This window comes from Prionailurus bengalensis, chromosome D1 (genome assembly GCF_016509475.1).
Source record: "Prionailurus bengalensis isolate Pbe53 chromosome D1, Fcat_Pben_1.1_paternal_pri, whole genome shotgun sequence".
Taxonomy (NCBI): Eukaryota; Metazoa; Chordata; class Mammalia; order Carnivora; family Felidae; genus Prionailurus; species Prionailurus bengalensis.
Genome location: NC_057346.1, coordinates 1,155,202 through 1,298,770, shown reverse-complemented (window position 1 = coordinate 1,298,770; position 143,569 = coordinate 1,155,202). Strand labels below are relative to the sequence as shown.

Here is a 143,569-nt window from a genome sequence, read left to right as displayed (position 1 = left end):
TCTTTGTCAGTTGAGTTTCTTCCGGGAATTATACTAGTCCAATCTCAGAAATTCAGACTTTCCTCAGCCCACCTAAAATTAAGACATTCTTCTTTCTTTGACGAAACGTACACACACATGTATACCCCACACAGACATGCCACCAGCTACACACCAAATCTGCACAAAGAAAGTCAAAAATAAAGCTTCTGAGGCTTGGATGTTTATATTTCCCTCTTGGGTTCCTCAAAATTGCATTCCAGTAATTGCAAACATGTTCTGTTGGTCTTTTTAGACTACAACTTGTATTATGTGGCGGCACATGAGTTGGGCCATTCCCTTGGACTACTCCATAGTGATGACATTGGCTCTTTGATGTTCCCTAGACACATCTACTATGGTGATGCCCTGCTGTCTCCAAAGGACATCGATGCCATCCAGGCCATCTATGGTGAGCACAAATTAAAAATGCTGGACAAACAATTAGGGGTCTAGATGTGGGTTTCAAATAAACAGCTTTCAGCTGCGTCCTTTAAGAAAGAGCCTTCATTCTGTGGGGCAACTGGATGGCTCAGTCAGTTGAGCATCTGACTCTTGATTGTGGCTCAGGTCATGATCTCAGGGTGGTGAGATCAAGCCCTGGGTTGGGCTCTGTGATGAGTGTAGAGTCTGCTTGGGATTCTCTCTCTCTGTCTGCCCCTCCCCTGCTTGCTCTTTCGCTCGCTTGCCCTCTGTCTCTCTAAAATAATAAAAATAGAGGCTTCATTCTAAATGTTTTTGTGTTAACATAATATGCCAACTTAACTTACTTCAGAACTTCTATTTATTTTTTAGGACCTTCCACAAATCCCATCCAGCCGAAAGAACCGCCAATCCCACGAGCCTGTGATAGCAAGTTAACATTTGATGCTGTCGCCAAAATTCGTGGAGAATCATTCTTCTTTAAAAACATGTAAAAAAGAAAGAAAAAAAGAGGGGCTCCTGGGTGGCTCAGTCAGTTAAGCATCGGACTTCAGCTCAGGTCATGATCTCACGGCTCATGGGTTTGAGCCCCATGTCGGGCTCTGTGCTGACAGCTCAGAACCTGGAGCCTGCTTCGGATTCTGTGTCTCCCTCTCTCTCAGCCCCTCTTCCACCCATGCTCACTCTCTCTCTCTCTTTCTCTCTCAAAAATAAATAAACATTAAAAAATCTAAAAGAGAGAAAGAAAGAAAGAAGGAAAGAAAGAAAGAAAGAATTGAAGAAAGAAAGAAAAAATCACCATTAATACTGATATGCTTTTAAGTTGTTCTGACATTTTTGTTGAACGGTCTCTGTTTCTTTAGCAATATATTTTAATTGGTCATTTTCATAGTAGTGCATTTGCATGAAGTGATTTATTCTTCAAAAATTTTTATCACAGATAAGGGGCACCTAGCTGGCTCAGCCAGAAGAGCATACGACTCTCGACCTCAGGGTTGTGAGTTCAAGCCCCACGCTGGGTGTAGAAATTACTTAAACAAAAATAGAAAGAAGAAAAACAAATTTTTATCATAGCTTAAGTCATTCAATCGCCAGAAAATTCATAAAATCAAAGGCATTATAAGGCTTCCACTCCACACTGGCCCACAGGCAAACTTGTGGGTTAGGCAGACAGATCACAGGCTTGTCAGTAATGGAGCTGGAACTCGTCTTCCAACTCCTTTCACCAACCCCTGAGCTGTGAAACTCCTGAGCTCATTTCTGCTGTCTGGGATGATAAACGTGTTAGTGAGTTGGAACAAATAGGTTCTTCTGAGCAGCACTGCTCAAATCAGATGTCTACACCATGCTGAGGGCAATGTAGTCTAGGGCCCAAAAAGGAAGGTCCAGGGGATGTCAAGAGCTGAGAGGGACTGATGGGGGCCAGTGCTGACACTGCAGGGGGCTTAGTGGTGGGTCCAGGGACTGCGAGCAGCGGCTGGGCCTGCTAGGAGGCTAACAAGGAAGGTTCTTTCCCGGACATGAGCCCTCTGGTCCTTCCCAAGGGTAGTGGCTCGCTGTATGCTTCCATTTGGTGTCTATGGTCTTGAGAACACTCCCGCCAGCCCACGTAGGAGCCTGTGCTGAGCTGTCACCCTGGTCCCCAGGACGTGACACAAACGTGGCAAAACTCCCAACCGGAAAACCCTACGATGAAGAAGCTTGGTCGGAGCCTCTCACACCTTCTTTAGCCTCGTTGGTCGGCCTGTGTCATCTGCTGGCATGTAGGATCTCTGTGAGATGAGATATCCCGCTGGCAGAGGGCCCAGCATGGGTGGGGGGCAGACTCGTGTCCAGGGGGAAGAGCTGGTCATCAACCCAGGCTGCTGCGCTTACAATCTTTTCCTCTCTTCTGAATCAGGTTCTTCCTATGCACAGGTGTCTTCTACGAAACAGTGGATCCCGATGTCATTTCTGACTTAGGTAACAGAGTAGACGCTGCTTATGAAGTTGCTAGAAGAGATGAAGTTTTCTTTTTTAAAGGTAATGCTTCCGGGGGTTTTTTTGGTTGATGGGTTTATGAGTTACACGTTTCATCAGGTTTTTGTTGGTTGTTGAAAATTAAGGGGGCCATTTCCATAAGTCAAGAATCTTGAAACAGATCTAACGTGTGTGGAGAAAACAGGAGGGTTTATATACACACGAGGTCTCACACTGCCTTATTGTGAGGAGGTCGCGTGTTTGTGCTCATACTGCGGCATCATGACGTGCGATGCACTGATGTGCTGGAGATGCTAAGCGAGCACGTACCAAGTCCTTTGCCAGGAGCTGAGAGGGGCCTCCCGGGGAGACGCCATGGCCACAGGACCCCTGTGCATCTGGGGAAGCCAGCCGCCTGCACCCCGGACAAATGCCTGGCTCGGGGACACCACACTTGGGAATAAAACCCTGTATCCACCTCTCGTGAATGAGTGTCTGCGGGAAAGCCTGACTACTGTCCTCAGAGCCCTGGGCACAGTGTTTTCATGTTCGGTTTTTCTGTTGACAGGTGGTAAATACTGGGCCATCAAGGGGCACCGGGCACTCTATGGCTATCCCAGGGACATCTACAGCTCCTTTGGCTTCCCCCAAAGGCTGAAGAAAATCGATGCTGCCGTTCACGAGGAGGAGACTGGGATGACGTACTTCTTTGCTGCCAGCGAGCTTTGGAGGCAAAGACAGGCAGATGGTCAGATCACTCAGCGGAAGGAGTTGCCTTTTCAAAAATCATTCTCAAACCCTGCAGAACCTCCATCCTCCCTTGGTGAATGGACGCAGCTAGACCAAGAGTCACTCGGAAGCCTCTCTGTTATCGTCACGCCATGTCTGTCCTTGCGAGGCAAGGGACCTGGAGGATGGAGTTGAAAAGGACGACAGAAAGCGGGAACAGAAAGGAACCTTCTTTCCCACGGTAGTTCTCCTTGATAGGGCAGACAATGGAGTCCGAGATAAAGTTTGAATCAGATTTTAGGGTTGATGCTGCTCTAGTCTGTTCCAGTCTCCCATAACCCTATTGAACTGGGACCCTTGCCAGTTGAAACCTATTATCTCCATGCTGGCAATGCACCCACTCACAACTGTTTACAGTGGTGGTTTTCTACGAAATGAAAATGAAGGCAGCCCCCACCTCTCAGATTTATTGTGAAGAGTTAAGGAAGCAGTATACTCAAACCACCCAGAACAGTGACTTGATACTTAATGCTGAGTATTACTTATTGTTATTAATCACACATTCTGAAATTTCTAATATATATTTTTTTTACCAGGTATGATGAAAACACGCAGTCCGTGGATGCGGGTTTTCCCAAAGAGACAACTCAAGACTTTCCCGGAATTGGCAAAAAAGTTGATGCTGTCTTCCAAGATGGAGGTAAAGATGTCTCCCTTTTGTGGCCATAGAAATGACAAATGTACTGTTCCTTAGATATGAAAGCAAATTGCCTGTGTGGAAATGGATATTTTTTTTCAAGAGTTCATGTGTAAAATCACCATCTATTTGTCTCATAGGATCGTTACCTTTCCTTTTCTTCCTAGGATTTCTATTTCTTTCGTGGAAAAAGGCAGTACAAATTTGATCCTAAAACCAAGCAAATTTTGACTGTCATGAAAACCAACAGCTGGTTCCACTGCAGAAGTAAATGATGATTGACTATCACAAAGGAGAAAAGAAAAAATACCCCTGATGAGCCCAGGGGAGGTGTTTCCCTGAGGACCCAGATATTTCAGTATTTTATTCTTGTCTCTCGGCGATACTGAGGCACAGGCATATAAGTACAATCTGATTTAACCTCGATCTGGAGATAGTCTGGGTTAACGAGATTGTACTCCTTCACGAACTTCCACACCTTAGCTTGACCTGAGTGCTGAGGGTCTCATGGCTGTAGCTCATCCCTAGGTTTACCTACAGAAAAGCTTTTTGTCAATATTCTATGATATGTTAAGTAATTATGCTTCTCAAGATAACACCTTCTCACATGTGTCTGTAAGGCTAGGCAAGCTCACTATGAAGTTTGTGGGAGGACAGGATGTACAGAGTTTCAAGCACATTCCTTTCTCATGGCGGAGGCATCACCTGAGGGGAAAGGGCTGGTTATTGACCCACCTCTCTGGTTTTGACTACAAACTAAGCCTTAGGTCAAATAACGGAAGGGATTGGGAGTGCCTGGCTGGCTCAGTCGGTAGAGCACGTGACTCTTGATCTTGGGGTTGTGAGTTCAAGCCCCACATTGGGCATAGAACTTACTTAGAAATATATATATACATAAAGAAAGAATAAAAATGAGCAGCTTTTTAATAAATAATCACAGTGGAAGGGATTTACTGAGCTTTGGCTGGGGGTCCCTCCGGGAGCCCTGGATTCGGTAGGTTTATGTATATTCCCTCAGCCCTATTGCAGTGACTTCTCTCCAATTTCTCAGTGACAAAGTCCAGAGCCTGAAGCCAGCACATAGCCTCAAATTTACTGCAGAAACGTGAGTGGGCTGCTTAGACTTCTCCGCTATCGTCCTAGCTATCTTCATCAGGTTAGGAGCTGGTCCCCGAACAGTAGCCTCAGGGCTCTTGTCCTCCAGGGAGTGTTCCGTGCAGAGCACTCTGGGTAGGTCACATTATGCAGATACACTTTGCAGAGGCTAGTGATTGCTGCTGAAAAACAATCGAGACCCTGCAAACCCTCTCTTCTGCTCTTACAACTGATTTCTCTTAGGTTTCCTGATGCTGCTCTGTGCTCAAGGTGCCTCGATTTTATAGTGAACTATTTGTATAATGTTTGTGGTTGAGTATTTTCTTTTTCTGTTTACCAAGAAAACAAATGCATGCTCAGTAATTCTGGGCAAGATGGCAAGCTGCCTGCGGGCTCCTTCCTGTGAATCAAAGACAAAGAAGTAAGGGGAGGCCGGTGAATCCTAGAATAGACGCAAGCAGGGAGAAAGCCTGAGTGGCATGGGAAGAGGAAACAGCACCCCGATGGGTGAGGGACAGCTGCCTCCATGCGGGGGCGGGATTGTGGAAGCGGGTTCTACTGCTGCCCCTTCTCTCACGTGTTGCTGTGGACCCCACCTGGACGGGGCAGGATGAGCGAGAGACGAGGGGTGAGGTCAGGGCAGTGACCCTATTTCACGCTCAGCGAAGGCTCAGGCCCCTACAAGGCCCTCCACGCCTGCTCTCTCTGCACCTCGTTGTCTAGCGTTCTCCCTCTTGGTTGCTGCATTCCAGCTGCACTGGCTTCTTTGCTATTTGTGGAGTGTGTGACATGTATTCGGACCTCAGTGCCTTTTCACCATGATTCCCCCAAATACTTGCATGGTTGAGTCCTTCACGTCTCCTGCAACTCTGCTCAAATGTCCTTCTCAGGGGGACCATCGCTGGCTGCCTCTGTCAGTAGTACAGTGTGCACCACCCCTCCACAGAGACGCGGAGTCCTGACTGTCCTACACCACTCTACAGTGGTCACCTTCTAGCATATTCTGTAATTCAGTCTCTCCTTACATCTGCTGTTTACTGCCTGTCTGCCTTCTACAAAGCAGGCTCGTGAGGACAGGGGCCATTGTTAGTTTCTGTTTGATGTTTGTCATGGTTATAATTCGGGAGCCAAGGAGGTACACGCAAAAAATTAACAAATTAATACAGAATTGAGGCGGGATGCCAGCAGAGCCGGGACGCCAGTAACAAGGTGTGGGGTCAGCTTGACCAGCTCCTGAAGGACCCGGCTCCCCGTCCCCCCGGCCCGGACACGGCAACGGCTCCCAGAAATGCTCGGAGCCGGACACAGAATTTCTGAGCGGTTCCTGGTGGGGCGGGACCCACTGATGAGGATGAGAAAAATGAGAACAGTGGAGTGCAGACTGTCTTACCAAACATCTGCCCCAAGCTGCTTCCATTCTATCCTGGTCCAGCTCGCAGAGAACACGCCAGGACCCAGGCCTTAAAACCATCCACAGAGTCCAGGGAGACTGACAGTTTCGTGGAAATACGAGATCACGGGGGAAGTGCGTATTTCTAATACCTACATCTGACCAAGGACTTGGACCCAGTAGAGATAAAAAGTTCCTACAAAGCAATAATAAAATGACAACCCAAGTAAAAATACACGGAAGTCTTTTTTTTTAATTTACATCATTATTGCCTATAGTGCAATAATGATTTCAGGAATCGAATCCAGTGATTCATCACTTACATATGACACTGAGTGCTCATCCCGACAAGTGTCCTCCTTAATGCCCTTTGCCCATTTAGCCATCCCCCACCCACAACCCCTCCAGCAACCCTCAGTTTGTTCTCTGTATTTAAGAGTCTCTTATGTTTTGTCCCCCTCCTTGTTTTTATATTATTTTTGCTCCCTTCCCTTATGTTCATCTGTTTTGTATCTTAAATTCCTCATATGAATGAAGTTCTATGATATTTGTCTTTCTCTAATTTCGCTTAGCATAATCCCCTCTAGTTCCATCCACGTTGTTGCAAATGGCAAGATTTCATTCTTTTTGATTGCCGAGTAATACTCCATTGTATATATAGACCACATCTTCTTTATCCATTCATCAGTTGATGGACATTTGGGCTCTTTCCATACTTTAGCTATTGTCAATAGTGATGCTATAAACATTGGGATACATGTGCCCCTTCAAAACAGCACACATTTATCCTTTGGATAAATACCTAGTGGTACAATTGCTGGGTCATAGGGTAGTTCTATTTTTAGTTTTTTGAGGAACTTCCATACTGTTTTCCAGAGTGGTTGCACCAGTTTGCATTCCCACCAGCAGTGCAAAAAAGATCCTTTCTCTGCATCCTCGCCAACATCTGTTGTTGCCCGAGTTGTTAATGTTAGCTACTCTGACAGGTGCGAGGTGGTTTCGATTCGTACTTCCCTGATGATGAGTGATGTTGAGCATCTTTTCATGTGTCTGTTTGCCGTCTGGATGTCTTCTTTGGAAAAGTGTCTATTCATGTCTTTTGCCCATTTCTTCATTGGATTATTTGTTTTTGGGTGTTGAGCTTGATAAGTTCTTTATAGATTTTGGATAGTAACCCTTTATCTGATATGTCATTTACAAATACCTTCTCCCATTCCGTCGGTTGCCTTTTAGTTTTCCTGAGTACTTCCTTCACCATGCAGAAGCTTTTTATCTTGATGAGGTCCCAATAGTTCATTTTTGCTTTTGTTTCCCTTGCCTCCAGAGACATGTCGTGTAAGAAGTTGCTGCGGCCAAGGTCAAAGAGGTTTTTGTCTGCTTTCTCCTCTAGGATTTTAATGGCTTCCTGTCTTACCTTTAGTTCTTTCATCCATTTTGAGTTTGTTTTTGAAAAATACACAGAAGTCTTAAATCAAACTCTTCATAAAGGAAGACATATAAATGGCCAATAAATACATAAAAAAAGTACTTAATGTCATTAGTTATCAAGAAAATAAAATTCTTATAAGGCATTACTACAAAACCACTAAACTTATTAATATGAATGACTGAATACACTCAATGAGGAGCTAGAATATCTATACCTTTCCTACGATATGGAAGTCACTCACAAAGTTAAATATTTACCTACCTTATGACCTCTTCAATATATTTCCCTGGGATAAATGAAAACACAAACCTACAAGAAGCTTGCTTGGGAAGGCTCGTAGAAGCTTATGCATGTAGCCCAAATCTGGAAAGAGTATATTCATGTGGTACAATACCATAGAAAAAGGAGTATAAATGATCTATGAGTATATACCACCACACAGATGAAGCTAAAAACTATTATTCCAGGCAAAGACTACATATGCTTGGTTCCATTTGGATGACCTTATTGATTAGGAAAAGTAATCTGTAGGGAAAGAAATAAGAACAGTGGTGAGTCTGGGGAAGGATTCAGATCGGGTGAGAAAGCCATAGAGATCTTTCTAGGGTGATGGAAATGTTCTAGTTCTTCATGGGGGGGGGGGGAGGGTGGATTACATGGGCAGGTACATTTGTAAAATTCACCAAATTATGCACTTAAGACTTGTATCCTTCACTGTATGTCAGTATCTCAAAAATATTTAAACCAAAAAGAAAGTAACAGAAAAAAGAAGTCTTAATCATTAGATAACTACTAAAATAATTAGAAATAGTGATTTACAAATCTTCCCCCAAACACTGGCCCAGATAGTTCTATGGATTTTTTTGTGCAAAAATTCATTTCAAGGAACAGATGGCTCCAATATTACATGAACTCTTTCAGAGAAAACAGTGTGTATTCTACTATGACACACAGCAAATACGGACACACTTGACTCATTGTCCGATTAAATAAATGCAAATAAGACAAAACGGCCTACATCATTGATGCTTATTCCACATAGTCTTGGATACCTGGATGAAAATTAGGACAAGAAAAAAAATGAGAAAAGAAATCACATGAGTTATAAGGATCAAAAGGGAAGAGTCCAAATTACCATGATTAGCAGGTCATTTGATCACTTCCATAGAAAAGCCCAAAAGAATCGAAACTCCTCAGAGAGGACAGACCTTTCAGTGTTCCCCAATATAACATCAACACATCAAAATCACTTATGCTCCTACGCATTCACAATAAACAAGTAGATAACATATAGAAAATAAAACACTGATAGCTACAGGAAAATCTATAAATCTATCTAGGAAGTAATCTAGCAAAAACAGAGTAAGACCTCAATAAATAAAATTTTCAGACCCTATTAAAGATAAAACAAGAAAAGCTAAAAAACAAAAAAGAGAGAGAAAGAAAAAAAAGACAAGCTGATGACCTACTACTCCAAAGACAACCAATTTTCCCCAACTTAATTTATAAGTGTAATGAAACTTCAATTAAATCCCAATGGGATTCTTTAGGAAACTTGAAAAACTGATTTTGAAGTATTTACAAAGGAATAAAAGCAAAGACAGAGAGAGTCCCCCCCCCCCCCCCCCCCCCCCGCCGCCAGACATGTTACAAAACCACTGCGTCGCCAGGAGCAGAATGGATACAGAAGCAGAGATAGAAGGAAGCTAACAGAACCAAATATGAGTCCAGAAACACGTCCGTGGTGTGACAGAGGTAGCGTCACCAACTCGAAGGAAAACAACAGATTATTACACGATGCCTTGGAGAAGACTGCATGGAATCCAGGAAAAAACCCAGATGCATTAGATCTCTCCTCAGGTGTTCATGATTTATACATTTCACCACGTGTTTCCGGGTCCTCTCCTGCTGGACACAGGGAAGGGTTACCCGTTCCAGCCCATTTGCAGTGTTTTGGGGTCAGATCACTCGTTCTGGACAGTGAATTGGCAGTGTCCACCAATGGCAGACGTGTGGCGTAGGCCAGAGATGAATCTCTGTTGCTTCGAGAGACCTTAAAGAATTCAGGGCTTCTAATCCTAGAATAAGTTAGCCTATCCTCTCTGATATAAACCACGTACAAAATTAAACTTCGAATGGATTTAAAATCTCAACGTGAAAGACAAAACTCTAAAAATAATTGTAAAAAGGATAAGCAATTTTTGCCACCTTAACGTGGGGAAGAAGTTCTCAAACAACACCAAAAATGCTGAAGCTCTATGGGGTGGGGCTGATAGGTTTGACCACATCAAAATTTCAACCGTATACCCGGGTAGCCAAGAGCAGGTAAAGGCATATCCAAATGTGCAATCAGAAAAATAGGAAATGTAGACAGGTTGTAGATTTCTACCCATCGAAATGGCAGAAATTGGAAGTTCTGGTAATGCTAAGGGCTCGTACAAACATGGGGGGGGGGAAGACGTTCATTCTAGCTGGTGGCACGGCTCTGCCCGAACCCCAGTGATTCCACTGCTAGGTGTTCATTCCGATCACGGTCCGCAGGAGAATTGTCGGAGGGTGACCATTAGAGCAGGGTCGGTGACAACAGGGAGCTAGCCGCGGCCTGGGGGCCTTTGCTGGGAGCTGACCAGGGGGATGGGACCCATCCCCCCACGTGATCGAAATATCGGAATACCACACAGTGGTGGGGGGCCGCACACCAAACGGCACCAGACCAGCAGGGACTGACTTGAAGGCCAAGTGTGAGAATGAAGAGCCAAGGCCAGTGCCATTTATAAAAATAGAGAGTTTACACACAAAATGGGGCCATATGCTTTTCAAGAGATACCTGCAAATTTACATGAACCTTTGGAAGGAAACTGGGAGGATATATATTAAATACATTAGGTATTTGGTTTTTGTTCGGTGGCAAATCCTTTTTTAAGTTTGTATTTAAATTCCAGTTAGTTAACACAGTGTAATACAGGTTTTGGGTGCACAGAACGCGACTCAACACTCTGCACGTCACCCGGTGCCCGTCACAGCAAGTGCCCCCCTTAATCCCCATCACCTGTTCCCCCATCCCCCCCCCACCTCCCCTCTGGTGACCATAAGTCTGTTCTCTATAGTTAAGAGTCTGGGTCTCAGCTGGCTCTCTGTTTCTTTTATTTCCTTCCATTTGCTTGCCTGTTTTGTTTCTTAAATTCTGCGTACGAGTGAAATCACATGGTATCTGTCTTTCTCCCACTGACTGGCTTCACTTAGAATAATCCTCTCTGGCTCCATCCACGTTGCTGCAAATGACATTTCATTCTTCTTTTTTTTCCTTTTTTTTTAGGTAGGCTTTACTCCCAGCAGAGCCCGACATGGGGCCCGTCCCGGGGCTGGAACCCACAACCCTAAGATGAAGATCTGAGGTGAGATTAGGAGTCAGGTGCTCAACTGTCTGAGCCACCCAGATGCCCTAACTTCATTCTTCTTTATATCTGAGTAATATTCCGTGGGGGGGGGGGTGTTTTAGGTGTGGTGTGGGTAAAGAAGAAAACTGATAAAAATAATAAAAGGAGTAACATATAGACTAGTGAGGATAGTACGGCCTGAGGGGGAGAAAAAAAACAGAAAACAAGAAAATGGAAAAAATGGAAAAGAGAGGGGAAGAGGAGAAAGAAAAATTGAAAGAAAACTTTAAAAACCCTAAACGTTCCAAAAATAAATCATTTACAATGTTACCACCCAATGTTAAGCACCGTGAATATTTTGGCTCATAAACTTGTACTATTTTGATGCTTACGTTTCTCTTTCTGAATATGAAAACACATTGTACCCAGGTTTCTATCGCCTGGATTTTCCTCCTAGCAAATGTCATGATATCAAGTAGACTCTATATCGTATTAAGTGAAAAAAGTCCTTACTGGCCACCTACTATGTGGATGCGGCTTTATGCGCTTCGGTGGCATTGGCAACATAGCGAGACCTGTCTTCATGGGGTTCACACTTCTGCTCAGGGAAGACAGACACGGAGTCAACGTAATTTAAAAAGAAAGCCTGTAGGAGGATGATACACATTACGGGGGAGCACGCAGGACAAGCGAAGGAAGAGTGTTGGGCACGGGGGTCCGCCGATCCCCGTAGCGTCGCAAGCAATAGGGTCAGCACTCACAGACCGGGTGTCCCTTGAGGGGAGACTCGGAGCACAGGAACGGGGCACTGATCGCCTGGGGGAGCTTGCTTGGCACAGGTCACCAGCCAGGGGGGACGCCCCAGGACGGGACAGGCACCCCGGTGCACGTGAGAGCCGCGTGGCATCGTGGCCCCCGGCTGAGCGAGGAAGCCAGGCGTGGGAACTGAGGCAGCAGACGGGCCCAGCGGACAGGTCACCGTGGGCCGATGTGAGGACTTTGACTTGGAACCCGGACGCCAGGAGCCAGGAGCACGCTGACCAAAGCAGCGCACGCTCACTGCTGCTGGAACACACGCCGCAGGGCACCAAGAATACAAGCAGGAAGCCTGTTGTCCGGGCACGAGATGACGGCGGCTCGGACCACGGTGGCAGCAGGGGACACACATGACAGAAGGCACTTGTAGGTGTCCTGTTCTCCTCACAGACATCTCTTTTCTCGCAGGTTCTACTGGGCCCTGTCCTATTGGTGGTAGGTAGTTACTAAGCCTTCAACTGTTATTTGACGGACAAAATGTTTTCCTTTTACCATTTCCAAAGCAAATTGTGACTCACCGGGCCTCTGGGGACCTGCATATGAGGTCCACCTGTGACCCAGCATCCACTGAATTCGCTGAGCAGCTGCTCTTGGTGAGAAAACTGCGTGGCCCGGCAGCTGGGGGGACAGCCTGTGTGCCGGCCACCCCGTCACCCAGAGACCTGGCCTGGCAACTGGGGGGACAGCCTGTGTGAAGCACGTTCAGGCACTGAGTGCTGGCCACTGCGTGACCACGTGCGGCCTCTCAGTGACCTTGTACAACTGCTACCCACAGCGTGACATCAAGAAGATGCTCTTCAGTCCCTGAGGGACAAAACTGCTTCGGGACTCCGTGGCCGCTCCGTGAATTCCCTGCCCTGTGTTCTCACCCACAGCAAACTGCGTTTGAACGAGCTTTGGCTGAGTCCCTAGTGCCCAGTCGTCCAGCGACCCTGCCTTGTTCAGAGCCTGGCCCGTCCTCCCCAGATGAGATGGTGGCGGCCCGTGCTTCCGTTCCCATTCAGGGGCTGCCCGAGTGGACTCTGGGCGCCCTCTCCTGGCCTCGCACGGGCGTGACCAGCTCCAGCCACACCAGGGGGGACATGTGTCCGGCATCCAGGTTTCCATGGCTTCCACGAGCCCAGCTCCGGGGTGTCTGGCATTTTACACTGGATACACCGGAGTCCTGGAAGCTTCTCCCGTAACTCATGGCAAGCTCCCGTATGTGCCACGAACACACAGAAAACTCCCTGTGTGGAGAGAACAACGCGTTGACAGCCGTCACCTCTGGCGGAGGCTTAGGAGGGTCACATTGACCTGTCATTCTTAGGAGTGTTTGAAATTGCTTTTCACAGAAACATGTGTAGTCCTGTATTACTAGAATATTTTCAACAATTTTTTGTGAGTCCTGTGAACTTCAGTTTATGACCTGCTTTCCATCCGCTGCCTCTAGGACGCACGGCTGTCCTGGGAGATCGTCTCTTACACGACTGACGGAAAACGGTCACTCTCGCTCTGGGTGCCGGGCGGTGGGCTGAGCGCCTCCCGTCACACCTGCACCTGCCTGGAGTCTTTACAGCCTTCTGGCCACGGGGGCACCACTGAGGAGACCCAGGCTTCAGGATGGGACCCCGCGGCAATAAGTGGCTCATCAGGGATGTGAAACCGAGGCACAGAGACTGAGGAACCTGTCCAAGGTCAGGTGAATGGAGGTGGGGGGTGGTGAAAGGTCAAACCCAGGCCTCCAGACCTTGGCCCCACCTACAAAAGAGAGACTGGCCGCCTGTGAGGACACCAGGCTCTTCAGTTCGGGCTCCACCCCCTTGCCCTAGGCAATCACACTCGCAGAACTGGGGAGAAGGAAGAGCCAGAAAGTCCCCATGGTGACCTCAGTACAACATTTAAACAATCCTGAGATGACAGGTCAACTCTGGTCCGTGACTTTGCTGAGCTCCAACAGAAATAGCTTCGGAGGTGGGGTTATAAAACCAAACCTGGGCCCCCAACTCCATTCACCTGTTAGCTGGGTGACCTTGAATCACTCGCTTAACCTGTTTACATGAAAGTGACTTTGCAAAGGCTCTGAGGACAACACCTGGCCTATAACGTTTGTCCAGTAGACATTTACGTGACACAGTCTTCCTATCCAAAGTCAAACTGAGGACCAGGGTGGACACAGGTGGTCCTGGGATTTTAGGACATAATCTTCTCAAACCCCATGCCAACCCACATGATCCTCAGGCGCAATCACTCCACACAGTTACTAACCACCTCCCGCTGAAAATGTTCCCGTTGAAAATGATGGCCTGCGGGAGGCGGACAAGGGCCCCCAAACGCCCGAATTCCGGGATGCCTAATCCCTGAAATCTGTGAACACGTTTGCTTACGTGGCTGAGCAGACTTTACAGGTGTGAATAAGGTTGAGGACCTTGACATGGGGGAACGGCCTGGGTTATCCAGGTGGCCTCAATCCAATCGCGCAAATCCTTAAAGTGGAGAAACCCTTGCTGGTCAGGGCAGGAGGTGAGGCAGGGAGGAGAGGTGGGGAGAAGCAGCCTGGCTGGCTTTGCAGCCGGAGCAAGGGGCCACGGCCAAGGTGTGCAGGCCGCCCTGGAAGCTGGGAACAGCTCCTCTGGAGCCTCCAGAAGGGACCGGAGCCCCGCTCACAGTTGGGTTGTAGCCCGGAGAGACCCCCAGCAGATCTGTGACCACAGAACGGTGAGATGATCCATCGTCTTGTTTCAAGGGCACCGAGCTCGTGGGTAACTTGTTAAAGCAGCCAGAGGAGGCTGGGGCACTGCCCGGGACACACCAGTCGTCAGGGGGTAGGCTGTGTTTTTCTGGTATTTTAGGCCGAAAAAATTAGTTGAGATTCATTGACCCAGACGAGAACAGAGTCTAGTGGGGACTTTGCAGGTGGGAGGCAGAGCTAGTCCAGAGGGGTTCCCCTCGACCCAGGCGGGGATGGGCTAGGGGGGTGGGGGGCAGGGGGTGAGGAGCAGGGGCGCCGTGTGATGGTGTGAGGGTGTACGGAAGAGGGCGCACGGAGCAGGGGGCGCTCAGAGCAGGCCCCAGCCCCCGAGGAAGGCTGACCGCGAGGACAGGAGCTGGGGGGGGGGGGTTAGTTTTCCGCCCCAGGGGACACCCGCTGCTGGCAGACAGGGACAGGCCGTGTGCCAGGGTGCGTGCTGCTGCAGAAACGCGGGCACGTCCGCGGACACCGCGGGGCCGTTCCCAGAGGCCTGGGGTGACGGACGTCACAGGTGACGTCATCTCGCAGGATAGCTGGGCGGGAGGCTGGACACCGGACGGGAGAAGCTTCAGGAAAGACTCCGCTCCGGAAAAAGGAAATCAGAAACCGCAGCCACAGGCCAGGCCGGCTGACGGGAGGAGAGAGACTTTGGGGAGATCCACTCCGCGGCTTCCTGCCTCCAGCAGAGCCGCCTAGAGAAGTGGCATCGTGCCCTGGTGGGGACAGGTACTGACCATCCGTGCGGTCTCACCCTCCCCGCGCTCCGCCTGGGAGGAAGCACAGGCTGGAAGACCGGGCGGGGGTGGGGGTGGGGGACTCCCGCTGCCGCCTGCAGCCATCCTGCACGTGCATGGCCGCCACAGCTGCTCCTGTGCCCCACCTGCCACCTGCGGGACCACCCCCTCACTCATCGGGGCCCTGGATGCTAGCGGTGTGGACGCCCCAGGGCACGTGTGTGACGTGATGATACCTCCGGCCTCCTCCACGTCCTTCCTCCCCATCCAGCCTGCCCCCCAGAGCTGTGTCTCCTCGTCCTAGAGGAAGACCCAGGTCACCATGCCCTTCACCCAAACTCCATCCCTCCGGGTCTGTCCTGGAGGCTGTGGCCAAGGTTATCTGCACTGACTCGCTCAGGAACCTAAGGCGGCCGCTTCTCAGCGGCCTGTTGATGCTCAGTCCTGTCCCTCCACTGCTGGGTTCCAACCACCACTGCAACTTGCTTGTCTTAATAAGCTGGACACACATTCACCAGGAACCGTGTTAACCCCCTGGTACAACCCAACCTTCCTCCTCTCTCCGCCCTAACCCACCGCAACCCATCCACCCCAGCCTCCATCCCAAAATCCAACCCACGTTCAGAATTCACCTCCTGGGCTTTGCTGAGCTCCCCAGTAGGATGTGACTGTTCATTCTTTTCAGCCCTGGAGGTGTGATGGTCCCCTCTCTTGTTATATGTTCTCAATCCTCTTTGCAGCAAAGATTTTTTCTTTTCTTTTTTAAGTTTTTTTTTTTTTTTTTTTTTGAGAGAGAGAGAGAAAGCACATGTGGGGGAGGGGGCAGAGAGAGTGAATCCCAAGCCAGCTCGCTGTCAGCACAGAGCTTGACCCTGGGCTCCCGCTCCCTGAGAGCATGACCTGAGCCCAAGTCGAGAATTGGACGCTCAACCGACCGAGCCACCCAGGCTCCCCACCGCAAAGGTCCTGAACTCCTTTTCCAAGTCGCCCGGGATGCTCTCTAAAATGGCACACGCCTGGGAACCGCCTGAGAGACTCGGGTGCAACAGCCGGAGCAGGGTGCACCTGTCTATGTTTAATGCACATCCTGAGGGTCAGCCAAGAGGGAGAACGGTTGCCTTGTTTTGAGTTTTTCCTCCCTGGGAGCAAAGGGGAGAGATGCTTGGAAGGATCCACAGAAAGGCCCATTTGGTGGCATCTCTGAACCTCCTTGTCCTTAACTTTAAGATGAGGATGCCAACCCCTACTTCCTCAGGTGGTTATGAAGCTTACGGGAGGTGAGAGAGACTGAACACCCGAGACTGAGTCCAGACGCCCCACGCACACCTTCACCTCCGCCAACGGCAAAGACCGCTGGCTCGGCACAGGGGGTCATTCATGATGATTGGAGTGATTTCTACCCGAACCACTTGTGCTCTGCACAAGGAGTTACCACATGTCCTCTGGCTGCACCAGGCTCTGGACACGGACAGAAACTGCATGGAAGTTATTTCGTCACTCGGTGGCTTAACCGTAAACACTTCTCTTTCTGGAAAAGAAGAGCTTTTCGACACTGCGACCTCGGTTCGCAGAATGGAAGCGCGGCCACCGCGTTCATCCCCCAAAGAGGACACCGCCCTGGAGGGTGTCCACAGGTTGTCACCTACAGCGTCTCCTCTAATCGTCCTGAGGCCGTGCGAGGTGTCCAACGTGCGGAACTCACGACAACACAAGAGCTGTGAGGAGTTGCACGAGAAGGAAGTGGCAAAGCTGAAAGTCGAGCCCACTCAGCACACTGTCAAGTGCAATGTTGTTTACGCTTCACCACAACCGACCCCAACAATCACCCTGCTAACCGGCTCACGTGTGTAGACCTCCGTCCTGATCACAGAGGTAAAATGCATGAGGCACAGGACGCGTTCCTTGGCTGCTATGAAGCAGATTAGCCGTGTGCCACGCGGGGTATACTTCCAGGCTCGGTGACCTTGTTTCCTACCCCAGATCACGTTCCTGTTAGCAAACTCCCACTCCGCCTCCAAATTCAGGCACACATCCACATGTCCCTGCCACCTATGCCCATCCCCGCTGCCTGGACCCATTTTTTTTTTTTTAATTAAACAGAAAACAGACTAAATCTTGCAGTTTCAGTTCTTTGGGGCTAAGATGCAAAAGCGAACTACAACAGTACAACTTGCTGTCGCTGCTGGGGGACAGCATATCAGATCATCAGACGAGGTTGCTGCCCAAGACGGAAATAGGGAGACCCACCATTGCCTTGGATCGTCTGTCCAGAACTTAATTTCCTCCATCTTCTTAATCCCAAACGCCTCTTCTACAGAAGAAAGCCTTCATTTTCTAACAAATTGTTTGCTTTTTTTTTTTCCAAGTAAGTTGACTTAAAAGGCAAATAGCCCCTAAATTCGCACTAAAGTGTAAATGACTGACAGTCGACCCTTCCACGTAGTACATTTTCTGAGGGTAGAGGGCCTGAAAGCAGTGTGGGCTCCGGGCATCAGAAGGGGTGAGGCACGGATGGCAGGCAGACAGGCAGCGGTCACGTGTGAAGGAAGGACTCAAAACGTGGAGGCCCAGAAAACTTAGGTCGTCTTTTCCACCTCTCGTCACAGCTCCAGAAGCGTAGGTGACAAACGACAGTAGCATCTGGTATAGAAAATCATGATTCTACAAGTCCACACGTAACCATGTGTTCACGGCATCGGGCCCTGCCACCCTCTGTCCTCACACAAGGTTATTACGGTATTACTGACTGTATTCCTCAACTGTACTTCCCATCTCCAACTCACCTATTTGATAACCATGGGTTTGTATCTCTTCTCCCCTTCACCCACCTCTTCTGTCTCCCCATCCCCTCCCCTCGGGCCACCCCTCATCCTCCATATTTGAGTCCGTTTCTGTTTTTGTGGTTGTTTGTGCATTAGGGTTTTTTTTTAAGGTTTGAGGTTTTATTTTTAGGTAATCTCCACACCCAACATGGGGGTCGAACTCACGACCCCATGATCAAGAGTCACATGCTGCATTGACTGAGCCAGCCAGGCACCCCTCATTTGGTTTTTTTAGATTCCAAATATAAGTGAAATCATATGGTATTTGTCTTTCTCTGTCTGACTTATTTCACTTAGCATAATACACTCTCGGTCCATTCATGTTGCCACAATGACAAGGTTTCATTCTTTTTTATGGCTGAGTAATATTCTATTGTGTATAATTATCCTATTATATATAATTTTTCGCTATATATTAGATATATATCTGTATTATATATATCACATCTTCTTTATCCGTTCATCTATCTACGGACACTTATGTTGCTTCCATATTTGGCTGTTGTAGATAATGCTGCAATAAACATAGGGCTGCATATATATATTAGTGTTATCCTTTTCCTTGGGTAAATACCCAGAAGTGCGTTACTAGAACATAAGGCCCTTCTATTTTTATTTTTTTGCAGAATTCTGTCTAGCATAACATTTATACAAACACCACAAGTTTTGGATTCTTGCATAAATCACTGACCAAGATGTTCAGAAGAAAGTGCCTTTATGAACCTTGTAAACAAGCCAATGCATCAAAATATCTCAACACAGGGTAGACCAGTGTTCAGGGAACCTTAGTGGGCAGAGGATTTGTCACTAGAGATCTAAACTGGGGGAAGCGGGGCACCTGGGTGGCTCAGACAGTTAAGCGTCCGACTTCGGCTCAGGTCATGATCTCACGGTCCGTGAGTTTGAGCCCCGCGTCGGGCTCTGTGCTGACAGCTCAGAGCCTGGAGCCTGCTTCCGATTCTGTGTCTCCCTCTCTCTCTGACCCTCCCCCGTTCCTGCTGTCTCCCCCTATCTCAAAAATAAATAAATGTTAAAAAAAATACTTAAAAAAAAATAAACTGGGGGAAGCCACATCCTGATTAAGTTGTGCACCCAGGATGGTTGACACGATCACGACCTTAGAACGGCTTGAAAAACCCGAGGAGGTTGCACATGCATTCAGGGCCTGGGCTTCTGCAACTGTGCACGTTTACCTCGTGTTTGCCCTTCGAGGTCCAGTTCTAGCTCGACCTCGTCCGTGAAGCCTTCCTTGATTCCACCTTCCCCCACCATTGCTTTTTCCTCCAGACTCCCATGGCATTTCATCCCGACCCCTCTGACCTTCTCTCCCATAATCGAGTACCCGTCACAGCACCTGGCATATGGTGGGTCACAGGAAACATTTGGGTGAATGCAGGAATCTACACCAGGAGACTTAATCTGCTGCCCAGATATGTTCTAACCTGAGACGCATTTCTTTGGATTTTTCCAAAGCTCATGAGAAATTTCTAGAGGGACCTGAACTAAGTACTATATAGCATCCCAAACAAAGGCCTATTTCCATATCAACACGTGTCCTATGTCGTAAACATTGGTCATGTTGACAAACACATTTATACACCACACACCTGTCCTTGCAGGATATATGTAAATATATGTAAATGAACACACGCAAAGACTGTCTAGTGACATGATCTACATGTACATCAGAATAACTGTGACCAGGTGACATGATTTAAAACCTGCCCAGGGGCCCCTCAAAACCAGTGCAGCCCATTTGCAGCCACAGGGGCTGAAAATCCTCTCCCCACGTCTTTTCCCCGGGGGCCCATGCACACACACAATCTCGTCCTCCTCGGTGAACACAAGCCAGGGTCCCCCAGTTTGTCGCAGGCCTGGACCAGGTGCTCATCGTGGGGCAGCCGGGCTCCCAGGTGTGGCTGCTGGAGTGCCTGCCCGCTCGGAGTCTCAGGACCCATCGCTTGGATTGAGTCCCAGCCACCCCCCACCCCCCTCACTCAGCACATGAGTTGTACAAGTTCTCTTCTCCGGATCTGATCTCCTCTGCAAAATGCAGGACATGACAGCATCCTGAGGCCGTGCGAGGATGGCCGGACACAACAGACGTACAGCAGGTACGTGTGGGACGTCGTACGTACTCAACACACTGAGTACTCTTATCATCATCACTGTTGCTTTCTTTGTCCTTCCCATGGAAAATCCATCTTGCAGCCTGGGGATTCTCTAATACACTGACGCCCAAACCCCATCTCCCAGAAGCTGCTCCAGGACCCCACACGGGTCCTGCTTGCTGACCACATGCCCAGCCACTCTCTCCTCACATCCAGAGAGTCTCTGGGATCCCCAGCCCCAAGATAACTACCATGAATCCAACAACACTCCTGCATAAATTAACCTGGCCCCAGCATCTGCCACACCTAGGAAATGGAAACCCACAGGTAACTGCTGTTCTCGAACTTCAGGATCAAGCTTCCCTTCCTTCCCCTAGACCAGACAGCTTGGCAAGAGTAAATCTCTGACCAAAAAACCCCAAGAACAGAGAAGAGCAAGTTGCAATTGTTTTTCTGTTGCAGGACACCGCCACCCCACCGTGGAGTCCCACATCGCGTTGTGGCGTTGCACAAGTCTCTGAGCATCATTAACCCGTGTTGCTTCATGTTGCTGATGGGGCAATTGTTCAAAACACAGCTTTTATAAGAGACCAGAAGAGGACCGTGAGGGACATCCGATCCGCTGAACTCAAGGGTACCCAGGAGGGGAGGACCCTGCCCCAAGGGCCAGAGCAAGGCCAGGATGGCGGTGCTTGCGGGAAAGGCCATGTTCAGTCTGACGATGCTTCTGCCTCTGCTCTCGTTCCTTCTGCACCTCTCCGGGGCCTTTCCGGTACGTTGGGAATCCCCGGAAGAGGAGACCACGCAAGTCGTTCGGGTAAGTTGACAATCCGGCAGGCGCGTGGTTGACGCGCCGCTTATTAGGAAATCGTGTGGGTTGTTTCTTCTTTCTAGTTAAATCAGCCCGAATGGAATTCTGCAGTTTCTTTGTTTGAGCTTGTCGTGCCAGGGGTTTGGAGGGCCCCAGGCGGGGCTCTTCGATCCCAGGAAAAATATCGCTGTTGGGCTCCCTCCGGCTGGGGAGCCGTTGAGCAGGAACGGTTTTAACTGCAAGACTAGATGATTTTCTTTCTCGCAAACCTAAGATTCCCCCGTTCGCTTATATGCAGCCCAGTGACTCCATGTCCGGTGTTGTCTGTACGGACTTGTCTTCGCAGCCAAAAATCTCAGGGGGACTAGAGAGCGTGAGGACAGGAAATCAGGAGGAACTAGAAAGCAATGCGTAGTGCAGTGAGATTTCCTACTCCAGATTCTGAGGCTGTCTACGGATTATTCCGGGCACCATCAAAGCCAGACCCATAGCTTTCCCCGTCATCCCACAGCACAAGAGTCAGGCCACATTTTGAAGAAGCACCGGGAACGCTGTCACCGATTTGTCACGTGCAGTTTTCTTAGCATTGCGGTTGTAGAAAAGCATTCTTTCTTTTGCTTTTTCCCTTTGCTTTGTTCTTGAATATATCTTGCAGTGAGAATACTAAGCCCCAGGCGAATAGCGAGAGCTCACGGAGTGCTTACTCCGCACAAGACACCCCACTAAACGTTTCCCCAACACTGTCTCATGTCGACCTCGCTGCAGCCCTGCAAGGGGGGATTATTGTTCCCACTGTGGACACTAAAGTGAGTCTTGAATCACTTCTGTGATGCGCCCCAAAACTCAGTTAATCTAAGGCAGAGCTAGTATTCGAACCCCAGCCTCTGTGAATCCCCCTTTCCCCATTTCTGTGCTCTGTCGTGTGCCCCTGGCCCCTTCCAGAGGATCTGCGGTGGATAAGAGGCTAATGCCGATGATGGTGCCGTTGCCCCAAACCTATCCGGAGCTCTCGTGAAACTGTCCGTTCTCACTTGAGAAGCATCCAGAAGGTCTGGGACTTGAATGGGCGTCTCGGCAATTTCCCTCCACGCACGCACTTGCGTTTCTTAGCGACAGGGACTAAACCTTCTCTAGAGGAGCAAAAAGATACGTAAGAGAGACTCTGCATTGATGCTACTGATACCTTAAAACATCAACAAATGCGGGGGCACCTGAGCGGCTCGGTCGGTAAACGTCTGATTTCAGCTCAGGTCACGATCTCACGGTTCATTAGATGGAGCCCCACGTCCCACTCTGCGCTCACAGTGTCAGCAGCGTCTCGTTGGGATTCTCTCCCCCTCTCTCTCCGCCCGTCCCTCCTTCTGTCAAAATAAATGAACTTAAAACACTTCAAGAAATCAGGAAGGCCTAGCCAGTCTCCTGACTGCATACGAGCATCTTGCACGCGGCCTTGGACCTCAACCCTTATGGAATACCTGTTTTTATGTTTTTTAATTTTTTTTTAACGTTTATTTATTTTTGAGAGAGAGAGAGACAGAGCATGAATGGGGGAGGATCAGAGAGAGAGGGAGACACAGAATCTGAAACAGGCTCCAGGCTCTGAGCTGTCAGCACAGAGCCCAACGGGGGGCTCGAACTCACGGACCGCGAGATCATGACCTGAGCTGAAGTCGACCGCTCAACCGACTGAGCCACCCAGGCGCCCCATACCTGTTTTTATGTATAAACATTCCCGGGAGCGCCGAATGGAGGGGCCGTGCTGACCAAGGGACGGCGTTCTCTCAACGCCGGGCTGCAACTCTGTGTTTGCTCCCGTGACTACCAGCTTGTTAGACGGTTGGGAGTGACTTAGGAAGGACGCCGGGAAGCCCGAAGCACCGACGGAGGTGACTGAGCGAGTCCCCTCATGTGTGTGTCTCGGCCCAGAATTACCTGGAGAGGTTCTACCAGCTGCCGCGGGGCGGATACCGGTCCAGATGGAGCAACGGCACCAGTGTGGTTGTGGACAAGCTCAGAGAGATGCAGCGATTCTTCGGCTTGAACGAGACGGGGAAGCCAGATGAGGAAACGCTGGAGATAATGCAGAAGCCGCGCTGCGGGGTGCCTGACAACGGGGACTTCATGGTGACCCCGGGAAACCCCAGGTGGAAACATACGAACCTGACCTACAGGTGAGATTCCCGAGCTTCGAGACGCGTTAGGGGTGTTCGCAAGCGTGTGTGACGCGCCAGGCGCTGCTCCAGGACATGGGACCCACGGGACCCCGTGTCCCCACCCCGGGGAGACCAGAGTCTAGTGAGTGAGGCCAGGGGGGAAAGAGCAAAGACCCCACAGGCTCTCCTCATCCCAAAGCCTGGAGTTTTCGTGCTCCTCCTCCAAGTCTAAGGGACGATGGCCACATCAGACTGTCCCTCTGTGAACCCCCTTCAGGCCCCGACAAAGGCTTAGTCATTACTCCCCGCGTATCCCGATGAGAACGATCTCCGTCAAATACCACGACCTGCCGAGTCCTGAGTGGAAGGCCCTACATGTATTGAATCCCCCAACAGCCCTCTGAGAGGGGAGCTATGTTACGATCCTCCTCTTAGGAACAAAGACACCGAGTTTGAAGATACGGAGGGACTTATCCACAGCCCCGAGCCCTCATTAGACCCTGTCCAGGGGCAGCGCATCATGTCACTGACCCCCAGGTGGATGAGCTCAGTGTGGTGACACCCCGTGTGCTCATTTTGAAGGATCCTGAAGTACACCACGCAGTTGTCCCAGGCCAAGGTGGAAACTGTCATTAGCACAGCCTTTCAAATATGGGCTAACGCATCATCCTTGACCTTCACCAAGATCTCGCAGGGAGAAGCGGACATCAATATCGCTTTTTACGAAGGAGGTAGGCCCTCCGCCCTCGAGCTCAGTTTTACTTTCCCGAGCTAACCTGAGACTCGGCAAGGCCCTGATACGGTTGTTCTATTTCAGATCATGGTGACAATTCTCCATTTGATGGACCCAATGGAATCCTCGCTCATGCCTTCCAGCCAGGCCCAGGTATTGGGGGAGACGCTCACTTCGATGAACAAGAAACATGGACCACAAATTTTGAAAGTAAGTTAACCAAGGGCATGTCCACGTGCAGCTTCTGAGTGAACTTTGTCATGTTAGCAGCACCACGTAGATACATACAAACATCCAAGGGGTTTTAACATTTCAAACCCACACAAATGGACCTTTTTAAAATTTCCCTACCTCATATTAGGTCAATTTAGGTTTTGAAAAGCCTAAGGCTAAGTACTGACCTTGTTTCCTAGGATATAAATCAAAAGGCTACAGACGACGGGGAAATCCAGCCAGTCCTGTTTGTATAAAGTTTTATTGAAACAAGGCCCCCTTGTTTATGTACCATCTATGGCTGTTTCCATGGCACAACAGCAGAGTTGAGTACCTCCTACAGAAGTACTCACAGAAACCACAAAGCCTAAAATATTTACTATCTAAACCTTTACAGAAAAAGTTTGCTGACCACTGCTTTAGGGTATATCTTTCTTTTCATATTCTGAAATTTAATGATGTTTGGAAAAGGTCCCTATTTTTGGAAATCCAGAAACAATTGGGTTCATTTAGAAACCTATCCCACTTGGAAATGAGCCGCCATCTTTCTTGTCAAGTTATGTCATCTTTGTGGAGCTCTTCTTCAGTGGTGTGTTCCTGGGGACAAACCAAACCTTTCAGGAGAAGACTCGTGATAAGAGTCAGATCACCTGAAGGGAAGGATTGAGAATAAGGACAGGTGTATCTGGACCATGTGGTACTTCACAAGGCCACAAGTAACAATACGCCACAGAACACATTCTAGAAAGTAGGAAAGGAACCTTTTATCCTTGCTTGGGACCTGTTCTTCCCACCATTTTCTCAAAGAACCAAGTTTCTCCCACCAAGTTCTCAAAGAACTTATTCTACCCAAGTCCCTGTGCTAGGAGCTGCCTATACCCTAAGACAGATAACACTCTCCGCTACTTAGATTTCCTAGAGCCCTCCTCACCGGTCCACATGGTCATTCCCTCTTACCTGAACTAAATGACACAGGTTCCCACCTGGACTCTTTACCTCAAGTCTCTGCTCCCTCTAATTTTTCCTAGCATGGCAGCAAAATTTATATATGGAAAGCCTATCTTGGATTACATTACTCTCCTACTTAACCTTGCAGTGTTTACATTTTCTGCAACAAATAATATCCAAATCCCTTTCCTTGGCATTGAAGCTCTCAGTACTGTTACACCCTCATCTTTCATGGCTGTCTTCCTGTGTCGCATGCTGCAGCCACCTTGTGCATTCACCGTTCCCACATGACAGCACCTGCTTTCCAACCTCCCTACATTTGCTCACATTGTGCCCCAAGCCCCCCCTTTGAAAATCTCTTTCTGTGCTATGTCACATGCCACCCCTCTGTTGTCTTGCAGCTGGAAAGGAGGACATTCTCCTCAGAATCCCGACAGTCTTCGTGTCTCTTTCTCTAGCTGCTCTCCTCACTGTTTGGTGCCATCCAAGTTGTTGGCATTCATCTCTCCTTCTAGACTGTGCATCATGACAAATCCCCCACAGTTGCTTGCCATTCAAGGCCCAACACTCAGAGATGTTTTTGGAGATGCATTCATGATTGCAAAAATACAAGGACGTGATGGTCAAGACAAAAATGTCTTGGAGCATGGGTAGAATTAGCGTAGGCTAATTGTCAATAGGAAGTTGAACGTTGTAGTTGGAGAATGGGGCTTGCCCTTGTACCTGGATTTGACCCCAGCTCTACCACTTATTATTGCAAGACCCGTAAGGAGATACCTGAAATCTGTGGGACTCAGTTTCTTTACTGTAAAAACATTTCTAACAATACTTCATACAAATGTTGCGAGGACTAAATAGTATTATACTTCCTAGCATATGGAAAGTACTCTACAACCCTAGTTACTAATGTATAAGAGATAGGTGTGTAACAAAATGCTCAGCCTGTCTGTGAGATGGCCAGACTGAGAGACTCACATCATGAGTGAAATCCTCATGTGTCTGCTGGGCAAGTGAGGAGGTCTTGGACTTGGCCAAGGAACTTGGGTGCTAATTGCCAGGATCGTGAACCTTGGAAGTTTGGGTTCCCAACTGGCAAAGGCACTGTGCTCCTGGAAGTTAGAGATGAGGGAAGGAGCAGTGTTTGTCTGTTTCTGGAGGGGAATCCTTGAAGCTGCTTCGAGAATTCAAAATCTGGGAAGAGCTGGTGCCCGCTGAGACTCTACTGAAGCTGAGGGCTTGGGAGGCTGGAGAGGGCTGCTGAGCATCAAGAGACCATGGTCGCCCTGCCACTATGGTCTCTCAGCCTCAGGTCCACACTCATGGAGTACCAGAATCAGAATGAAGGCAGTTTTTCTTGGTCCTAAGGTTTGATGCGAAGCTCACTTAATCTGAACGTGTAACTCCTACCTTGACTGATTCCAATCTCCATTTCTTCAGAAGCCTGCAGAGAAAATGCAAAAGAAGGCTTGGGCAGTGCTGTTTCTCCAGGAGTTTTTGGCTTGGAAGCTGCATTCCTCGAGATCAGAATTTCCTCCACCCTTGGATCCACTTGGAGCCATTCACCACATGTGCTTGCATTGCAGATTATAATTTGTTTCTTGTTGCTGCCCATGAATTTGGCCATTCCTTGGGGCTCTCTCACTCCACTGACCCAGTTGCCTTGATGTATCCCATCTATGCTTTCCGTGAACCCAGCACCTACACCCTCCCTCAAGATGACATCAACGGCATTCAGGCCATCTATGGTAAGGTTATCGGAAGAACACTGTGGTACACGGCGAGGTGTGGCACATCAAGGATGTTCTTTCCGGTCTTGTCTGTGGTGGTGGAAGTTGGAGGGCTCCTGGGGTCTGTCGGGAAGAAGGTACCGGTCAAATTTGGTGGCTGTGCGCCATAGACTAACGCCAGGCAGGGACACCACTGAATTAGAAGTGCGTGTGGCAACAACAGAGATGGGTCTTTAAAACTTTGTGCTTCGTGGAAAAAAAAAAAACAGAATGATGCATATCACACAGTGTTTAAATTAAACAGTATATGATTCCACATACATTAAAGTGCATATAGGCAAAGAAGGCATTTCAAGAAACATGCCAGCAAGCAGATACATATTGCCCATAATAAAAGTGTTGTCTGTGGAAAACAGAATGGGAATAGCAGTGGAGGATGCAGAGAAAGAAACATCTTTTAAGGACATGGCTGATGCTCTCAGGGAGGGACATAGACAAGCCCAGATCTTATACGTCTCCTCCTGCTGCCTTCCTGGTCTCTAGAGGCTGTAAGAACGAGAAACCCGTGAGAAGGTAGGAGGGTCTGTAAACCAGTGTGGAGCAGAGTTGGGGACAGCAGCACAGAACCAGGCACACCAGGAACCCTAGCTCGGGAACCTTCTCATGATGATAGAATTTTCCAGAAGGAAGAGACCTGCTCTATCCTCCCCAACTCCTTTCCCCAAAAAACACCTCCTTCCTTTTCCCATCAGTGTTTTAAATTCTCTCAGCTACTAGCATAGCCCTTCATTCTACAATGAAAAAACACATGAAAACACAAATACCCATAGGAAAAAAATACTGCTAAAATATGACTTAGGTTTATGCTACAGGTTCAAGGACCAATACCAGTTCCCTTCCTGAAGGTGGGTTTGGCGCGGAAGCAAGAAATGGATCCTGGGTGACAAAAATGTGGAAAGAACCAAGAAGGGGGAAAGGATGGGATTCGGATTTTTTTTTTAATTTTTTTTAACATTTATTTATTTTTGAGACAGAGAGAGACAGAGTATGAACGGGGGAGGGGCAGAGAGAGAGGGAGACACAGAATCGGAAACAGGCTCCAGGCTCTGAGCCATCAGCCCAGAGCCTGACGCGGGGCTCGAACTCACGGACCGCGAGATCGTGACCTGGCTGAAGTCGGACACTCAACCGACTGAGCCACCCAGGCGCCCCAGATTCGGATTTTAAAGTGGAGGGCGGGGAGGGGGAGACACAGAATTCAAATTGTCTTACTTCACAACTTGACCTGGACCTTTCTCTCTAAAAATCACCATGGTTGTTTAAAATAATGATAATAACTTTAAGAGGGCCAAATGTACATTCCCTTCATTGCCTTGTGAGATAGTCTGGTAGGGTTTCTCTTCATGCGGAAACCCTTCCCCTTCTGAGAATCAATGGGGGTACTCCAAGAGTCATACTGGATTGGGCTTTAAAAAGCTGCTTCTCTTTCTCCTCCTCCTCCTCCTCCTCCTCCTCCTCCTCCTCCTCCTCCTCTTTTAAGGACCTTCAAGCAACCCTGTCCAACCAACCGGACCAAGCACACCCACAGCCTGTGACCCCAGACTAACATTTGATGCCATTGCCACACTCCGTGGAGAAATCTTATTCTTTAAAGACAGGTATGCCATTAAACTGCTTCTTCCTTTGACTGACTTTCCTGGCATAACTTAGAACTGGCTTCTAATCAAGTCCCACTTTGCACATTACTCAGCTTTTCCTTTGAATTCTGTGCACGTGCCCCTCATGGGAAAGGACTGTGTTTTCTGGGTCACTCGAAACATCCAGGAAAATTTTTAAAAAAAGAAAGAAACCCTCCAACAGGCATAAACATTCATGTGTTGGTGATAGTGTCACAGACACGGGCTCCACACATGGGTTTACTAGACACAAAACCTCACCCAGTCCCACCCACCCAAATTCAGGCCAGTAAGTGGGAGCTATCCCTTCATAAGCTGAGGGCACATCATCTCCCTGGTTGAATTTTTCAATTTTCCATTGGCTGCTTTGTGATTGCGTAACCACAGGCTGGGCCTACTTGCACCACTTTTGCTGGAATACTCTAGATATTCTCAGTCATTTCTGTAGGGACAACGAGACTAATACAATGAGACTTGTCAGGGTGTGAGGAGGGGACAGGACAAAATGTAATCAGATAAGTTCATGCCTGTGACCTCCCCTAAACACTGAAGCGCCCCCTCCCCCCCACATGAATGACATCCCGTAAAGCCCCGACCCTGTGCTGGTCACTGTGCTGGGAACCGTCCCACCCCCTCGGGGACCGGGTAGGGGCTGCACCCGTGCAGGACCCAGAGAAGCTGCCTACTCGGGCCACCGCATGCGGTCCTGTCCTTTGTGCTCTGCCAGGTACTTCTGGAGAAGGCACCCCCGGATGCCAGAGGTGGAGCTCAACTTCATCTCTCTGTTCTGGCCGGCCCTGCCAGACGGCATCCAGGCCGCATACGAGGACACGGACAAGGACCTAGTTTTCCTATTTAAAGGTAACTGCCTAGGGTTTCATCTTATTTAGGTTGTCCCTGCAGGGAAGGGAAGGCTTCTCTGCAGCTCCCCCCAGCCCCACCCCAGCTGAGAGGAGGTGAGCCGATGACAGCAGGTTATGCTGGCCAGACTTGTGTCAGGAGACCCGGGTTGGGTCCAGTTCCTGCCGATAACCACTGTGTGCACTTGAGCAGCTGTTCCCCCCTCAGGCCTCAGTTTCCCCATCTACAAACTGAGGAAACCTTACTAGACCCCCTGAGTGCTCTGTCAGCCGCATCCCCAGTATAATGTTCTCAGAGTCCCCAAGGCTCTAATACAGTCTCTGCATAGGAGTGTCAGGACGTAGGAAAGACCCAGCTGTGAGGCCCTGAATGTCAGGCTGAGATGCTGGAAATTTTATAGGCGCTGGGGAACCACTGAGGCTATTACAGCCCAATGAACTTGACCACCTTTGTCCGTTAAAGACTATTGTTCCCTTGCTGTTTCTATGATGATTTTACACCAAGAGGTGGTATCGATTTTAGAGGAATGGAAGAACCCTATCTAACATAAAACCTGAATCATTGGCAGGCAGCCAGTACTGGGCTCTGAGTGGCTATGACATTGAGCCAGGTTATCCCAAGGACATCTCAAACTATGGCTTCCCAAGCAGTGTCCGCGCAATTGATGCTGCTGTTTACTACAGGGGAGAAATCTTCTTCTTTGTAAACAACCAGTTCTGGAGGTAAGGTAAACTATTTTTTGGTTAGAGGTTGAAATCTGTATTTACCTTGTCTACAACCACTAACAACCAGCCATCTGAGGGTTTAAAAAAAACCCAGGTGATCTTTCATAGGCATTTTATTTTCATAAAATCATCAGTGTTGCTATGGTCTTTGAAAATGTTATTTTTATAAAGTCAAAAAGCTTCACAATGGTATTGAGATTCTTTTTTTTTTTCTTTTTTCTTTTTTTTTTCAACGTTTTTTTTTTGGGGGGGGGGGGACAGAGAGAGACAGAGCATGAACAGGGGAGGGGCAGAGAGAGAGGGAGACACAGAAACGGAAACAGGCTCCAGGCTCTGAGCCATCAGCCCAGAGCCTGACGCGGGGCTCGAACTCACGGACCGCGAGATCGTGACCTGGCTGAAGTCGGACGCTTAACCGACTGCGCCACCCAAGCGCCCCGATATTGAGGATTCTATGTCAGGGAACAGAGCAAACCTTAATATGGTTCCAGGAAGGGATGCAAAGAAAAAGGCTAATTCCGTTATGAGTTAAATTCTAACACACTCAAGAAAATGCTGTTTGGATGGCCTGAAAAATGTGCTGTCCACATTGGACTTATCACCTCATTAGTGGGGGGAAGGGGGGGAGGGGGAAGAGGAGGAGGGAAGGGAGGAAGGCTGGTTATGCACCAATTAAGTAAATCCACAGGGAATACAAGCTTTTCTTTTTGAAAATCAGGTCGTGATCTCACAGTTTCTGAGTTCGAGCCCCACGTCGGGTGCTGTGCTGACAGCTCAGAGCCTGGAGCCTGCTTCAGATTCTGTGTCTCCCTCTCTCTAGCCCTTCCCCCAGTCACACTCTGTCTGTCTCTCTCTCTCTTGAAAATAAACAAACATTAAAAAAATAAAAATAAGTAAAAAAGAAAATAACAATAACATTGTGCTAGCAATCAAAACCCTGTTTTAGAATTAATGCGACCCACCTATTTTCTAAATAGGAATGTGCCCTTAGGTAGAAAAAAGTTAACCATTCTTAGGCCCAGGAAATAAGACATAACAAAGACTGAATGAGAAAGCATGTGTGAAGGCACTTTGTAAAGTATCTGCACTTTAAATAAAACTGTTATCATTACATACTATATTGATACATGGGACATTTTTGTTTCATCAGATACAATAACCGAAGACAATCCATGCAAACGGGTTATCCCAAAAACATAGCAAGCATCTTTCCAGGAATAGAAAGTAGAGTTGATGCAGTTTTCCAGCAGAATCGTAAGTAGAAAAAAAAAACCCTGATAATAAATTTGTTTACAGTCGTAAAATAGCACGTTTACGTTTCAGTGTTGTATCGGAACAATTTTAATTGAAAATGTCTAAGACCTTCTACGAGCTAATTCAACCCTTGATCTTTTTGTGCTTTTTGGGCAGACGTCTTCCTCTTCTTCATCGGACCCACGTATTATGCGTTTGATCTTAGCGCTCACAGGATTACTAGGGTTCAAAGAAGCAACAGATGGCTTAACTGCAGATAACCCTGAAGCAAAGTCACACGTGTCTGCATCGGTTTCCTACGAATGGAAGGAAAGTCTAGTTTGCAAATTCATTTTACTGTGTCCTATTTATACTTTTCTCACCCATAAGTAATGCCTGCTGTCACTGTCCTCACTGGGCCTGTCTTCCGTGAAAATGCATTTGGAGTAGTCCACCGTCTACAGGGCTGATTCAGTTCTCAGCTATTCCAGCTCAAGAGAGGAGACGAAGCCTTCCTGGTCACCTCAGTGCTCACTATGTTGTTACTCATCTGACTTCTAGAATGCTCGTATATACCTGAGGCTCCTTAAACATGTCTTAATTATATCTGCTATGTACCGTTCAGCACTGGGGTCCAGTGAGACATAGAGCTCGTGAACAACGTAAACAGAACCTCTTGCCTTTACTGAAAACATGGTGCTATTTTCCAGTCTTGGAAAAAAATCCTGTTGACCCATGTGGTGGGTTGAATTGTGTCCCTCCAAGAAAGAGATATTGAAGTCCTAGTCCTAGGTGCCTATGAATGTACCCTGTTTGAAACTAGAGTCTTTGGAGATGCAGTTAGTTAAAATGAAGTTATCCAGGAGCAGGGGGGCCCCGGAAGAAGAGGGTCCCCGCACACACTGAGGGGGACGGTCACGTGAAGGTAATACAGGGCCTGGAATGATGCATCTACATGCCAACAACGGCCAGCACCCATCACAGGCCAGCAAGAGGCAAGGAAGCATCCTTCCCAGAGCCTTCAGAGAAAAGAATTTTATTCTCCTAACACCTCAATTTTAGACTCGTAGCTTCCAGAACTGTGATAGAATAAACTGTTTTTTAAGCAACCAAGTTTGTGATGCTTCCTTCTGGCAGCCCTAGTCCGTCCAGCAGCCAGGACAGAACATCTGCACTTGAGAAAATGAGTCAACACAAAATGACAAAGTTGATTATTGTCACCTTCCCCCGGAAGGGAGCCAGAAGGGCGGTACCACTTTCTCTTCCGCCTCCTCCCTGCTCTGTCCTTTTAGATTCCAAGCAAAAGGGCTAGTAGTTGGATTTCTTCTTCCCCATTTCTTTTTTTCCAGGGATACTCTGGGGGGCACCTGCTACCAGTAAGTGGGATTTGCTGCACCAACACAACAGTGCTGGGCACAAAATACTGTGAAGCTCACTAAATTAAACTGAGCTTGGATGCATACATTTGATAATGGTTCTTCCCCACCAAGAACTGTAGGACTTCAGGGACCATACTGGCCAACCAAGACATCAAGATCATTATAACACCATATCGGCAGTTGTGAGAACGTAATGCAGATTATTACACATTAAATGAGTGCATTGTAAACTATATTTATTACCGGCACATTGTATTTTCTTCTTCTGTTAGTTTTTAAATCCCGCAGATAATTAGTAGAATTTGGTATCTTATTCTGGTTCAAAAATTATTAAATGCATTTAAAATAAATATATTAAATGACTGACTTGTGATCCATAATTTCTTCAGATGCTACCACATGGTTCATATAACGTATAAAAAGGAATAGCAGATTTTATATTTGCAGGCACTTATTGTCTTAGCAGAATTATTACATTGACGTTAATCTTTCAGATACCCTTTTCATTCACAAAATATTTTGTAAAGATCCGACTTTCTTTACAGATTCCCTCAAGTGTGTCAGCACATTTTTCTCAACTTACTTTACGAGAGGAGAAAACAAACTAGGATGTACTGTCATTCCATTTGTTCATTCATTCAACAGTAAGTAATCGCAGACATGCCCCAGGTACTGTGCTAGGGGAAGTGAGAGAGAGAGAAGAGTAACTCATTGCATCAGCATAACAAGTGCAAAAGAACCTGTAAGAACCGAGTATTTCTTTTTTTTTTTTAATTTTTTTAAAAGTGTATGGGGCGCCTGGGTGGCGCAGTCGGTTAAGCGTCCGACTTCAGCCAGGTCACGATCTCGCGGTCCGTGAGTTCGAGCCCCGCGTCGGGCTCTGGGCTGATGGCTCAGAGCCTGGAACCTGTTTCCGATTCTGTGTCTCCCTCTCTCTCTGCCCCTCCCCCGTTCATGCTGTGTCTCTCTCTGTCCCAAAAATAAATAAACATTGAAAAAAAAAATTTTAAAAAGTGTATTTATTAGGGGCGCCTGGGTGGCTCGGTCGGTTGGGCATCCGACTTCGGCTCAGGTCACGATCTCGCGGTCCATGAGTTCAAGCCCCACGTCGGGCTCTGGGCTGACGGATCGGAGCCTGGAGTCTGCTTCAGGTTCTGTGTCTCCCTCTCTCTCTGCCCCTCCCCTGCTCATGCTCTGTCTCTCTCTGTCTCAAAAATAAATAAAAACATTAAAAAAAATTTTTTAAGTGTATTTATTAGAGAGCGAGAGCTGGGGAGGGGCAGAGACGAGGGAGAGAGAATCCCAAGCAGGCCCTGTGTTGTCAATGCAGAGCCCGACGCAGGGCTCGACCTCCCAAACTGTGAGGTCATGACCTGAGACAAAATGGAGACTCGAGCGCTTAATCAACCGAGTCACCCAGAACAGAGTATTTCATTTTTAACATTAGAGTCCATTTCAGACTATTATATTTCCTAAGACTTCTTACGTCTGTTTTTTCAGGCATGGAGGTAGGAGCTTCCTCTCAGAACATCTGCTTGTTGCGCTAACTAGGTATGAGAGGTTCTTGGCCCACCTATACATTTTTGAGAGCAGAACTGAGTTCCTTGTTATTTCTTTAACCATATTTCACAGAGTCCTAGGAAGTGGACAGCTATAGGAAGTCAAACAAAGAATTCCAAAATTGCTCCTCATTTTATGGTTCTCTTCTGGACAATATGTGGTATTTTCTGGCTGTTAAACTGAAGTTAACCTAAGAGCTGCCAGCATCTGAGCTTAGAACTTAATGAGGTTATTTTTTTATCTCCCTTAAATTTCTTTGAAACCAAAGCCCAAGTCCAGATGTTGCTGCAATTAATTCACTGGGGACGTGGTCCCAGGAAGCAAGAGTGGGGAGGCAGGCAGCCTGAGGTGGTCGAGAAAAGCCAGTACAAATACGTGCGATCAAGTTTCCTACGATGGGCATTCTGGGCTCGATTCCAGCTGGGCCCCCTGAGAAGCCAACCCAATCCCGTTTAACTGTTCACATCTCGAAGGGCTGGGAGGCTGGCACACTCCTCCTTCACTTCCCGCCCGCACAGGCGGCTCCTGGCTGTCATGTGCCCTGGGAACTAAGCAGAAAGGGTGCCAGAGACATGTCCTACATCTGTTGGTGGGAGCTTAAGACGATGGGAAATGGGAGAAGTCGTCTCTGGAGAGATGTAACAGCCCAAGAAGGAAGCTTTATCGGTTGTGACACTGTAGAAATCTCCAGGTGGCACATGTTGCTAACAGCCTACGTGACCTTTCTCCGCCTCCTAAGACCCCACTTGGATTGGAGGCAGCAACGCATTCAGCTAAAAGACCAGATGCCGTGGTCTTTACAGCCAGATGGGGCCAGTGTTTCACGTCTTGCCAAAATGCATGAGCAGATTATTGCACGGGCTTCTCAAAAGAGACGGGGACCCTCCTTTCTCTGCCGTCCTCCTTCCTGCTCCCTGTAATGCGGACGCAATGGTCGGAGCCTACGCAGCTGCCTGGACCACGGAGCGCTGCACGGAGAGAGAAGTGTCCTGATGTGGATGCTGCCTGCGTCCTCGGGGTGGGGACTTGTCAGACAGGTCCTGCCCTTTCCCAACCCGGACTTCTATGTGAACGAGAAATAACTTTTATTTTATGAATCATCTGTCACCTTGGGTTCTCGTATGTTCAACCAAATCTTATCCCAACTAATGCATCACACGAAGTGTCGGGAGCACACCCCACCTCCCTGCAGGGAGGGTCATCAGTTCACAAGTCCTGGCTGTGCTCCCAGAGCCTCCCGGCAGCTCTCTGCTCTCTCGTTCTTGAATAGATGGCACAGCACAAAGGATCCAAACATGGGAGAACATTTTCCAGTGTTAAACACAGACACCCAGAAAGAAACTTTGAAGAAACAGAGACAATTCTGGGAGTAAAAGAAGATGTCAAGATAAACTTAAAAATACTGTAAGTTCTCAAAAGATAAGCCATATTTTACATCCAAACACCCCTTAAAAATGTGAGAAAAAGAAAAAGTAAAATATTCAGAGAACATTGGAAACTAAAAATATAGCTGAAATAAGAAACATAATTGTTGGGCTGGGAAATAATGTTGACAAAAAACGGTAGTAGATATATTAGGAGCAAAGAGATTCAATCCAAGAGGTCCGATAGATATATGGATTCCAGAATGAGGAAGGAAAATCGGGTTGGAAGAAATTATCAAATAACGTAGGAAAGTGCCCTTGAGGTTTTCATAATGACAGAACTGCTTACGCCCAGCCATGTTAACGCAAAAAAGAAAAGAGAAAAAAAGAAAAAAGGAAAACCACATCAAAAGACATCATTATGAAATTTTAGGATATCTGCGTAAAGAGAATATTTCCAACATTTTTCAGAAGCAAAAATATCAAGAATCAGAACAAAAGACTCCCCAGCAACAATAGCACATCCTAGAAAACAAGGGAAGACTACCTTCCACGTTCTAAAGAAAATTTATTTCAGCCTCAAATTCTACGGACACACCCTCGATCAAGTGTCAGGATGGAATGAGGGACATTCTGAGGCATGAAAAGATTCCAAACATTCGTTTTCCTTGCACTCTTTCTTAGACCAACCACCCCCATCTCGCTTGGCTGTCTACACATGTATTTGCTCCCATCAGCCAGATTTCCTGCGCTTCATTTCTGCTGTGCTACCTGCTTCCTATGGCCTCCCTCCACACATCCTCTCTGGGGTTCAAATCCTACCCATTCTTCAAGATGCAGTGGAAGCCCCACCTGCCTGTTGCGGCCAGGACCTCCATTAACAGCAACCCACTCCCCCTACCCTTCTCAAGCTCTGGAATCTTCCCTGTACATTTTGCCACTTGCCTGTGTCTGGCATTCACGTCTGTGTATGTCTGAATTCTCCAACGAGATTGGAACAGTATCTTCTTCACGCTTCCATTTATGGTGACGGGCAAATACAGGTGCCCAACAAACATGTGAAGTTTGTCCTAGTTAATTAGGGTATTCTGATTCCTGAGTCCCGTGTCCTTTCACAACCCCTTTCTATCCAAGATATTTGGGAAGTTCGTTCAAAAGAAAATTATAAACTCTCAAGAATTTCAAACATAGGAAAACCTCCCAACTTCACAAGGACAAAAGTAACTTGGAGGCTGATTTGGTGTTCTATTCAATTCAGTAATGAGCAATGATTGTGTTTACTAAAAAAAACAAAACAAAACAAAACAAAAACTGCAGATCATGATTGCAAAATCAAGTCAACCTAAGGGGAAAAAAAAGCATATCATGACACACTTCATGGCAAGTGGTCCTTGCCTGTTACGAATTAAATAACGATACAAGCCAATTCATGCCACGTCTCACTGTTGTTTTCTAAATTCTGTGGCAACAGAGACAGGCTTCAACTGAAAAGAGAGAGGAATGAAGAGCCTTCTGCTTCTGTTTTTGCTCTGTGTAACGTTTTGCTCCGCGTTTCCTACAGCCCGAAAGATGGACCCTGAGGAGACCATGCACCTGGCACAGGTACTGTCTCTATAAATGTTGATGTCGGCTATCTGTAAAAAATGAATTGTACCGATTGCCTTGGAACCTAAAAAGACAGCAAATTCCTCCAAAAGATTCCTGTACTTTCCCCCAGCTCCAAGGACACCAAGTAACCGTGTGCGGGGTGGGATGGGGGTGGGGAAGGAGATTTGCCACCATTTCTCATGATGGTTCCAAGTAAAGACAGAGGGAGGAGCAAGAGGGCGGCCCTGGGAGAAATGGACATCTCTGTACAACCAGGGGGGCCCAGCTCTAACTCTAGACCACTTACCCCCATATGCATGAAAGAGACATTGCCTTGGACATTCCCTCTAAAGATCAGTCCTGTGAATTTGCCATGTTTGGTTAAATTAATTAAATTTGCCAAATGAAAAACCACGTATCTCTTCTAGAATTTGTCCCAAGGAAACAAAATTTATAGGGAGTATAAATGAAAGTAACAGCAGAAATGGGTAAGATGTGTGGTCATTTACCACACAGAAGAAGCTGATCGTCCTCTGTGGAGATTTGGAGCATGACAGGCTGTGTGCTTTGGAAGGTTCTGGTCGCACACAGCTCGGCCACTTCTTGAAAATTGAAAACACAGGGTGACTCTCTCCTTCCTTCCTTTCTTCTTTCCCCGTCTGGCTCCTTCCTTCCCTGGCTCCTTATTTCTTTCTCCCCCCACGCCCCACCACTGCCCAAAAGGGTTTCAGGCAATTTTGTTTTATCCTGAGATACAGATCTGCTGTCTTGTAGTCTGTGCCTTTTTTTTTTTCTTTTTTTGTCCCTTTGGCCAGGCGTATCTCAACCAGTTCTACTCTCTTGAAATAGAAGGGAGTCATCTTGTTCAAAGCAAGAACAGGACTCTCATAGATGGCAAAATTCGGGAAATGCAAGCATTTTTTGGATTGACAGTGACTGGACAGCTGGACTCAAACACTCTTGCAATCATGACGACACCCAGGTGTGGCGTGCCTGATGTGGGTCAGTATGGCTACACTCTCCCGGGGTGGAGGAGACACAACCTCACATACAGGTAATGACTCCGCCAACTCACTTCCCCCTAAGCCAAGACCTTAGGGTATAATCTGCGAGGAACAATAACAATACGAGTTTATTCTACCAAGCACCTGCTAGGTGCATGGCCCTTCCCAGATCTCACTTATAGCAATTCTCCCCACAAAACTGGGACGTCAGCACCACTCTGAGGACCACCTCAAACAGAGACACTGAAACAGAAGGTTGTTTGCCATAGTCAGTCTTAGCAGCAGACTGGCTCTGACAGATTTGCTTTTGTCTCTGGCCTCGGTCGCTTCCTCGGCGGGACCAGAAGCACCGCCATCTGATTGCAGATGGCTGAAGGTGCAGGTGGAGTATGATCAGCAGAGAATGGGAGGAGCCTGGGGCACAGCCAGTTCATGTCACGGACACAGGTGGGTTAGAGCCTTCGGGTCTCAGATGGACCCCGGTGTGAAGTACGGAGTTTGCCCTCAGGCATGTCGAGGAAAGGGGGCTGGTCATTGGCAGGAAGAGGACGAAGCGTGCTTCTGACATGAGTCAGTGGCCTTGACTTTGCTCTAGGGCCCTCTTGATAGACCCTAGAGAGGATTAGTTCTTCCTTCACTGTATGGGTCTTAGGAATTAAAATAAAACTAGGTTTGGCAAGATAGGGAGTATAAACAAGAGGAAAATCTTTTTCTGAGTGAGTAATTCTTTAAGGCTCTCAAGGGAGATTCTTGAGACACATGCTCAAGGCTGATTTCCACAGGCATCTGAGAAAACAAACCTCCAATCTGTTTAAAATGTTTGTGTAATACACCCATGTCCACAGCAAGCACAGACATGACATTAATGCTCTCCCACTTGGGAGGTGATCTTAAGGATGTCATTTAACCTCTTTAAGCCTCATTTGTAAAGTGCTAGAAGACTAGCTGATCAATAGGGCAGATGGGACGACTGGGTTGTATAGTTTTTGTGGAAGTAGAAAAGTATGATACACGTGCAACAATAGCACACTACTAGAAGTCACTGCAGCATACAATCGATGAGAAATGATTTTCTTTGTGTCTGTGTGTGCCTATGTGCATGTGTAACCAATTGGTCTATTTTTGAAATTTTTAAGAATCGTAAACTACACTCCAGATATGTCACGAGCAGACGTGGACGAGGCTATCAGGAATGGCCTAGAAGTGTGGAGCAGGGTTACTCCACTAACATTCACCAAGACTTCCAGGGGGATCGCAGACATCATGATTGCCTTTAGGACCCGAGGTAAGGGTACAGCAGACAGAAAAGTATGCCTATTTTCATCTCTGGAGATTTGAAGAGGCTGACCTTCTCCCCTGTGAATTGTGTCTCAGTCCACGGTCGGTGTCCTCGTTACTTCGATGGCCCCTTGGGGGTCCTCGGCCACGCCTTCCCGCCCGGGCTGGGTCTGGGTGGAGACACTCACTTTGATGAGGATGAAAACTGGACCAAGGATGGAGCAGGTGAGTCCCATCTTCTTCCTGAACAAAAATTTTATCATTCCGCACAATCCCTGGAACGAATAGCTGTGCAATTAGTTGCTTTTTACTTCTCAATTCCACCCCCTCCCACCCCAGTTTCCCATATTCCAAGACGACATCGATGAAAGTATTCAGTATCCTTTCAGACAGTTGTGCTTGTACAGGTCAGAGCCTCATCCACACAACACCCTCCCAAAGTTTCTCATCCTGCTGTGATCGGCGCATTCTTCTTGTGCTCGTACATCCATTCATACACCCACAACGCCTGAAGGTCCACTATGTGCCTGGAACTGTGCAAGGCATTGGACAGACCACAAAGTTGTACTAGAAAGTTTCCAGCCCTTCAGAGGTCATGATGTTGTGTGGTGCAAGGCCAAGACCACATCACCACCACACAAGGCACAGTGTGCTGTGTGTTATACCGATAGTAGAAGTCATCTGTGGCTTCCAGATTGAAGAAGACTCTAGGGAGGTGGTCATCTTGAGTTAGTCATCGAAGGATGGTGCGTGAGTTCATGGCCTGTACAAGGTCTATTTAAAAGCATGAACTTCCTCTTCTAACACTTGCCCACCTGCGAAGGAAGTTGACCCTAATCTTTACATTCAAACTATTCCTTCAGAGCAACTGTGTTGGTTTTATTTCTTTTAAACACCTGCCTGGTACTAAAATAAGAAATATTTTATTACTTTTCAAACAAACACTAAAACTTTACTGCAGAAAACGTGCGTGCATCCGACAAAGGAGCAGGTCTCCATAAACTCTCCGATTCTCCCCGTTGTTTTCTGTCATTGACTCCAGTCGCCTTGGGTCTGGTGTCTGGTTTCCAGGGTCCCAGGAGAGCAAGGCTATGGCTCTCTTTATGTGTGGTATACAAGATCACAGTTCAGTCCTGACCAAGTAACTCCAGATAGTCTGTGGGTCAATTTCATCGTTTGTTCAAATCAGCACGTGATAGATGCTCCACACGTTTGGTAAATGAAGTCAATCAAAAATCCCTTACTCCACACCCACTATGATACAAATGGAGTAAATGTTAGTGTGCAAGACACAGACCCTGCCCTTCAGGGGTTTACAGTCTAGGGGACACACACTGTCAACTGGCAATTAAAATCAGTCTGACCAACACTGGGATAGAAGAAACAATGGCAAGGTAGTAGGAGCATGTAAAAGAAATTTGAACCCAAACACAGAGGTCAGGGGAGGAAGTGATACCAAGCCTGCATTGAAGGCTAAGCAGGAACTCAAAAAGCAAAGTGGCATAGAGAGTGTTCTGGACAGAATAACCCAACCAACTCATGTACCAGGATTGTGGCAGAAGGCCAGGCTGAAATGGTGAATGGGACACAGACAACATAGTGTCTGAAAAACCAGGAGAAAGGTTTGGAATTCATTGAGATGACCTGAGTGTGAGTTATCTTTTCAATGAGTCACTTGTCCCGTCTTGTCCAAAAGCATACCCAGTGACACTGCCAGCCAGACAAGAGGCGCCAGCAAAGGCCAGAGCACAAAAGCATGAAGGACCATAAGAGAATTCTTGACCGGTCCAGGTTTGTTTTGTGCAAACATCATTGGACAAGGCTCCATCATAGAAGGATCAGCCTTTTCTTTAGGATCCATAGGCTTGATTGCAAGTCCAAGGACAGTGTTATCTTTAGAACCTTACAGACCAGTGGGAGAGACAGCAGGATAAAAAGGCAATTTCACCATGCATGGCGAGCCCTCTAGTATGGGGAAGTACGGGGGATGGGGGGCAATGCATTGTGCAGGAGCTCATCTAAACATTCTTTCATGCATACACCTGGAGATCCAGCAACCATGATTAAGCACCTGCTACTGATAGGTAGTTTAGTAACCACCAGGAGTAAAAGGCTGTTAAGACACAGTCCCTGTACTGAAAGGTTGCTTCATGCAGTCCTGTACGTGCTATGACACAATTAAACACTGAGTCTATGGAAACACTGGATAGTAGGTGGAGGGATAAGAGAAACCTCATGAAGGAGATGATTCTAGTGGGGCTTCCTGAGCAACAAATAGGAGAGCTAGGCAAACAGAGGATGGGGGAGATAATATTCTGGGTAGACAGAATGTAGGTGGTAAAATACAGAGATTAGAAGAAACATGCCCGGGTGGCTCAGTCGGTTAAGCATGTGACTCTGGATTTCAGCTCAGGTCGTGATCTCATGGATCATGATTGAGCCCCGTGGCCCCCCTCCAAGTAAACATTTAAATAACTTTTAAAAAGAAAGACTATGGCACAAATGAGACATGCAAATGATTCAGTATGGTTAGCTCATGAAATACGAAATAAAATGTGAGGCTGGAAAAAAGGCAGGGACTAGATCATAAATGGCCATTTAAGATCTTTGGACTTGATCCAACAGCAGCAGGGAACCTCTGAAGGATACAAGTAGGAGATACGTGATCCCATACAGTGCAGCCCAGCAACAACCAAAAACTGGTGGCTTCTGTTTTTTTTAGTTCATTTATTTATTTTGTGACAGAGAGTGTGCGTGTGTGCACATGGTGGGAGGAGAAGGGAGAAGGGTAGGGAGAGAATCTCAAGCACGTTCCGTGCTGTCAATGCGGAGCCCAAGGTGGGTCTTGAACCCAACTGTGAAGTCATGATCTGAGCCGAAATCAAGAGTTAGATGCTTAACTGACTGAGCCACCAGGCGCCCCTCTATTTTCTACATAGGGTCCATTTCTGATACTCCTGCTTCCTGCCATGTACTTGCTCTGGGTCATATCTCTCCATGATATGACTAATACCAATTACTCATATGGAAAGATTTCCCAGATACATCATGGTGCATAAGAGAATTATCCCCGCAATGGCAAGCCTTTTCTTCTTTCCCCTCAGTTACTTCCTAGTCTCAGATGTAACCCTTCTCCTTTTGGTTGACCCATATACCTATGTTTTTCCTGTTTTTGTTAAGGATTCAACTTATTTCTTGTGGCGGCTCATGAATTTGGCCACGCACTGGGGCTCTCGCACTCCAATGATCAGACAGCTTTGATGTTCCCAAATTATGTCTCTCTAGATCCTAACAAATACCCGCTTTCTCAGGATGATATCAACGGAATCCAATCCATCTATGGTGAGCAACATCATAAATCTGAATATACGTGAACTAAATAGGAAGCTTTCCAGAAGGGAAGTGAAAAAATCACATCTTGAAATATCACCATGAAGAAAATACTTGAGTAAGATCCTTCTGTAGGTATTTCCACACGCCTTCTTAATTCACTGTGGTGTTTCTTTTCTCATCAAAGGGAGTCTACCTAAGGCATCTGCTAAGCCAAAGGGACCCACTGTCCCCCATGCCTGTGACCCTGATTTGACTTTTGATGCTATCACCACTTTGCGCAGAGAAGTAATGTTCTTTAAAGGCAGGTAAACCCTTTCTCTTAAACACCTCAACTTTCTGTGAATATTTTTCTTTCCAAGAGATTTGGGGATGAAGAGAGAATCACAGATAGTGAGAACACATTCCTCCTCCTTTACATTTTATAACTGCCCATAGCACTTGAATGTTTTATGATGTGTATGTATCTCTTGCTTGTTTGGTAAGTTAATTTTTAAGTGTTGGTAAGCATTGTTTTTTCATTGCCATTGTATAAGAAGGTGTGGTAGAGTCACTTCCAGAGACTTCTTAGCTCAAATAGTACACCAGTCTCAGCGGTGCTGAAGCTGACCTATACCATTTCAGGAGCCAATCGTTAAATTTTGGGGACTTTTGCAAACCACTTCACCTCATTTTGGTAGCTTGAAACTGCCCATGGTTGGAGTATTTACCCCCTGGAAATCACCAAATGATAAAAATTAGGTCTTTTTCCTACTTAGGGAGGCAGTTGTTCATACTGTCTGAGCAGACCATTCCTTAATGTTGCCTCAGTGTGGTGGCTATAGTAAGAAATCTCTCTTCTTCTCTCTCTCTCTCTCTCTCTCTCTCTCTCTCTCTCACCGTGCTTAACTTACTGGACTTGAATTGCAACACAGTAAGTCAGCTGTGTGTACTGTGACTGTATTTCCAGACCAAGCATTGGGACATAGACCATCTCACAAGGGTATGGGCACAATGGCAGAGTATCTGAGATCTGTCAGCCTCCACCCATGACTACACAGCACTCAGATGACATGCTCCTCACAGCAGAAGCTGCGGCCACCTGGGGGTCTCAGGGAGGGATCACCAGTGTGGGAAGGGAAACAGAATGTCAGGGCTTTGTGGGTCTCCTTCGTAGACTCAGAGCTTTACAGCCAGAGGGGAACATCTGAGAAAATACTATAGCATGCACTGATAACATTTCTTCATTCTAGCAAACATCAGACCCATGAGTTCCTCTTAGAATGCTTGGTGTTGCCTTCAAATCTTGAGTATTGCTGCTTTGGCAAAAATGAGGCCATTGATCTCTCAGAATTGACATTTCTGTGGGTAGGTTGCTACTGTAAGCACCCAGGAGAGTGGCACAAAGGCATGTCCTGACCTTGACCGTCCAAAGGGTAGAACTGAGCCCACACCCACCGAAATTTGCTGAGGAAAATTGTGTTCATGCTCTAAATTACCTGATGAGAATGCTAGCCAGTTAAATAAGAGACCAGCCTAGGTTTACAGTGTTTTCACTGCAGTATAGGCTGCATGTGTAAAGTGGTTTTGTTTCACACAGGCACGTATGGAGGATCTATTATGACATCACTGACGTTGAATTTGAACTAATCTCTTCGTTCTGGCCATTGCTGCCAACGGATATTCAAGCTGCATATGAGAACCCCAAAGATAAGATTCTAGTTTTTAAAGGTAACGTTGCCCATCACAGTTTGTGTCTCAGGATGCCTGAACTGGTCAGTGGCTTTTCTGGTACCAGGAACATAATATTCACGCACGGGCCAAAGGAAGAGTGCTTCTGCCGTGACGTTGGGTTCCTGTTGTAAAGAAAAACTACCCAGGGGTTCTTGGTGACTGTGAAGACAAACATCATCCCAATTGCATGGGAGCTAAAAGAAACCTGCATGATAAAAACTAAAAACTATCTTTTTTCTACCAAATGAAGGTAACCCACTTCCCTTTTATATTCCCTTTCCACTACAGTCGCCAGATTTGGCAAATAACAGCACAAGATTACTTGAATTTCAGATAAAACACATAATGTTTTTAGTAGAAGTATGTCCCTTGCAGTATTTTGAATATACTTTTACCAAAAATTAGTCACTGTTTTTTAAAAAAAATTTTTTTTAACATTTATTTATTTTTGAGGGACAGAGTGCTAGTTGAGGAGGGGCAGAGAGAGGAGACACAGAATCCAAAACAGGCTCCAGGAGCTGAGCAAGATGTCAGCATAGAGCCCAACACGGGGCTCCAACCCACGAACTGTGAGATCCTGACCTGAGCCGAAGTCGGATGCTTAACCGACTGAGCCACCCAGACGCCCCCAATTAGTCGCTGCTTATTTGCAATTCAAATTTAACTGGAATCTTATATTTAATTCAGCATTGCTACTTTTCATCTGGATTTCATCAGATTACTTGCCTTTGAGAATCCTTGGAGGCTGAAATTTAGGAGAACATGTGCAAACATAGTTGTCAGAGAAATGATCAATACAGTGAAACCAATTGACATGCACACTTACGTGCACGAACACTATTAACTGTAGATGGATGTTATTTGTGTAAAACTAACGATAAAAGCAGCTCATGAAAGCAGTAAGAATAAATGGAGACATAAGATCACTAAATCTCTAGGCATTGAGCCTGAGAGATGACACATTCATTATTTTCAAACTGCTTTAGACATCTCTTTTTCCCTCTAGGAAATGGATAAGATAATCACGTTCTCTCTTCCTAGATGACAACTTCTGGATGATCAGAGGATATGCAGTCTTGCCAGATTATCCCAAATCGATCCATACACTTGGCTTCCCAAGACATGTGAAGAAAATCGATGCGGCTGTCTGTGACCACAGCCTAAGAAAAACCTACTTCTTTGTGGGCATCTGGTGCTGGAGGTCAGTTTACAGACAATCAACCCCTTCATTCCCTTCATTTCATTCTGCAGAAAAACATCCACACAGCCTCACTTTAACACAGGCAGAAATAGAACTCACCTAGAGGCTTCTTAAAGACAATTATGTGGGTGGATGACATTCACCAAACAAAAGAGTGTGTCAGTGAGTCTGAAGATCTTTCTCCAACTTAAAAAATAAATAAATAAAGATAAGATGAAATAATAAAGCTTGTGAAGCCAACCAAATTGCCAATAACACAAACATATCTAGTGAAAACCTGTGAAAGCTCCAAGCTGAATCCTTTTTTGTTTTTTTTTTGTTTGTTTTTTATGTTTTGTTTTAATTCCGGCTTCCACACATCACCTGTGCACATCACAGCAGGCGCAATCCTTAATCCCCGTCACCTCTTCTCCCATCCCCCACCCACCACCCCTCCCCTGGTGACCACCAGTGTGTTCTCTGTAGTTATGAGTCTGGTTCTTGTGAGCCCATACTTTGATTTAATAGTTCCCCAGGATAGCATCATTCTGCCTAATGATGTGGCTTTTATCCCTCATCTTTTCTTGTTTTCAAGACAATACAAAAGATTCAGCCAAACATAATTTTTGATATATTTTTAATTATAATTATTTTCAGAAAGAGAGAGAGAGAGAGAGCTGGGGAGGGACAGAGAGAGAGAGAGAGAGAATCTGAAGCAGTCTCCATCCTCAGCACAGAGCCCGATGTGGGGCTCAATCCCACCACCCTGGCTGGGATCAGGACCTGAGACGAAATCAAGAGTCAGATGCTCAACCAACTGAGCTACCCAGGCTCCCCAACATGTTTTTAATTATTTTAATTGTAATTATTTATTGTAGTTATTTTAATTATTGACCTGATAGTTTTCCTCTACCTGAGGCTACTTCCTCTCCACATCCCAATTTGAGTCCAAGCAGTGAAGGATTAAGTCCTCCCCACCAAGCAAAGATCCCCTGTAAACCTTTCAAACCCATGCATCCAGGTTTGATGAAGCGACCCAAACCATGGACAAAGGGTACCCACGGAGGGTGGTGAAGTACTTCCCAGGAATTGGTCTCCGAGTTGATGCCGCCTTCCAGTATAAAGGTAAGCATCAATGCCTAACTTTTAGGATACTTGGAAGACTTTACTGGCTGTGAAAGAAGGTAGCACAGAAACGTAGGTGTTTCCATTTTAATGTAATTTTACTATTCTTTTTTTAAATTTTTTTAACGTTTATTTATTTTTGAGAGAAAGAGAGAAAGAGAGAGAGAGAGAGAGAGAGATCACAAGTGGGGGAGGGGCAGAGAGAAAGGAAGACACAGAATCCGAAGCAGGCTCTAGGCCCTGAGCTGTCAGCACAGAGCCCGATGCAGGGCTCGAACTCATGAACCATGAAATCATGACCTAAGCCAAAGTCAGATACCGACCAAGCCCCCAGGTCCCCTGTAATTTTACTATTCTGGAGCGCATGTAATAATAAACTCTAACCAGGCAGACATTCTCACAAACTGAATTAGTAAGTCCTAAATGATATTCTCTATTATACTATTTCAAATCTATGCATACAGTACCAAAATTAACTTTACTTACCATTGATCCAAGATAGTCGCTAAAAGACACCCCCTGAAGAGTTTGAAAAGCTCTATGTGTTAAAAATGACTAAGCACATGCACTGAAGAGTGACTCTCAAACTATTTAGTGCATAGTTTAATGTGCACACTTGGGGTTTGTGTGAGAAACTACCAATTCTTCAGAGTTTCCAAAAAAGATCTAGAATTGCGGGTAAGATCCAGAAATCTACAGTTTTAAATGAACCTCGCACAATTTAATGTACCATTGTAGCTGGTATATCTTTAGACTTTGACGATGAACAGTAACCTAGAACGTGGAGTGAGCAGGAGTCTACATTTTTTCTGAGTGACACCATCTTTTATTGCAGATAAATCTAACATAAAACCTTAATACTTAAAACGGAGCAGAATGACTTGAGGAAAATGAGGATGTAGGGCCCAAGGCCATATCCACAGGATATGTGGCTCGCTAAGACACTGTTTTGAAACCTAGTTTGAGAACCTTTGGCATGAACCACAGTCTGGCTAGAAAGGTGGTAACTCCCTTGACATTCATGTTTCATACCTTGGCGTCTTCCTTGGGAAAATAAAAATAACGTTTTTCATGTGACAGCAGTAAAATAAAATATATCTCTATTATTGTAGAAGGTTCTTTTCTCTCCATAATGTCCAATTATTTTATTCTATACCCATTCAATTAAAAAGTGTGGAACCATTATATAGTTGTGCAAGGTAACATATGATCCCCTCTCTCTAGGATTCTTCTATTTCTTCCGTGGATCAAAGCAGTTTGAATATGACCCTAAGGCAAAGAACATTACCAGAATGATGAAAACCAATACTTGGTTTCAGTGCAAAGAACCATTAAACTCATCATCTGATTTTAGTGTCAGTGAGGAAGAAGTACACTCCGGAGGAGTAGAGATGTTTTATCGTACGAATGTAAACTTGCTTATTTTCAGTATTGTTCATGTGCTAAAAAAATATATATAGTTATCAATAAATTCATAGACCTAAAATAAACCTCAAGAGGTCTTTTCATCTGAACTCTGCTTCACAGTGGAATAGAACTGTTGTTGAATGTAAGCTGCCCAACCTGGTTCTAAATATCTATTGCATAAAGACTCAACACATACTTTGAGCTGCCTGACTCTTTTTACAGGAAGTTATGATGTATAAGCAAAACTCGCACTGTATCGTAAGCCTACTTCGTGTTTCTGGACTTGGATAAGTAAGCCATGTGTCTTATAATAACTAAATACTGCAGACATTTATTAAACCAATCTTTAGCATCCTATTTTGTCTGGACCTTTGCAGTTGGAGAGGCCGCATAAACTGCAACCCTCGTCTGTACCCATGCTCTGAACCCACTGAGAAGTAACGTTCAATCCTAAGAGCAAAATGGCACCTTTTTTACTGATAGAGCATATGTCAGCAACTGTAACTGTGGGCAAGCTAGCTTTCTAATATCAAATTCTAGAATAAGACATACTTAGACTCAAGTCATGGGAAGAACTGGAAAGAAGCACATCCCCACAAGAATGTGAGCCCTCTATAGGCTGCATGGAGCCCAAAGAGAAAGAAAGAGGATGGAGCCACATGTGCCCAGCTTTTGCCCCCAAATTCACTAATAAGTAAGTTATTCCACCTGCCAAAGAGGAGTGATCGCCTAGAGAAACCCAGGAGGTGTTACACAACAGGTGCTCCCCCAACAATTAGAAAACTAGAAGCAGGAAAGTGGTGTTCCAGCCAACCACCCAAGCATAGGCCAATGCATTTAACCATTCCTTAGAAAGCTTAAAATCAGATTTTACACACACTGATCTCATGTACAAGAAATTTAGAGATTTCCTCCCTATGTTGAAAATATATCTGTCACCTGAGCCTAAACCTGTAAGTGGAAGGCTCCTGTCCTCTCTGCTACACTACTTATTTGTTGAGTTTCTAAATTCTTAATGCTTAGATTTTACCTTTACACCCTCAAAACTAAATGTTTGAATAAGCTCTTAATGAATTTTCTGACCCAGAAGATGAGAGGATGTCAGTTGAATTTGATTCTGATGAGATGATAGATTAAGCAGATACCAGCTGATAGAAAATATGCAGAGAAAGTCTCAAGAATTACTACAACCACATTCCACCCCCCAACTTGAGTTCATTGTTCCCAGGTCCCTATTAGAAAAGAATATAGAAAAGAGCTATCACATGCTCAAAATAGAAAGAAAATTTTAATAAGTACAGCTTAATACCTAGAATATAGTAGATACTAGGCTAGTCTTGGTGAAAACTAGTGCTGGAATAATCAAACATCCATATATACAGACAAAAAGAATCTCAATCCTTACTTCACACAGTTCACAAAAATTAATTCAAAATGAACCATAGATTTCTAGTAGAAACTTAAAGCTTCTAAAACTTCTAGTAGAAATATAAAACTTCTAAAAGAAAAAAGTTTTAAAAAAAATTTCTTGTGGCCTTAGATTAGGCAGAGATTTTTGGATAGGGCACCAAAGGCATGAGCCATAAAAGAAAACATTGATGAATTAAATTTCATCAATATTTAAAACATTTGCTCTTCCAAAAAATATTAAAAGAATGAAAATTCAAGCCACACACTGGGAGAAAATATTTCCAAAACATGTTTCTGATAAAATACTGGTATCCTGAATATTGAAAGAATTCTTGTAATTCAAAAAGAAGAGAAACAGTTCAGTTTTTTAAATGAGCAAAATATTTGCTTTATGAGTGGCAAATAAACACATGAAAGGATGTTCAGTATCTTAATCATTTAGGAAACACTAATTCAAACCACAGTGAGACATCACTACATACCCAACAGAATGGTTCAAATGAAAAAGGCTGAAAATACCAAGTTCTGACAAGAGATAGAGTGACTGGAACTCTCTTGGAGTTAGAACAAAAAGTTGTATAGCCACTTTGGAAACCAGCTGGGCTAATCCTTATGAAGTTAAACATTCACTTACCATGTGACCTATTGACACCACTCCTAAATATTTACCCAAGAAAAATGAAAACACAGTCATATAAATGGAAGTACATGAAGTTCATGATTGCTTTATTTATGAGAGCTAAAACTGGAAACAACTCAAGTGTCTATCAATCGGTAAACGGGTAAACAGTGGTACATCCAGTGGTAAAACTCACATGCAATAACGTGGATGAATCTCAACAGCATTTGGAAAATGAAAGAACCCGACACAAAAGATTACATATCATATGATTCCTGTTATATGAAAAATTAGAAAAGGCAAAACTGAAAGGATAGAAGCTGATTGCTGCCTGCAGAGCCTGGAAGTAGGGGAAGGGATGAACACAAAGGACCATAAGTGACAGAGACATTCCATGTCATGAATATGGTGGTGGTGACACTATGGAGCCTATTTTTAGACACTCAGCATAAAATTAGTGAATTTTATTATATGTTAATTCTGCTTCAGTATCACTGATTTAAAAGACTGGTGCAGGGGCGAGGGGGCTGGCACCTGGGTGGCTCAGTTGGTTAAGCTTGGTTAAGCAACCAACTTCAGCGCAGGTCATGATCTCATGGTTCACGAGTTCGAGGCCTACATCAGGTTCTGTGCTGACAGCTCAAAGCCTGGAGACTGTTTCGAATTCTCCCTCTCTCTCTCTCTCCCTCTCTCTCTCTCTCTGCCTCTACCCCACTCATGCTCTGTCTCTTCCTTTCTGAAAAATAAATAAAAGTTAAAAAAATTTAAGAATGGTGTGGCATACTGCTTAGTGGAATCTCTTAGTGGATGTTGGTCAAGCTTGTTTTGTGTCCTTGCATCTATTCTCAGATCAGTGATATATTATTTGTTATATTATAGGTGTTATATATGTTATATTATATATATGTTATATGTATGTTATATATAAAGTATAATATATATTATATATTACATTATAGATCCCATGATATTATAATTTGGGAATCATCAGATTTGCCTGTAGGCACTTTCTCCTTGATTTTCAAGAAAAATATTGGTCCACAGGTGAGAACAAGACACAACTATAAAATAATCCTATTTTAAACCCAACAGAATATCTAAAAGTACAGTTTTCCAAGGAATATATGTGACTATTAGAATTATATTAAACATTTATAAGAATAATCCAGAGGTCAGATGATATCACTCAGTCTTTGAAATTTAAATAAACTTGACTTCCAAACTCCTATGGGGATTCTAAGACCATCCAACAAGCAACTGGGGAGAAATCATTCTAATTCTTACTGTCCCTTGGCCAAGCCACTCCTGGGCACCCAGCCCCTGCTCCTCTGCCTGACCCCTGCCCTGTTGTGCTCTATGAGGAACCCACAATTCTATTATGTTTTCTTTTAAGATGGAAAGCAGTGAAGCTGTAACTTTGTTTTATTGTCTCTTAAAGATGCCATTAGGGCCTCCCCTTTCTTGGCAAAGCAATTTATCAAGGTATGTTTCTCTCCTAGAGAAGAGCACCAGAATACATGTTCACTTTACTCCATAAAGAAAGCATGTTAATTTCCCTTTGCTAGATTGGAGGCTGGACAAGATTATGGGCTCTGGAGCCAGAGTGCTTAGGCTCGCGGCTCAGTTCCTCCACTTACCAGCTGTGGAACTTGGGGCCAGTTACCGAGCCCTCTGTTCCTCAGTCTCTCCATCTGTGAGATGAAGATAGTAAGAGATCCAGGCTCAGAGTTGTCAAGAGTGTCCACAATTGGTACAGCATGCGGCATCAGGAGTTGAGGCGAATCAAGAGCTTGGTAAGTGTCAGCCATCAGTATTTAGTTAGATGAGTTGAATAATTTATCCCAAACAGTTTGAAAAACAAGAAGCCAATCTCAGAGTTTCTCAGAACTGGAATAAAATATGAACCAATTCTTTCCCAGCTGTGTCATCCGCTTACTGGGAACAAATTAACTGGAACTACAGACTTTGTTCCAGTTTGCTGTGTCCTGACAGTTTTTTCAAGGGTCTGTGATCAGGTCTGGAAACAAAGAAACAGCTTAAAAAGCAAGCATGAACAAGACCGTGTTGACAGGGGTACTCGTTTTGGAGATCTCAGCCGCTGACAGGGAACAGACTGAGTTCACACGGAGAGAACATATTGGAATTTTCTCTTGCCCAGAGACAGAGAGGGAAGTCAACATGACCTTTCCTTTGTTGGCCAAGAGCAGACTCTCCTAAGACATTCACCTGAATGAGTCACTTGGAGAAAAATGGGAAGGTTTCGGTTGTGGTTTGCTTTGGTTCTGAAGATACTTTAAACACATGATGTGTCTTTAGGCTGAAATTCGGTCCCTTGTTGGTCTTCAGGTACAAAGAATCTTAAAAAGGAAGATCAGTAGGTATATCTATATCTATATCTATATATATCTTTAACATACTTAAATTGGTCACGGAATCGTAAATTTTAAGTCTATATTCACTCACCCAGACACCATCATCCATCCAAAGTTTCCACAAGGAAATAAAAATCCAGGTTTTCCTAATATGAACCACTTAGAATTTGATCTCTATAAGAGATCAGGAAAATATGAACAGAAGGGTCAACATTGCATTTAAGACTTCCTTAAAAGTACAGAGTTTCCAGAACAGAGAAATGTTTCTGTCTGACTGCTCTTGAGAGTTTCATGCAGTTTTTATTGCTTCCTTGACCATAAAGCCAGATTTGGTGTTCATCTGAAGACTTAATCAACTATTTGTGTCTGTTTCTGAACTATAGTGTTCAATTTTATTGGTAATAAATAGTATAAGATTTATTTTCAATCTTGCTTAATTTTTTTTACAAACAGTTCAGAGTTTCAGGTTTTCTATTCTTTTTTTAAAACTCAAAAAGCAGAAAGAATCACATAGGGAGGGTCACATAGGGAATCACATAGGGAGATATAAGAAGATGAATAGAATGTAAAGGAATCTGACAGCCCTCTGGAACTGTGATGCCCAAGATTTGAAGGAATCACATATGAAAATGCATCCTAAATTACAGGGTTCTTATAACAAATGTGATCTTGCCAAGAATCTTGTGTTAGAGAATCTGTTGAGATGGCTTTCAATGAAGATGGCACCTTGTTATTTTTCACATGACATTTACCTGGTTGTCTAATCGTGAATCAACGTCATTTATTTAGTATATATTTATTCAGTGCCTGCTGTAGGTCAGATGCAAGTCTGTTGAGGCATATTCTTTCATTCAGCAAACATTTACTGAGTGCCTGCTGGGTGCCATGGACTGTTTTAGGAGCCAAGGACATAAAAGTGTGCAAAACAGCCAAGGCCCTGACTTTGTAGGCCCTGTATTCTCGTCAAAGTGAGAAACCACAAATGAAAACAATTATAAACACGTCGAGCGCGATCAACGCTCGGGGCCTCTGTGGGCGGGAACAGGGTGCTGGGCACTTCCCCTGCAGGGTGAGCCCACAGCTGGGTGCCATCATCCAGTGGGGGGCAGGGAGAGGCCAGGACCTGTCTCCCCTCCCTGTCTGCAGTCTCCATCATCTGCTCCAGTGGTACGGCCCCACCCTAACTTCTGGGTTGCTCGTTGTCCCCTCTGGCTTTCTCAGCTTCTCCCATCACTCATACAATTAATTTGCTGCATTAAATCCCTCCTCCCCCCGCCCCCCCCCCCCCCCCCCCCCCCCCGCCCCGTTTCAGATACTCAGTGATTTGTTTTCCCACTGATTCGTGACTAATACTTTGAGTAAGCCCTGGCACATGTGGGGTGTTTGGGGACAAACTGCCCAGAGCCCTTCGTGAACACCTGAGCCCGAAATCTGAAGGAGCTCAGTAAGCAAACCATGTCTCTGGAAAATAACGCTCCAGGAAGAATGGTTCTGTGCAAAGGCCCTGAGGCTGAGTTGAATAGTGAAGGGGCTACTGTGACCAGGGAGAACCTGGGGTCAGAGAAGGAGATTGAGGCAAGGAGACGAAGTTGTAGAAGCAGCAGGGAGATAGATCTTATGAGGTCTCATAGGTCACTATAGACTTTTAGAGTCTACAGAGATTTAAGAGGAGAAACAACATTACTATTATTTGACCTGCATTGGCTGCCCTGTTACAGTAAACTGTAGGAGCTAAAGAGGAGAAGCAGGAGACAGACTAGGAAGCTCCTGCCTCAGTCGAGGATCTTGGTGGCCGCGAGACATAAGCTGAGGGTGTGTGATTGGAGGGAGGTGATTGCATGGGAGGTGACTGGATGTGTGGTGTGCTATCAACACAGGAGTCACGTATAACCCAACTTTTATTTCCGAACATCTGGAAGAACAGAATGTCCACTCACTGGGGCCACGAAACCTTTGACGAGAAAATCCAGATGCGCCATCGGCAATCAGATGTTCGGTCTGAAGTTCGGAGGCAAATCAAATCCTGTCTCTGTGTGCAGACACCGGGTTGGATTAGGTCCCCCGGGCAATGACCCACAGAGAGATGAGAAGAAATTGCAAACTGACCCCTGGCCATTAACAGATTAAAGAGAAATGGTGTGGGACATCCCAACCCCCATGGCAATTGCACTTAGCACGTGGGCACATCGGTCCTGCTGGGGGCTCATTCTCCAGGCGGTGTGCCCAGAGCCTGCCTCTCATCCTGCGTGACATACCACGGCTCTCGAGCCCACTGGTGGACTGTCCACGTTAGCATGGGGGCATGTCTGTAGAACAGGGATGAGGACCAGGGCAACACCAGCCCCCAGCTTCCCAGATTTAAACAAAGCAGAACTCTCAAAAGTACACGAAGTCATTTATGCCAACCATGTACATCTTGGTTTTATTTAGTAAATTTATGAAAAGATAAATACATTTTTCATTAATCTGGAAAAATTTGCAAAACGATCAAGCTTCCCTCGTGCCGTGTTGAGGAGAGAACTGTTGTCCATGCAGTGCAGGACCTCTGTCCCGTGCGTCCTCGCTAAACGGTCTGAGAGCCCAAATTCTGGCCCTGGGAGACAACTGAGACTTTAATAACTATTATAAACTTGACTGACACTTTTTCTTTTTCTGTAAGAATGGAATTTTTTGTAAGAAACAGCAAAAAGAATCAATTCAAGACTTTACAATTAGAGGCAATGTTTCTTGAAAAACAAGAAAGCAAAATGAACCTGACTCGGCCGTTTTCCACCCCAGTCTCTGCATTCGAGTTAGAGAAACCGCTGGTCTCAGACCCCTGTCCTGAATGGCAAGAACAGTGGGTTATCGGAGTCACACGCCTGCCGTGCCTGATCACTCACTCACTCACTGACCATTATCTCTAGCCAGTTCTACAAAGACTAAGTGATCACAATAGTGACCGTTGACCAAACACAACATGCTATTTGCTTTATGGCGTCTCGCTCGTCCTCACAATCCTGTGAGAGCAGATGTTGTTGTGTTCTACAAATGAAGACATAAGGCTGGGAGGGGTCACCTTTCCCACCCAAGGTCACATGATAAGCATCAGGGTCCAAATCCTGCCCCATGTACTGGCCATCTTCTCCCAGAGTATGAGTGTCCCAGCACCAGGCCTGCCCGGTCCCCGAAACAACAGAGTCCTTTACGCACGCTCACGCGCGTCCCCTTCAGAACGGGACTGTCCTCTTCGGCCCGCACTTAGCACAGCCGTCGGCAGGGGCTCTCGCAATGGGTTTCCGGGCTTTTCTGCAACACGTTTCACCAAAGTCTGATTTCACGGTTGCTGTGGTTTCTTTTCTCAACGCGTGCAAAGGAAACAGAAGGGGGCACAGGACGTTCCCCATTGAGCAACCCACCAACACACAGGCGAGAAGCGCTAGAAAACTGGGCTCGGCCGCACGGGCCCTGAAGACCCGCCTCAGACTGTCAGGGACCGTGGGGACCCCGTCCGTGTCTCAGCCGGCCGGCCTCTCAGCCTGGGCCCCCTTCACAGGGATACAAGGATCTAACTATACTGGTTTGCAAGCTGTTTGCCTAGAACTCCGTAAGCAAAGGATGACCACAGCGACAATCACAAGTTTGTACTTCACTGCCCTCTGTCACGTCCGTGATCTTGTCTGGTTCTCTGGACGACCCCGAGAGGTCAGGGGGAGAGTAGGTCCCTTGTGCCAAGAAGGAGGCTGAGACACCATCGTGTGCTTTGAGACTTCGCAGGTGGAGTCCCCGTCCAGACACCTGGCTGGCACTCCCGTGTTCTTCTCCCTGGAACCTTCTTCCCGGCTGTGGGTGCCAGGAGGAGGCGCCCCACCCCCTGGGGTGCAGCCCCCCCGGGGCTGGGCAGGAGGTGAATTCAGAAGGCTTGGCTCCCTTTCACTCCCCGTGTTGGTGTTCCGTTCTCGGCTAGCAGCTCCAGTCCCTTGAGGGCACCTGCAGTGCCAGTGACTGATGGCACCGTGGACAACACCTGGCCGCATCCCCGGGACCCACCCTCCCCGCAGAGAGACGTGGCACCAGTCTGCCGAGGAACATCACCTAAGCCTCTGACATCTGCGAGGAGGGCACCGTCTCCCCTCCTGGAAAACACACAATGCAGTTCCGGATTTCCGGCTTCGACGGTAATTCCCAACCTTAGACGCTCGCCCCACTAACGACGACGACGCTTGACGGCGGGGCGCGTGATCGGCAAACCTGGAGGGCTCCTGGTTGTGGGGGCTGGGCGACCAGGGGCCCGCACAGCCGCGTCCGGCTGAGAGTTCTCTTCCTGGTCCTGCCTTCGTGTGAGCTTTCGGTTTCTCCAAGGGCAGTAACCCCATCGTCAGGGCGCCTCCCCCATGACTGGTCTCATCCTAATTACCCCCCAAAGGCCCCACCTCCCAGTACTGTCACACGGGGGTTAGGATTTCAACACACCAACTGGGGGTGAGGGACACACACATTCAGCCCATAGCAATGCACAACTAGAACCGCCCTGGGAGCTTTGAAAATCGCCAACCGCGAGGCCCCTTTATGCCAGACCGATCTGGAATCTCGGCCAAGGCGGCCTGCGATCCTGCGTTTCCAGCGAGCTCCGGGGTGACGCTGGTCCAGACCGGTTGAGTAGCACTGACTCCCTGACTCAGCGGTTCTCGATGTCACTGCTATGGGAATTACCTGGAGGCTGCGTCGCAGCACAGGTTGTGGGGTCCCCTCCTCCGGACCTGCCGATGCAGCCTGTCTGCACCCCCCCCCCCCCGACTTCGTCATTTCTAACAAGTTCCCAGGCATTGGATGCAGCTGGAGACCACACTCTGGAACCCGCTAGAGTGTGTGGAGGCGGCCCACTCACCCACCCACCTCCCCTCCCACCGCCTCCTGGGCCCTCCCTCCTGTGCTGTCCTGCTAACCCCATGCTGACCACGGCCCTGACGCCCGACAGCAGAAAGCACAACCATGGGAGGCAGGCAGAGCCCCCCCCCCCCCAGGAGCGCTGGCTACCCCGGGGTCCGTCTTGGGCCTCCACCCTGCTTTTGCCCTGCAGTGACCTCGCAGGCCGGAGGTCAGCATAGGCCCCGACCGGGTGTGGGAAGGCCTGTTGTGATCGTCCCTAAAGGGTGCACAGCCGGCCCCACTTTACCTAACTCATTGGCTGGCCCTTCACCTAACTACCTGTGACCTCATCACCATGCTCCTCGCCCTATAAAAGCCAGGAAGTAGGACCCTGATTCGGCAGAGGGGAGGGTTGGGAGGCGTCATGTTGGTTCACTCTCATCCGGTCGTGTCATTTTTGGGTTTCGAAGGGCCTTCTCCATCTGGACAGTACTTTTCTGTCCCTCCTCCGCATCCCAGCAGCTCCTCCCCTTGGTCTGTCCCTGAGTCTGGCTCCATCAGTGCCTCCTCGGGATGAGGGATGAAGGTCCGGGCAGACAGGGATCCTTTGTGCCCCCACGGTCCCTCTGTGGGCGCCCCCAAACAGGAGCCAGATTCGCCTATACTGGCGCTTCCTAAAGAGGCAGCGTTCTGGCCGGCCCTGGGTTTGGGACGCGGGTGCAAGGGAGGAAAGATGGTTGTGAAGCGTCTTTCCGAGAAAGGACCAACACCCACCTGAACGCTGAGGGCTCAGAAATCTGTGTGGAGCGTCAGGGCCCTCATTCAGTCAATTTGACAACCTTCTTGGAAAGGAAACTTGCTCACAAAAATCGTCTGAGGATAGAGGCAGAACGTTCCTTTCTGACTGGGGCGGGGGCAGGGGGGTGATTCCTGATTGATTCTCCTGGCCCAGGGAGCCTGCCGGCGGTCACCCCCTCTGATTTTGCACAGACACATCCCCCCTCCCCCGCCTGGCTCTGAGTGACAGGGAGAGGGTTCCAGCCCAGCCCAGGGTAACCAGCCAGCAGCCGCTGGGCCTGGCTCGGACTGGGCCCGTGCTAGGGAGGGTGATCTTCTCACCGTCTCTAGAGCTCGGCTGCGGCCGTCGGGTTCCCCTCCTGTCCACGGGGTCATCGGGAAGAAAAGAGCAGGTGCAGCCAGTGAGGGGAGAAGGCCAGGTGATGGGAACGGGCATCCTGGGACCACTCCTGGGAAGCACAGACCTGCTAGCTCTCTCTGGACCTCGCTCTACCCTCCCCGCTGAGGAACCAGCCCATGGCCTTCTGCGTTCAAATCTTTGAACCTTCAGCATTATTTACAAACCCCCATGTGCCACCTAGTGAGAACTTCCGTGAGCTGAAAGTGTGCTCTTTCCTCTACCCCCAGGGTTGGGCGCCGGCCGAGTTAAGGGAGAAATGCAAACGTGTGTTTCTCCGATTTCAATCTTCGTGGGAACTACAAGGGGAGTTTGATAAAATGTGGATTCTGCTGCAAGATGGCCAAGGGTGGGGCCTGTGATTCCTGGAATGAACGCTGAGTGGAAAGGGTCTGTTCTCCGGAACCGGTGCCGTGTGCGCGACCCTCACAAAGCACCAAGAGCGAACATGGGAGAAGTTTTATACACATTTTTTTCCTCTCTACACGAGACACAAGCCCAGAGATTAAAACGGAAAATCTGAAAATGCGACGAAACACAAATTTAAATTTCTCCAGGGCAACAGGACTATAAACAGGGGACAATAGAAAAAATTTGCATATGTGAAGGGATTGTCTCCTTTATTTAATGCTGAGAGCTCTCTTAACGTAAGACCAAGACCTCAAGGGGAAAATGATCTCAGGAATCCTTCCTGGCCAGTGGAAGGAGGGCTTACGTATGAGCCTTAGCTCAATCGCACTCAAAATTAACGAAATAAGAAAAAAAGAGAAAAGCACTGACATACTTTTTTTTTTCTACGTCTCAGTCGAAATCCTTTGTTTGCTTGTAATACCTTAACATATAATGTTGACAAAAGTATAGGATAAAAGCTGTTCTCATGTCCTGCTAGCACAGATGTAAGCTGTCACAATGTGCTTGATGGGCAATTAGAATAACACATCTTTCTTGGGTGCCTGGGTGGCTCCGTTGGTTAAGCATCCGACTTCGGCTCAGGTCATGAGTTCAAGTCCCGTTTGGCTCTGTGCTGACAGCTCAGAGCCTGGAGCCTGCTTCAAATTCTCTGTCTCCCTCTCTTTCTCTGCCCCTCCCCCACTCGTGCTCTGTCTCTGTCTCTCTCTCTCTCTCTCTCTGAAAAATAAATGATAAACATTAAAATTAAACAAAAAATTTTCCTAAGTGTTGGTCAAGAAACTAATACCAGAGCTGCCCCTGGGCAGGAGAGTTTGGGGGAAATCCAAGAGACGAGACACTTTCCAACCGAAAAGAAGGCTCCAGGGACCGCAGGGGCAGAACTGGACAATCAGAGCTCGTGGTCACTAATAGCAAGGACTCAGTAAACCTCGGCTCTTGCTTTTTTTTCCTTTTTATCTTTTTATCTTTGTGTGCAAAAAAAAAAAAATGTTTATGGTAATGGGGGACTAAGTTATTTGTATTGGCCTTCATACTGAAAATGAATGGATAAACTAGTTTTAAAGTGTTGTCAGCCCTTGGGGTGCCTGGGTGGCTCGGTCCATTAAGCATCCAACCACGGCTCAGGTCATGATCTCAGGGTTTGTGAGTTCGGGCCCCGTGTTGGGTTCTGTGCTGACAGTTCAGACCCTGGAGTCTGCTTCAGATTCTGTGTCCCCCTTTCTCTCTGCCCCTGCCTCCCCATGTGCATGCTCTCTCTCTCTCTCTCTCTCTCTCTCTCTCTCTCTCAAAAATAAACGTTAAAGAAAAAAATTTTTTTAAATGTTGTTAGCCTGTCAAATACATGACAGGACATCTCTTCAAACACCTGTAAATTACTCCGTGGCCAACAAACCAAATGCTTCAAGGCCAGGCAGGTAAGGAAGACATGTGGGTGGGGGCATGTGTATTATTTAGGACATGGGTGACATTGTGAGAAATTGGAAAGAACTCCCGGACGAGGCAAACATTTACGAGACGCAGCATGGGCTCCCAAAGGTAAACTTCGTTCTCCCTTCACAAGTGAGATCGAGGTGTTGGCCACTTCTCCTAATTCATATTAAATCAAATAGAGAATTCTAAGTGCTCAGAGTTACCAGGCAGGCGACGTAGCTCAAATTTGTCCTCAGACAAATGAGGGCTCCACGCAAACTCCCAGGTACAAGCTCCCAGACCTTGGAAAAGTGATTCAGTCTTTACATGTCTTCATATTCACGGTGAAGATCATAAAAACACCCCGTCTGCTGAGCTGCTGTGAAGGTCAATGGTAGAAACCTGTGAAATGCCAATATATGGCAAAGAAATGGTATCTTCTGTCAGAAAACAATGGTAAAAGAAGTTATTTGGGGCTACTTTTCATCGTCCTTCCATTTTTGTGACAGTGGGAAATGGGCAAGTCTTCGGAAGGAATTTTGTACCCCAGGAGCCAAGGTGTGGCCACCCGGCTTTCCATCCACCAGCTGTGTTTCCTCGCTTTGCCACCAGATGGCAGTGACCTCCCAGAACGTTTGAGCTGGAAGGACGTGAAGTGGCGACCCTGGTGTTACAAATCCAGCCTAGAACCACGCCACATTAACAGGGTGGCACATCCAAGAGAAATCATTGCCTTACTAGTTAAGAAATTCAGGGCCCCTTTCCTGAAATTCAAGGGCTGAGGGGATGATGTCCAGAGCAGTTCATGACTTTTTCAGTGCTCACTCTACTGAAGTGAGCTTGCTCCTACCACAGGGCCTTTGCCCTTACAGTCTGTGTTCCCAGATCCTCTCACCCCAGGCGCCAGTGCAGGTCCTCACTAACGGAAGTCCCAGCGGAGAGGGGTTGGCTCTGTCCCTACCGCTTCCCCAACCCCAAGAGCTGTGCCTCTTATACAAGAAACGTTGTCTCAATAAATCGCCTTCAGATGAAAGTTACACAAATACCTGAGTTCTCAAAAGTTGCTCATCCCCCAGCTGAAAACACTTCTGCTTTCCCTCCAGAAAGCAAATCCAAGTGAAGAGAGACTGTCCACCAGCCTGGGGGGGAGGGGGGGAGGGGTTGCTGCAATTGCTCCCCACCCCTTACCTGTGCGAACCACATCTCACCTCCTACCATTCCTTGAGCCCCCAGTGACGATTGCCAGGCTAAACTAACGGGAGATAATGGGGTGAAGTCGGGACCCCTTTTTCTCCTTGTCAGTAACATGGCCTTTAATGGACTCATCTTGGAGAGAAAGTGGTCACCGAAACCAGATGTCTCCTTCGTGGGGTCTTTTATCTACATCTGGATATCTTCCAGATGCTTCCAGCACAGCTGACTTCACTGTCTTCTTCCAGAAACCGTGCCTGCCTTCAGCACCCCCATAACAGGCCCTCAGGTCACCGCCCTCTTGGGACCTGCTCACTCAGAGTCACCGCCCACCTCAAGCATGTGTCTGTCCTTGTCTCCGTTCTTACCGCCATCACACAGCCTCCTGGGCCCCACCGTGTTTCATGTAGACTTCTCCCACAATGTCCAGTCCTCACCGCAGTGAATTCTGAGCCGGCTCCAAGGACCAGAAGGTCCTTGAGGGCCGCACATATCTTACTCCTTTGTAGGGGTCTTTTTTATGCCTGGCCCTGAAAAATGCATCTGGAGCATGCCCATAATTGGTCCCCATTACCTACCAACCAAGTAAATCCCAAGCCGACTTCCCTGTCCTCAAGGTCACCAGCATGTCCCTTAATTACTTGCCTACATGTCCCATCCACTCCCAGCCTGGCTGAACACCCTGGATGTCTACCTCATGCCCCTGGAGAAAGGCCCTTGAATGATTAATGCATGAGGATAGATTGTACTTAAAATGTTAGAGTATTAGTTAACAGGAAGGTTCTAGAGCCAGACTGCCTGGGTTCATATCTCCCTCCCTCCACTGTCTCCAAGGCTGTGTGACTTGGGAAAGCATTATTTTACCCTCTCTGTGCCTCAGTTTCCTCACTGGCAAAAAGATGCTAATAATGGCAACTTTCTCTTAGGTTTTCATTTATTTTTGGAGAATTAGGTTAACGTGTTAAAGCTCTGGGACAGTCCTGACACACAGTAAGCGTTCAGTTGATTTCTAAGTATTACTGGGTGTGTGCTGTGTGTCAGCGGTGATGCTAGAAATGACGGGTGGTGCATCTCATCCTACAACACTGCGGGAGGGAAGCAGGCCACGTGTTCCCACCTCCCCATGGTCGGGAAGCACGGAGCATGGACCGGAGTCCAGGGCTGGCCCTTTCCGTGACGCTCCCACTTTCCAAACCAGTCCACGGCCACGCATGAACCACCATCCTATAATTTGGCCCTTTTACCTTTAAGTAATAGCCACATAAATGTCAACCTCATTTGCCTGCCACAAATGAGATTTAAAAAGTTGGCCAAGTCTCCTACTTTGTATTAAGCTAAATAGAGAATTCTTAAACGTTTCTTATCTGCCCTCTAAAAATTCTGACCATTACACAGGACTTGGCAAACAGTAGGTGCCACGCTGCTTAGCCTGTTTTTTCTTTTAATTTTTTTCAATGTTTATTTATTTTTGAGAGAGACAATATGAGCAGGGGATGGGCAGAGAGAGAGGGAGACACAGAATCCGAAGCAGGCTCCAGGCTCCGAGCTGTCGGCACAGAGCCCGATGTGGGGCTCGAACTCGCGAACAGTGAGATCACGACCTGATCCGAAGTCGGACGCTCAACCGACTGAGCCATCCAGGCGCCCTGGCCTGTTTTTATCGTATGAGCTTGACCAGAGTAAAGTCGTTGGTCTGCTGTGTAACGACAGTGCTGTAACAATGCGCACGGTAGTTAACAATACTGGACACTTAAAAAGTAGTTACGAAGGTGGCTTTCATGTGATGAGATCTTTGCCACACCTAAAACAAGAGTGGCAAAGCAAAATCAAAAAGAATAAAAGTGCAAAACAATAAAAGTGGGGCAGGGGAGGAGGGCGCCAGAACGGTGTGGGTAGGGAACACGGACCCCGCGTGTCACACCTGCCTTCTCGGCTTCTGTAGCTTTGCGGATTCACCGAAATCCCTCACCTACGAATAAAGCCACGTGTTCCTCCTCTTCTCCCTCCACACTGGAGGAAGAGTAAAATTATCAACTGCGGAGATAAATTGTGAGAAATGGACTCTACACATCAACACTTTAATTACTGTTTGAGGAAATTAATCCTAACTTGCATTCCTACTGGAATCTGATGGTAACAACGCCAGACCCCTCCAAGAAGGTCTGTTGTTCAATTCCAACCCGCTCACTCCTGCCCAGGGACACCGTGCTTCCTCGTAAAACTGCAGTTTCCTGGACGGAGTTATTCTCCAGAGAGGCATAGGGTTCCTCGTTTGGTGGGCACATACTTCGGTGCAGAAGCAGTCCGGAAACTCTGCTAGGAATGAAAGACCGAACGCTTCCTCCTGTGCAGACTAGAAACGAGGGCGGGTTGGGGGAAGGCCAGGCCTCCCCTTGCGGCTTGCAAAGTCCCCTATGCTGAGAGTTTTGGGGTGTTCCCAGGGGTCAGCCTGGTCCCACACAAAAACAGGCGCTTGTGAGGTGCACGTTGACCGAGACTTCACGCGGGATCAGCAAACGGCCTGCACACAAATACAACCCAGGACCGCAGGCGACGGTTACGTCCGCTGTGAACTCAGGCGTTGACTCACGTCCGTGGCGTCTCCTTGCCGAGGAAGGGCATTCGGCACCACTTCTGTCCAGCAAGCTCTGCTTCCCGCTTTGCGTAGCCAAGGTGATCTGGGATGTTTGCGGTGCAAATACCAGGAGGGTTTACAATCTCTGTCCACCTATGGGAAAGTCAAGCACGGAATGCGTTGTGTATTTTCTTTGGTCTCCATGTATTTCTCTGTCTCTTCTTTGGTCGCTTCATGGACACTTTCGTTGTTTGGTATCATGCTGTTTAGACTCCGCGTGTTTGTGTTTTTTCCAGTTCTTTTCTTGTGATTTATTTCTAGTTTCATACACTTGTGGCCAGAAGAGAGTCAAGACTCTGGAAAGGCCATTTGCTTCCAGGAAGAAGCCGGGGGAGCCAGGGTGGTCGTCTGGAATGGCCCTGCGGCAGGCCCAAGACAGGAGGCCCTGATGCTCTCTGCCAAGGGCACAGGAGGCCGGGACGGGGGACCGGTCACCTGTCTGCCAACCCTCTCAGCTTCTCGGAGCTCATTCCCTGCTAACTCATCCTTCTCCCACCCTGGCTCCCTTCCTGGAGAACCCGGGAAGCCAGGCTGTCCCCAAGGAACAGAGGACAGAAAATGGAGCAATGGTACCACAGGAGACACACGGGGGACCAGAGCCATTGGGAAGGCGGCTCGAAGGGCTGCGAGACGCTGTGCATGTGGGGCGTTCAGGTGCAGAGAGAAAGGACCATCTTTTCTCTTTTTCAGAAAGTACGTAAAGGACCTGCCGGGAGAGCATTAACATGGCAGCCTTAGAAAGCTGTGCAGCACGGCTGGCCGCCGGCTGGCTGGCTTCTAGAAACTTACATTTTGGAGGGATTCCCTCCATTAAAGGATAAGAAAGGCCCTCCGGGCTGGAACCGTGCGAACAGCCTGGCTTATGCAGAACACCCGCTTTTCTTCTGGGATTTGAAGCACGCCTGGCAGAGGCAGGCAGAGGGGGCTCGTCACCCGCTCTTCCAGGATCTTCCCGGGTCGACAACACGGCACACGTATTGCGAGGAGATTCCAGAGGGTATTATGGGACTCCACCGGGAAGTACCCTTGCAAACGTGCGCCTGGCACCCCTGGACGTGGCCTTTCCACCTTCCCCTGTGCTGACTTTTCTCTGGAACAAATCACAGCCATGAGTACGACTCCGAGCAGAGCCCCGTCCCTTCCCTGCGACGCGTGGAGCCTGGGGGTGGACACGGGGGTCCTCCGGCCGCCTTGCTGTGCTCTGGACACGCAGGGAGGTGCTCATGGCCGTAAAACCAAGTAGATCCGAGCTACGAATCTGCAGCTCAGGTAGAAGGCTTGAACTCCACACATCAGCCAGACAGTTCATCTCTGTCTCAGGCATGTGAGGAAACAGGAGGAACGTTTGTAGCAATTGGAGAAGGGGTGTTTTGCCCTTGAAAAGCACCGTGTAGTGTATGATCCAGTCTTAGCCTCAAGCAAAGTAAGTTGCTGCATAAGTTAAATGCTAGTTACCAGAAATGATTTTCCCCGAGGTAGAATCAAAACTAGAAATACAAGTTTCCTCCTTGCTTTTTCTTTTTCTTTTTCTTTTTTTTTTTAAGTCCCTGCCTGCCTGTTAAAAGGCATTTAGAAAAACTTGGAGTTAAAAGGGTTCTCAGGGGCCATTAATCTCCTATCCCTGTAGTAATACTCTAGAACATTCCTCCCTTACACTCAGGGCTTCTCACATCTTCCGTCAAAGCTCCCTAAGGAAATATTTCTAATTGACAAAGAAGTAGTTACAGATGTCGTACAAATGAGATTTGCGAATATAGATACCTCCAAATAGGCCTGGTTTTGCTTAAAAATTCATCTGAGTTTGGCTTTTGATTGCATCGTGTGTCTGTTTTTCCTTAACGTAAAAACATTATAGATTCAGGCCTAACTGGGCGCATGTGTGTTGCTGTGGGGGTATTAATAAGCACCGTCTGAAGTAAGATACATTCTTGTAACATTTTTCCTAATTAAAAACTACATCAAAGTACAAAGGAAAAGGAAACAGTCCCACATAAACTCTCCCAGCTCTCATGGTAACCGCATCTAATATCTAGGTGCCTGTCCTAGAAATTCTTTAAAGAAAAAAAACCAATTATAATACATAGTGATACATTAGGGGCGCCTGGGTGCCTCAGTCGGTAAAACGTCTGACTTCGTTCAGGTCGTGATCTCGTGGTTTGTGAGCTCAAGCCCCACGTGGGGCTCTGTGCTGACAGCTCAGAGCCTGGAGCCTGCTTTGGATTCTGTGTCTCCCTCTCTCTCTGCCCCTCCCCTGCTCATGCTCTGTCTCTCTCTCTCTGTCTCTCTCTCTCTGTCTCTCTCTCTCTCTCAATAATAAATAAATGTTAAAAAAATTTTTAAATAGTGATACATTCTAGTTGTGAAAGAAAGAAAGAAAGAGAGGGAGGGAGGAAGGAAGGAGAATTACAATTTCGATGGAAGGAAGGACCTGGAAATCTAACTTTGGAAGACCTCAAGATGGGATAGACAGAAGATTAGATATAATAACCATGTTTCCATTGTAAAACACACCTTTCCAGTGAGGATCCCAGTTCTTTAGCTACAGCATGACAGAGTCTAGAACACTAAGAAGGGATGTCTGCACAGTTATCACCTCGATGCCTTGTTAATGTCAGGTTAGGCGTCCGTATGCTCTTTAGTTAGCCTTACTCAGCGGCTGTCAGCAGTCATCGCACAGGTGAAGAACACAGTTGGAAATTTATTTTCCACTTCTACATGCAGGTCTTTCCAAGGGACTCGTAAGAAAATAATTGTGCCTGCGAGACTATTCAACTCTGTGGTTGGCCACATAGAAGACCCTGGAGGGTTTCAAGGGCCCGAAAGAAGTGAGTGTTACACACGCACACACACGTGCGCGTGTGCGTGCATGCACGCGGCGAGTAGAACCACGGGGAGGGCGAAAGTCCTACTGGACAACAACCTTCCACCAGACATCTGGCTTATGGGCCAGAATTTACTCCAATGCTGGACGCCTGCAGGTAGCAACAGTGCTCGAAAGACATGGAATGTTTGCCACGGAGAGGTCCAAGCTGTACTCGTGGTTCTGGTATTCAGCAACGGGTGAGCGTTTGCAAGCCACCGCTCTAAGCCTGCTTTCCTATCAGGAAAATGGGTATAACAATGCTCATCTAGAAGGACTAAAGTTATATTTTATAATGCCTGGAACATCATAAATACTTAATATATGATCGCTCAGAGGGTTGTTACGCTGGTAAATAAAACAGTACACGTGAAAGCACTTTGTGATCTGCGTAGTTATCTGAGGCTGGGAAGAAGCCAAATCTTGCCAGAATGCTAATGTTTCTAACTAAGAATTACATTGAATAAGGTCCTCACTGACTCAGGAAGGCAAACAGATTTCTCCTGGACGAACAACTCCAGTCACTGAGGAGCTGTTTCCTGGAGTGCTGCCTTGTGGAAAAAAAAACCTGAAGTCATGTCCAGACACAGAAAGAAAGGGTTTTGTGAGAAATCAGTTATGTCTTCCAACAACACAGAGGGGAAGAGACTTAACAGCATTCGCGCCTGGCCCTGCAGTGTCAGACCGTCTCGAGGAACACGTTGGACCTGAAGCCTACCGCCGGCGCCCACGGAAAGGCACCACCTGCACCCTGGCCCCTGATCTACAGCTGCTCCACTTTGTGATGCAGAGAAAGTTTTCATGAACAGAAAACGGCAACCATAAACATCAGACATGCAAGGTGCATATGCTGCACGAGAAACCCACGATATTGCAACCCTTTCAGGTTTTTCCAAGTGTGTAATCTCCACCCCTTCTTTTCACTCCCTCTCTACTCAGAGCCTAATTTTTTTTATTAAATCAACAGTTTACATTTTTTATTATGTAATGATCATCTACTTCCAAGTCAAAATAGTTTAATGTGAGTAACTTTCCATTCACGTACAACTTTTGTTCCTAAAAAGGTTTTTTTCTAAAAGTTAGTTGTTGCTTTACTTTTCATTGCTTAGTTTTCTATGTGCCCATTCCAAGTTTTTTCAAATGTGCCAGCTGATTCAATGTGTGCCTATTGACAATTATCCAACTCAAATCTTATCTAACCCTTTAATTTAGCTCTACTTTTCCTCCCTGAGGTTGAAACTGCCCATACTGACCTTAATGGTAGGTCTCTAGCCTTAATGCTCAGCTATTTTTCCCTTCATTTCTCTTCTGAGTTGGCTCCTCTACCTCATAGATACCACTTCTTTCTCTTCCTTTACTCTATACATTCACTGAACCATATTCTCCTGTAACTTCCTGAGACAGGGAACTCCCTCCCTCTACCATCCTGTCCCCTTTACCAGGCCTTCTCCTTCACGTGCTTTAGGGCACCAGACAGCCCCTCCTCCGGGAAGTTTCTTGATTTCCACAGCTAGGGTTTCCCCCCACGTTCCACTCCCTTGGCACAGTGACTGGTACTTGTATCATCCTATTTATCAAAAGTCTTTCTCAAGACAGGAGGCCAGGAAGTCCACAACCAAGTGATCAGAGTTGGCACAATCTGTGTGCCTTGAGGTGACAACCAGCTCATACATGATGTTGACCTTCAGCCTCCTTTGGCCTTGAAGAGTAGACACAAAGGAACAGCCCTCCTCCACTCTGTCTGAGAAGAGGACAAAATGAGTAAGCATGAAAACCTAGAAACCAGATGGGAAACAATAGATCCTTAAAGACAAGAATGATCGGGCAGAGTTTGCAAATGGGGGTGTTGGGCAAATCCCAGGAACCCAGTCACCAGCCCTTCCAACCGCCCATGAACGCTACCATTGGGCCTTTTCTCATGCCCTGTCATCAGCTCTGGGTCTACATCCAGATGGGGGATACTGACCTGAGCAGAGGACCAACCAGAGAGGAAACATGAGCATGTCACGGTTCTGGGAAGGAAGCACTATGTCGAAAGAGTGAAGGAGCAGATTCGTTTATATAGAAAAGTGCATGAAAAGGTAATGAGATGAAGAAAAACCTCGGTTGCCAAAATCCCTGTTAGGGAAAGCACTACGTTCATCCTGGAACAAACATCTTCAGCACAGCTGAGACTCACCCTCACCCTGTGGGCACACGCTCCAGAAACAAGAACTGATTGCTTGGTTGCTGTGTATGTAGAGAAGCTAGAGGTTTAAAGTTCCCTTCCAGGCACATGGGTGACTCGGTTAAACGTCCAACTTCAGCTCAGGTCATGATCTCACGGTGCGTGAGTTCGAGCCCCGCATCGGGCTCTGTGCTGACAGCTCAGAGCCTGGAGCCTGCTTCGGATTCTGTGTCTCCCTCTCTCTCTGCCCCTCCCCTGCTCGCACTCTATCTCTCTCTCAAAAAAATAAACATTAGAAAAATTTTTTTAAAAAGTCCCCTTCAAAAAAAGATTCAGAGAACTCCCAGAAGGGGCAAGAAAAGGAAGAACTGAGGAGAATCGTCTATCAGATGGTTACAACATAACCAAAAAAGACTTTGATAAAATATTATTTATTCACAACATTATAACTAGACATCTGTACCTCTTAATCCCAGACAGCATAGGGAATATAACCAATAATATTGTACTGATGCTGTTTGGTGACGGATGGGGATGACATTCGTCGCGATGAGCCCTGAGCAATGTATAGAATTGTTGGGTCCCTGTGCTGTGCACCCAAAACGAATATAGCATTATATGTTCATCGTACTTGAATTTTTAAAAAGGCGAAACAACTGGACCTCTATGTGTCCTCCCTTTTCCTGGGTATTTTAGAAGAAAAATGTAGGGTAAGCAGTTGTTTGCCAAAGTTTAAACTCCCGTCTCCTTAGAGACATTCTGAGACCTTCTGAGTCCTGTGATCCTCGGACTTTCGTGGGACCAGGCGCGTGATTACACCTCAAGAACTATAATAACAACAAGCGTGAGACATAATTATAAACCCAAAAGTGGCGGCTTCGTCTCTGCTGCTGGGGCTTATATTCTTCGCCCAAATTGCTTCAAACTGCAAGTTAGCATTTTAAGAAAGATCCTGGGTTCTCCAGGGGGAGAAAGCAAATATTTCTGGGTTCAGAACACAATTCTGGTTCCAAGGCAATCTTTTGGCTGCTATAGTTGGATAGAATGAGTATTTGCTAAACTGCTCTCTGCATTCATCTTACAGGGGTGGGACAGCAAAGGTGAGTGAAATGTGATTTCTGCTTTCAGAGAACTCATAATCCAGTTTGGGGCTCAGAAATACAATCAATAACCCAAGCAGAAAGGAGATAAACGTACGGAAACAGAGTTTTGCGGAAAGGCTACCTGATAAGACACATTTGGAAAAACACGTTCACTGCAAATCTGAAGCCTGTCTCCTGGGTGCTATTCTATCCTGTTTTCTTCCTATCAAAACACGAGGACCATATCAGCAGGCTTGTGGAGAGAAACAACCTTGACAACAGATGATGACTCCCCAGAGAGGAAGAATAAGGCCGGGACTAAGAGGAGGAGTAGGACTCCATAGAGGCGACCAGCCTGGAGGTCAGATGAATTTGCAGTGGAAGCCAAAGTGTGGCCTCACCGCTGGAGAGGTCACAGGAGGTCGGAAGACACAGCAGACCTCAGAAAGAGTCCCTAAGGAGTCATCTCTCGCCCCGCCGCCAACATTTCATGCGGGTGAAATCAGGTTCAGATGAACATCAGAGGAAGAGAAAGATGTCATCAAGGGCAATTTGCCTCTTTCTCGGGCTGTGCGTTGGTGTGATGATGATGGTCCTGGGGACCAACCCGGCAGGGCGCTGTAAACGCAGCCTCCGAGGCCGGAGGTGAGGCGCACACGCCAACAACTTCTTTCCATCCCCGAGGGCTCCAATTTCTCAGGAATGCACAGCTTCGACCGAGCCAAGGTTCTATTCTTGGTACTAGAAACACAACAAGAGGTCAGTACAGGAAACGTCAAGAAGCGAAACCCTCCATGTTTATCCCTCACCTCCAAGGTCAAGTTCAAGAGCTGCCTGGTGTGCTCAAGACTCCCGCCATTGGGCTGCCAGCCTCTTCTGCCTTGCGTCCCGCCGCTCCTCTTGCCCTGTGGCCTCGTGAACTCTGGGCTGTCACGTTCTCGCACCACCTCATTCTGTCCTCTCCTTCGCCTGGTTCCCGCTGCCCGTCCCAACGTGCCCAGGAAGGCTTCCCCGACCTCTGCGAAGATCCCACGACAATAACAGCCCGCATCCACCCTTGACTCCGGTTTCAATTGCCCTTTTGCAGGACCACCTGTTGGCCCAGCTCTTGGGCTGCTCCCCTGCAGAGCCAGGTCCTGTTTACCACCTGTGACTGGTGCCAGGCAGGTGGTAGTTAAGTGAATGAGCAACTGGGGTATTTGTAAACTTCAATCAAATATTCTCTCGCCCTTCGTTTTGGCTGGCACGAACGTCCCGAGCACCAGGGACTGTGGGGACACCCAAGAGAAAAGAAAAAAGAAAAAGTGAGCCCGTATCCTCAAAGAGGATGCTTCTTAACTGTGCCGTGTGGGTGGGTGGAGGCAGGAGAGAGAAATTTAGAGTATGTTTGGTTTTTTTTAATGTTTATCTTTATTTTTGAGACAGAGACAGAGCATGAGCAGGGGAGAGGCAGAGAGAGAGGGAGACACGGAATCTGAAGCAGGCTCCAGGCTGTGAGCTGTCCGCAAGGAGGCTGACGCGGGGCTCGAACCCGTCAACTGCGAGATCATGACCTGAGCCGAAGCCGGACGCTCAACCGACCGAGCCACCCTGGTGCCCAAAATTTAGGGTATGTTTAAAAGACTGGGAAGAGGGGCGCCTGGGTGGCGCAGTCGGTTGAGCGTCCGACTTCAGCCAGGTCACGATCTCACGGTCCGGGAGTTCGAGCCCCCCGTCGGGCTCTGGGCTGATGGCTCAGAGCCTGGAGCCTGTTTCCGATTCTGTGTCTCCCTTTCTCTCTGCCCCTCCCCCATTCATGCTCTGTCTCTCTCTGTCCCAAAAATAAAATAAACGTTGGAAAAAAAAAAAAAGACTGGGAAGAAAAAATGAAGGGGAAAAGAGCAGAAAAACAGGGAGTATTCTTGTAAGCACTCATTACGCCCTGCTCGCGTCCTTAGCGGTTCTGAGCATGTGTGAAGGACCCCAGTCAAAGGGGGTGAAATTGGCAGACTTGTGCAGATAAATTAGATCTTATGATTATAGTAATTAGATCTGTGATATTGAATTATAATTGTAACTTGTAGATGAACATAATGTGCAATGATACATAATATGTCATATATAGTATATGTATCGCTGTGTAATGACAGCAAGCCCCACCCAGAGCTCTCTGCACACCATCTACACACCCCGTCTCGTTCCGTTCGTACAACGTGGAGTGGACTCCAATATCCTCAGTCCGTGGTGAAGAAAGTAACGCTCAGAAAGGCTAGCTTTCCCCACACCAGACAGCTGTGGCACCTGCCTGTCTTGTGTGCATCCAAATAGCCGGAGAAATCAATACCTTTTAACTGAAACGTGCCATCACTGTGCCTAAACACACTTGCCCAAGAAGTAGGTGTTCTGGAAAGAGCTTGCGAGGACTACTGTTTTCTTACAAACACGTCGCCCGTGTCTCAGACCAACCAGTCCTTCCCAAAATGGAATGTTGCCCTCAGTTAGAACCTGGTTAATTGTAAGGGAATCGAAACTACTGAAGTGTTTCCTTTGAATTTGTCCCAGATTATTAGGGAAAGGGCTTATAAAACAAAATGAAGACTTGATGTAACCATTCTCTGGGTCTTGAGAAACCATTTACTGACAGAAGCACTTTGGGATTACCGAATGGAGAGAGTTAGGGATCTGTCCTCAGAGAGTAAAATAAAATTATTTGAGAAGCTGGATGAACAGAAAATACATTTGCAATTGCTGTGAACACTGCTCAGGAAAGTCTGAGGTCAGGAATCACTAAGATTACGCGGTTTAGGACAACGAAGCTTTATTTCCATGCACCTCCTTTAAATCACCACCACCCACACTGTGCCTTCTTCACCATTTCCCTTCTTTAAAAATGCAAACCTTCACATTCAGCTACTTGAATCCTATCTCTGGATTTTTAAATGACTGCATTTGTAGAATTTTGATATCTGATTTTGTCTATTCTTTGGGCAGAAGCACTAAGCATCATAAAGACCGCTGGGAGCAGGAAGGGTGGGAGTTGAGGTATTTGAAGTCATTATTAGCAGATTCGGTTCACGCTGGGCCCACAGCGGGAGTTCCATGGACTCTGGCCTCTGTCTGCATCCGACGACCCAGCTCTCCTTCCCCTCCCTGCTCGGCTCACTCAGAGGAGGAATTTCCCACCTGGCCCACAGCTCCCAGCCCGGTGCCTTCGTAGCAGGAAGGAGGGCTCTGTTCTGGCTCCCGCGCTCAGGTCAGTGGGGGGCTGGGTGTGTGCCCCTGGCTGGCAGGCCTCCTGCACATACTCCTGCTGTGTCCACGGGAGCCTGGGGGTCATGACCACCCCACTCGCACCCCATATACTTGGTACTCATGGGGTCCAGACCCCCCAGATTGCAGAACTCGTAGATGCAGCACCCACGGGGACATCTGGATGTCCCTCTGGGGATGTACTGATGTCCCCAGCTGTCATGGGCCCTGCAGCAGACGGCCCTCAACGTGGGCTCTGATAGGAAGAGCCGTCCCCTTCCAGCCACCCAAGACTGGCCCGTGGGGAGGGCAGATATCAAGGCTCAATGACCACACCCCAACACGGGTCAGCCCAGAGCTGCCCCCCCGGTGCCACCGTGGTGAGACTGCATCACCCCAGCCTCTCCCTCTGCCCAGTCCTGTTCCTTCCCTGCCCCACCCCAGGCGGTGGTCCCACACGACCCCCGGTAACTTCTTGTCCCCTACTGCCCACCGTGGGGTCTACTCCCAGGGGAGCCTGCTCTGTGACAAGGGACAAATCACTCTGACGAGGGCACCACAAAAATCAAATACTTCGATTCAAACCGTATTATGTTTGAACACTTTCTCGAATCTCTAGAAACGACTATGCAATATTCTTCTTACAAACCAAGTCTTCCTGTTTCCCCTTGTCCCCAGTGATTCTGTTCATTCGTTCACCAAATGTGTTTTGTTAATTTATTAGACGTCTGGCCATCAACAAACGTACTTCTGGGTGTCAGCCTTCTAAGGAGCAGCGCAGGGTGGAGGGGGACAGCCACCGACCCAGCAGCGTGAGTACTGTTGCAGACACACAGACAGGGGGGCATCCCTGGGCCGCATCAGAGCCCATGACACAATTCAGGGGCCACACGGGGTTCGTCACGGGTGCAGCAAAGGCCACAGGGAGAGAGAACGGAAAGGCGGCTGGTGAGGCCAGGCAGGGCAGGAATGTCCCACAAACCACGGTGGGTGTTTTCTGAAAGGTCAGGGGAGCCCTTGGAACCTTTACGTACAGGGTGATGTGATTCTACCTTATTTTTTAAATGTTACCTTGGTAACAGGACAGAGTTTGAGTCAGAAAGTTGCAAGACTAATAATGCAGGGGGACGGGTCAGGAGGGTGTGTAAGTGACCCGAGGGCAAAACAATGAGGCCGCTCAGACAGCCAGAAGCAGACCCCGGGAACATTGCAAACGCTGGCTTCCAGGTTCTGGTACACCATTTAGAAATGGGGTTTGGGGGTGCCCGGGGAGCTCAGTCGGTTCAGCATCCAACTTCGGCTCAGGTCACGATCTCACAGTTTCATGAGTTTGAGCCCAAATTTCCCTCTATCTCTCCCCCTGCTCGCTCGCTGTCTCTCTCTCTCACATGCTGGCTTCTGCTTCATTCTCTCCTATAGCCCCCTGGCATTTCCACCCATGGGTGACATGGCCACCAGTGACCCCACAATCTCACATCTCCATTCCCATAAAGAGCTTAGTCTCTAATCCCAAATCTAATCATCCTGGAAAACCAGTCTAATCCTGGGAAATGGGTCCCCGATGGCACATTCCTGGACCAATTCGAGGTAACCAGGAAAATGGGAGCCTGTCCTCAGCCCAGCACAGCTCTATGGCTCGCGAGGTTGCCTAAAGACCATGCACAGATGAGAATACGTAGGAGTGAACACTCACACAAGATGATTAAAGATGAACCCTGGAGAAAACGAACCAGCATTTCAAGGCCTGAATACAGGAAGGGCGATGGATTAAGGAGACTAAGAAGCAGCCCAGGGACTGGGTTCCACATGTGCACACAGTTAACAGGTTGGGGGTGAGGCCTCAGTAAGCCACCTGGTAAAGGTTCATCTCTGTACAAATGTGCTCATAATTTCTTGTTTTCACTATGCAACTTGATACCATTTTTGAGATACTTAGAGATTCAGAAAATAAAGAAATCCGTTATTAATAGGATGACTTCTTTCATGTACATTTCTAACCGTTGTAATTTTTCCTGGGCACCTGCGAGATCGTATAAATCTCCTTCCCCAGTCAGGGCAAGACCAGGGCTATACTAATATTTATCCTGGTGACTTGAGATCCTTTCAAATCCATAATCATTGAGTATTTCTCCAATACTTATCAAAAGGAGATCAGAAGAAATGTTTTCTATGAATAAAGATCATATCTTTCACGTATAAAATGAGATCTATCACAGCACTTAAGGAATCACAAAATTCTAACTTATTTGGATGTATTTGTAGGTTTTTCCCTTACATAATCAAGCTCAGCTGGAGTATGGTTTTACCAATTGTTTATAACTTTTAACGAGATTTTTTTGGCTCGAGGGTTGTCAAAGCAGCTCCCACTTTCCTTCTCTTTGGTTGATACAACAGTTGAAATTTATAAATAACTTTCTGACTGTCCAGTCAGCTCCTCAGAGCCGCCCTGTGAGGTATGCCCCTCTGTGTGCGTTCCGAGTTCTATTTTTCCAGCATAGGAAACTGAGTCTGAACTATTTAGATGACCGTTTTTTATGATTTTTGAAAAATATTTAATTTTCGAGCAGATTCAAACTTGGGGAGGTGGCACGAATAGTAGAAAGACACTGGCCCAAGACCGCATCCAAATTCTGTCACTTGTGCCTGTGACGTCCTTTCCAGCAAAGGATCCGTGTGGCACCAGGTTGTCCCGTCCCCTCTGTTTTCTCCAACCTGGGACAGCGCTCGGTCTTTCCTTCACTTTCAGGACCTTGACCTTTTAGTTAAATTACAACAGTTATTTTACAGAAAGTCTCTCGGTTTGGGTTTGCCTGCTGTATTCTCATGAACAGGCTCAGGTTACGTATTTCTGGCCAGAGTGCTACAGAAACTCTGTTCTTTTCTTTGCAACCTATTGGGCGGCGCGTCATGTCTGTTTATGTCCTTACAGGTGACGGTAGCTTTTCCCCTTGGTAACTGACGCACGTTTTGTGGGACGACGCCTTGGAACTAGGTAAAAACCCCTTGCCTCACCCACTTTTACCCACTGCTCTTAGCCTCCCTTGCTGTTTCTGGCCTCGATCGATCATCACTAAGCTGGCTTCCAAATGATTATTTTTCTCAACCGTCATTCCCTTTGCATTTATTTGTTAGTGGGCTTTCTACCAGAGGGAAGAGCTTTCTCTTCCCTCCACAGTTGGTTTGTGTGTTTATATCGGTTATCGATCACGGGTTCCGATTTCACCCAATGGGCTGCAGCCCAGTACTATCATCGTGTATTTTGGCGCTGAGTGTCCCAGATTCGGCCAGAGGAGGCTCCAAGAAGCCGCCTTGGGTCCTTCTGACCCACCTCCACCACTGCCTGGGCACCTCCTTACTACCGGCACCACAACATGCTCCAGGCCCGTCTCTTCCTTTCCCTCCCTTCGCTCTAGACTCTTGCATTTCCCAGAAGCCCTGCTTCCTTTCTGTGGAGGTGGCTTTGGAAACAAAATCTGGGTGCAAGGTGTGCACGTCGTTACTGCTGTGTCCCTGCTCCCTTTCCACGGACACTGATGGGAAATGTACACGGGGTGGGGGGGAGGGGTGTGTGCACCCGCGCCCTTGCATACTCAGCTCCACCTTCATTTCTATGTTGTCTGAGTTTACAAGAACACCCGCATTCCCACCCTCTCTGGCTTCATTGAAGCTTCCCTGCATATCTGCGCCTTTCTTTTCTTTTTTATTTTTTTTTTAAAAATTTTTTTTTTCAACGTTTATTTATTTTTGGGACAGAGAGAGACAGAGCATGAACAGGGGAGGGGCAGAGAGAGAGGGAGACACAGAATCGGAAACAGGCTCCAGGCTCTGAGCCATCAGCTCAGAGCCTGACGCGGGGCTCGAACTCCCGGACCGCGAGATCGTGACCTGGCTGAAGTCGGACGCTTAACCGACTGCGCCACCCAGGCGCCCCTGCGCCTTTCTTTTCTGACAGTGAGAAACCTGCCTCCTATTATCTTCGTCCTCCCTATGAGGCCAGTCTTAACCCGGCCAGGCTGTGGCCTCTCACTGTCCCCCTTATGTGTGCCCTGACCCCCGCTCAGGCCTGTCTCTCCCAGCTTACCATCTCCATTTGGCCTTGCTTAATGGCTTTTGGGGAAAGAGGGAAGGAAGGAAGGAAGGAAGGAAGGAAGGAAGGAAGGAAGGAAGGAAGGAAGGGAGGGAAGGAGGGAGAGAGGAGGAAAGAAGAAGCCCAATAAATTATTTTTTTAAGGCAGGGGAAGGGAAGCTCAAGATCCTTCTAGAAAGAGGCAAGTGGATGTCTTGTTTAATGTCAGGGTCAAGGCTGCCTTCCCTCCCTTCTCTGCCTGCTCCCCCCACAAGTGAACTCATCGACAGTTGTGGCTCTGACATCACCTACACCTCATGCCTCCCACGTTCACATCTCCAGCCTCGACATCCCCAACTCTGGGTGTGCGTCCGGCTGTCCACCTGCACTTAGGCGGAGCCCCCAGCGCGGAGCCCCCCCCCCCCCCCCGGCTCCCAGCCTCACGCCGTCTGCGTCACAGCCACGGTCAGTGCCTCACTCGTCCCCCTCAGCCTGCGTCGGAGGCTGCCTGGATTGGAGGTGCCAGGCAGTCCCCATGTCTTCCTGAGGGCAGTGCACACCTGGCAGGTATGTGACACAGTCACGTGTGACACGGTCCACATGCTCCGGAAGATGAATGTCTCAAGAGCAGCCTCGGGGGCCAATGGCTAAACAGCCCCGCTCGCTCGTCTTTCCCGGCACAGTTCTGAAGGACGCTTCCTGCAGGGTCCCTGGGTCCTCGGTGGGGCTGAGTCCCAGACGCCCTCAGCGGTAACCTTGTCGTTCACGTACCCCTTTTCCCTGGGAAATGACACAGGAAGTCCCCCCTCATGCTTGCAGGGTCACTGCACCCAGATCGAGGTCTCGGGGACACTGGGCCTGGTTCTGGGTGATGGAGTTAGAGTCTGCACCCAGGCTGGTGCCCCAAACGGATGCAAAATTGCCGTGATTTACTGCATTCCCTTCAGCCCTTGCTGGGACAGACTAGGACTCACACTCACTCCCCCACGGCTCGTGCCATGTTTTTGCCATCAGCACGGCCCATAGACTCTGTGTGTCCCAGATCGGACAATGGCGCCCCGTTTTAAGCCAGTGGCCCTCATATTTAAGCGCGTGTCAGAATCTCCTGGGGTTGCTGGGCCCCGACCTCCAGGTTCCGGTTCAGTAGGTCGTTGGGGGGGACAGGAACTTACAAATTCCCACGTGGTGCTGAGGCAGCTGGTCCAGGGGCCACCCGTCCACAACCACCGGTCTCACGACCACCGTCTCTGGCCTGGACACAGAGCAGCCCGCCTGGAGTCCCAGCTACCCCTTGAGGCATGTTAGGTCCTGACGCATCTGCCAGGAAGCCCTCCAGTGTCGCTGCCAGGTGGAGAGCCCGCTGCCGGGGTCCGGGGTTCGAGGCCAGCCCGGACTGATCCCGTCCCGTAATCCCTCACTCACTGTGCCCCAGCTTCTGCCCCACTCCTGGCTCCTCCCCAGACACACCAGGCCTTTGCAGCCACCCTTCCCTATGCCCGGAACGTTCTTCCCCCTAAACAGTCACGACCCTGGCCTTTTCGGCACCTTCAAGTGTCTGTTCCGATGCCCCCTTCCCACTTCCTTGCCCCACGCCCAGCCGTGCCCGGCACACGCCAAGGACGCTCAACAGACATTCTGGGACGTGTGTGACAGGAAATCCAAGAGCGGGAAGTGGTGACGGGGTGGTAGTGCCTTCAAAATGGCCACATGTTTATGTGTAGATGAAAGCAGAGCGGGAAAAGGAGACGTTCAGAGGCACCGTGGGCAGAAACCGCGGACGCGGGCGCTGACGTGCGTCTCTGATTCAGCACGCTGGCTCGAGGGCCTCCGGCAGGTGGAGTGCGTTCTCATGGGGCTCCTGCCACCCCACCCTTCACACGGGCCATAAACACGGCTCCTTCTCAACCTCAGACGCTGGCCTTGGTGGCCTGGGATTGCACAAGAACACACAAAATGCTAACTCCACGGACACACGTGTCCTTCATGGTTCATGATCTAAGACGTGCATGATGTCAGCCCCCTTGGCCGGACGTCCCACACCCTCCTCCTTGACCCCTCCCCCTCCATGCCCGCTCGCCGCCGATCTGGGCCGCACCTCCCCTCGGGACAGCCTTTCACGAAATGCAAACCCAGTCCTGTGTTCCCGGACAGGAAGCCCTCCAGGGTTGCCCGTCACACACCCTTATGTGTGGGTGCCTCAGCCCAGCCACAGTGACCTGCCTGGCGTGCCTTTCTCCAGGCCCTTCCAATGAACTCGGCGAGCCCTCAAAGCCTCGGCGGCCCCTGCTCCAGGCTTGCTCTGTGACACTCTGCTCACACCTGCCAACCACGTGCCGCCTCTGAGTCCTGGAGCCTCGCTTCGGCCCGGCGCCTCGGACCTTCAGCATGGGTTGGACCCTGGCCTCTGTCTTCCGGCTTCATCGTCGGAACTGTGGGTGAGAGGTGTCCTCCGACAGATGGGTCTCTGCCCACCTTTCCTGCCCCATCTCCCCCCAGTCACCTTGTGCATAAAAACACCTTCAGCGTCCTAGACTAGGTGCTTCTAGACGTCTCCACCTCCCATCATCCCTCCCCGTTGGCCTCAACCACCCCTCCCTGTCCCCCGACCCACTCCTTTGCCAGTCAGCACTTAACCCCACTCCGTGGACGGCCCACCCTGACCCCTCCCCGCACCCTCTCCCACTCTCAACAGCCCGGACACAAACAGGTCCTCCCGTCTTCTGCTCTCATTGGACCATCACCTACCCCTCTTATCCCCCTAATTACACGGTAGCATATTTTAAGCTTACACCCAAGTCTTTCTCTGGAGACTCTGAGACCCTGGCAGGCAAGAACAGGTTTCTGTTTACCTTCTGCACCCCCAGCACGAAGCCTGGTCTTGGCATCGGATGGAACGTGCCCATGCCGGACGGGCAAACACAGGCGTCCGTGAAACACCCAGTTCACCGCAGGTCTTCTCTTTCCGCAAATGCACACTAGAACGTACATTGATACGGTCATTCAAAATTCCACTGACTGTCTTCAAAAATGCGTGATGGCTTTAAAGGAAAACGTACGAGAATGGTTCAATGGAAGGTCTTAAGACCCTGACGCTCGGATTTCGGTACCGTCGGCTCCCTTCCCGCTGTTGGTCTACAACCACATGCTTTTCTTTAGCAAACTAGCCCCAAATTTGCCCAATTTTGTAGTTTGCTCTTTTGGTGAAAATTATTCTTTTAATGTTTTACGCACTGCTATTTTATTTCTAATGACTAAATTATGTAATATTGAGTTGCCATAACTTCTGTAACCACTTCCGTATTTTTAGACGCTGAGGCGGTTTCCAAGTTTTTGCTCTATAACTAGGCATAAAATAAACATTTTTGTCTCTATTCTTGTAAATGGCTTTCTCAGTGGAAATTCTTACGGATGGAATGCGGCCCAAACAGCATAGCCCCCTTTATGGCTCCTAGTATATATACGGCATGGCTGCTTTCCAGAAGGATTCTGCCCACTGCAGTGTGAAGGCACGTGTTTCTCTCGCAAGGTCTGTCCGAGTTTACCTGGGGTTTGCTTGAAGGTCACTGTCCTACTACAGCAGCCGATCTGGGCTCCTGCCGCATACGAATGGTGCCTCACATCCTTGTATTTCCAATGCCTAAAAAGGAGACTGATGGTCATGAATTGGGTATGAATTAAATGAAATAAATGGATGTGATTGAAAGAAATTGATGACGAATTTATTGAAAACCTTTATTGAATACATATATTGAACATAGTGAATTGACCTCTATTTTAAATATACTTTCTATTTATGTACATATATATTTATAATTGTGTATGTAAATACATACATACAAATTGAAAAAAATCACCTAATCTAACTTCTCCACATACACCCAAGCGACAGGCAGAACGCCACGTTCACTCAACCCATTGCTGTCCTCAAAGCCTCTCTGTCCTGTACTCCAAGACTCCTGGGGCCAAGTTCACAAACGTCTTCAATAGCTCCTTTGAATGCTAACAATTCCTAGACGTTTCCTCCTCTCCAACCAAACTCCTGTGCAGTTCTCGGCCTCTCCTCCCCTCGCTACCCTCTCCCCTCTCTTCCCTGCCTTTCTTCTCCTGTTCTTGGTGACCCCTCCTCCCTCCCCTCCCTTCCCCTCCCTTCCTCTGTCCTCCCCTCCTCTTCCTTCCCCTCCCCTCTCTCCCCTTCTTCTCTTCTTCTTGGTGAACCATCCCCCCTCCCCTCCCCTCCCTTCTCTCCTCCCCCTCTCTCTGTTCTCCATGTAGACACACGGGTCAGCTCCCCAGGTCCTCTCTGAGATGTTCATTCTCACAAGTGATGTCAGATCATTTCCCTAATTTTCTGTATGGGATTCTGAGGGTAGTCTTTGATTTCAAACACACTTTACTAAACACTAAATTTTGTTTTTTATTTTTATTTTTTGATGTTTATTTATTTTTGAGAGAGAGACCGAGCATGAGTTGGGGAGGGGCAGAGACAGGGAGGGAGACACAGCACCCAATACAGGCTCCAGGCTCTGACCTGTCAGCACAGAGCCCGATGCGGGGCTCAAACTCACGGACTGTGAGATCATGACCTGAGCCGAAGTCGGACGCTTAACCGACCGAGCCACCCAGGCGCCCCTGTTTTTCTCCATTCTTAATAAAAACTTCTAAACTTCCAAAAGGCAAAATACAACTACAAAATAGAGTATTGCGTGACTTACAAGTTAAGTAAGTGAATATCTTGTATAAGTCGGCTTTCAAAGTGGCGTATATTTACTGGAGAGGTCTGGAAGGAAGACCGTGTTGAGCTGGGTGTGGGCTGAGGGGAGGTGGAAGCCGGCCCCACTGGGGGGCATTCTTCCCAGTCGGGACTGAACTCCTTGGACATCCAGAAATTTAATCCAGTAAGCTACGTTACTAGAGATGGAAATACAGAAAGGAGGGTAACGGTGGATCGGTTGCAGGGACAAAGGCTATCGGCGGTCAGGGGGCTGGGCAGTCGGGCTGGCCGTGTTCTGTGAGGCCAGACCCAGGAGCGCCCGGGAGCCACGCGGCCTGCCTGCCAGCCCCAGAGTCCCATGTGCGCCCGCACGCTGCAGGGCCCAGGCACCAGGGCACGGACGCTCCTGTGACTATCAGGGGCACGGGCTCTGAGCTCGAGCAGGTCTCGGTTAAAATCTTGGAGACCACACTGCACTTGAAAAATGAGATGTCTTGGGCCTGGGGGGCTCAGCCGGGTAAGCGACCGACTCTTGATTTCTGCTCAGGTCATGATCTCAGTTCATGAGCTTCAGCCCTGCGTTGGGCTCCATGCTGACAGTGCTGAGCCTGGGATTCTAAACAAACAAACAAACAAACACACACACACACAAACATAAAAAAGGAAACTGAGATGTCTTGAAGTTGTGTGGAAAACGTACGTCAGGCATGATACGGGTTTAGGAACAGTTCTGACACCCTGGGGAATGCCTGTGTTTGATTTGAAAGTTACCCCTCCGAGGACCATCTTGATTTTCTTACTGGCTTTAGTCAGTCCCTCATCCGCGAGTTCGTACGTGCAGCAACTGTTCATGGCACCACTATTTTGTGCCAGACCCTGTTCTGGGTTCCGGGGACACCGCTGTGGACAGAATGACATGATGCTTTATTTGTTCGCACAACTGGTGTTTTAATCAATGCTCCATCCAGTGAACAATGGTTGCTTCCAACTAAGAAAAAAATCTCACGTTCATTTTTTTTATTAACCCATCACAATACTTGCGGGAAATCGCTGTGATTCGTACCAAAAGTAGTTCTGGGGTCTCCCATTTGTGACCCGGCCTGCGCACTAAGCGTCCGTTAGCCGTTTGAATCTTCTCCTCGTCCTGTGAGACGCGCCCACGTCACAAGGCGGGAGGCGGTGCCGACAGCCTCCCGGACTGCGGTGGGCATTTTCCAGGTTTGGTTCTGGTTTGTTCTTTGGCCGCCCGGCGCAAACTTCCTCTCTGGGAGGCGTTGCCCTGCATGTATGGCCGGTGGTCTCTCTGGAGCGCGTCCTGCAGCCCGGCTGGATGCCAAGCTATGGGGCCCTCCTGCCTCTTGACTCTGCACATGAGGGTGAGGGCATGTGACCCGGGCCCAACCTACTCACCCAACACTGGAAGACTGGGCGCTGAGGGAAAGAGACCGAGGCCATGAGAACCAGGAGCCCGGCAGCGGCCGCCTCCCTGCTCAGCTGACATATCGTCTGGTGACAGGAGCCAAGGGCCCCGGCAACGGGTCCCTCTTTGGCTTTGGTTTCTACGGCCCTTTGTCCTGCTGGTTCTCGTGGCCTGGGGCCCCAGCCTTCCTGGAAATTCTGAGATACCAGCTATTTATTTCCCAGAGAAAAAAATTTCTCTTAAATTAGCCAGAACTGGATTTCACAGCTCAAGACACTGACGACTAACACACCTAGAAGGTGGGGAGTCGGTGTTTGATTCGAGGTCTGTCTGATACCAAGTCTGTGCCTCTCAACAAGGCGGTCAGCTGTCTGGTCAACAATTATTCACCAACCCATCCCATCACACGCAGGGCAGACACTATCTCACTCAGGATGGTGGATTTGTAAACGTCCAGGATTTGCTAAAACTCCCGTGGAACTGAATTCAGCCGGGATCGGGCAAGAAGCATTCTCTGTAGTGAACTTGATTCTGTGATTTAAACCCGTCTCCCTTTGCATTATTGGCATGCAGAAACTGCCGTTTAAAGTGCCTGGGAAGTCCGCAGGATCGCCAAGACATGACCCCTGCTCGAAGGCTACCGACCTCCTGTTTCATGTGTATCTTTTTTCCACAGATACTGTGCTCTCCGTGGTTCTCTACGATACGGTCTCTCATTTCATGTCCTTTTACTTGTTGACTGGCTTCAATATGATCTCTTTAGGTTGGAACAGCTTGGATTTAAATCAAGACTTAACACGAGAATGATAGAAGGGAAGCCGACTTTGCTCCCCTGTAATGAGGAGGAAAATCGGGAAAAGGACACACCTAGTGAGAAATTACCAGCCTGTTTGTCATGGGTTTTTGAAAGGTCAAGGATGTTGCCTCGCCCTGGCCTTGCGGTGAAACTTATTCACGCTAATGTGTAAATGACTTATAAGAACATAAATTGCGAATCCTCTGCGGTGTTTGCACGTTACAACCGAAGACTGCCAGTGGGAACGCAGGGATTGATCGCATTCCTGCATTAGAAGAGAGGATGCTGGAACCTTCTAGAAATACGTAGGTCACCCCCTCTTCTTGATCTCAGTCTGCTTCCAAAAATGGAGTTGAGCAACTCTCTGAGTTCTGTAGGTGAGAATAGCCTCTGTTGACTCATGTTTCTTTACTGTCTTCTGCTCCCTGGCTGCCTTTGCCTCAAGACCATCAGAAGGACTCAAGCAGTGACCTGGGGAGAACGCAAGCCAAGTGGAAAAGAGTTTCCTCTCTAATGTGGGCAGCTGCATGAAGATGTGGGAGAACAGGAAGCTGCAAATGCAAGTTTTGACCTCTTTTCCTCTCCTCAGACCAAAAGCGACCAGGAGTGTGTGTGGCACATCCTTTCATTCATTTATAAAACGAACTTGATTGTGACTTTTGTGTCATTCAGTCTTCGGGGAGCTTACAGCTTGTAAGTCGAATGGGTCTCGTGGATCTCTGATTTGCCTTCTGTTACACAAGAGAATGCATTCTCAGGGTGCTCGACAGACAATGTTCACCCGTGCGACGGACACTCGTCGAGGACCTGGCTTACTCACGAGACCCCACACACAGGCTGCTCCCTTCTGTGCAGGAGAGAATCTCGGAAGGCAACTGAATGACAGAGAGAAAGCAAAATCACTGTGGGAATAACCTTGAATCTAGCGCAAGTGGAAGGCAAGCCACTGATACATTTTCAGGGCTTAACAAGTATGAGTAATAAATTAGTTGCAACAAACTTAAAGAATGACGTTCAAATACGAGGTATGTCACCACTAAAAATCGCTGCTCTGGATGGCAAGGGCAGTACTGAATGCCTTCTGTGATGGGGATATCCTTGGCACTTTTCCTCTATATTTTTCATCCCGTCCCAGACCCCACAATGCTATTTGCTCAACGAATCCAGTGTTTTCCAACTGTAGCGTGCCTCAGAATCACCCAGGGGCTTGTGGAAACACAGACGGCCAGGCCCCGTTCCCAGACTCTCTGATTCAGCAAGGTGGCATTTCCAGCAAGTTTCCGGGTGACATGGATGCTCCTGGCCCAGGAGCCACACTTTGGGAATCACCGATGGAGTCATCCATTCATCCATTTGTTCAAAGCTTCCAGGTGCCTGGCCCCAAAGCAGAGAGATGAGTCAAACATTACTTTGTAGGACCTGATGTCCCCTGGGCACTCTGCGAAGGGCTTTCTCTTGACCTGGTTTTCTCCTTTGTGACAATCCAACAAAGTAGATCTCGTCACCCCCCCCCCCATTTTATAGATGAAAATGCCACAGAAAGAGATTGAGTAACTTGCTCCAAGTCACGTGGACAGGTGTCAGCCTGGGATTTGGGTCCACGCGTCCTGGATGCCAAGTGGCCATCAGACAGCACGCCGTGTGCTGTGCCTCTCCTAGAACGCTGAGCTTACACCAGTACTGTCAATCTTCCACAGATGGAAACAACCAAACCAAAGTTAGAGAGGTTAGACGACATGCCCAAACTCACACACCTAAGAAGTGTCTCAAGATTGAGTCTCACTTTGATGCCAAAGTGCTTTCTGCACCAGGAAACCCATTTCTCCACGCCATCTCCAGACCAACATCTAAATCAGAGCCGGGAAAGAGAGTACGAGCCCAGGTAACCAGAGTGCACAGAGAACGGGTACTTCTGTCCAGTGTTCCGGTGAGCTAATATAGATCTCATGCATCAACTTATTCAAGAGTTTTCAAACAGCTCAGTCTACTTTCCAGCCTAAGTCAGCACCATATAATGTAACGTTTCCTTGATGATTCAGGATCCTACATGCCCAGAACCGTCATCACGAACAGAGTTCGTTACTGAGAAATGTGGATGCAGAAGAGGCAGGTGACTGGATCGAGTTTTGAGGGGCAGGGGGAAGAATTACTGAGGACAAATTAAACTATGTTCGAATCACTGACTTCTTCTGTCATCAGAGTGGAAAAAGGCCCCCCTCACTGAGGCCCATCAAATGTTTCCATTGAGTTGGGTTAAAATTAATCCAGTTTACCCCAATTTATGTAAGCAGCTGACAAACTTCATTCAATCCGACTGTCTTTCTCCTGTCGCGACTCGGTAAATCACAAAGAACGAAGCTTGCCCTGACTGCCGAGTCCCAGTGTGTTACCCCATCATCAGGGAGAGAAATGAGCTCTATAATTACCTTTCGAGACATGAGTCATCCTCGCTCCGAGGGCCCAGACCCGGTGGACGCTATAAAAGCCGCTCAAGGTCGAAGTGCAAAAGCACAGTCTGCCTTCCCCGGGACTGATATAATTGCCGAGCCGCCCCAAGGAGATGAAGGTGCTCCCCGCGTCTGGCCTTGCTGTGCTCCTCGTCACGGCTCTGAAGTTCTCCACCGCGGCCCCCTCCCCACCTGCAGCCACCCCCAGGACCTCAAGAAACAACTACCACCTGGCACAGGTTGGTGAGTCTTTGCGCACCTTCCCCTTCCCGCCTCCACCCCGGAAAACCTGAAAGGGCGTAACGAGAAAACAAGGAAAAATCTGTTACTCTTCCGCAATCGTCTTGTGAGTCCGGTAGAGTCTAACGGATACCGCCTCCCATACGGGGAAGGTTGCTGTCTAGGGCGCGTCCGGGGTATGTGCTGCAGGACGAAGCAAAGGGAGAGCTGGGTGGCTGGTGTCCCACAGAAGTGAAGCGGCTTGCCAAAACGCGTGCGACGCTGAAAGACCAGGTGTTTGAGGGAAAACGCAGGAGGAAAACAGGGACAGAAAAATAAAAACCGAGGTGCAAGCTTCGTGCACTAGAGGTGGGCTGTGAACTTAGTGTTGGGTTTCCTGGCAGTCACCTCAAAAAGATTTCTTGTGTCCACATGCTAGAAAACGGCTCTTCCTTCAGGGAAAGCTGGATCAAAATCTAGAGCGAGCCGAGTTTTTCCTGGGTGTCTACTGCTCCTCGCTTGCGAGCCTTTCCTCTCTAAAGCGTACTCCCCGAGTACCTTATTTACACACGCTTTCTGTATTTTCTTCTTGGAAGACTTGTCTCAACTGGTTGGAGAGGATATGATACAAATGATGCACGGTAGAATTTTTGCAATGATCATGTGACTCAAAGCGATTCATGTCTAGTTGCTTCCAAGTGGTTTTTGCATGTAACGGAAGGTGGTGATCTTTAACCTAAAGAAACATCTCTAGGGGCACCTAGTCGGTGGGGCGTGCGACTCTTGAACTCGGGGCTGTGGGTTCGAGCCCCACGTTGTGGGTGAAGATTCCTTAAAGATAAAATCTTGGGGGGGAATAATCTGTAAGGATGGGACTCCCAACGTTAGTGACAGGTGTGCAAATGAGACGTGTCTGTGCGAAAGGCGCTCTTTCAACGGTCTGTCAAGTGATAGCACGTCCGGGATTCCCAGCCCTGCGTCCAGGTTGCTTTCCGACCCGCCGGGCTGCACCCCTGCACCGCGCTGGTGGTGGCACTGAGGAAATGGTTTGCACACCCGCACCCACGTGGCCTCACCGACTGTGTGCACCACCCGTGCCTTTTGATTAGTGAGCTAACTAGTCAATATTTTCACTCTCAGCCCTGCTTATGAACAGCGTCGTGAATGCCAAGCATAGAGCAGTTACATTCAGCTTCCCGAGACGTGGGCCCACTGTTACGTAAACTCATTTCAAGAGAACGTGTCTCAGAATTGCAGGGTCTATTTCAAATCCTGTTTCACCGGTGCCGGCTGGCTTTGGGTCCCTTCTCCCCACATGTAATGTCCCCTCAGCACTCGTCATGCCACTTTGAGGAACCACAGAGTGTTTGTGGCCTCGGAAGAAGGGTCACGCAGAGGCCAGAATGGATCCGAGGGAGCCAAAGACCGTGTTGGTAGCCCTGGTCCCGACAAACGAGGGTCATCGGGCCAAACGGTCCCTGGCCTTCTGTCTGCTTCTCGCCTACTGCTTCTGGACCACGATGGCGGGGTGTGGCAGAACCGAAAATGTTGCCCATCGGCCCTTCGCAGAAGAAACCAGCTAACCCTGAGCAGTGTATACAGGGAGAAGACCGGACAGTCTCAGGAAAAGATATGCTTACATTGGGTCTTGGGGAAGAGTGAAGTGGCCTTCGGATGCTGGGGATCCCTCACTTCTCCCTTTCAGAGGACCTTCAAACTAGGACCAGGGACCCAGTCAGAGCCTTCTTCTGCCTACAGTAGGCCCCGTCACCAACTAGGGTGCTAAAGAGTGCTAAACCGTCACTCTTTAGCAGGCTAGAATGATCTGGGCAAGACTCACCGGTGGGGGGCTCAGTCAAAGCAGCTGACTCTTGATGTCGGCTCAAGTCATGATCTCGTGGTTCGTGGGTTCAAGCCCTGCATCAAGCTCGGTGCTGATAGCACAGAGCCTGCTTGGGATTCTCTCTCTCTCTCTGCCCCTCCCCTGCTCACTCTCTGTATCTTTTTCAAATTAAATAGAAAGAAACTTAAAAAAAAAATGATCTGGGCAAACCTTTCAAGTGGATCCCAGTGACTAGAAAGAATTAATCCTCCCCCCCCTTAGAGTTTATAGAAATAGAGCAGTCACTCCTTATTTCTTTGCACGGTTTCAGTTACCCACAGTCATTCATGGTGCAAAGATCGATGATCCTCCTTCTGACATATCAGAAGCTTCATCGGTAGCCTAACACCGCGTCACAGCGCCTATGTGGCTCACCCGCCATGTCACAGCGCCTACGCCATTCACCTCGCTGCATTCCGTCACCTTACATTATCACAAGAGTGTGAGTACAGAACAGTAAGATATTTTGAGAGAGAGCCCACACTCACATAATTTTTATGACACCATATCGTTCTAATTGTTCTACGCTGTTATTAGTATCTGTTGTCAATCTGTCACTGTGCCTAATTTATAAATCAAGCTTTCTCATAGGTATGTGCGTGCAGGAAAAACTGTTTATATAGGGTTCAGATCTACCTGAAGCCTCGGGCCCCCACTGGGGGCTTGGGGACGTATCCCATGTGGAGAGGGGGGGGCTTCTACACATAACAGCTTCGGCAGCCTCACGATACAACAGATGAAATACTACAGAAGCATGCAGCGTAAGCTCATCTGTTCAACGATCACTTACTGACAGCTTACCGTGTGCTGTAGACCAGGGTCTGTTCTGAGCACTCGAGAAACACCAGTGAACCAAACAAGTCAAATCCTTGGGCCAAGGGCACTTACGTGGGGACAGTGGGGATGGGGGAGGGGAGGGCGCTGGGAGAAGATCAGCAAGTGGTCAGTCAACAAGCGCCCGAGGTTATTTCAAAGTGATAAGTGATCCTGAGGGCGGAAGGAGTCTGGACGGTAGTGACTGGGGCAGCGGGGGACATTGTCACTGAGTAGTCCCGGAAGGCTTCTGTGAGGAGGTGGCACTCAAGGTGAACCTGAACTCTAAGAAGGAGCCAGTCACATGACTGTCTGGGGGTGAAGGAGCCTGGCCGCCACGCCAGGCTGGTGGCAGGAGCCAGGAGAGGGCACACAGCGGGACTGGCCGAGTCCCATAGCCGGTGGCCAGCGGACCAGGGGGTGCCTGTGAACCGGGTCAGGATAATTAGCTTCCGCACGGCTCTCTTCTCCCCAGACCACTTGTTCAGAGACAACGGACGGTCTCTTGTGCCCGGAAACACCAGACCAGCCAAATTTCCAAATGCCAGATGCTTCCTGCAAACCCAGGAGTCCGATAACCTGCACTTGAAAAAATGAACGAGGGTTTAGGTGACTTATTTCACGCCCTCTCATAACTCTTTACATTCTGCTTTGCTGATGAGCATAAAGGCTATGAAAATCATGGAACGATAAAATGCTTAGTCTCTTAAACCAAAGTTTTATTGTATTTTTGTTTGTCTTTTTAAAAATCAGTAATATCAATACAACACTTAAAACAACAACAGGTTGTTAAGTTGTCCTTAAAAGTAATATGTTTCATTATCACATTATTATAAACTCATAATTAAAGAAAATAAAAAATTGAAATTGAAACCTTTCAAATACAGAATGTTAAATTCAGGTGATTTTAATACCACTTTACTTTCTGTGCACGGAGAGATACTCTAATTTTTATATTTGGTTCCTACCTTTATTACTGATTATTGTATCATAAGGAAATTTTTATTTTTATGCTGTTTTCCTAAACATCACCTTCAAGAGTTACAAATATTCCAGAATATAAGTGAGTTATAACGTATTTAATTGGGCCCGTAGATTATATGCAACCTAGGAGTCCTCACACAGCATCAGAAGTCCTCACGATTCCCGTTCTGTGGCTTAGCTACAACACAAGAAATGCTGAAGAAACCGTATATAGAACTTTACCTTGTTTTGAAGCACACTTGACTCTGAGTTTTTTAAGTTCTTGATTCTCTAGAAGGATGCCAGGAAAGTGCACTGAACAAAGAGCTGGGGGCAGAGAGTGGACCTGGGCCACTGGCTTGCCAGGACTGACCCTCTAGGCCTCCATTATCTTATTCTTTCAAACACTGAAAGAGAAGCAGAGAGAGACCACCCAAGAGCCAACCTTAAAATTCTGTAATTTTAATAACAGGGGAGGGGAAAAGGTGGGGAGCAAATAGGACACTTCCGGGGGTGCCTAAAATCCTTGACCAGGGCCAACCTCACCCAAGCGTTCGGATTAACACAAATGCAATTCTAAGTGCACATCTAAGTGCCTCCCCGAATGTTTTGACTCTGAAAAGATGCTAAAACCTTGTCAATAACTTTGACAAGAAAGTTTCCAGAATGATTTAGGCCCTCGGGACATCTGATAATTCTTCAAAGAAGCAAATTTGCGTATTTTACCTAAAGAAAAAGAGCCCAAATATTAACTGAACATCTCCTCTGAGCCTAGGACCGTGTCGAGTACTGTTTTAATACTGTTGTTTATGATCGGACTTAAACCTTTTGAGCTAAAGATCTACCATCTTCTGCGCATTTATAAGAAAAACATTGTATAAATTACATATGTTCATAGTAGAAAAATTATAAAATGGGGCCACTTGAGTGGCTCTGTTAGGTGTCCGACTCTTGGTTTTGGCTCAGGTCATGATCCCACAATTCGTGGGATCGAGCCCCATGTCAGGCTCTGCACCGACAGCTCGGAGCCTGCTTGGGATTCTCTCCCTCCCTCTCCCCTGCTCCCTGGCTCGCTCTCTCTCAAAATAAATAAACAATTTTTAAAAAGCAAAAACAAAAAAGAAAAGAAATATTACCCAACACAGATAATGAAAAAAGTCAATTCCATCACTAAGATAAAACCACTGCTCACCCCTTCATCTATATTTTTCAACACACTTTGCTGTGACTCAGGGCTGGGATTAGGATGAGCGAATGAGGCAGGATTGGACCTCATCTTAGTTAAAATATTGATATTTTGTTCATCATGGATTTTTTGCATTAATTTTGATTGTTAAATGTTGCACTCCATATTGTTTTTCTTGATTACTGAGTTTTTGGCCACCCCTCTCTTCCTCAGCCTAGTCCTGGCTTATGAGGATCTATCTGTGTGTGCATCATTCTGCACACCTTTCTCTTCACAAACATGGCTTATCCTGTAAGCGTAGTTCTAAACCTCTTTCCGACTTTTTTTTTAGTCTTTATTTATTTTTGAGAGAGAGACAGAGTGTGAGCAGGGGAGGAGCAGAAAGAGAGAGGGAGACACAGAATCCGAAGCAGGCCCCAGACTCCAAACTGTCAGCACAGAGCCCAGTGCGGCACTCGAACCCACAAACCGTGAGATCATGACATGAGCCGAAGTCGGACGCTCAACCGACTGAGCCACCCAGGCGCCCCATAAACCTCTTTCCAACTTAATCCATCTTCCCTTCTATGACTGAATTTTGTAAACCAAAATTAGAACCCAGAGTGTAAGACTCACACATAACCTAACAAGGGAACAAAATATTTGAATTCAAAACTGTCTCAGAAAACATAGAGTGTCTGGTCTCCTGCACAGAGCTTACCCCTGGAAGAGCCTAATCTAGATTTAGCGTGAGCATCGTGTTGTCACAGCATCAACCTGAGCCAAGAGGAATGGCTCGGAGAACCGTTATCTGTCAAAAAGATCAAAAAGAAGGACATAAAATGCTTACTTATGATGGCCTAGCCAGAGATGGAAATGAAACAAGATGGTCACACCTTTGTTTCAGGGCTCGCCTGGGCTCCAGGGCTGGGGGCTCCAAGCTAACCCCCTTCTTCTCCTCTTGGGTCTTTGCCTCATTAAGAATCTCACAAGGATGGGGCACCTGGGTGGCTCCGACTGTTAAACGCCCGACTTCGGCTCGGGTCATGACAATCACAGTTCGTGAGTTCGAGCCCCGCGTCGGGCTCTGTGCTGACAGCTCAGAGCCTGGAGCCTGCTTCAGATTCTGTGTCCCCCTCTCTCTCTGCCCCTCCCCCGCTCACGCTCTGTCGCTCTCTGTCTCTCAAAAATAAATAAACATTAAAAAAAAAAGAAGAAGAAGAATCTCACAAGGAATCACCACCAGGAAAGACGGGGCGGGAGGTCTGGTCGACCCCACAGAGAGCAGACAGAGCATGTAGCCCAAACAAGTGAGCGTGTCTTACTCGTTTTAATCTTCTCCTTAACAATTACAGTCTGGGGCGCCTGGGTGGCTCAGTCGGTTGAGTGTCCAACTTTGGCTCAGGTCATGATCTCACAGCTCGTGAGTTCGAGCCCCGTGTCGGGCTCTGTGCTGACAGCTCGGAGCCTGGAGCTTGTTTCTGATTCTGTGTCTCTCTCTCTCTCTGCCCCTCCCCTGCTCATGCTCTGTCTCTCTCTCTCTCAAAAATAAATAAACATTAAAAAAAAAAACGGGGCGCCTGGGTGGCGCAGTCGGTTAAGCGTCCGACTTCAGCCAGGTCATGATCTCGCGGTCCGTGAGTTCGAGCCCCGCGTCGGGCTCTGGGCTGATGGCTCAGAGCCTGGAGCCTGTTTCCGATTCTGTGTCTCCCTCTCTCTCTGCCCCTCCCCCGTTCATGCTCTGTCTCTCTCTGTCCCAAAAATAAATAAACATTGAAAAAAAAATTAAAAAAAAAAAAAAAAACAATTACAGTCTGCATCCACAGCAGGAAACCTTGGGATATAGGAAAGGATGAAAAATAAGTTGCCACCCTTGGTATTACAACCCAGAGGTAAACAAGATTGATATTCAGATATATTTCTTTCCGTTATTTATGTCACTCATGCTCATTATAAGTTATATGCATGTAGTAACTATCAATACGTCAATCGATATCAATTTTCAATGTTAATTTGCACATTAACCTTCTGTTACTATACATATATAACAAACATGAGTATAATATGTACACGTATATATGATTCGGTTTGTTTGCGGAATTACGATTATAATCTGTATAAAGACTTCACCTAGGCTTTTCTCAGTATATTGTCATTATACTGAGTGCATTACTCCATGCCACTAAATATTTTTCAAAAATGTGATCTTAGAGGCCTAGTATTACTTCACATGAATATATAAAAATATAGCCAACAAAACCCCTATTGTTAGAAATTAAGGTTGCTTTCAATGTTTTAGTATTCACATATATAGACATGTAGATAGAGCAGAAATCATATACATAATTTATACGGAATCTAAAGTAATGCGATACGTAACTATTCATAGGCAGTAAATAAATACCTCATGCATAAAATGTAAATATAAAATATTGCATCTAATGCAACACACACTGAAATCTTCAGCTGCTCGGGGTCTCCCTGCAATAAGGTGGGTCGTTGAAATCCTGGACCAGCGTCCAACTCCGGTCCTGCATTTACATGATGCCATCTCACTCCACCCAGGAGTTCTAGAAGAGTTTTGAATGATAAATGTAGAGGTTTTAAGCTTTAATGTGCAAATAAAATACTTTAAGGCTAATTTTACTTGCGGGGGGGTGGGGGGTGGGGGGGGGGGATTGGGTGGCGGTGTGGGAGACAGAGACAGTCCTGGAAGCCTGGCCCCGGAGAACAGGTTCACGGACCTAACAATGAAAAGCCACCAGAGAAACAGATTGTCTGATGTTGTGTAGGATGTCAGGTTGGACTGCAAGGCCTCTGTGTGTAGAAACACACTGATCGTGCATAATGTTTGATGAAAACATGACACCAATAGCCAACTCCCAGATAATAGTCTTGGTTTTTGCAAATTGGGTGGAGATTGACAAACGATCCCTGGGGAAAATGTTCACATTATTTCCTTCTATTGTTGTTTCCTCTTGAAGTTTATTTATTTATCTTGAGAGAGAGCATGAGTCCGGGAGGGGCAGAGACAGAGGGAGAGAGAGGAGAGAGAGAGAGAAAGAGAGAGAGAGAGAACCCCAAGCAGGTTCCACACTATTAGTGCAAAACCTAATGGAGGGCTCGAACTCAGGAACTGTGAGATCATGACCTGAGCCAAGATCAAGAGTTGGACGCTTAACAGACTGAGCCACCCAGGAGCCTCTATGTTTTCCTCTTAAAATAATTAGTCCTTATAGGAAAACTATGAAAGATAAGTGGGTACAAGGAGAAAATCTCCAATCCCAGCTACACAAACGTAATTAATATTAGTAATGCGGCATACGTCCATCAAAGCTTTATCCGTGAGAATGTACCTAATTCTTTACAAGGTGGGAGTATGCCCTCCACACTGCATGTCGCTTGTGGAGAAACGGTCCCCTCCCAACCTGAGCACGAGTCTCTCCCGGAGACGGTGCACAGACGTGTCCGCCTGCCTGTCTGTTCCAGGCCTATCTTGACAAGTATTACACCAGGAAGGGAGGCCACCAGCTCGGTGAGATGGCCGCGAGAGGAGCCAGTTCCCTGGTCAAGAAGATCAAGGAGCTGCAAGCCTTCTTCGGCCTCCGAGTCACGGGCAAGTTGGACCGGTCCACGATGGACGTGATCAAGAGGCCCCGCTGCGGAGTTCCCGACGTGGCAAACTACCGCCTCTTCCCAGGTGAACCCAAGTGGAAAAAAAATACTTTGACCTACAGGTAATGAGATGGAGTCCTTCCAGGTCAGAGAGAAGCACCCCTCTTCTCCTGTCCGTGCTTTCTGTCTTTTCTTTCCTTTCCTTTTCCTTTATTTTTTCTTTTCTTTTCCTTTCTTTTTCTTTCCTTTCTTTTGTTTTCTTTCCTTTTTTTTCCTTTCTTTTCTTTCCTTTTTTCTTTCCTTTTTTCTTCGCTTTTCTCTTTTCTTTCCTTTTCTCTTTTCTTTCCTCTTGTTTTCTTTCCTTTTATTTTTTCATTCCTTTCCTTTCCCTTTTCTTTTCCTTTCTTTCTTTTCTTTCTTGTCCTTTTCTTTCCTTTTCTTTTTTCTTTTCCTTTTCTTTCCCTTTTCTTTCCTTTTATTTGCTTTTATTTTTTTCTTTTCCTTTCCTTTTTTCTTTTTCTTTTCTTTTCCTTTCCTTTTCTCTTTTCTTTTCCTTTTCCTTCCCTTCTCTTCCCTTCTCTTCTCATTTTGAAACATCTTCCTTCTGATCTGTATAAAATCGTGGCTCATCACAATCCTAAGGAAGACTTTTTAGGGCTGATCTTAGTCACAGTGAAGGATTTACTACAAAGTATGACCTCAGGATTATCGTGATGACTGGCCATTTTAGACATTACAATAATTTTATCGGTAAGAGACACCACACTTGTCTTTGAAGACGAAGAATCTAATCTAGGATTAATAACCTGATGGTACCAACCAGTTTTCTTAAAACAGTTTCCTCAATCAGAGGGAAGCAATAAAACTCACCTATTAAAAAGTAACTTTTTATCAACTGCAAAAATAATTTATTGATGGTTTACTAAGTGCCTACTACAGGCATTCAGTTTTGGAGATACAGAGATCACTAGACCACCTTCCCAACCTCAGGGAACTCACAGTCCTTTGGGGGAGACACAAAAGCAAACAGACCATTGTGGCTGCAGGTCTAGCGGAGAACTCTGGGAGCAGCTGCTGGGAGCACAGGGACCCAGGTCGGGGGGAGAGCAGACCTCCTTCCTGGGGGGCCCCTCCACCCCTAGGGTGGCTCAGAGGCAGGCAGAAAACGCTGCCTGCCTGGGCCCGCACCTGCCAGACAGAGGGGGGATCTGGGCCCTCACCTGCATTTTTGCCCAGGCCTCACCAACGGTGAGGATTTCCCAAGTGCTAGAGGAGTCGTGACAGACAGGGGCACGCAGTGGGGTGGCCCAGTGGGCAGGTGCCCAGGGCAGCGGAGAGCCAGGCCCGGCTTGGAGCCAGACTTTGTTCTTAGGACCAGCACATTTAGTCGATGCCTGGGGATGGGGCAAGGCCGGACTGTTAAAACAGTCCCCACAGGGCTCACAGAAGTCCCTGATGCTCTGAGGAGTTTTACAGCCCAAGAACCCTGTAAGCCAGGTGCTAAACACAGTGATTTTTTTTAAGTTTATTTGTTTATTTATTTTGAGAGAGAGAGAGAGAGAGAGAGAGAGAGAGAATCCCAAGCAAACTCCACACCATCGGTATGGAGCCCGATGTGGGACTCAAATTCATGGAACTGTGAGATCATGACCTGAACCAAAATCAAGAGCCAGACACTTAACTGACTGAGCCACCCAGGTGCCCCAAAACACAGCCATTACTAAAAAGTAAGCCCTACAGGGGCACCTGAGTAGCTCATTCAATTGAGTGTCTGACTTCGGCTCAGGTCATGATTTCACCAGTCATGGGTTCAAGCCCCGCATCGGACTCTGTGCTGACAGCTCAGAGGCTGGAGCCTGCTTCACATTCTGTGTCTCTCTCTCTCTCTCTCTCTCTCTCTCTCTCTCTCTCTCAAAAATAAATAAACATTAAAAAAAAGTAAGCCCTACAAACCTGCAATTCAATTATATTTATGCACAAATTATTATATATTACTTTGTGTATGTTATATGGAAAAAGCCAAGGTGACCAAAACATTGGTTTCTGATCACGACACCTTCCTACTCTCTGTGCTCACGCGGTCATTCACGTTTTTATCTGAAGGGCTGCTGCTCATCTCTCCCCAAGGATACCTGTGGGGGCGGCCAGTGGGTGGCTTGTAACTGCCACACCCAGTCCCCGGGTCCCTAGGGTCAAGGGAGGACCTGTACCCACGAGCCCAGAGGCTCCTCTGGGCCACCTGTTGGCGGCTGGGAGACTGAGTCCATAAGGTGACACTCTGAACACAAATGTTCCCCTGCCGCGGTCCAGGAAAGCTTCAAAATCCAAACGCGAGGGCAAGAACTCCCAAGTGTGTGGGGGGCGGCGGGGGGGGGTGGGGGGGGAGAGGGGTACGGGGGGCAAGATGGGAAAAATGTGTATAAACCCAGGAAGTCTTTCCAACATTTAGCTGCATCCCAGAACTGTGACTGAGCATAGCCAAGACACCGGGAATCAATGCTAATTGGAAGCTTCGAGACATAGAATATTGTGATACTATTCCTCGGACATCCCCCCGCCCGCCCCCATCCCCCCGCCCAAAAGGAGAGCGAGAGAAGGAGGGAAGGAAGAGAAAGCATAGAGGCATCTCAGTACTCTACGTAGCCACTGGATCTCAGAATAACTGCTAGTAACCCACGGGGTTAAAACAGGAAACGTAGCTTGGTGCTTATGTGTGTACGTCTTGGAGCCAGACTGGGCTCGGATCCCGACTGATCACACGATGCGGATCCTCATCCTTATCTCCGCAGGTTGTTGTGAAGGTCAGGTAGGCTCAGGGCCGTGGCCCGCACGAAGCAGGTGCTCGCAGAGTCTGACCGTGACCTCTACTGCCTCAGCGGTCTTCAGGTGCGGACTCTTGTCAGGGCGCCTCTGTCCATCCCTGCGAGAGGGTTCCGTGCTCCCGCCTCTCCAGGGCGGATGGCCACCTGCATGCGGGCTCCCTGTGGGACCCCGCCCCTTCCCTTCGGACCCCCAGGATCAGCCCCGCTGCTTTCTGGCTGGGACGGCCCCACCCGCGTCAGAACACCCAGGATACTTGTCGAAATGCGCGTTTATGCTCACAGCTGTGTATCTCTTGACCCAGCCTCTCAGGTCGTTATCACAGGTGCTAACATTTGACCACCACCCAGAAGCCCTTGAAAACCATTAGCTTTGACTCAGCACTTCCTGAGCTTACCAAGTATTTGCTGGGCTCCGACTGTGCGCACGGGACTGGGCGAGGAACCAGAGAATGGAAGCAGGGCAGAGGTCCGCTCCCCAGGGTGGCTGTCGCCGAGCTGTCTCCTCACTCTGCGCCCCTGGCTCCCTCCGAGGTCCCAGGGGGCACCTCCTTCCTCCTCCCCCTCCTCTGCTTGCCGTCGGAAGCCCCAGCTCCCGCGTCCGGAGGCCGGCCAACGGCTCCACTGTTTGTCCCAGATGCCCTCCACTTCTCTGCCTCCAGAAGTCACTGTCACAGCAGCACTTAATGAAAGACTGCAGCCTCTTTCAGTCTACGTGAGCACCCTTGCTTAAAGCTGGTGTTTCCTCTTTGAGATAGCGTGTTATTTCAAGAGAAAAACCTTCCCCCCCGAAGGGGGAAATCCCAATGGCCTTCGAATACGAATTTCTCCATGTTTTTACTTGTCACGACTGAAAATGTTCAGTCCAGTTGGGGGAAAAAGCCCTGCTCAGCTAAAACCATCTTAGGGGAAAATGGGCTTCTGACTCCCTGTGAAATTGCACCGGGTTCTGATCTTTAAAACCAAGGGTAATGTGAACACAGTGAAAGCCAGCCCGTCTCAGCACCACAGGATCTCCCCTTCAACTTTTCCTAATTGCCCACCCGTCCTAGTGATGTAACAAAGGTGGAAGCAAAGTAAGAATCGTTTGGGAGAAAAATTCCCAAATGGTAGATTCGTGTTCGGCCTCTCGATCCTCAGCCCCACCTCGACCTCCACATAATGGTCGCCCTTCTTCACCAGGAGCGTCTACTGAAAGGAAGGCCCGTTCCTTGTGTCTTCACAGGATATCCAAGTACACACCATCCATGGCGGCCGCTGACGTGGACAAGGCAGTGGAGATGGCCTTGCAGGCCTGGGGCAGCGCTGTCCCCCTAACCTTCGTCAGGGTGACTTCGGGAGAAGCGGACATCATGATATCTTTCGAAAGCGGAGGTACCGTGGGGGTCCCTGGGCTCCGCCTGCGAAGCCAGCTGTTTCCTCCTACAACCCTCAGTGCAAGGGTGGGCACCGTCCTCTCTTGCACAGGGTGAGACGGGCGGAGGCCGAGGTCATGGCAGAGTGATGACGGCCATCAGGCAGAGACTAGAACCAGGGGGTCCCGGCGAGGGCCCGTCATCCTGGCCCGGACCGTTCGGCAGACTCGGCCCAACCGGCTTCCGCTGTGCCGTGGCCGCATCAGAGACAAAGTCTGTCCCATCTGGCTTCCCTGTTGGCCTGGGGGGGGCTACCTGACCTCACCCCACCCCCTGACGGTGTCTGCTACACAGCAGGAACCTGCACCTTGAATCCTCACTGAAGGGCACGCACGCCCCGTGACCCTGACCGCTTCTTCCCTGCAGCAATGGCCGGGCGTGGTGGGGGAGGGGGTTTGCTGCTGTCCCGTCCACACGTTGTGGGGTCCCCAGGCCTCCACCCTGCTCACCCCAGTAAGGAGTGGACGCACAACCTTGCACGGGGAGCCCTGTCCAGAGCCGCGTGTCTAGTGGGCAGATTAAGGAAAGGCCGCAAAATTCCTTCCCTTTGTTGGCTTCCAAGCAGCAGAGGGGACCAAGTGTCCCGCCCTTTCTAAGGGCCCCTGAGACTTCAAGTCTCCATCTGAAGTTTAACCTGCTGTCCTGGGGTGGGCGCGCCCAGAAGCCAGGAGAGAGGAGGTCAGCAGGCCCCGGTGTGAGCCCTCCGAGGTGGCCCTGGGTGTGGCCGGGTGCGTGGTGGCTCCCATTCCTCCTGGACAGCAGGGCCACCGTGGCCACGTGGCTCAGGCTGGCTTTGGAGACCGCTTCTCTCTTGATCGTGCAAGCCTGCGCTCTTTCCCGTGAAACACAGGCTGGGTGGGGGCCGTGCTGCCATGTAACAGGGACCTCAGGGCTCATAGTCTGAGGTCCCCACACTGTGCTGAACCCCTCGAACGGCACACCAGAGCTTTGTTTTGTTGGATTTTAACAAAACAAAGTATTCCCGCTAAAATCCTCAAAACCCATGAACGTAGCTTTACAACATTGCCTCGTTTTGTTCTTCCTCCTTTTTAAATTAAAAACTGTCTGGGCGCCCAGGTGGCTCAGTCGGTTAAGCGGCCGACTTGGGCCCAGGTCATGATCTCGCGGTCCGTGAGTTCGAGCCCCGCGTCGGGCTCTGTGCTGACAGCTCAGAGCCTGGAGCCTGTTTCAGATTCTGTGTCTCCCTCTCTCTGGCCCTCCCCCATTCATGCTTTGTCTCTCTCTGTCTCAAAAATAAATAAACGCTAAAAAGAAAAAAATTTTAAATTAGAAACTGTCAATGAGGGGCGCCTGGGCACCTCAGTTGGTTAAGTATCTGACTTCGGCTCAGGTCATGATGTCACGGCTCGTGAGTTTGAGCCCCACATCAGGCTCTGTGCTGACAGTTCAGAGCATGGAGCCTGCTTGGGATTCTCTGTCTCCCTCTCTCTCTGCCCCTCCCCTGCTCATGCTCTGTCTCTCTCTCTCTCTAAATAAATAAACTTAAAAAATCTGTAAAAACAGTATTGTCCATTCCCTGTAACGTGAAATATGCTTCGAAAATCGTCCGCAGGACTAACTTCTGTTGACTTCTCTCCCCAACTGTCTAGACCACGGGGACTCCTATCCGTTCGATGGGCCTCGAGGGACCCTAGCCCATGCATTTGCACCTGGAGAAGGTCTGGGAGGAGACACGCATTTCGACAATGCCGAGAAGTGGACTATGGGAATGAATGGTATATATGCACAATTGACCATAACCTGGAAACTATTGTACCTTCTTCTGGGCCTCCACCATGAAACCTTGAGGTCAACGTCCCAGGCCACCCTTAAAGTAGGGGGGCTGGCTAGGAAAAACAAGTAAGCCAAAAATCCACAAGGGAACACCATAAGGGGAACGCCCCACCCCCAAGTGTGCCGTAGACTCTCCCGAGCCCCGCTCAAAGCGAGGGGTGTCGAGGAACCTCAACCCTCCCTCCACAGCACTCTTTGCAACCGCACTTAGGGTCTCTCACTCGTGCTGGCAAGCAGGCTGTGCTCAGAAAGGACCTGAGGGTCGTACTCTCCTAACAAGTGTGCTGGGGATGGGTGGAAAGGTTCCAGAATGTGATGCCTGTCATTGGAAGTCTTCCTCGGGAAGTGTGTGTGGATGACAAGGGGTGGAGGCTGTCACAGCAGGGAACTTACCCCGAAGTCGTGGCCAAATCTAGATCTCATTGCTGCCATGAGCTCTAACTGGCCCTTCTCCACCCATCGACTGAGTGTCGCTGACAAGGAGCCAAATGGACTGAATCACATTTCCACCCTTTCCCAGTCCGAAGCCCCGTCCAGCCGAGGGGGAAACTTAGGTAACGTCAGCAAAGCTCAGCACCAGAATAACCTGGTTATGAAAGGCAAATGAGTTTCCTACTAGGATTGGGGTATAAATTCTCCTGTAAAGACAGAAGGCCCTAACAATAAATCCCCACATTGACGCTGTATTTTTCTGTCTCGCACCGTGTAGGTTTCAACTTATTCACCGTAGCTGCTCACGAATTTGGCCACGCACTGGGCCTGGCGCATTCCACAGACCCATCGGCACTGATGTACCCGACCTATAAGTACCAGCATCCCTACGGATTCCACCTGCCCAAGGACGATGTGAAAGGGATCCAGGCACTGTACGGTACAGTCACCACACTTCTCTGACTACTAATCCTGAGAGTCACAGGCTTTCAGTCTCCAACTTAGAGAAAGTGTATTTTGCCAGGAGTTACCTGCAGGGGTAAAGATCAAGCGGGGGACCACAGCCCCCACTGTGGCCTTTTATGAGGAGCTTATCTACCAGATAAGAACATGGCTTTCTTTTCTAAGATGTGCAATTAAATTCTACATCTTTCCTCCAGGGCACTTGGTCCCTCAACAGCCATAGAAAATATCATCAATTGTCTTTTGGCAGGGGGAGGTTTTGGGAGGGTGAGGGTCAGAATTTAGATATTGGGAGAGGATGGGTATATTTTATAGTTTCCTATATATGGTTCTGACCCATCTGCAGATAATTGGTCTGATCTTCCTAAAAATGTCAGGGAGGATGATCACTGCATTCCTAGTGGTGTAGATAACCCACAGGCTCACGTCGCTCATCCTGTCACCCCATCCTCATGACCAGCCTGCTTAGAGTGTTAAGTGTTTTCCTCACTGGACAGCTAAGCGGAGGCTCAAGACAGTAGGTACCCCGAGATAATCAAAATTATCCCATGGCTTACCATTCTTTCAAAGGTAATAAGGAATTATTAAAAACTCTAGACCTAGTCTTCCTTAAGAGAAAGATCCACAAAGCCCTGAGAAGGAATCTTGGAAGTCTTAGACCTTGACACTTTTGCTTTCATGTTTTATCCCAGAAAACTCTGGGCCACTGACTGTCCCCTAAACCCGGAGGGTGGTTACTCCGCCGTAAATTGCCAAAGCCTGTCTGCATCCTCCCAGCCTAGAAAAGGGCCCGGAGAGCCCAGACCCCTCTTGCTAGGTGTTGGCGAAGCCACCTGGCGGTTCAGACAGGAGCACAGTCTTTCGCAGTCAGATGGCATCTGACTCTTGGGAGACCGATCTTCTCCAAAGAAGTGCTCAGTCAGCTCTGCCCGCTGCTCCTCCTGGGAGAGATAGGAACTAATAGCATGAACGTCTCCACTGTACAAACTTGGCTGCAGAGCACCGAGTGCAGGGCTCCAATGTGAAGCGACTCCCCTGGGCCACTGAGCCCAACGATTTGCCTGCCCTCTACAGATCCTTCCGTACTGGAAGGTCACCACCATTCTGATGGCCGTGGTCCCTGGGCCAGGGGCTGAGGCATGTATTTGGACATGGCCAGTCTTGCACAGGTGAACAAAACATAAAAGCATCGTTTTATATCTCTTGGCGCATACACATCACCCAGCCCTGACTACCTGTCACCTCCCACCCCTCCCAGGGTGCTTGGCTCACAGTACCTGTTCACTAGCACATTTCTGACCTGACCACCTTCCAGTTTCCAATAGTTTCCCAAAGCCTCACCCAGCCCCGATCTTCACCCCATCGCTGACCCTACACCCTCGATCTTACCCATCTCTTCCTCTCATGGGTCCTCTGTCTCTGACCCTCACCTCTGTTGACCACGGGGCTCCATCAGGAGCAAGCACCTGCCAGGGCCAGTGAGTGGCCCAGGCAGCCCCTGCTCATTTCCTGTAGACAGCAGACAGCCCTCAGGAGCACAGAGGGGGAGTGAAAACTCACCAGCAGGCCTCCCAAGGAGCAGGATCCACCAGAAGGTGCCTTTAAGTAGTGCCCACCTCAGTGTAGTGTGTTGGTACTGGAATTCGGTCTTTCCTGGGTGCCTGACAAAGGCTTATGCACAGCAAGATGCCCAGAAGCAGATGTGCATGACCTGAAAACACACAAGAAAATGACCATGTCTCTTAGAACAAAGAATTTAATTACAAAGAAATAATCAGGGGCGCTTGGGGGGCTCAGTCAGTTAAGAATTCAACTCTTGATTTCGGCTCAGGTCATGATCTCGTGGTCCGTGAGTTCAAGCCCCGCGTCGGGCTCTGTGCTGACAGCTCAGAACCTGGAGCCTGTTTCGGATTCTGTGTCTCCCTCTCTCTGACCCTCGCCCATTCATGCTCTGTCTCTCTCTGTCTCAAAAATTAATAAACATTAAAAAAAAATAAAAAATAAAAAAAAATTTAAAAAAAAAAGAAATAATCAGTGGCAACTTTTAAAAGACACCTCTGATCTGGGACTCCTGCAGCTGCAAACCCTCTAACACTTACTACGCGCCAATGTGTCAGGTGCTTTACAGATATTCCTTCTCACAAAACCCTCTGCTCCCTCCCGTTTCACTAACGAAAGAACAGAGGCGTCGAGGGGTTCAGTGATAGGCACGATTTTCCCACAACTCAGCAACTAGCACAGCCGGGATTCAAACCCGGGTCTGCCCGCCACAGGCAGCCACGCGCCTCCTCACCTCGTCCTGTACCGACAAAGAGCGTCTCTGGAGTGCGAGTGCACAGACTCTAGATTCCTGGTACCGTGCTGACCAAGTCACTTTGAATCCTAGGACCCCGGAAAACATTCCCGGGAAAGCCCACCGTGCCGCACGCCCCACCTCAAAGTCCATCCACCCCCGACCTCTGTGACTCCAGCTCGTCCTTTGATGCCGTGACGATGCTTGGGAAGGAGCTCCTGTTCTTCAGGGACCGGTAAGCCCCAGATGTGCCACCAAGTCCTCCCAGGCCTCAGCTCCACGCGTCAGTCACTCTAGAAGTGCTCGTTGCCGCCACGAGGGAGGACCGTGCAGAGATGCCGTCCTGTGTGGCGGTAGGGTGGGAGGCGGGGGTCTCCGGGGAGACTGAGAGCTGCCAAAGCACCATTTGTGCAGCACCCACCATGCTCTTGGTGCTGGGCGCAGAGTTTTCCGTATACGTAAGGTACTTCTGACCCTCTTCGTGGTGAAGCAGAGATCAGAAGCCCCAATTTACAGATGAAGAAAGAAACTCAAAGAGAACGAGGCACTTTTCTGAGCTAACAGTGTCACTAAGTGTCTGAATTAGAGCACTAGCCCAGATTGATCTGATGTCTCTTCTGTCTATCATGTATCCCTAGTGAGAGCGCATAGGATATGCTCAAAAAATATTCAGTAATGGGGGTGGATAGATAGCCAGGTGGACAGACAAGTGGATGGACAGACAGGTGGGTGGGTGGGTGGATGGAAGGATGATCAGAGGGATGGGTAGACGGGTGGGAAAACTGCAAAGATGGCCCTCTTGTGAAGACCCTCTTTCTCGGTGCCCCTTGACTTTTCCGCTGTCAGCTAGAGGTCAGACAGTGTCGAGAAGGCAGGAATATTGATGGATTTTAGCCACACCACAGCTGACGCTCCTGGAGAACACCCTGAGGTTTGAGTTTCTAGTACTGTTGCCTTAGGACTGTTTCGTTTGGACTTATTAGTAGAAGCGTTTGCAGTTCTGTGAGTTGTAAAGGATGGTGAGGCCGAGCTGGTATTTAAATGCGATGGCGTGGGAGTAATTTATGATATAATTTGTGATGCTGGAGAAGCTGGGATCGTTAGTGTGGACGCTGTAGGGATGGCTGCCTTTACAGCTGTGGGAGGTGATAGTGGGGGTTGTGGTTGGTCTTTATTTATTAGTGTTTTTATTGGCATGGACATCACTCAGGGAAATTAAATAGAGTAAACTTAAGATTTGTATAATAAGGAAAGAGGAAATAAAATTTGAAAACAATGATACTCAAAAATTCAAAGCCGTTGGGTTTGAAACTCATGTGGAAGTTTTACTAGAAGACAGGAAATGGTTGGTGGTAATATTTTTTCTACTTAAAGTACATCTAATAATATCGTTGTGAGTTTTCTGTTGGTTGAAAGAGTGATGAATGGTGAGAGGCAGTGGTTATCCTCGGAAAAAAACGCAAGGAAGTTGGCAAAACGTATGCAGGGTGACGGAGAATTAAGTTTCCCATTTTGTGTTACAAGGTCACATTCAAGTGCCAGAATGAAAGCTGGGGTGGTTCTGCCAAGGACTGTCCATTCCGGTAGGCGTTGGTGGCGTTCACATAGGAGATGACAATTCTGGTCACCGGTTCTGATGCGGGGGGTTTTCCCCACCACCCAGCAATTCTCTGACACCAGCTGTGTGTCCTACAATTCAACTGCATTCTGACACCATCTACCTGGAAATAACATCGGATGAGTCCACAGGTTGAGGGCTCTGTCCACTTCAGATGCCACTTCTGCCCCACCGGCTGTGAATCACGGGTTCCTGTGACCCTCCTTGGGTGTGGCTGCCTTACTAGAGCAGCTTTACTCTATTAGACTAAGTTTATTATAGATAGATAGATAGATAGATAGATAGATAGATAGATAGATAGATAGGATAGAACTCAGGAACGGCCAGAGGGAGAGGTGCCGAGACCAGTGTATGGGGAAAGAGTGCAGACCTTCCCTGCCCTCCCTGGATGCACCACTCTCCCCACAGCTGCACATCTACATGTTCACCAGCCCAGAAAATCTCCAAAACCCCCTCTTTTGGGGGTTTTATGGAGGCTTTAATCACAGAGGCATGACTGATTAAATCGCTAGCCATTGGCCACGGATCCAAGGCCCATCCCTCCCCCCACCCCAAGATGGGGGTGAGGTGGGTGTTGGGACTGAAAGCTCTAATCCTCTAATTGCCTGACCATTCCCTCAGGCAACTAGCCCCCATCCGGAGGTGAGGTCCAAAAGTCACCTCGTTAACATAACAAAAGACACCTTCATTGCTCTCCACACCGGAAATTCCAAAGCAGCTCCGTGCCAGGAACCAGGAGGGAGACCAAATATATACTTGCTATTATAAATTGCAAAATCACGGATGGATTAGTGGTTTTGATCATTGTTCTGTGGCCGAGAAGTCTGTAAGGAAAGGCATACCTGTGGGGTTAGTCTTCAAATAATAAGGAGATTGTAGAAAGGGGTCAAGCTTCAAGCCACCTATTTTTTGGACATCCTTGTTCGTTGTTTAACTGATCAATAATAGACCCACAGCATATAAATAACATGCAGTTGAAAAATGCATGCGTGCAGATGTGAAGGAACATCTGTGAAGACTGTGTCTGATGGTTAACATCAATAATGACCATGATTAAGCCTAACCGGCTTGAGGTAAGAAGGCGAAAACCTTTCTAATGTCATTTTGGGTGAAAGCCCAGATTGCCGTAAACAGCGTGGTAATAGCAGCTAGACAGAGTGCTCATGTTTGAATAGCTGTATCATTTTCTGCCGTTGGGTAGAAGCGAATTAATAAAAAGACACCCGTTCGAATGAAGTAAAGCTGAGACCACGTTAGGTCTTTCGTGACTGAGGGAGGCCAGGGGTGGAGGCCAAACTGGACTCCCCAGTTGCAGTCGAACAAAGTGCACTTAGTGGAATCCGATCATGACTAAGGTGAAATATACAAATTTGCTGGAAATTTCCTAATTTTACGTTAGGTGGTCCCTTTGGTCCTGGGGCTCTGGCCTCGCAGGGAGCTGGGGGACTTGGGTCCGTGACGCTGATTGCTGTGGTCGCTTCTTTTCTTGGAGGGAAAGAGAGACCTACCAACTCTCACCCCACTCCCCGCTTTACCGGGGACAGGATCCATTCACACCGGAACAGGCAGAGGTAGCTGAGGAATATGCATGTCTGAATACTTTTTTATTCCTTTTCTTCACTGAAAAAGTGTTCATGGAGCCCTTATGGGCTGGCCCAGGCACCACTGTAGTGGCTGGAGGTATGAAGAAAGACAAGTACTCGCCCTCGGTTCCATAAGGGAGAAAGACATTCACAAACACTGCCATCGTCCTCCGTGCCCACACAACCTCTCTGTGCACGTTAGGAGAGACAGCAAGCTCTCTGGGGTCTAGTTTTATAAGGGTACCAGTCACGTCAGACTAGCGCTCCACCCTCAGGGGCTCGTCTAACCCGGTCACCCCCGACGTGTCCCATCTGGTGGTTATCACCGCACCATCACACTGGGGGCTATGCTTCAATACATCAATTTGGGGGTAGGGAGCGGGACACATTCAGCCCATAACAGAGTAATCGTGTTTTTAAACATGTTGTATATCCTTCCAGATTTTTTTCCAGATAGAGAGAGAGAGAGATACTAAATATGGGAGGGAATCAGGGATGTCCACAAAGATGGGATTTTATTAGATGAGCTAATCCATCAAGCTTTTTTAGTCAACAGTATCTCATCTTTCCATGCCACTGAGTTTTGTCATCTTTTTTATATATATGCAAACATTACTCCAGTGAAGAGATACATCATCATGTATTTAACCAATCCCATGCCTAGAAACATCTCAATTCTTTCTCACTTTTAAATTTTTTTTTTTTAACGTTTATTTATTTTTGAGACAGAGAGAGACAGAGCATGAATGGGGGAGGGTCAGAGAGAGGGAGACACAGAATCTGAAACAGGCTCCAGGCTCTGAGCTGTCAGCACAGAGCCCGACGCGGGGCTCGAACTCACAGACCGCGAGATCATGACCTGAGCCGAAGTCGGACGCTTAACCGACCGAGCCACCCAGGCGCCCCTATCTTTCTCACTTTTAAAAATTAGCAACCGCTTGAACTCAGTCTTCCACAGTGGGTGGGCGTCAGGGGCAGATTGGAGCAGAGCCCAGGTTTTAGCGGCGGGCGGACTTGGTGTAGATTCTGGCAGTGTCTCTTACTGATCAGGTAACCTCGATCAGAGAGCGCACCAACACCGCGGGCAGTCAGTAATGACAGATGATATATTTCGGAAGGGGAATCTGAAAATCTGTGTCGTGGATTAAGGTTTAGGAACAACTTGAAGGCTTCTTATTATTATTAGCTTTTAATGATTTTTATCGATACTTATTGATTATAGACTTTTGATTATTACCAAAAAGTAAAGCAAAACAGAATCGGTGGGCTTTGAGCCAGGAGGGCCAGGCGTGTGGTGGGAGGGGCCTGGGTGTGGGGAGGGGCGGGGCTGTGCTGGTGGGGTCAGACAAGAGCAGGTGGCCCTGGGCCCCCGAGGAAGAGATGAGATGCTGGTTGTACAGAGTCGCACAGAGACGCAGAAGTCAAAGACATTACGCCCTTAGGTACAATTGTAAGTGTTTTCTTTAAAAAAGCAAAATGTGTTTCAAAACCCTCAATTGATCGAACCATGAGTGTTTAGCAATTGCTAACGACTATTTGAGAGAGTGTCACCATAAATCCTGGGAGTGGTAACAGAATGCGAAGGGAGGCCTGGGTGCAGGAGACACTGAGAAATGGGGGGGTCAGGGGACAGGAATGCTCAGTCACCACCCCCCCTCGTGTCCTCCCATTCCGCTGGGTTGTGGGGGCGGGGCCGGCAAGCCCAAAGGTTGAGGAAGTACCCGAGGCACGGAGTAGGAGTGGTCCCTTTCCAAGCTGGCTGGGGGCCCTGAACCTCTCCTGCTCCTCTTTGGGACGCGTCGCTCGGACATCACAGGACATCACAGGGACCCCCATGAGTACGGCACTTACAGTGATGAGCACTCTGTTATCAGGTCCTTACGATGGCCAGTGAGGTATGAATGATGGTTCCCTTTTCACAAGACTCTGAAAGGAGCCACAAGAGCACAGAGCCGGGGACCGGCCACCCTATGACCAGCCAGAGCCCTCACCCCCACCGCTGACTCCCTGCCTCCCTAGGTGCCATCTGGAGCTCGAATCCCATGACTGCAGCCCTGATCCCCTCCTGGTTGTCACCTAAAGTCCCTAAGTGCTTGCTAAGCTTGGACAAAGAACAGAGAATTCTTTCAAGGCACAGCAGGCCGTTGTTCTCCCCCAGCCCAGGGTTCCCCAATAATCCATGGAGGAGACAATTCAAACCGTGGACGTCATAACCACATGGTGTGCAATGCAGAGCTTTTCAAGGTCACCGTGAGACGGTTGCACACTCTCGCGGTGTCTACAGGTCCATTGGAACATTCCAGCGTTCTGTTTGAAGAGACTGGGCTTCGACTATACTAAGGTGAACGTCATAAATACATACGACTTACATACAAGCGTATGCCCGTGTTTAATTCACACATGTTTATTCTTTATGGTGGATGGCAGAATATTAAGGCTTTCCCACATCTCCTCAGGCAATTAGGGAAGAGAAGGGGCCAAAATTGTAGTTGTGTCTCTCAGACTGTTGCAGGTTGTATCCAATTTAATGTTACCGATAAAACCAAGACTATCCCAGCCAGCAATAGACCTCACAAGAAGAATAGCATTTTGCTTATGGAATAAGCCTGAGGCTTGACTGTGTCCACATCCTTCGTGTTGGAGGTGAGAAAGGTGGGCCCCGTCTGTCTGGCAGCCCAGCAGACCCTCCTGCCAGCCGGGTCTTCGCACTCCTGGTCCAGAGTCCATCTTGTCCCTCACACAGAAAACTGGCCATGCAGGGGACCTCCCAAGGGAAGCACTCGACATGAATGCCGTCTAGCCTTCTGACCCAAATGCGCTGGAGTGTGCGGGGAAAGGGCGTGAGGGCCTTCACCTACCGCAAGGAGAAGAAAGTCCTTAGACCATGGAGGTATGTGGAAAATGTTGGAGGGGCTTGTCTGCATTCTGTTTTATTATCAAAACACAATTCTTTATTAAGGATATCCGTCCCTCACTAATGGCTGCCTCCTGAACGATGTTTCGCATCTTAGATCAGCACGCAGAGGAAAACATTCACATCGGGCTACGCAAGGAAATGCAGAGGATGAATGAAGGGGCATCCTGAAGGGAGTCGCCTGCATGACCTGGCTCATTTAGTGAGGAGATAGTGGAAGAGAAGAGTCAAAGACAGCAGACAGGAAAACCACAATCTGTGAGACACACACAGGAACACTCGGTGTTAGATGTCCACAGTGATAGTGATGGCGATCTAGTTTTACAGAAGCTGGTGCTCAGGGGAGCACTCACAGTGGCCCCGTGGGTCCTCCCACGTGGACGAGGCAGCGGAGGATCTGAAAATGAACCCTAGTAATAACATCTGACGTTCCATGATCACCTACACTGTGCTGTGCTAAGCATTTTCCAGACGCTTACTCATGTATGCACAGTGTTCTTTTACCCAGCTGGAATTTTAAACCTACTTGACATCAGAGACAGAAACCCTTCATGGAACCTCAAATAAATGAAGGAAAAGAGGATTCCCCGCCCCCTGGCCCCCCACCAAACACGATCAGTGGTGGAAAAGGATGCTGAGCCCATCAGACTGAGGACTGAAGAAAAGAGATAGGCTCACCAGGATGAGGGGTGTCATTTCAGCGGAGAAGTGAGGAAGGAATCCAGGTCCTGGGGAGCAAAAGAATAAAAGTTGGGGGGCATGTGGAAACGGTAGATACGGGTCGTTCACCTGAGAGTCTTGTTGGTAGCAGAGAGAGGTAAATTAATGGCTGGATCAGGCAGCAGGGTCCAATGTGGGAAAATAACCAGACATGGTAAAAGGCATGACAAGGAGCCAGTGGAGAAACATAAGTGCGAAGCTCCTGGGGAAGGAGGGACAATAAACTAGAACTTTCTGTGTCTGGCATCCCCCAGGACTCCGTGGCTTTGAGCCCAGCCCGCACACCTGAAGGCTCCCTGGTAATGTGTTTTTTCTGGGTATGAGATTGCATCATGGAAAGGGAGCGGGAAGCAGTGTATTTACTTGGACTGATTGTCCAGTGTGTATTCAACAATTCCAACAAAGGGGCAGAAGGTAGAGTGGGAGCCCGGATTCCTTGTCCCTTCCGAACACCCCCCTGGCTGAGGATGAGCCTTGACAGCTTCACAGGTTCTGGCTGATAAATATGGATGCCCAGACTCCTCAGAGGGGTATAAACAAGCTAAGGACCCCATGCTCTGCTCTGGCCGTTTTTAAGCACTGTCTACATACGGGTCTTCAGTTTTATAAGCTGTGTCTTCCTTGGGCTCCAGGAGATGAGCGATGACTGTTTTATTTCTTGGCGTCTATCTGGTTAGTGGAACCTCCAAAATGAGTGGCCTGTCAGCCAATGATGTGATAATTTGGACTTCAGAGCTTCCAATGACAAAAATTTCACATCGGCGAGACAGATTTAGAAAGAAACTTAGCTCTACTGATTAACTCCGAGGTTACCTATCACCAATCAGTACGTTTGCAGGGTGGAAACATGTCTTCCTACTGTATCTACAAATTATTGTAAGAGTAGTCGAGAGCTTCTAAAACACTTCTCTGTGCATTATCTCAATCGATCCTCTGAAGTATCAGCACAGATAGCATGATATCTCACTTTTATTTGACAGGAAATTGAGTCTCAAAAAATTGAGTGACACACTTGAGGTCACACATCTCCCCAAGCTCCCTTGCTCCTGTCACAAGGCCACACAGCTCCACCTCCATGGGACATAAGCAGAAATTAGACCAAAAGCATCAAAAACATAGAAGAAAAATCCTTTTTCCCCCTGAAACTAGGGAGCAGGATTAGAGAGAAGAGCGGTCAAGGAGGACAGAGGGTCGAAGTCAAGGAAAAGTAAAGGTCCCCATTCAGCTCATGCTGAGTTACCCTGATAGTCGGACAGTGAGAAGTTGGAGGCCTCTCCTGAGATGAGAGGTGAGGGACAGAGAGACGGACGGGCTCAGCCCACACTAGTGGGGAGTGAAGACGGTTGGTACAACCAAGAAAGAACAAAAGTTCAGCAAATGTGGAGCACGTGCCCTGGTGTTCATGGGCTAGAAAGATGGATAAGCCATGATCCGGCCCCAGGTGAAAGCCAGGTGAAGGTTGTGGGTAAACGAATCTCAAACTTGGTAAATTAGCTGCTGTTCTTTAGGAAAAGGGAATAAAAATTTCAGAGACTATGAAAGTTGGTGATCTCTTTAGCTCCTCTCCATCCCTGGCACCGATTTATGAAGTCAGCAAATATTTACTGAGCCCTGACCACGTGCCAGGCACGGCACTGGCTCCAGGGAACCAAGAGATAAACAGTGCAGCTAAACGTATGATCAGCAGATCTATCCTGTCAATAAGTCCCATTGTCCTGCCCCTCTTATCAAAGATCAGATTACAGACTATCGATAGGGTGTTTACCTATTTCCACTGCCAGTTCCAATACATCCTCCAGCTGGCCTTGGCCAGGAAGTACGTGGATTGTCTTTCTTTTTGCTTAGATTTTAAACCCATTGACAGATGAATCAGGAGATTATTTGCTGTACTCGGTGGGAGAGCGTTGTCAATTTTCATTCATTTATTATCGTCATCAATAGCTCCAACTTTGTGGATCCTCTGAGTATGGGTTCTGTTGCTTCACTACCCACCATTAGCGTCCTGAAAATGTTCATGATTACAGATCATTCTGGAACTCACACTGTTCTTCCTAAGTGATGGATAGTATTTATTTCTACCTTATGTGTCCAGTTTACGCATTACAGTACGTTGTGACAGTGTTTCAACCAGGGTTTCATAACTTGGGCACTACTGATGTTTGACCAGGTAGGTCTTGGTTGGCTGGGCTGTTCGTGGATGGTTGGATGTTTAGTGGCATCCGTGGTGTCCACCCATTACACCCCATAGTACTGACCGTCCCCAGGTACAACAAGCAAACTTGTCCCCCAGCATTGCCAAATGTCTCCGGGGGCACAACATCGCTCTTGATTTCGAATGCCGACTTTCCTTCGATCTGGTCCTCACAATACCTACAGTATCTGAAGTCAAGGTGTCTTTAGAAAGGAATTTTAGATTCTGCCACGTGTGACAAGTTCTGACAGTACGTTTTCTCCTGATCACTACATTTTCCTCCCTCTCCTCCTGAGTCATTCGGGACATCTGTGTCCCTACTGCACCTGAGAATGAGGCTTAAGTTTGCCGAAAGTCACCTGTTGACTTTTAAATGAAAATTAATGGAAATTAATGAAAATTAAATGAAAATTAATTTCCCAGCTTTAGGGTGCCTGAGGAGAAAGAGGTAGGAATTTGTCTGAGCCTCGTCAGAGACCCGATGCAGGTGGTGACTCATCCCCAGAGGATATGCCTGCTCCTCTCTGCCCGCTCTCCTCACCTCCTCTTCCCCAGCATTCTCATCCCTGCAGCGCATGCTCACTCGGTTCCTCGGTCAGCATCTAGCACCATGACATGAACAGTCAGCATTTCTGAACTACATATTGAATTAAGTGAAAAACACTTGATTTTTTGGATTTCTCATCAGGTTTTTATTAACAAAAATCAGACGACAGACTATGAACTTGACCTTTTTGTTTTCATTACCCAAATCTTCTGGGGTCCCAAACCTGTCCTCCTGTCCTGGTGGTGGAGAGAGAGAAGGGAAGGGGGTCCCTCTTGCCTTCAGAGAAGGATAGCTCTGATTGGACGAGGCACCAGGTTATGAACAGAGGAAACCTGAGATCTGGGGCTGGGAGTGAACATGTGGAGGAGATCGGTGTGGGATGAAAATCAAGACAGCTCTGTCTGCCCCTAACCACCAGATGTCCTCTGGGCCCACCAGCCTTCCTGGGTCTTGGTGTTTCATCTGTTAATACATATTCTAGATAAGACTGATGTGGAGGGCGGGGGGGGGGAGGGGGCACCCTACATGGATGCCTGCCACCCTGGGGTGCCCAATTGGTGGGTGGGTAGCAACTAGGCAAATAATAATTTTTAGGATGGACAGTATCTCGCTATTTGGCACTTTACAGTTGATAATACACTTTCCAATCACTATCTCGTTACCCTCGTAATGACCTCATGGGACCGGCCAGGTATCAGTAGTTGTATCTAAGAGATGATAGGACTGAGCTTAGAGATGCCGGTCAGAGTTAGAACCCAAGCCCATGTCTTCTAAAACACGATGGGCTTTTCCTTCTGCATCATGATGCTACTTAGGAAACACGAACACATGTCTCTTGTAATAAAGCTCTTTTAAATTTCAACATCAGCTTACACCGCCTCCCCTGGGACACTTTCACCGCAACGCTGAATGCGACGGAACTTTCGTCCTGTGGGGCACGCTCTGTGCTCCCAGGGCGTCCTGAACTTGACTCTGCAGCACAACTACCTGGTTGTAATTATGATCATAACCGCCTAATCACCTACCTGTCTGAATTATACTTGCCTAGTTACATACCCGTCTGGAGAACTGTAGCTCCTTGGGGGCTAGGCCTGGGTCTGTTCAGTGCTTCATCTTTGGTATCTGCCACAGTCCCTGCCGATAGGCGCTCGCTGTATCTGTTAAATTAACTGAACACGAAAACCCAACGTAAGATTGAGGAGTTCCTACCCTAACTACCCAGAAAATTAAATGTCAAAACTTTATCACAGTTTCACTCTCGATAAATAATTTTATGTATAGATTCTAGTTTCTACAGAGTCAAGTAAGCTCTTCATGTTTTGTAAAAATGACTTTGACCTCCAAAATTCAAAATGGACCACATTTATATTGACAGTTTCAGCCCAATGCCCTTGTGGTACTACCATGGTTTTATGGAAACAATATTGGAAGAGTTGTTAAACCTTGCGTTAATTTGTGCGTGCCAGATTTTCTGTTAACAAGCCATCAGCTTCAAGGATATGAACACTTTGAATAGCTAAGTATATCAGCAGTATAATTGATCACGGTTAATGTTCTTGCTGGCTAATGGTTCTGGCGGGAATAATTCGCATCTCCTAACCACAAAGTTTTGGTTCATTTGTAATACTCATAATGTTAACCTGGATTGAATTTTCTTTTTGTGAGATCTTCATTTTTAAAAGATCAGAGTAGGGGCGCCTGGGTGGCTCAGTCGGTTAAGCGGCCGACTTCGGCTCAGGTCGTGATCTCACGGTCCGTGAGTTTGAGCCCCGCGTCGGGCTCTGTGCTGACAGCTCAGAGCCTGGAGCCTGTTTCAGATTCTGTGTCTCCCTCTCTCTGACCCTCCCCCATTCATGCTCTGTCTCTCTCTGTCTCAAAAAATAAACGTTAAAAAAAAATTTTTTTTTAAGTTTAAAAAATAAAAATAAAAAAAATAAAAGATCAGAGTAGGAAAGGGACATGTGTACCAAGAGATAGTTCCGATGGAAGGTGCACAGCTTAAATGTGTAAATCACCAGTAAAAGGGGATTGCAGAGATGCTAAAAGAACAAAAGGGAACAAAAAAGAACAAAAAGGGAGAAGAGCTATTTACCAAGGTCAAAAAACTGATGTTCTCTTTGCAAACAAGGCAAGGGTGAGAGGCATTTAGAAATGGCCTCTGATGTGTGGCTGGCAGTACGTTTCAGTCCGAGTCCCGTTTAAGATCAACCTCAACCTTGATGTCTTGTCCATTGGCCAACAGGATTTTCTGGCGTCGTCAGGTGCACATGATGGCAGGGATCCGGCCCAGCACCATTACCAGCTCCTTCCCCCAGCTTATGTCCAACGTGGACGCAGCTTACGAAGTGGCCGAGAGGGGCACCGCCTACTTCTTCAAAGGTACTCGACAGACCCCCAAAGGGAAGACACGGCAGGGGGCAGGGCCCGGAATGCTGGGACATCTGGTGCGGTCAGCCTCTGTCCCGTGATCATGGAGCGTGTTCCAGTCACACCTCCTCAGGTTGGGTGGGAGATGCCACTCTGCCGTTACAACAATGGCAAGAATGGCAATGACTGTCAGAGCCAGGACTTTACCCAAGACAGGCACCGTGCTAAGTGACAGCACCCCCGGGGGCTACAGACCCGGCTCCTGCCCCGCAGAGGGGCACATCCCACTGAGATCCTCCGGTGAACAGAAGCCAACACAGAACCCCATGTGAGGACAGCACCCTTGCTATGTGCCCTGCGGGAGGCAGCTGGGCATAGAAGGACCCCGTGGTTTCAGGAGGTGGGCATGCACAGTGTCACTCCCTGGCTCCAGCCCTTTCCTGTTTGCGTGACTCTGGCCAATTGTCTTCATGATTCGCTTCGCACAGTGATTATAGTAACACCGACCTTGGAGATGCGACAATGGCTAGCCAGTGGACGTTACCCAGTTAGGGACAACTGTCACTTTTAGCTCCTTTTTCTTGATGCCGAGGTTAGGTAAAGACGGAAGGCTGGTGCCAGCCTAAGAATCACAGCACTGGCACGTCCCACACCCGTCCTCTCCCATGCACGCGTACGAGACCCAAATGAAATTGTATACATGGAAAGTGTCTTGAAAAAATTAATGTGTTAAATGTAAGACCCAATTGTATCAACGTTATTGCTTTCTTAAGGCATCGCTTGAGATTTTTGCCTCAAGAGTAGTTTTAATTGAATAAAATCTTATATATTGGGTAATAGCCACAGTGACTATCCCATAAACCGCTCCCGTCGTGACCATGCATAGAAATCCTCATGAATGAAATGCCTTACTGAGTGGCACAGAATTTTTGTAAACTTTTTTCATATATAAAATTTTTAAGGTTTTGTTTTGTTTTGTTTTTGATAGAGTGCACAAGCAGAGAGGGGTGGGCAGAGAAAAGGAGAGAGAATCCCAAACATGCTCTGCACCATCAGCACAGAGCCCCATTTGGGGGTCAGACTCACCAACTGTGAGATCACGACCTGAGCCAAGCTCAAGAGTCGGACGCTCAATCGACTGTGCCGTTCAGGCGCCCAGAGTTTTTGTAAACTTAATTTCTGTTTTCAGGCCCCCACTACTGGGTAACAAGAGGGTTCCAGATGCAAGGTCCTCCTCGCACTATTTATGACTTTGGCTTCCCAAGGTATGTACAGCGAATAGATGCTGCCGTCTACCTCAAGGATGTGCAGAAGACCCTTTTCTTTGTCGGAGACGAATACTACAGGTATGGCTCTTCTCCTTTTGATTTTCCAGATGCATTCAATGAGAAGGGAAAATCCTTCAGCAGAAAAGAATGCAAAGCAAGTTAGCAAAAGGCCGTGGGCTCCTCTTGGCCCCTGGGGTGCCATTTACTCATGGTGGACACTGTCTCAAAGATACAAACTATCCAAATGAGTGAAACATTCATTCAGTAATCCCATTACGTGTTCTCCAGCACATGAAACACCCTCATGTTTCAATGCACTGGATCTCCGGTGGGTGCAGCTTCCCCAAATACATGGCTACCCGCAGGGAGTGCCTGGGGGTAGAATTGACTCCCTGGATGTGGGTACCAGTGTATCCCAGAATACTCTGTGATTTTGTGCAGAATGGATGTGGTCATGACTGTGGGGCTCTTCAAAGGAAAGTTCTGCTGAAAGGAAAAGCACTGTTGCTAAGTTCTTTCATGCAACCCAGACCATGAAGGCTCTTCCTATCCGTAGTGGATCACATAGGATAGCCCCGTCCCACCTGCAGGGGTCTTTATAAGCAGACTGAGCAAGGCGCCATCTGTCGACCAATGCCTGCACATGGGGCCACAGCTCTTCCCACCTGCTGGGTTTCTGTCCTTAACTGACTGGAGTTGAAGGCAGAGCACCCTCTGTCTCTACTCCCCACTCTCCGTTCCGAATTGCCTGTTCATCCAAACTTCAGAAGAGGGAACTGAGAAAACCAGATTCTAAGCAGTTGACTGTGCTAAATACATCAGGTCCATGAAGGATCTGTTGGTAAGTGGGAGAGTACCCAACTTGGGCCCAAAGGTTTTCATCTTATTTTATGTCACTTAACTATTTTTAGGTTTTTATTTTAACTCCTGTTGGTTAACGTACAGTGTGATATTAGTTTCGTGTGTAGACTATAGTGATTCCACATGTCACCCGGTGCTCATTACAACAGGTGCCCTCCTTAACCCCCATCATCTATTTCCCCCATTCCCCACCTTCCTCCCCTCTGTAACCATCATTGTGTTCTCTGGTTAAGAGTCTGTTTCTTGCTTTGTCTCTATTTATTTTTCCCCTTTGATCCTATGTTTCTCAAATTATACATACAAATGAAATCATATGGTATTTGTTTTTCTGACTTATTTCACTTCATTTCTCTAGCTCCACCCACGTTCTTGCAAATGTCAAGATTTCATTCTTTTTGATGGTTGAGTAATATACCATTCTATATATACACCAGCTTCTTGATCCATTTATCAGTCACTGGACATAAGGGCTCTCTCCACAGTTTGGGTGTTGATGATAATGCTGCTGGAGACATGGCAGGGGTGGAGCCTGTATCCCTTCGAATTAGTATTTTTGTATCTTTTGGATAAATATCTAGTAGTGCAATTGCTGGGGCATAGGGTGTTCTATTTTTAACTTTTTGAGGAACATCCATACTGTTTTTGCAGGGTGGCGGCCCCAGTTTGCATTCCCACCAGCAGCGCAAAAGGGATCCCTTTTCTTTTTTTTTTTTTTTTAATTTTTTTTTCAATGTTTATTTATTTTTGGGACAGAGAGAGACAGAGCATGAACGGGGGAGGGGCAGAGAGAGAGGGAGACACAGAATCGGAAACAGGCTCCAGGCTCCGAGCCATCAGCCCAGAGCCCGACGCGGGGCTCGAACTCACGGACCGCGAGATCGTGACCTGGCTGAAGTCGGACGCTTAACCGACTGCACCACCCAGGCACCCCAAGGGATCCCTTTTCTACACATCCTCACGAACATCCATTGTGTCCCGAGTTGTTAATTTTAGCCATTCTGACAGGTGTGAGGTGGTATCTCATTGTAGTTTTGACTTACATTTCCCTGATTATCAGTGATATTGAGCATCTTTGCATGTGTCTGTTGGCCATCTGTGTATCTTTTTGGAAAAAAGTGCCTATTCAAGTCTTCTGCCCATTTTTAATTGGATATCTGTTTTGGGGGTATTGAGTTTTATAAGTTATTTATAGATTTTGGAGACTAACCTTTTATCAGATATGTCATTGACAAATATCTTCTGCATGTTACCTTTTAGTTTTGTGGATTGTTTCCTTCACTGTGCAGAAGGCTTTCATCTTGGTGAGGTCCCAATAGTTCATTTTTGCTTTTGTTTCCTTTGCCTTTGGCAACATGTCTAGTAAGAAGTTGCCATGGCAGAGGTCAAAGAAGTTACTACCTGTGTTCTCCTCTAGGATTTTGGTGGTTTCTTGTCTTACACTTAGGTATTTCATCCATTTTGAATCTATTTTTGTGCATGGTATAAGAAAGTGGTCCAGATTAATTCTTCTGCACATTGCTGCCCAGTTTTCCCAGTACCGCTTGTCGAAGAGACTTTTTTCCATTAGGTATTCTTTTCTGCTTTGTTAAAGACTAGTTGACCATATAGTTGTGGGTTCATTTCTGTGTTTTCTATTCTGTTCTATTGATCTATGTGTCTGGTTTTGTGCCAGTACCATACTGTCTTGATGACTGTAGCTTTGTAATATAGCTTGAAGTCCGGAATTATGATGCCTCTAGTTTTGCTTCAACTTTTTTCGAGGTTGCTTTGGCTATGCCGGATCTTTGTGGTTCCATACAAATTTAGGATAGTTTGTTCTAGTTCTGTAAAACATGCTGTTGGTATTTGGATAGGGATTGCATTAAATGGGTAGATTTCTTTGGTAGTATAGACATTTTAACAATATTGGTTCTTCTAATCCATGATCATGGAATGTCTTTCCATTTCTTTGTGGCCTCTTCAGTTTCTCTCATCAATGTTTATAGTTTGCAGAGGACAGATATTTCACCTTTTTGGTAAATTTCTTCATAGGTATCTTATTGTTTTGGATGCTGTTGTAAATGGGATTGATGCCTTAATTTCTTTTTCTGCAACTTTATGATGACTGTATAGAAACGTAACAGATTACTGTTGATTTTATATCCAGCTACTTTTCTGAATTCATTTATCATTTCTAGCAGTTTTTTGGTGGAGTCTTTCAGATTTTTTTTCTTTTTTTTAATTTAAATTCAAGTTAGTTGACATACAGTATAGTCTTAGCTTCAGGAGTAGAACCCAGTGATTCATCTCTTACATATGACACCCAGTGCTCATCCCCAAAAGTGCCCTCCTTAATGCCCATCATTCATCTAACCCATCCCCCCACCAACCTCCCTCCATCAACCCTCAGTTTGTTCTCTGTACTTAAGTGACTCTTATGGTCTGCCTCCCTCTCTCTTTTCATCTTATTTTTCCTTCCCTTCCCCTATGTTCCTCTGTTGCATTTAACAAATTCCGCATGTGAGTGAAATCATATGATATTTGTCTTTCTCTGACTTACTTTACTTAGCATGATACACTCTAGTTGCATCCACATTGTTGCAAATGGCAAGATTTCATTATTTTTCATCTCTCAGTAGTATTCCATTGTATATATATACCACATCTTCTTTATTCACTCATCAGTCCATGGGCATTTGGGCTCTTTCCATAATTTGGCTATTGTTGAAAGTGCTGCTATAAACATTGGGGTGTGTGTGCCCCTTCGAATGATCATTTTTGTATCTTTTGGATAAATTCCTCATAATGCAATTTCTGGGTCATAGGGTGGTTCTATTTTTAATTTTTTGAGGAAACCTCCCTACTGTTTTCCACAATGACAGGACCAGTTTGCATTCCCACCAACAGTGCCAAAGGGTTTCCCTTTCTCTGAATCCTCACCAACATCTGTTGTTTCCAGAGTTGTTAACTTTAGCCATTCTGATAGGTGAGAGGTAGTATCTCATTGTGGTTTTGATTTGTATTTAACTGATGATGAATGATGTTGAGCATCTTTTCATGTGTCTGTTAGCCATCTGGATGTCTTCTTTGGAAAAGTGTCTATTCATGTCTTCTGCCCATTTGTTCCCTGGCTTATTTGTTTTTTGGGTGTTGAGTTTGGTAAGTTCTTTATAGATTTTGGATACTAACCCTTTATCCAATAAGTCATTTGCAAATATCTATTCACATTCTGTTGATTGCCTTTTAGTTTAGTTGATTGTTTCCTTTTTAGTGCAGAAGCTTTTTATCTTGATGAGGTCCCAATAGTTCATTTTTGCTTTTGTTTCCCTTGCCTCTGGAAACATATCAAGTAAGAAGCTGCTGCAGCCAAGGTCAAAGGGGTTGCTGCCTGTGTTCCCCTCTAGGATTTTGATGGTTTCCTGTCTCACATTTAGGTCAGGTTTTCTATATAGAGTATCAGATAATCTGCAAATAGTGAAAGTTTGACTTCTTCCTTGCCTATCTGGATGCCTTTTATTTTTTTGTTGATAAATTGCTATGGCTAAGACGTCCAGTACTATGTTAAATAACAGTGGGGCGCCTGGGTGGCTCAGTCAGTTAGGCGGCCGACTTCGGCTCAGGTCATGATCTTGCGGTCCGTGAGTTCTAGCCCCGCGTCAGGCTCTGTGCTGACAGCTCAGAGCCTGGAGCCTGCTTCATATTCTGTGCCTCCCTCTCTCTGACCCTCCCCTGTTCATGCTCTGTCTCTCCCTGTCTCAAAAATAAATAAACATTTAAAAAAAAAATAACAGTGGTAAGAGTGGACATCCCTATCTTTTTTTTAATGTATTCATTTATTGTTTCTGAGAAAGAGAGTCAGAGAGAGTGAGCACATAGAAGTGGGGAGGTGCCAAGACAGAGAGGGAGACACAGAATCAGAAGCAGACTCCAGGCTCTGAGCTGTCAGCACAGAGCCCGACGTGAGACTCAAACTCACAAACCATGAGATCATGACCTGAGCTGAAATTGGATGCTTAACCAACTGAGTCACCCAGGCATCCCATCTATCTTCCTGACTGTAGAGGAAAAGCTCTTAGTTTTTCCCCACTGAGGATGATATTAGCTGTGGGTTTTTTGTATATGTCCTTTACTATGCTGAGCTCTGTTCCTTCTATATCTACTTTGTGGAAGGTTTTTATCATGAATGAATGTTGTACTTTGTCAAGTGCTTTTTCTGCATCCATGGAAATGATCATATTGTTCTTATCCTTTCTTTTATTAATGTGATGTATCACATTGATTGATATTGAACCACTCTTACAACTCAGAAATAAATCCCATCTGATCATGGTGAATGATTTTTTTTTTAATGTATTATTGGATTCGATTTCCTAGTATCTTGTTGAGAATGTTTGCATCCATGTTCATCAGGGATATTGGGCTGTAGTTCTCTTTTTTAGTGGAGTCTTGTCTGGTTTTGGTGTCAGGGTAATGCTGGCCACATAGAATTAGTTTGGAAGTTTTCCTTCCTCTTCTGCTTTTTGGAATAATTTGAGAAGAATAGGTATTAACAGTTCTTTAAATGTTTGGTAGAATTGGCCTGTGAAGCCATCTGATCCCGGACTTTGATTTGTTGAGACTGTTTTGATTACTCATTCAATTTCTTCACTGCTTTTTGGTCTCTTCAAGTTTTCTATTTCTTCTTGTTTTAGTTTTGTATGTTTCTAGGGAATTATCCATTTCTTCCAGGTTGTCCAATTTGTTGGCATAGAGTTTTTCATAATATTCTAAAATTGTAATTGTTTGTATTTCTGTGGTGTTGGTTGTTAGTTTTTCCTCTGTCATTTGTGATTTTATTTATTTATTCTCTCTCTCTCTCTCTCTCTCTCTCTCTCTCTCGATAAGTGTGGCTAGGAGGTTTATCAAATTTCATTAATATTTTCAAAGAACCAGCTCCTGGTTTCATTGATCTGTTCTATTGTCATTTGTTTGTTTGTTTGTTTCTATCTCATTTATTTCTCCTCTAATTTTTATTATTTGCTTCCTTCTACTGGTTTTAGGTTTTGTTTATTGTTCTCTTTCTAGCTCCTTTAGGTGTAAGGTTAGGTTGTGTATTTGAGATTTTTCTTGCTTCTTGAGATGGGCCTGTAAACTTCCCTTTCACTTTTGCTGTATCCCAAAGATTTTGGACAATTGTGTTTTCATTTTTATTTGTTTCCATGTATTTTTTTATTTCTTCTTTTGATTTCCTGGTTGACTCATTCATTGCTTAACAGTATGTTATTTAACCTCCATATATTTGTGGTGTTTGCACATTTTTTTCTTGTGATTGACTTCTAGCTTCATAGCAGTGTTGTCAGAAAGGTGCATGGTATGACTTAAATCTTCTTGTATTTGTTGAAGTCTGTTTTGTGACTTAATATGTGATCTATTCTGGAGAATGCTCCATGTGCACTCAAAAAGAATCTGTATTGTGCTGTTTTAGGATGGAATGTTCTGAATATATCTGTTAAGTCCATCTGGTCCAGTGTGTCATTCAAGGCCATTGTTTCCTTCTTGGTTTTCTGTTTAGATGATCTGTCCATTGGTGTAAGTGGGGTGTTGAAGTCCCCTACTATTGTGGTATTGTTATCAATGAGTTTCTTTATGTTTGTTACTGTTTGTTTTTTTTTTTTTTTTAAATTTTTTTTTTCAACGTTTATTTATTTTTTGGGGGACAGAGAGAGACAGAGCATGAACGGGGGAGGGGCAGAGAGAGAGGGAGACACAGAATCGGAAACAGGCTCCAGGCTCTGAGCCATCAGCCCAGAGCCTGACGCGGGGCTCGAACTCATGGACCGCGAGATCGTGACCTGGCTGAAGTCGGACGCTTAACCGACTGCGCCACCCAGGCGCCCCTGTTTGTTACTGTTTTATATACGTGGGTTCTCCTATGTTGGCTGCATGAATATTTACAATTATTAGATCTTTTTGTTGGATAGACCCCTTAATAATGATATAATGCCCTTCTTCGACTCTTGTTCCAGTCTTTGTTTTAAAGTCTAATTTGTCTGATAGAAGTATTATGACCCTGACTTTCTTTTGGATCCATTAGCATGATAGATGATTCTCCATCTCCTCACTTTCAATCTGCAGGTGCCTTTATGACTAAATGAGTTTGTTGTAGGCAGAAGGGTCTTGTTTTTTTCTCCATTCTGACACCCGATGCCTTTTGATTGGAGCATTTAGTCCATTTACATTCAAGGTAATTATTGATAAATATGACTTTATTGTCATTTTATTACTTGTTTTGTGCTTGTTTCTGGAGCTTTTCTCTGGTGTTTTCTTGTCTTTGTCACTTCCATGTGTTGCTGATTTTCTTTAACTATATATTTCAGTTTCATTCTCTGTCTTCTTACGTGCTTATTAGTGACTTTTGATCTATGGTTACTATTAGGTATGTATATAACATCCTCTGCAAATAGCATTTCTGTACTAGGTTGATGGTCACTTAAGTTTGAACCCATTCTTCACTCGTCTCCTCCCCATGGTTTAGATGTATGTTTTTGTATTCTCTACCCTTTCTTTGTGTGTTCCTTGGCTGATTTTTTTAACAGAAATATTTTTACTGCTTTTGTGTTTTCTGCCTTTATACTGTCACTTTTGGTGTCTCCTTTCCACCCAAAGTGTCCCCTTTAATATTTCTTACAGGGCAGGTGAAGTGGTCGTGAGCTCCTTTAGTTTTTGTTTGTCTGAGAAACTCTTCAACTCTCCTTCTATTCTGAATCATAGCTGTGCTGGTATATCACCTACTCTTAATAACCATTTCTAGGCATAAAGGAAATGTATAAATACGTTTTTGGCTTCTTCCATCTGACTGATAGCTTCTCCAAATTGGAGCCAAGAAAGTAATATAACTGGAGAACAGATCTGTTTTGTGAGAAGGGAATTTTATTTTACAGAAATGAGTGCCAAACAAATGTAGACCTGCTGACTCCAGGCCACTGAGAGCCCTGGGATCACTGCTCAGAGCATCATGTGTTGTCCTGACCCGTCACTTAGAGTCCAGTGATTAAACCAAGAAGCCAGAGATCTTTCTTTCGGAACTTCCTTTCTGAAATCCTGATCGTAATTCATTTATTAAGCCCCTGGTATCTGCTGGGCAGATTCCCCCCAGGTCCTCATTTAAAATAAAGTGGCTGTAATCACAGTGCTGACATACCGAAAGATAGGTATTGAGAAACCCAACTCCCATTGCAGATTTTCCAAGAATGAGATTGGAAATGCATGCAGAAGCCTGCGTGTGGGAGTGTGAGGGCATTTGTGTTAATTCAGTTAATTTCTCAAAGATTGCTCACAGCCCGAATCTCACTTGGGAGATTTTCCACTCTTCCATTATTTCAATTCTCCATTCATTGCCTAGTCTTTGAACTAATCTACCATCTACCAGCAAAGCATGCACCTCCAGCCAGGCGGAATTGAGGTTTAACAGCTAACACAAGAGGCTTGCTGAGAGGTTTTTAATTCTCTGAGAATGTAAGGTTGGTGAGGAAGGGTGTCTCTGATTATAATGATGCCTGATTCCCCCCTGAAGAAAGCACAGTGCACCTTTCCAACTAGGCTTCTGTGAGTGTCTATTAAGGTAAAGTCTTAGTAATCTGGATAAAACAGATTCATTAAAAAGTTGGTCTAGGGGTTTAACTCAAATGTCAAAGACCCATTTTGGTATTATGGGAAGGAAACCTGGCAGGCACTTTTAAAATTAACTTTCCAATGCTGGGGCACCTGGGTGGCTCAGTTGGTTAAGCGTCTGACTCGTGATTTCGGCTCAGGTCATGATCTCGCGGTTCCTGAGATCAAGATGCACAGTGGGTGTGCGCTGACAGTGAGGAGCCTGGTTGGGATTCTCTCTCTCCCTCTCTCTTTGCCCCTCCCCTGCATGCAATCTCTCCTCTCTCACAAAATAAATAAACAGTTGAAAAATAATAATACAAGAAAATTACCCTTCCGAGGTTATTTAGAGTATTAAGTGAACAGTGCATGGAGACACCTAGAGCAAGCCTGGCACATAGTAGGTGTTCAAATAGAGTAACTTTTCAGTAACTGTAGGAACTTACATGGTGACTAACAACTGCTTAAAAACTTGTGATGATTAACAAATGATTGTTGAAACCTCAGCAGTTCTCTGAGCAGCACTCCAATCAGAGAGCTGGTCACAGGGAAGTTCCTTTCACCAATGAGATTCTTCTGTGTCACATGCTCCAACACACCTGGTTTCTGCACCAAAGAACAAGACAAACAACCTGGACTTACAGCTCAGAAGTCGAGCAAAGGTTGTCGTTAGCTACTCCATTAACAAACTCTCCCACCCTGAACTCCGCACCCCTGGTTTAGCAGAGCCTCAGATGTATGACATCTTATTGTCATGTGAAGCCATGCGTTGGTTAGAAATTATGTTCAGCTGCGAGTGAGAGACACCCAGAAATAACTGTAGCTGAAACACATAAAGGTCTGTTTTTCTCATGTATGTAATGTGTCAGGAGTTTAATAGACTTAGAATGAATCCATGGTCACCAGGGACCCAAGTTCCTTCTAACATTTTGCTCTGCTATTAACATGTAGATGCCACTCTTGCGGTTGCCCCAAGACTCAAGGAAGCCTCGGTCACTACGTCTTGTTCCAAACAGGAAAGGCAGGAGGGGCAGCTGGGTGGCTCAGTTGGTTAAGCCTCCGAATCTTGACTTTGGTTCAGGTCATGATATCATGGTTTGTGGGTTTGAGCCCCACATCAATGTGGAGCCTGCTTGGGATTCTCTCTCCCTCTCTCTGCTTCTCTCTCTCTCAAAATAAATAAATAAACAAACTTAAAAAAAAATAAACAGGAAAGGGGGGAAAGACCAAAGGAGACAAATGTTCTATCAGTAAAGCACGTGGCCATACTCAAAAACACAGAAGGCCGCAGCCTCAAGTTATAGACCAAGAATTTGTTTGATGTGTTACGACTTACTTTCTTTAGTCACTCATCAGGTTCTTCTTCGGTCGTCATGCTGGTTCAGTCTGTGACATAAATGATGTGCCAAGGGAAGAGAAGTGTCTGGATAGGCTTAATGTCAGGGACATTCTCCATGACGTCCGAGGGCTGGGACCCGTTTCAGTGACTGATGTGCCATGAGACAACTATGGAAGAACATCCCCCACTGAGGATTGACGGTTAGCCTGGGGCCAGGTTGGTTTAGGCTCTAAGAGTGAGAGCCCACATGTCACTGTAGTAGTAATTCACAGAGAGCAGCTGCAGAGAACTACAAGTTGAAATCCAAAAGGGAGCTCTATCATGCTGACGCCACCACGTGCCCCACCCTGTGCTCACAACACCACAAGCTACATGATGTGTTGCTTAAACGTAACAAGGGCTTCTTCCCCATACGTCCATTTGCTTTCACTCCTTCCTTTCCTCTTCCTGGCGGGCCCCAATGGTCCAGCCACTTTTTCTTCCTTTATGTTATTTCCGTCACCTTTGGCTAATTTCTCCCTGTAAATGTTCTCTCTTGCTTACCAACAGCAGAGGAGTGGCTACACCAGGGAGTTCCTGGGGACCGGGGGTGCCCTCAGATCCATCATTCTTTGAGGTAGTCAAAGAATTTTGTGTACAGTGACCTGCAAATCTGCAGGCCCCACCCCTTTCCATCCCTAGGGCACTCTTCTATGCAGACAGACTAGAGGCGTGATTGATGCAAAGGAGGACACGTTCTCCCTTTCATGATGCCCCAAATATACTGAAGTCACCATAGAGAAATAAGTGATAAAAACCAGAAAGATGGGTAGAGTTCAAAATCTTGCTTTTTAATCTTAAATTTGTTGGGTACGTTTCTGCACCAGGGTCTGTACTAGGACCCTGACACTCAAGAGAGAGCTCAGAGTTTGTGGACTGAGAGTGCAGGCAGGACTAAGAGAGTGTTCATCTCAGCAGTCCTTGGGCAACAGGGATGGCCTTTCTGTTTTGGTTTCGTCATCGTCCAAAGGGAGGCAGAAATAGTATCTGCTTCACAGGGCAGTGGGTGTGAGTGAGAAGGATGTGAAATGACTGTCCCATAATAAATCCTGAGCTCATATGGGGCGCTGCCCAGGCCCTCAGCAAGGCGCACAGTTGAGAGTACATGCATGGATAAAGATTTAAGAGCAATCCAAGTGTCACAGGTGCCCCCATAGAAGACTGGATGGGGATCACTGGGGCAAAACAAATAGGAAATGGCCAGCTCTAGTTAAGGTGTCGAAGAAGGAACTCTTAGAGGAAGTTAAGGTTTGGAAGAAGGAACATCTTGAGAAGAAAGTAGGAGTTTCCCAGGAGGGAGGCCGGGCGGGGGTGGGGGGGGGGGCGGCGTGGCTTCCAGACAAAGCAGAGGCACTGATAACACAAAACAGCCTGTGCATCTGGGGACAACTGCAGGCAGCTCCAAGGGTCATAATGCAGCTAGAACGAGAGACGGGGCCCAAGGAGAAGGAGGTGTAGATGACAGGGGGCCTGCACCTTTCCAGAGAGACCAGTGTGAAGTTATAAAAAAAGAAGGATATCTTTAAGTGTCCTGGATAAGGGAGTCACCCAGTAAGATTCATGTGGTAAAAATCTCACTCTGGCAGCAGTGTGACTGGAGCAGAGCCGACAAGATGGCAGGTTGGCTAAACCAGGCAGGCCAGGACGTGCTGGGAAACGTCTTCAAAGTGCTCAAAGAAAAAAACTCCCGACCAAGAATCCTGCACTTGGCTAAACTATCTCAAAAATGGAGACCAAATACGACATTCCCAGATAAACAAAACTGAGAGAATGTGTTGCTAGCATATCTGCCTTACGAGAAATACTAGAGCAAGTTCTTCAGGCTGAAGGCAAGTGACACTGGACAGCACTTTGAATCCACATTAAAACAACAAAGAGCACCAGTAAACATAATTATGTAATTATGATAGAATAAAGGTATATTTCCTCCCTTTCCTTCTCTTAACTGATTTTATATTTTTTAATGTTTATTTACTTTTGAGAGAGAGAGGGAGAGATAGAGAGTGAGCAGGGGAGGGGCAGAGAGAGAGGGAGACAGAGAATCTGAAGCAGGCTCCAGGCTCTGAGCTGTCAGCACAGAGCCCAACGCGGGGCTCAAACTCATGAACCGTGAGCCAAAGATCATGACTGGAGCCAAAGTCAGACTCTTAACCAACTGAGCCACCACCCAGGCACCCCCAATTTTAAAATTAACTGTTTAAAACTGCACGTGTATATGTTTATTATTTATATGTATAAAATTGTATCGTTGGACCTATAATATTCAGAAACATGATATATTTGTCAACAACAGCATCAAAGAAGTGGGTGTAAGGAAAATTGTATTAAGCTGGGGAAATGATATCAAATGATATCAAATCTGTAATGCAGATTTACAAGAACAACAAAAGAAAGGAGAAATGTTAAAAAAAAGGTTAATATATCAAAAACTATAAACATATACTTTCTCTCCTCTCAGCTTCTCAAGAAGACATTAAATTATCTAAAATAGTAATTAGAACAACGTATTTTGGGGGTTCATAACATATACAGATGTAATAAGTATAACAATACCACCACCAAAAGGAAGACCAAAGAATGAATTTTATAGGAATAATGTTTCTGAATCTCAGTGAAATTAAGTTAGTATAAATCCAACGGTTTGTGGTAAAGTAAGGTATATATGATATGGTCTACAGCAACCACTAAGGAAATAACTTTTTTAAATGTAGTGAAAAAGTCATGGAAGAAATTAAAATGGTACGCTGGAAAATCTTCACTAATGCAAAAGAAAGCATTAAGGAGGAAAAAGGGAACCAAAAAGACATGAGATGTGTACAAAGCAAAGTGGTGGAGTCAGATCCAATTACATCAATAACATTAAATGTGAATGGATTAAACAGTGTAATCAAATGACAGAGGTTATTAGACTGGATGGGAAAAAAAAAAAAAAAAAAAAAAAAAAACAAGACCCAGCTCTATGCTGAAGGAGACACACCTTCATATTCAAAGATACAAATAGACTAAAAGTAAAAGGACGGGGAAAATATCTATCATACAAACAGCAATCATAACAAAGCCAGAATGACTATGCTAATATCAGGCAAAACAGACTTTAAAATAAAAAGCATTACTAGGGATTCAGAGGGACATTTTTTAGTGATCAACCAAGGGTTGTTGATCAAAACAAGGGTTGATCAAAAGGGTCAATCAACCAAGAAGATAAAACAACCCCACAACAGACCCCCAAAATTCAGGAACCCCCCCCAAAAAAAGACTTGACAAAAATGAAGGGAGGAAACAACTGAATAATTATAATTGAAGGCTTCATGACTTCACTTCAGTAATGAACGGAGCAAACTCACAACAAGATCTATAAGGCACAGAAACTGTGAACAGCGCCACAAACCAACGAGCCCTAATGGTGATCTAGCAAACACTTGACACAAAAACTAAATGACGTTCTTTTCAAGTGCTTATGGCCCAGGATAGGTGACATGTTAGGACGCCACACACGTCTCAACTGAATCATACCAAAGATCTTTTCTGATCATAATGAAACTAAGCTAGAAATCGATATCGGAAGGAAAACTGGATAATTTACAACTATGTGAAAATGAACAACCAGTGTGTCAAAGAGGAAATCACAAGAGAAATTAGAAAATACTTAAAAGAAGAATGAAAACAAAAACACTGAATTTGAGAACGTATGGATTCAGTGACAGCAGTACCCAAAGGGAAATGCACAGCTCTAAATGCCCTTTAAAAAAAGACCTCAAGTCCATAACCTAAACTTCCACCTAAGACCCTGGGTAAAAGGTGAAAATGAAACCTAGAGCCGGCAGGAAGAAGTAAACAATGAAGATTACGGTGGAAATAAATGAAGTAGAGAATACATAAGCAATTTGAGAAAAATCAACAAAACTAAATTTGGTTCTTTGAAAAGATCAACAAAATAGATAACGTTTCTCACGAGGTTGACCTAATTAAAAAGAGAAGATTCAGGGTGCCTGGATGACTCAGTCAGTTGAGCATCCAGCTCTTGATTTTGGCTCAGGTCATGACCTCAAGGCTCGTGGGAATAAGCCCCACATCACGCTCTATGCTGACAGCCTGCTTGGGATTCTCTTTCTCTCTCCCTCTCTCTCTGCCCCTCCCCCACTTGCACACACTCATTCTCTCGCTCAAAATAAATAAACTTTAAAAAAATAAAAAGAGAAGACTCAAATTACTAAAATCAGAAATGAAAACGGGAACACTGCTACCAACCTTACGGAAATTAAATGGATTATAAAGGAGGGCTATGAATAACTGTATGCCAGTAAATATGATAAAAGACCTGAAATGGACAAATTCCTAGAAATAAAAGAGTGAAGCTGATTCAAGAAGAAATAGCCTGAATCAACCTATAACAAGTGAAGGCATTTAATTCATAACCAAAAAATGATCCATGAAGAAAAACCCAAGACTACATGCTTCAGTAATGAATTCTACCAAAACATTTAAAGAGGAATTAATGCCAGTTTTTCACAAATTCCTGTAAAAAATAGAAGAGGAGGGGCCATTTCCCAACTCATTATATGAGGGCAGTATTACCCTGATACCAAAACCAGACCAAGGTATCAGAAGAAAATAAAACTTCAGAGCAATAGCTTTTGTGAATACGGATGCAAAAATCACTCAAAAATACTTCTGAAAATCAATTAATGTAATACACCATATTGATAGGTTAAGAAACAAAAGCCATGTGATCATCTCAAATGCAGAAAAAGCATTTGACAAAATCCCACACTGTTGCAAAATAAAAACTACTAAACAAACTAGGAACAGAAGGACACTTTCTCAGTCTGGGAAAAGGCATCTATGAAAACCCACAGCTGACCTCATACTCAATGGTGAAAGCCTTGATGCTTTCCTCCTAAAATGAGGAACAAGACAAAAATTTTCACTATCACCACTTCTATTCATCACTGTAATGGAGGCTCTAGGCAAGGCAATTAAGCAAGAATGAATAGAATAAAAGGCATTCAGATTGGAAAAAAAAGTAAAACTGTTTAGATCTCATGACCTTTTATATAGAAAAGCCTAAGGAATTCTCAAAAAAAAAAAAAAACCCGGTAGAACTGATAAGTAAGTTCAGCATATTTGCAGAATGTGAGTTCATTTTGCAAAAATCAATTGTATTTCTATACACTTCAACAAATAATCTAAAAATGAAGGTTACAAAAACAATTCCAGTTAAATAACACCAAAAAGAAAAATAATATTTAGAAATCAATTTAACAGAAGTGGAAAACTTACAACCTGAAAATTACAAAACACTGTTGAGAGAAAGTAAGCAAGACCTTAATGGAAAGATATCTCATGTTCATGGACTGGATGCCTTAATATTTTTTAAATGACAATACTCCCCAAATTGATCTACAGGACTCCGCATGATCCCTATCAGAATACCACTGGATTCCTTTGTAGAAATGGACAAGCTGATCTTAAAATTCACATGGAAACTCACAGGACCCAGGAAAACCAAAATATCTTTAAAAAGAAGAACACAGTGGGGGACTCAGCCTTCCCAATTTCAAAACTTAACTACAAAGCAAGAGTAATCAAGACAGTGAGATAGGAACATGAGGATAGACGTAGAGATCAATGGAATAAAATCGACGGGCCAGAAATACACCCATATGGTCAGCTGATTTCTGGCAAAGATGCTAAGGCCATTCAGTGGGGGAAAGAATACAATTAAGTACAGCAGAAATAAAGGAATAAACAGGAGTTCCATTTCGTACATGCAGCGCTTGGCATCTTGGTGAAACCCAAGAATGGAAATGTCCAGAAGACAGTTCTCTATACAGGTTTTGAACTCAGAGAATTCAGGCTGGCAATGCCAATTTAAATGTCATCATACAATCAGGTGGAAATGGAGGCCATCAATATTTTTCCACATTGTTACAGAGTCTTTGTTCCAAAATCTTCCCACAGCCCTTTCCCTCAAAGGCAGGGTTCCTAACCCCGATGTGGGATGGTCTCCTCCCTTCTTCCCACTCCTGACCACTCTCCTCCTAGACCACTTGTAGAGAGTGGTCTACACTCTGCACAAGGTCCTTCCTCCCCAAAAAGCCATGAATTCCTAGCTTGAAGTAGATTATGAACTTCAAAGGGGATTCCAGGTTTTCATCTCACTAGAAAGGTCTCCTTGAAGAAACTTCCTGAAAACATGGAACTTAGATACCTTCCCACTAAATTACCCATTTTGCCCTCCTTTCTCACATTTTCCTTAAGCAGACACAGCTCTCTTTCAGTGCTTCAAAGCAGGCAGAATGGGGTCAGTTTTTGCTACTGGCACATGCTAGAAATCATCATAATCGACACACCAGAATTCCTACCCGATCTAAATTCAAAGCATTAAGTTAAACCACATGCTGGCACTTTATCAAAATAGTCCCCCAAGCCCTTAGATTACCAAGGTGGAGAGTAAGATACCATATCTGAAAAAAAGCACCTCACATTTATAGCGCTGTGATATCGCCAGTAAAGTTTAACTGCCAGTCGTGATTTCTTTAATACCTATTTCCATTAACCAATATTAAATGATGAAACAGAAGCTCATAGAGGAAATAAACATGGTTACGGGTCAATCATTTTTAGTTGGTATTCAGGTTTTACAAACAAGATAAGACATTGCGGGCAGTGAATTTAGCAGGTACTTGGTACGTGACAGATGCACAATAAAAATGCATTTCTTTCCTGAACATTCTCATTCAGCTAGTTTTTGGATGGCTTGTGTGTTAGGAATCACGGTGAGTATTTCCTCATATTCTTTCATTTTCCCTCTGTCTTCTCAACAACCTTGAGAAGTAGGTGCTCCTCTCTCCACTTAACAGCTAAAACATTGCCTCTCAGAGAGCTTATGTCATTAGTTCCAGGCCACCTCGCTAGAAAGTGGTCCATCTGAGGCTGGATTTCGTGCCCTGTGAGTCCAAACCCAGAGGTCCTCGTCATCCTCCGCACAGTCATTCTTCGTGACCTTTTCCCCATTCGTGTTCCGTCGTCAAACTACGCACACCCGTGGCTCTCATCCTGTCTTACAACTTCCTTTTATCCTCAGCAGAATCTGAAACATAACAGTAGACCTTCTGAATCGTAATCGCATCTCCGCTGCGCTCTCTGGACTGCCTCCACATTCTGTAGTCCTCCATTCTCCACCTCTTCTCACCCTTGCCTCTACTGCAAAATGTTACCCGGATGAAGTGTGCTTGAAGATTAGGTAAAGATTAAGCTCCTGGATGACTTAAGGGCCCAGGTCAAGTCACCAAGTTTACTCAACCCCATGCTAGCAGGTCCGTTAATGGTTCTTGGTGTCTACATATGCCAGGAACGTGTGTGTGTGTGTGTGTGTGTGTGTGTGTGTGTGTGTAAATTGTCTCTCATCCTCATGACCACTCTTTTCCAAATAAGAAAACCAGAGCTCAGAGCTCTTTCCCCTGATCTTAGAGCCGGGAGGTGACAGAGTCAGCTCACACCCAGAGCCATCTGATAGTACACAGTATGCTTTTTGCTCTGTAGCAGAAACCCTCAAAATCTGCCCACAAACCAAGGACTAGATTATCACAGACTTTGCACCAACCCACAGCAAAATAGGAACAGGACAACTTCATAAATGTAGGGGTAGAGTCCAGGTCAGTATAAAGACACATTGTTGGCAAGAACCGTCTTTTATGCTGAGATTATGTCCTTTCTGCCTTTTTGGTGTTAAGGTCTCTTTTCTTTCTGAAATGATCATGAAAATAAGTGGTAATTCTTTTCGATGGTTTGATGGTAATGCTTTTCCAGTTTCTCCCGAAACACTTTTATGTATGTTATTACCCCTGTTATCCTCTGAAGAGTTATGTATAAGATCTTAGGTATTACTGCCACCCCTCTTTGTGAATAAGCAGACAGATAAAAGAGAAACATCTTTCCTCCATATCTTCCTATTGGGTTGATAATCAGTATTCTCTCTTTAAAAGGTATTCCTGCCTTTAAACTGTTTTTCTGTTCTCAAGAACAACAGGTATTTGCTCTGTCCTTTCCCCAGCCCTCCCCATCCACTGTGATATAACACCCACCCACTGTAACATAACACCCATCCACTGTAATGTAACACCCATTGGCTGTAATATACCACCCACCCACTGTAATAAGAAGCATGCAATGCCTGTAACAGGCAGACCCCCACTTGCAAGTGGTTTCCCTGCAGGCGTTCTTTCATCAGTCACTCGTTCGGATGGAGAACACATTTTGCCGCAAAACAGTATAAATGGCGATTATGTTTTCAAGGTCCCTCCTAAATGTTTGGTTAACATGCACGAAGCTGAGGCACAGCCCGGTGTACAAAGTGCAGCCTCGAGGGCTCCATTCCAAGCAGGCGAAAGAGAATACAGACACGAAAGTCCTTCCACCACTCCCTGAGCACGGGGCCGGCTTCAGATAACGAATTTGAGGAAGGCAGGTGCACCACCCTCCCACCACCTCCCTCTCCGCCTGCAGACCCTCCCCTCGCCCTCCCCTCTGCACTTACTCCCCAAGTATTCTAGGCTTTAGATCTCTCTTCCTCAAAGCTTCCACTTCCTCCATAAAACCGTGTCAGGGAAGCAAGAAGACACAGCCTGGTGAACAAAGATTAATAAGCAAAGGACTTTGAATGAACGACTGCAGATTTTTCACAGCCTGAAAGGGAGTGAACAAAAGAAATATAGGAGCCCATGTGCCTAGGTCGTTCCTATTTGTTCCTCCAGCTTTGCCCTGACTGCTCTCCTGAGACATTGCAGTCACTCCCCACACCCAGGTGCCCCGTCCCCACACACGGTATCGACACTTCTGGTGACACAGTAAATGCTTCCCACTTTTATCTGTGTGCAGTGACTCCTGAAAAGGGAGTTGGGGACGCTCGGCATCCACTCCCGTCCACACCACTCCACCAAGCAGCTCAACCCACTTGTCACTTTGGCCCGACTACTTCTTTCCTGGTGTGGGGTCCCTCCCAGTGTCCAGACAGGTCTGTCCCCAGCCCACAGCCCGCACTCACAGCCACCCGCCAGGCGCACTGGGCAGGCGGCTGTCGTCTGTGGCAGCAGGAAACTGCCCCACACTCCAGGCACCAGCAGGAACCGGCTGACCTCTCGGGGCAGGGGCGGGAGGGGGCGGGTGGTGTCCACTCTGGGAATGTGCCCACGGGGGGCTCCGTGCCGACGAAGAAGGAACTTTCTCACACTTGAGACCAAGTCTGCCTAACTGCCTACGTGCCGAACCGTACGAGTCACGCTGATTCATACGAGTCAGTCTCTTTCACAAGGGGCAACGCAGATCACAAAGAGATGTATTAAACAGTCTTCTGAGTTATCACTGCGTGGTGGTTGCTGATCCAGAAAAAGAAAGTTAATCTACTATTCAGTCATTCGTATAATCTTTCCAGGAAACAAAAGCAATTTAATTCAGTTCAACTGATTTAAAAGCAGAGGCTCAGTTATCCGAGATTTTCTTGTTTCTGATCTTTATCTATTGACTCTTCACATCTGTGTTTATTCGCTCTGCATTGTTTGTTTGATCCTTCCTCCACGGCTGCGAAGCAAGAAGCCCATGACTAAAAAGTCCCCATGAAGGGCTTTCAACTGATTCTTGGACAAGAATCTAAGCCCACAGATTCATGCGTGGAGGGGGGCGGGGGAATCATTGAAACAGTGAATAAAGCACCAAAAATATATGTAGAGTTTCTTTCAAGAGGCAGCGTGTCTTTTTTTTAATTATAGGAACATGTTGCTATAACGCATAGAATAACTCTAAGAATTAATGATTAATTAATAATTCCAAGAATAATTCTAAGAATATATCTGTTTAGACTGTTTGGAGCAAATGATTGCCAAATTAGTGGTCCTAGAATCCCAGGAACTTGGAAGAGAAGCGATAGAGTGTGTGTGTGCCTGCGTGTGTGTGCACATGTGTGTGACACAGAGAGGAAGAGACACACACACGTGCACGTAAAGCCACAAATCAGCCCTGGCTAAATATGCCGGAGTAGCACCGTGTCACCTGCAATGGATAAGAAGCTCTTATTAACATCATTCATGACATAACACTTCTTCCAGCTATGACGAACGAAAAGGGAAAATGGAAAAAGACTACCCAAAGAATACTGAAGAGGAATTTTCAGGAGTTAATGGCCAGATAGATGCTGCTGTGGAATTAAATGGTGAGTGTTTCCACCAAAAACTTTCTTTGTGGAAACTGTGGCAAGAAATCTGGGCTGTGCGTTCACATGACAGAAAACAGGTTTCCAAATGGGAGTTCTTGTTCTTAATGTCAGTCCTGAGTCCCTTATAAATTTAGCGAACCACGTCGCTAGAAAGAGTATAAAATGTGTGCCATCCAGAATCTCTGTTTGCAAATAGAAAGTTTTAAAAGTACAGCTTCAGTCCATCAGTCGGGTACATCTTAAAGCCCATCCAGTAAAAACTGCCCTTTTCATCTTGAAAATGTGCATATTCTTGGCCCTCCCAGGGCCTTTCCCTTTCCCATCACTCAACTCCTGAAATCTATCATGTAGCCGGGAAAGTTGAATTGAACTGAACCAAGTGGAATAAATGTGATTGGATCTGGTGGACCAGTCTACACATTCTTCTTGAGCATAGAGCACAGAGCTGGACTCTGTTCAGAAATTCAGAGACCCTTCCTGATACATTCTCTGCTCTTGGGGAGAGGCTAACAACAGTCGGAAATGCCCCTCCATCCAACATAGATAAGATTACTAGAAAACAAGACAGTCTGTAATTTCGTACTGAGTTGTGTGGCCATCTTCACGACAACTGCAGCAGGTGATCTAAGAAAGAAAAGATGAGAACCAACATTCCCAGTTGGAGACTTCACGGTGGGACTTCAGCTGAGGTTTACAGAATGGCCAGTGGTTCGCTAGGGAGAGATGGGGGAGGGGATTTCCTGGAGGGTATACCCCAGCGGAAGGTGAGGGATGAGCGACAAGTCAGAGGTCCTGTGCTCCAGCTGACAAATCCCCAGTTCGCCTCCAGGACGACCTCCAAATCCTCCATTGACGGATTTCTAGGTCATCTTCAGTAACCACATTTTCAACTTTGTCTCTTCTAGGCTACATTTACTTCTTTTCAGGACCCAAAGCGTACAAGTATGACACAGAGAAGGAAGATGTGGTCAGTGTGCTGAAATCTAGCTCCTGGATTGGCTGCTAGACAGGAAGGTCTCGTGTTTTCTAGGGAACGCACGCCATCGCAAGCAGCTGGTCCCCGGACGTAAGGACCAAGGCAGAATGTAGGATGGGGGTTCTTCCCATGGCCTTCGATCCTAAGGGCAATTTCCAGTTCATCAAAAATAATTACGCTCCTACATTTCTTCACGGTTGTGAATTCATAATTTTAATCAAAATGGGAGATTTCTATAGATGGTCAACTTCACATAAAATCGGAATCAACACAATGCTCTCCTCTGCGAGACACCCACTGCTGTTGTTTCTTACCCAACATACTGAAGCAAATTGAGAAATTTGGGTTTTTATTTCTGAGAAGAAGTCTATTTGTGGATTCCCTGACATGTATTATAATTCTTTTAAAAGGACATGTCATTGCCGTGCAAATTTTAACTACTCTTCACAGTAGTGGCTTTTGCTGCCTTTACATGTGTTGTGACGAGGATAAATTTGTCCCTCTGTGCTTTGAACATCTCACAAACAAAATACCATATAAGTTTTATTTCTCGTTTGTTTGTTTAACTGTGCTCACTGTCTCTGAAGCAGGTCGCGGTGGGCAAGCCCACTCAAATGAAATTTCGGACTAGGCAAGAGAGGGAAACTTTGCAACAGGAAGACTTTTAACAACAGCCAATAAAAATGCTGTATGAGAACCGTCGCTCATTTCTCTCCTCAGTCAGTATCTACTAGCTTCTATCACACATTCTTTGGCAACAGACTCCACGAACCTAGAGAAAACTCAAAACTGGAGATAGTTCATACGCAGACACAGGAGAAATGGCAGATATTCAGTCCATTTCCTGCCTCCTGACAATAAAACACCTATAGTGACACTGTCTCTAACCACGCATGTGAGTCTCTTCAGAGTAGTTTTCCATGTAGGGGAGTTGGTCTGTTTAGTTTTTCTTACTTCAAGTTAAACCTTTTCTCTTTCTTACCTGCTCATCAGTACAGAAAAAAGACAGGGGTTTGTCATTCTTGTGATTTTTTTTTAAATCTGACCCTCTAGAATGTAAGGAGTCAAAAGATGAAGTGATCCTAATGTTAGATGATAAATACATTTAGTAGACTTCCCAGGCTGCCCGGGATGGCCACAGGGTCACCCTGTCAGCCGTTACTGTTGTGTCCTTTACTGAATTCCTTCCTAGTGTTGAGAAGGGACAGGGCCAGGTGCCTGGGTGGCTCAGTAGGTTGAGCATCTGACTCTCGGTTTCGTCTCAGGTCATGATCTCACAGTTTGTGAGTTTGAGCCCCAAGTCGGGCTCTGCACTGACAGTGTGGAGCCTTCTTGGGATTCTCTCTCTCCCTCTCTCTCTCTCTCTCTGCCCCTCCCCACCTTGTTCTCACTCACTCTCTCAAAATAAATAAATAAACTTAAGGAAAAAAAGAAGGGCGGGGCCCTCACTGGAGGGTTGACTCTCAACCCTCCCCTTGGCTTCTGTTACTGAAAGTGGCTATTGATGGCCAACCAGATGTCGAATCTTTGACGGTTGAAGACACATTTGAGTATGCGTGCTTTCCAGAAGAAAGTCACTTTTGCAGAAGCAGCTAGCTGAGGAGAACTACTTAATTGCAATGAGCAATGAGGAAAAGCAGTCTGGCGGGTCCTCGAGAGGCTAAAATCAGAGTTTCCATGTAACTGTCCCACCACTTTCCAATGTCTGCCTGCGAGCCAGGAAGACACGTCCACACAAAAATGTGCACAAAACGTGCCCAAAAACCTTCATGGCAGCGTTATTCAGAATAGCCAAAAAGTGCAAATGTGCTCGTAAAATGATGAATGGAGTTTGTTTATTGTGGTAAATCCATACAATGGAATATTATTGGGCAATAAAAAAAAAAAAAAAGAGCCACCGCGTGCAACAGCACAGATGGAGCTTGGAAACGGTGCACTGAGAGACCAGATACAAGAGGCCACATATTCTAGGATTCTGTTTATGTGAAATGTTCAAATAAGAAAATCCAGAGGCAGAAGGCTGATGTGCACCTGCCAGGCGTCGTGGAGGGGCACTGGAAGGTGATGGCTAAGGGGTGGGGGCTTTCTTTGTGGGGTGATGGAAATGTTGCCCAAGTGATGACGGTGAGGGTTGCACAGCTCTGCGAATATACTACAAGCCATTGGATTGTACGTCTTAAGTGGATAAATTGTATGGTGTGTGAATTACATCTCAATAAATCTGTCATCTTCAAAAATGACAATAAACCAGGAGATCAAGGTGGTGTGACGATCTCTGCGGGCCGAGCGGTCTGGCCAGCTCGGACACGGAGCCCACGGCAATGAAGCTGTGGCCTGAAGACATCTGGAGCTGAGCATGACCAGCCAGATGTCCCCCCGGGCGCCCCCTGCTAGCCTAGGGGTGTGTGCATTATAGACCCTTCACTGGAAGCAAAACAGCTTGTGCTCTGAGGTCTGACGGGCTTAAAGCCCCAGATCTGTTATTTTTAGCTGTACGATGTTGGTTCCTTAATCTGAGTCTCGATTTCTTCCTTTATATATCAGAATAGGGAGAGTTCTTACCTCCCAGAGATACTTAGAGGCTTAAATATACAAGTCACAATACACAACGCTCTTAGACGGTCTATAATTGTCGTTGTGAGACATCTCAGAGAACGTGTCTGCCTCCTCTGGGATAGCTGAGGATATGACAGCTCTCCAGCACCCTGAGGGTTGATAACCAGTGACCTGAGATTTTCCTTTTCCAAACTGCAAATGAAATCAGTACGCGAGTAATATGCTGACTGTTGTTAACTCCCATCCCCCTGAAATAAATCTTACAAATTATTACTCCTTTGTTGAGTAAGAGAACTTCTGTCTCCTAGATAGAGTTGGACATATTTTGGAAAGACACAACAGTGTCTCTCAAGCACAAAAAACAGTAACCGTGTTTGTGTCAAAACTCCATCGGCATATTTATCGGCTCCCCTGAGACAAGACTTTGTGCAGAAATAATTTATAACATGTATTCGTCACTCGGCTGCAGAGCGAGCGTGACAATGTTTTGTGAAATAGTTTTGAGCCCAGTGTGGCTTGACCGTTCCTCTGAGAAAGGAAGGAGCAAGCAGAACAGTTTTCTTTCTGACGACCCGTGTGCATTGTCCTGCTGACCTCAGTGATCGTCACTTGACGGGTGGCCCAGAAGCTCTTGGAAAGCACCAGAGGGGCTGCTGAAGGACAAGTGGGTCCACCCCGGTGGGGAGCTCCCCTACCAGCTCTGCACTGACTTTCCCGCAGTGGGGACCACGTAGCCTGGAGAGAAATGGAGACCCAGCTCGATCGTCGGGTCCTCTGTTCTTTTCCAGATGGTCATTCAGAAACGCCTCAGACCTCCCTTTTACGTAGATGCCAAACTATACGGTTTCTTTTTCTGGGGTTCTGTTTGACATATTTTTAAACCATCACCTTCAAGTGCTCTCGTGTATGAATTATCCACGTGTACTCTACTTAATCCCGCTTCTAGTCATTTCCTTCTATGATATTGCAGGGTTTTTTGTGAATATTCATCGCTAAAATTACCCAGTGAAGCGCCATTTGAGAAGAAATGCATAAAGCTGGTCAACGGCGTGGAGGTTTTGACTCCCTCATGGAGCATAGGAAAGTCAAAGCCACAGGTTTCCTGTATTTGTCCCCTGTAGGCGCCAGTAGAAGGGAGAAGGAATATCCTCTGATCGTGCCATCTGCGGAGCTGTCCTTGGTGCCACCACCCCCAAGGGGCGCACAACGTGACCAGACTAAAGCACATCCTGTTGTACCCCAAATGCCCCAATCCCTGCCCCACTCCCACCACCGGGGCTCCCGTAATCCCAGTAAGAGCAGAACTGGGATCTGCTGGTAAATATGCTGTAGCAGGAAGTTCGTGAATGACTCTGGGTTCCAGAAGAGAATTCTTGCAAGGCACACGTCCTGACTCTCTCCTCCATTAACCTTAACCCATCATACTTTCCTCTAATTCGGTGTAGCATTTTAAATGGCGGGGGACAGAATCAAACTTTCGTTGTACAATGCAGCCTGCTGTCCTGACGAGAGTGTGAGGGGACACCAGAAGAGACAAGGAGGGACGGACCCAATGAGAAACCATTGCAAAGACGAGTTGAGAAATGAGCCATAGAAATTCATTTTAGATCATCTGCAGTGGGAAGGAAAAGGAAAAAAGCATGTCTGTGAGTAGCCAGAAAACGCCAGCCTGAAAAATGAGAGCTTTAGAGGTT

General features: G+C 47.0%; 4 protein-coding genes across 4 annotated transcripts in view; all 4 read left to right on the top strand.

The window, feature by feature from the left end:
• The window catches only part of LOC122482878 (interstitial collagenase-like), an 18,018-nt gene extending 2,316 nt beyond the window's left edge, over positions 1-15,702 (top strand). Inside the window, 7 exon segments of the mRNA XM_043579156.1 lie at positions 275-430; positions 814-931; positions 2,342-2,463; positions 2,969-3,131; positions 3,726-3,837; positions 3,994-4,093; positions 15,500-15,702. Coding sequence (XP_043435091.1) covers positions 275-430; positions 814-931; positions 2,342-2,463; positions 2,969-3,131; positions 3,726-3,837; positions 3,994-4,093; positions 15,500-15,702 — 974 coding nt within the window.
• Positions 15,703-20,865: 5,163 nt separating this feature from the next.
• On the top strand, positions 20,866-32,520 carry MMP8 (matrix metallopeptidase 8). The gene is made up of 10 exons (XM_043579181.1): positions 20,866-21,148; positions 23,069-23,313; positions 23,878-24,026; positions 24,113-24,238; positions 26,773-26,934; positions 28,457-28,574; positions 29,320-29,453; positions 30,022-30,175; positions 31,329-31,432; positions 31,589-32,520. Exons 1-10 carry the CDS (start codon positions 21,014-21,016, stop codon positions 31,690-31,692), a joined length of 1,431 nt encoding a protein of 476 aa, XP_043435116.1. The 5' UTR covers positions 20,866-21,013; the 3' UTR covers positions 31,693-32,520.
• Positions 32,521-37,130: 4,610 nt separating this feature from the next.
• On the top strand, positions 37,131-48,695 carry MMP27 (matrix metallopeptidase 27). The gene is made up of 10 exons (XM_043579179.1): positions 37,131-37,316; positions 38,117-38,355; positions 39,442-39,590; positions 39,680-39,808; positions 42,764-42,925; positions 43,101-43,221; positions 44,493-44,623; positions 45,668-45,827; positions 46,828-46,931; positions 48,156-48,695. The coding sequence occupies exons 1-10, from the start codon at positions 37,215-37,217 to the stop codon at positions 48,389-48,391; spliced, it is 1,533 nt and encodes a 510-aa protein (XP_043435114.1). The 5' UTR covers positions 37,131-37,214; the 3' UTR covers positions 48,392-48,695.
• A 38,624-nt stretch (positions 48,696-87,319) lies between these two features.
• MMP20 (matrix metallopeptidase 20) lies at positions 87,320-139,349 on the top strand. Its single transcript, XM_043578794.1, has 10 exons — positions 87,320-87,445; positions 95,738-95,985; positions 99,908-100,056; positions 101,708-101,833; positions 102,601-102,762; positions 105,172-105,313; positions 116,894-117,030; positions 118,208-118,364; positions 138,237-138,340; positions 139,249-139,349. Exons 1-10 carry the CDS (start codon positions 87,320-87,322, stop codon positions 139,347-139,349), a joined length of 1,452 nt encoding a protein of 483 aa, XP_043434729.1.
• The last annotated feature ends 4,220 nt before the right edge of the window (positions 139,350-143,569 follow it).

Coding starts and splice junctions, on each gene's coding strand:
- MMP8 (XM_043579181.1), top strand. CDS start 21,014: ATGGCGGTGCTTGCGGGAAAGGCCATGTTCAGTCTGACGATGCTTCTG. Junction 24,239..26,772: donor ATGGACCACAAATTTTGAAA/GTAAGTTAACCA, acceptor CTTGCATTGCAG/ATTATAATTTGTTTCTTGTT. Junction 29,454..30,021: donor CCTAGTTTTCCTATTTAAAG/GTAACTGCCTAG, acceptor AATCATTGGCAG/GCAGCCAGTACTGGGCTCTG.
- MMP27 (XM_043579179.1), top strand. CDS start 37,215: ATGAAGAGCCTTCTGCTTCTGTTTTTGCTCTGTGTAACGTTTTGCTCC. Junction 39,809..42,763: donor CTGGACCAAGGATGGAGCAG/GTGAGTCCCATC, acceptor GTTTTTGTTAAG/GATTCAACTTATTTCTTGTG. Junction 43,222..44,492: donor GTAATGTTCTTTAAAGGCAG/GTAAACCCTTTC, acceptor TGTTTCACACAG/GCACGTATGGAGGATCTATT.
- MMP20 (XM_043578794.1), top strand. CDS start 87,320: ATGAAGGTGCTCCCCGCGTCTGGCCTTGCTGTGCTCCTCGTCACGGCT. Junction 102,763..105,171: donor AGGGATCCAGGCACTGTACG/GTACAGTCACCA, acceptor TTTGAATCCTAG/GACCCCGGAAAACATTCCCG. Junction 118,365..138,236: donor GTCGGAGACGAATACTACAG/GTATGGCTCTTC, acceptor CACTTCTTCCAG/CTATGACGAACGAAAAGGGA.